Raw genomic sequence first — 144,179 nt, forward strand, 5'->3', positions numbered from 1 at the left:
AGCTGTCATTTGTCTGCAATGGGCGCTGTTCGGAATTTTGATTATTGGCAACCCCACCCCCCGAGGTCGCTGCGTCTAGTTTCCTCGTCGCGGGCTAGGGACCTGCCCCTGGCGACGTCGGAAAAACTGCGACGGCTAGGTGAACTGGCCCGCGCAAGAGATGGAGAACGTGATCTGGGCATTACTGGATTCTGCGGCGGTGTGTTCACAGGAGCGTTGTTGTACATGCGTCAATCGTCGTACACAGCATAATGAGGATAGCGAGGAAAATTCGAGTACTGAGCGTCGCGATAGCGGCAAACTCTGTAGACGTGCCCAGCTTCGCCACAATGAAAGCATACCTGTCGACGGTCAGCGGTACGCCACAAATCGGTTTTTCGACGCTGGTAGGTAAGCGGAGACTCACTACAGGGCCGCGTTGTGGGGCATGTTGGCTATACGGCATTCTTCTTGTCGGAGGAATCGGTGAGGTTGGAAAAGTGGTCGACGCTGAGAGTGGCTGTGTTTGCAGGGTTGGTGGTGGTCCAGTCATTGGAGTTCGCTGTGCCGAAGGCACAAAGACGGGGTGTCGGACTGCATCAGCATAAGTAAGATGCCGTCGCACATCACCATAGCCAGATGAAGAGAGAGCCTGACGGACCTCATCCCGGACAACATCGGCGACAAAAAACAGTGCCGGCGTCGGTTCGGTTGCTGGAATTAAACTGAGCTGCCGAAGCTCCTCCACCAAAATCTCCCAAATGACTTCCCGCAGAGGCCTGTCGTTGTCTAAGAGGCTCGCCGCAGCCGTAACAGGACTACTCGCTCTAAAGTTGACCGGGTTCTGCTGGCGGTACCGTTGCTGTAGGGCCCGTTCAATAGCTGTAGCTTCTTTCGTGAACTGAGCTACTGTGGTTGGTGGATTTCTCACAAGCCCAGCAAACAGGTGCCCTTCACGCCTCGCATTAAATATCCCAGCTTCCTGTCTTTTGGCATCTTGGGATCTGCCCTGCCGAAAAGACGGGTCATGTCGTAGGCGAACATAGCAACGCTCTTATTTGGTTTTTGAAATCGAACTTCCAAAAGGCGTTGCGCATTTTCCTTTCTGTCGAGACTGGTAAAGGTGTCAACCAGCTGGTTACAGAAGTCGTCCCACGTAGCCAGCTTCTTTCCCTGTTGATGTACCTCGTCTGGGCGTTGTCTCTCAGATAGAATTACATATTCGTGAGCTTGCAATCTGGGGTGGCTCACTGGTTGTACTTCCCACAGAGTTCGAACTGGTCCAGCCAGTCTTGGGCGCTTTTAACTGACGTGTTGCTACTAGAGCACCTGAAAATCAATATGTGCGTTGTTTGCTTTAGGGGGTCGTCGTATTGTCAAGGACTGTGCATAGGGCAGACTGCCGCCAGCGCCCGGATCCCACAGAACAGGTGATGAAGTACTTCAGAGAAAAAGGCCTTAGCCTTCTTCAAGCAGATAGAGAGCAGTTTTCTTGTTTTAGGTGCGGGGTCGTATGCTGAGAAGGCTAAGAAGGCTAAGAATGCTGCTAAGAATTTCGTTTCTGTTAATAGCAGTGCTGTTCGTGTTAAAACTAAACCAGGGAACATATGCAAAGACATTGAATTTGTTCTGTTGGCTAGAGATATTAGTACATGCAAAGGTAATGCACTCAAACTTTTTTCAACGACACACAAGCCTGAAGTTCCTTTGAGAACAGTAGTTGATGAGAAGGGTTCATGGCTGAATTTTGTTAGCCAGTTCTTGCTCAAAGAACTGAATAAACTGTCTGTGTTGAATCCCTTCGCTACAGAGAGTTTGGAGGATGTTGTGCGGTTTTTGCAGGCGGAAGATTCTACAGTGTTTATGTTTATCAGTGGATGTAAAGGATCTATTTTATTCTGTACCTCACGCACAGTTGTTTGCTTCTGTTCGCGACTGTTTTGAAACTAATGGAGTCATAGCTTTTTGGAATGCTGCCGGCTTATGGGTCGATAATTTCATGTCTTTAGGAATTTTACTTTCCCTCTACTTTTGTTTTGTTTGAGCATGGTTTTTATCTGCAGCGACAAGAAATTTGTATTGGATCGAGTGTGATGCCTGTTTTATGCAATATTTTTTGGAGGGATGTTGATTGGTGTTTAGATAACACTCTTGACGAAAGATGTGCTGTTAAAGTTTTTAGGTAAGTGACAATTTTTTAATTCTTTTAAAGAGGCCCCATTTTTCATCCTTAGACAGCTCTGTTGATGCTGTTTTTGACATTTTTGAACAGTGTGACAAGGGCTTCACCTTTACCTATGAATTTCCCACAGCTAACTCGCTGCAGCTGTTAGTACTACGTCTCGTTTTAGCTGATCACCTATGTTGGCGTTATAGTCCCTGGGCGCAGAAGGCCCTTCTGCCCTATGATTTGCCCTATAACATTGTCATACAGGCCTACGGAGAATCTAGAGCGCATAAAGCTGCTGTTTTTTCTTACTGTTATTGAGTGCATGCTAGGGATATATAGATAACGAATGGTTTATGCCAGCAGATAAAAAGAATAACTTCTTATCTGCTGGCGTAAACCATTTGTTATCGATCGACTCACTAACAGGCCATCAATTTTCTTGAGTGAGAGAACATGTGCACCTCTCAAACGCCTAAGACCTATTGTATGTCACGCGGTCGTGACTATCAAGAAAGCAGCAGTCACTCTGGCAGAAATTATTCTCAATATTACAACATACACTACATTGGGTCATTTTACCAAGCAACAAGCAAAATGTTTGGTGCTGTATACTCAACGCACAACCACATAAAGACATATGTTTACCAAATCACCTTGGCACTGAAGTAAACTCAAGGGAATATAACTGCATAAGTAGAAGCAAAAATAAAGCAGAGAAGTAATGACAAGGATAAAACAGAGCTTATTTTGAATTTGGCTGCCCTTTAAAAAAGCACTCTGCATTCACGAGACCAAAAAAAAAAAGAAGTTAAGAGCAGTAGGTGATGCATGGGAAGAGGAGGACAACTGGGAAAGCACTTGTGCTAGCAATCATATTACAATTTCTAGAGCTCTTTGAATAGAAACAGCAGGAAGAAAGCCGCATAGTACGCCAAGATATACAATGATATACATGAGTGCTTGTTCTATAAGATACAGAATCAGTTCCGGTGTTATAGGTCCACACTGGAAAAGTGACATAAGAAATTGTTTGGTCACAGCGACACCCAGTGGGGTGCGCGACACTAACAAGGGGATAAGGGTAAGAGTCATCTCTCTGACACAACTAAAAAAGGAAAAAAAAAAAACGAAAAAAAGAGACACGTGGGCAAGTATGCGAACGTAGTTTCTGTTGAGACTGCGCAAGCTCTCTCATGTTGCTCTGCTCTACCAAAAGGGAAGTGGACACTTCGTCTGAGCTCACTGGTGGAGCCTGGTGCAAAGATGAAATTATGTCAATGTCCTTCGTTTTATTTCGGTGGTTTACTAGCACTAGTACCAGTCTGAGAAGCGGAGTTCGGTCAGTGGTTAACGCTTTGCACGCGACCTAAATATCTTGTATCTTAAAATACATGATACATTATTGAATGTAACAGAAATACAGATACTCATTTTGCGAGACATATCCCGGTACAAGGTACTCAAAGAGTACCTAAGATAGTATCTCAGATACATGTATGTTCGATACTGCCAATTCCTGATACGGGTCCACCTCCCTTGCTGTCACCGCGCTTCTTTATTCTGCGGTCACTGCAGCCCTTGCCAAGTCTGTACGCGTTAACGCAATCGTTGTTGGATTCCCCACCAACATCATTGGAGTTCTTCAACGTAGCAGAGTTGTTTTGGGCGAGCAGCTTTATCCGAACGATCGGTGGTGGTTCCCACAGAGGCAGGAATGGCTCCGTGGTTGTCCGCGTGGTGTCAATCCGCCGTAAGTCAGAATTGCATCCTCATCGCCGTCGCGAAGATCGCACACCATGTAGTCGGAATCACCGATGCTGCCTCTTTCTGCCTGGGCTTCATCGGCGGAGCTCGCACACGCAGCCAATGACTGACGTAGAGTCGACTGATTTTTGCATCGGCTGATGTGGGAAGGTCTCCATGCTGCACCTGGGCTGCTCTCACTGTGGTGGTGGATGGTCCAGTATGATAAGGGCCGGTGCCTTCAAGTCTACCGGACGGCATGCGTTGAGGCCTGTCGTGGGGCGTTCCGCAAAGCTTGCCACGAGATACCTGCAGGACACAGCTGCACTTTCAGGTCGGTGCTCCTCAGGAGCATGAAATAAGACAGTGGAAACGCGTCTGCACAAGGCACAGTCATGCTGGTACCCTTGATCTTGATAACCAAGGGATGGTAGGAGATGGCGTTGCATCCTCCAGGTCGGGCTTCCCCAGAGCTGCGTCCTCAGGGGTGCTCGAGTTGGACTGGCAGGTAGCACAGGGAATGCGACCTAAAGCAGCTATGAGCTTGGAGCTCCATTTTGCCCAAGACTGTTGCTTTACACCATCATCCTGATGCTTCACCCCTTCCGCATCGTTCCGAGACCCGTCGAATTCCGGTACTTCACAGACGGATGGCAATGATGGGCCAGCATGTGAGAATGCCTAGATCGCCGACACCAAGCAGCTCAGCCGGTGTAGGAGTTCCGTGAGGGTGCACCGCAGCTGTGAGAAATGAAGGACACCCTGACCCGATCGTCTGGCTGCATCGAAGGTGAACAGAACAACTAAACGAGCTACTGCCTGCAATTCATGCTCGTGCTCGCCGCCTCTTCTTCCTTCTTTATTTGGGCCACACTCCCGCGGCCGGCAAACTCGCGGCAATGTTAGGGTGCACAGTGGGGGAAGTCGAGGCGCACATTGGCGAGCAAGACGCGAACGATAGAAGGGGTGGGATTGTTAGACGGCGACGATGAAGGGCTTCGGGGAGGCGGTGACTCTTATGAAGGCGGTGGCTTGTCTTGTGGGGGATGTCATCCAATCTCGCTATGATGTCCAGTCCAAATACTTCGTGATTAGGTTGTGTGCTACCTTGAGCTGTTCGTTCTGTGACACAATGGGTTCACATCCTTCCTTTGCCTTGACAGACTGCAAAAAGTTCTGCTGGTGGCTTTTGCACTTCTTAAGTTGCTTCTTGTAGTTGCCGGTGTCTGACCTTGGCCTGCCGTGGTAGACTTGCAAGATTTCCCTATAATTACATACTTCTTAGCATTCATGCTTGTCAGCCGTTGACTGTAGTGTTTGTGAAGCCTCTGTAGTTGCTGCGCGATCATTCTGTGCTTGACCGCTTCGGGAGTCAGGTAGTCCTTAGCGTGAGCTTGGTCTGCTGGTGAATCTGAGCTTGATAAATACTCTGAGATTGAAGATTCTTTTACCTTGCTTGACGAGGACAATGATGATGCCGAATCATCCCGATTCTGTCGGGCAGTGACGTCGCCAAGGACGGTAATCTCGGCTACGTTCGAAGGCAGCAGAGATTCGTTTACGTACTATGTGGCCGCTAGCAGATTGTCGGTGTCCAACCAGACGTCACGAACGATGACCTGCATCGCGCTGTGGTTTTCGGGTGCATGATTCTGAGCCATGTGGAAGTTTCTGGAGACATTACTGCAAGAGCTTCTTAATAACTTGTGAATCACTGTGTCTCCCGCTTTGCGACACTCTTCATTTGCGCCAGATTTCTGCATAATACGCATGGCGTAGCGCTGGAGCTGTGTGATGTGGCACTTGCACATCTAGCGCAGGCGACATCTCATGATGCGCGGTGGCGTCGTAGACTGCTATAAAGTGCATGTACTCGGTGAACGCGGCTCATAGAAGCACTGCTGCTCGCACTTCCGATTGTCGACTTGCTTGGACTTGAGAGAAGACGAACTGGAGACCCTACCGCCAGGATCGGGCTTGAGGAACATGTAGGGAGAGTAGTAGGACTCTACATACTGTTGCTTCTGGGGCAAGTCCTGAAGGCACATGATGCCACGTGACGAATAGTACAAGAGTTCGTCATGTGGGTCACGAAAGTAAGATTGACTTGCCAAGCAGCGGCTCAGGTTGTGGAAAACCGGATCTTTGGAGTTGATGCTCATGGTGCCCCTGGGGTTTTCCTTGGTCATCGAACTCTCCATGGCGCACTTTTTGAACGAGTTCTTGCACCCAAGCACCGTGAGTTGCTTGGACAGCAACAGTTTTTTCAGCTTGTACCCGAAAGTCTTCAGCTGGTAGGGATAGATTCGAGGTAAGTTGTCCATAAGATTGTGCGCGACGAACTGCATAGCCTGGGCTAGTCCGATGCGAGATACTGGCATTGCAGTAGGGAAGCCTTGAGAAGGTAATGTCGCGGCTCGCTGGAACGATTAGACGAGAGGAGTCGTGAGGCTGGTTGACGGTGGTCGCGGCCTGCTGCGACGTCGAAGTGAGAGGAGTCGCCAGACTGGACGAAGATGAAGTTGCAGTCTGTTGCGATGTCGAGACGAGAGGGGTCATGAGGGCGGTTTACTGTGGAGTCTCAGCTTACTGCGACGTTGAAGCGATCGGAGTCGAGAAAGCGGTGGAAGGCGAAATTGTGGTCTGCTCCGACATCGAAGTGAGAGAAATTGAGAGGCCGGTCCAAGGCGAAGTGGCGGCCTGCTGCGACGTTGAAGCGAGAGAAGTCGAGAGGTTGGTCGAAGACAAGGTTTCGACCTGCTCCAACGTCGAAGTGAGAGGAGTCGACCGACCGGATGAAGACGAAGTAGCTGCCTGCTTTGATGTCGAGGTGAGAGGGGTCGAAAGGCAGATCAAATATGAATTAGCTGCCTGCTTTGATGTCGAGGCGAGAGGGGTTGAAAGGCTGATCAAAAACGACGTCACGATGGGCTGCGATGTGAATAAGAGAGGCTTACAAACTCGGTTGCGCTGCGAGCTCTTTTTCGAGTGCAAACGCCTCTGTCCTCAAAGTTGCTGGCTGTGATCTGGTACGCTTTCAAGTCCTCGTAGTAAAGGTAACTTGGATCTTTCTGTTGAGGTTCATTAGGTGGGCGTGTTTTGTGACGATGATTACGAGAAGCTCCTGAAGCCTGAAAGCGGAGGTCGTTGAGTCGGCCAGAAGGGTGTTGAGCATCGAAATGTCCTTTGTGGCTGTCCGGTGGAAGCTGCACTGTACTCGGAGTTGGTCCATTGTCAAAGTCGAGAGCCAGACGACCAGGTGGGTTTCGACACCAGAACGAAGTGTGAGAAACAAAGAAGCACACTCGGACCTGATCGTCTGGCTGCATTGAAGGTGAACGGAACAACTGAGCGAGCTAGTGCTTGCGGCTCGTGCTCGTTGTCTCTTCTTCCTTCTTTATTTGCAACAAGAGCTCTCTGCATTGCTCGAATGTGATGGCCTCAATGTCTTGTGAGGCTACTGCGTCCAACATGGATTTCTGGCACGATCCTAGGAAGCAGTGTAGAGCTCGACTCTGTTAGGGCATTGATCGTGGTGTGGAGGCGTGCGATGGTATGCTGCAGCTCCACGGCGCTGTCGGACGAGGCACCAGAACAGCGCTGGGTCACGTCCCTGGAGTATACGGTGCTAGCAAAACTCACGGTGGTGACACGCACGTCCAAGAAAGCCTGAATAACGTCCCTTGGATGTTTACCTGTTGTGAGGGTCTTAGGCTTGATTTCTGTGTCACAGGAAGCGTATGTGACGTCTCCAAACGTAGGACCTTGCAGGCTTTATAACACAAATGTAGAAGGAAGGTTTCTGTCAGGTCATACCCTGGAACCACCGAAGAGGCCTTGACGCCATTTCCAGATAATTCGGTGAATAGCTGCAGCAGCAGACGGGTCGTGAAGTCCATGATCGAAGAAGCATGGACAGTGTTTTTGATGGAGAGACCCGTGCTGCCGATGACCTACGAGGACAGGTACATGTGTAGTCCTCCCGCAGAGGTTCGAATCCTGTCGACTGCACCATTGTAGTGAGCGAGACACGCACAACACCCGTTCGTAAAGCAAGCTGTTCTTTTGTTCTTCCTCTGCCTTTCTCAAACTATTCGCGTGCCCAAACCCCAGTGTCGCTCTTTGTCATCACTGTCTATTCTCACAGTAGTGTGCCAAAACCACATTGGTGGTAGCGATATCATGCCCCTAGTGCATACTTCAACCACTTAGTGCATACTTTTAATGTATCATCTTACTCGTGAAGATTAAATGTGCATTACTACAATGTAGTCGATAAAGTTGAAAGCGGCTTGTGTCATTAAAACTTTCACATATGACTGCTAAATTGGCAAAGTAACATGTATGTCTTTTGTAGTGGGTGGTGGACTTCGAACCGTGAAGTCACTATAATAATCATATTGCCACGCACTAGTCGCAGTTAAGGCTGAGAAGGAAGAAGTTGTTGGCTGATGAGATTGAAAGTAAAAAACCATTCGCTATATCTCGACCCTTTTTGTCGTTTCCTCTCGCAACAACCTGGTGGAAGTGCTGGGTACACCGACGTCCTATGCCTGCTGGTCCTGGATCAGAAACAACCGACGCCACTACACCAGGATCTGCTGAAGTCCATCAAAGCAGCCGTCGGCTCCAAGGTCTACCACCCCAATACGGTCCCGTGACAAGTTCTGTGAGAAAAATGTTTTCCACGACTGCAACCCAGACTGAGCATGTTGATGACTCATCTGCTGCCGTACCGTGCGCCGTCAACATGCCTCGCACGCCTAACCTTTTTCCACGGCGATCCCGGTGCGGATGTGCAAGACTGGTTGGACCACTTCGAACGGGTGGCTGCCATTGATGACTGGGACAATCGACGTAAGCTGAAAAACGTCTACACCTCCATTCTTGATGCGGCAAGAGTGTAGTACGAGAACTACGAGGCTTTTTTCACAAGTTGGCCGGAGTTCCATCGGCTACTTCGTGAGGCCTTCAGCAACCCCGAGCGAAAAAAAAAAGCTGAGCAGGCACTGTCTAAATGATTTCAGATGCCGAACGAGAGTGTCGCCATGTTTGTGGAAGTGATGTCACGACTGTTTTGACGAACCGACCCGCAAATGCCAAAGACTAAGAAAGTATGGCTGTTAATGCGCGGCGTAAAGGAACAGCTTTTCCTGGGCCTCGTGTGCAATCCGTCAACAACCGTGTCTGAGTTCGTCCGTGAGGCGACAATTATGGAGCACATGCTTCGGCAGGGGTTATCCAGTACAAGCGACAGACTGTCCTCTCCGCTGCGCGCTCGCTTGTGCCTGAGCGTTGTGACAGGGAAATGTTTACAGAACTTGTACGGCAGGTTCTCCGAGAGGAACTTTAGAAGTGTCATACAGCTGCACCTTCAAGCGTCACAGCTGTCATCGACCTTATTTGGGAAGAAATCAGGCAAATCATTCCTCCATCACCACAATTCCGAGCCAAAACTCCCACGCTATCCTACGCGGATGTCCTGTGAGTCTCACCGTTGACGGCACGACGCTTCCCAATAAGCCCAGTCCACCACCCAGCTTTTCAGACCGAATATCACCCTGGCCCGTGAAAGTCCACCGCATGGCATGCACCTGACAATCGACCTTTGTGCTACCACTGTGGTGAAGGCGGACACATGTACTGCGACTGCTACTGCAGAAGAACAGGCCTGTGCGGATTCCACCCGGATGCCCGTTATCCACCCTATGACGAGCGGCCGTATGAAATGTAACTCTACTTAGGAGGCAGTCATTTTCCTCCTGGCTCTCAGCGACGGTGGTCGCGGCCACCATCACCCCATCGGCCCGCATCGCCAAACCAATTCGAGCAGCCTTGGGCCTACTGGTGCCAGTGGCTCAAGTCCACGCCGGGGAAACTGAGAATGGCGACCTCTGGGGTGAGGCCGCTGTCACGCAAACTGACAAATATCCTCCGACGCCACTCCCCAACGACATACTGCTGACTCCTTCATCCATAACCTCTAAATGAACGTCTGCTGCTATAATCGTTTCCGTTGACCGTCATCCAGTAACCGCACTCATTGATACAGGAGCTGATTACTCGGTAAATAGTGCTGCATTAGCCACCGAGCTACGCAAGGTGCTGACAACGTGGGATGGCCCACAACTGATTACCGCTGGAGGACACCTCATGTCACCAATCTGCCGGTGTACCACAAGACTTGAAATCTGTGCGTCGGCCTTCGTAGAATCTTTCCTTCTGCTGCTTGTTTGTTCTCAACCAATTTTGTTGTGTATGGATTTTCTTCAGGAGTATGGAACGGTAATCAATCTGTGAGATTTGTTTGTAACCTTTGCTAACTGCGTTCGTACAGATTTGGATGATGTGGATGAACATTGGTCTGTGGCGTTACGCGTTGTCGACAACTGCACAACGCTGCGGCCTCATAGCAGCATCTTGGTCGTTGATGAGTGCCCACAGGAGAAAGCGGGCACAGGCATCGCCGAAGGTAATGCGCCTTACTACTGGGTCGAGTGGTCGCCGTAGCTCATGGTATCGTAGAGCTTCGAAATAGGCGGACTGCGATCTTAGTGACCAACTTCAGTGGTGAATACAAGCATATAGCAAAGCCATAGCATATAGCGTACCGCCATAGCCCACTGGGAAACCATCGACGATTTGAACACCTGCACTTCGATTATGATGCGCGCTACAGATTAAAGCTGTGATGTAGCATTTACGAACCACATCAACGTTAGTCAACAGTTGGAGCAACACAAGCGGCAAGAACTACTCAGCTTGCTGCCATCTTTTAGCGACTGTTTTGCCACTACATCGAAGGTTCAACAGACTCCGCTAACTAAACACAGAATCATCATTGAGCCAACGGTCCAATCGGTGCATCAACACACTTACCGCATATCGCAGAAAGAACAGGATGCTATTTGTCATTGAGTCAAACAAATGCTCGATGACGTCGTCATTCAACCTTCAAACAGTTCGTGGGCGTCACCTGTCGTACTGGTTAAGAAAGATGGTTCGCTCCAATTCTGTGTGGATTACCGCAAGCTGAACTCCATCACTAAGACAGATGTTTATCTGCTTCCCCATATCGACGACTCTTTAGATCGCCTTATACATGCCTGCTACTTTTCATCGATGGATCTTCGTAGCAGGTTCTGGAAGATTGAAGTTGATGAATGAGACCGGGAAAAAACGGCATTTATAAGCCCTGACGGCCTTTACGAATTTAAGGTCCTCCCTTTTGGGTTATGTTCCACTCCAGCTACGTTCCAACGAATGATGGACACAGTGTTAGTGAATCTGAAGTGGCATTGGTGTTTAGTGTACTTAGACGACGTAGTTGTTTTTCCCACGACAATCGAAGAGCACATCAAGAGGCTTCAGGATGCACTTCAGGCCATTCATACTGCCACTCTATCCCGGAAGCCGGAAAAGTGCCACTTTGCATACGGAGAGCTAAAATTCTTGGGCCATATTGTGAGCAGTAGAGGTGCGCCTCGCACCCCGATAAAGCTACCGCAGTTGCTCTGTTCCTGATGCCGAATACGAAGCAAGATGTGCGCCGATTCCTAGGTTTTTGTGTGTATTGCTGTCGTTTTGTGCCAAGTTTTTCTAAAATCGCAGAACCTTTGCAACAACTGATCAAGGACGACGTCCCCTTTACCTGGGACTCGGCACATTCTGACGCTCTCCGGGAGCTTCAGCAACGTCTTCAAAACCCACCGATCCTTGGTCACTTTGACACAGAAGCAGATACAGAAGTGCACACTGATGCTAGCAACCTTGGTCTCGGAGCAATTTTTGTGCAGTTTTAAGATGGCGTCTTACGCGTCATTGCCTATGCTAGCCGCGCGTTGTCTTCTGCTGAGAAGAACTATTCAACAACTGAAAAGGAATGGCTGGCCGTTGTTTGGGCTATTACAAAGCTCCGGCCATATTTGTTCGGACGACCCTTCCGAATCGTCAGTGATCACCACTCTCTCTGCTGGTTGGCAAATCTCTAGGATCCTTGGAGTCGCCTCGCAAGATGGAGCCTTCGGCAGCAGAAATTTGACTTGACAATCGTGTACTTGTCCTGTCTGGCCAGAAACACGCCGACGCCGACTGCCTTTCCTGTGCCCCCATCGAGACCGCTCCAAAGGATTCTGATGAAGATTGCTGTTTCCTTTCCACTCTATCATCTTCCAATGTGGCCCAACAGCAACGCCAAGACCCAGAACTGCAACCACTAGTCGAATACCTCGAAGGACGTCACCCACAACCTCCCTATCAGTTTGCTCGTGCCTTGTCATTTTTCTGTCTACGCGACGACGTCCTCTACAAGCACAACTTTCATTCCACTCAAAGCGTTTACCTGCTAGTAGTTCCTGTTCTTCTTCGCAACGATGTTTTACGTGCACGCCACGACGAGCCATCGTCAAGGCATCTTGGCTTCACATGCATCTTGGGCGGAAACTCGCAAATATTGTGAAGCAGTACGTAAAAACTTGTACTGCTTGCCAATGCTGCAATGCTCCCATAATAAAACCAGCCAGTCTCCTCCAGCCTGTCAGACCTCTGCACGCATCTTTAAAACAGGTCAGCATGGATTTGCTCGGGCCATTTCCCAAGTCTACAGCTGACAATCGCTGGATTGTTGTCACTACCGACTATTTGACTATATTCTGCGAAACCCAAGCCATTCAGCGAGCTACTGCTTTCGATGTGACCAACTTCTTCGTCAAAAACATTGTTCTCCGCCATGGTGCCCAAGCTATTGTCATCAAAGATCGCGGTACAGCCTTCACGGCAGTTTCTCCGTGATACCTTACAGCTGAGTGATACCACAAACAGAACAGCAACAGCATACTACCCGCAGAACAATGGGTAAACCGAGCGCCTCAACAAAACAATCACAAATAAGCTTTCGATGTATGTAGCCTCGGATCACAAGAATTGGGACGAAGTCCTCCTATACGTAACATTTTCCTACAACACGGCTCTCCATGAAACCACCGGATTCGCACCTTTCACACTCATTTACGGCCGCTTGACGATGCTTGAAGTAATGCTCCTGCCGACTCCGTCTGCCGCCACCTCTCCGGATAAAAACGTCTTCGTTCAGCGCGCTGATGCCGAACGAAATCTTGCGCGGCAACGTATTTCATCTTGTCAAGACCAAGATGCTCGCCAATACAACAGTGACCACAGAGTTGTGGCCTACAAAACAGATAACCTAGTCTGAATTTGGATGCGTATACGACGACGCGGCCGCTCAGAAAAATTGTTGTGCCAGTATTTTGGACCCTATCGCGTTCTGCATCGCATAGGCGAAGTGAACTACGAAGTTGTGCCAGCGAACATATCTCGCCATTCCCGTCCACCACGTTCTTCTGATGTGGTTCCCGTCACTGGAATGAAACCATGCTATTCGCGCTGACTGCAAGCTACAAACTTTGCTGTACCCCGCCGGCGGTCAAGCCCATTGTGTCTCTTTTTGTTTTTTCTTTAATTTTGTCCTTTACTATTCAAGTGGACACTAACTTTCTCGTCTCAGCTTTCATGTTTGTTTCAAACTATAGTATGAAGCTGAAGCCTTTTTTTTTTAGTGGGGAGGAAAGGGTAATGCTACGCACTAGTGCCAGTGGAGGATAAGAAAGAAGAAATTGTTGGCTGCTGAGACTAAAAGTAAACAACCGTTCGCGACGTCTCGACCCCTTTTGTCGTTTCCTCTCGCGACAATATGTTCTAATGCCCGATGACAATGTTCTGACGCTCGATGACACGAATTACTGCTATGTTACATGTTGTATTGTGAAGCACGTAAAAAGGACACGTGTGTTTGTCAAGCATGAAAGTCACTTTCACTGCATTTCTAAGCTAAGAAAGTTTTTTTAACTGTATCTACAGGCAGACAGGTGGCTCTGTGATAGAACACTTGCATGCTATGCAATCCAACTAGGTTCGATCCTCACACATACCTAAATTTTTTGTTATTTATTTTATTCGCACCACTCTAGATTTTCTTTTAGCACACACACAAGTTTCAACTTACAACCAACAACACCGACGTCGGAATTTCAGCGAAATGAGCTCTATAAAGTTCTCGCGTTAATACTCTAAAAAAGTCATAGTTTCGCCGCAAGGACGAAGCAATGAATGCGATAGCAACAACTTGGAATGTACAACTGGGACTGGCAAGCAGATCGAAATCGAAATGTGTAGCGCATGGTTACACGCACAAATGATGCACGAAAACAACATACACAGGACGAGAGCAAACTAACATTTACCGCTCGACACTTAACGCGCTGTTTAAACAAAAACAACGCACAAAACCTAATCACAAGCACAGATGAGTGCAAACCTACAAGTGTCTCCTAGTTGTTATACGTCGTTGCATGTGAAAAGTGCACTCTTTTCGCAAACGGGACTGTGAAGCGGATGGAGGTGACCTTGTTGGCCTGGCAACTAACACAATCATACCGGTGAAAGCTAAAGGCACATGATTCTTCGCCCCAAGGGATAAGCGTGCATGCACAAGCATGCGCGCTTATCCCCCCTCCCCATATGCGGAGCAAACCAACCGAGACTGTCCATCTGATTGCTATCGCAATAAAAGAAAATGCAGTAGCCAGTGCCACCATCACTTTCCTGAACCAGTCGCTGCCACGTACATTATAATGGCGTCTAGTACTGCATAGTTACTACTACATGATTAGTAAAGATGAAGTACTCTGAGGAAGCCAGAGACTACATGCCAAGTTTCAGGAAATTTTGGGTCAAGGTGGCCAAAATAAAAAAAAGATACTTTGAAATCAGAAGTCACCATTGGAGATGTTTCTGGGAAATAAAAAAATAAAACTTCCGACATTGAATCATTTATTTTTCTAATAATCAGCCTATAATGATGAACATATTCACACTACTAAGCTAATTTACTGTTTCACTTGACTGTATATTTTAAGAGCCCTCATCGTAGAAATTCCAGTGTCAAAATGAGTGAAAAATGAGACAGATGTGAATAAAAAAAAAATAAATATTTTGGATTCAGGTGGAATTGAAATCGAGGCCTTGTGCATGGCGGTCAGGTGTTCTACCACAGAGCCACTTCACTGCTTGAAAGTTCTGCAGAAAAAAAATCGCAACCAGTTTGAGGACTCCTGTTAGCACATGCATGCATATGCAAGGTAGATTGGCATCACACCGTCCGAGCTGATCAATGAATGGATGACAGAATGCAAAGTGCTCAGGCATAATTAACCATCAGCAGAGGGTTCAACTGCATGGATTGTCTCGCAGGCACGTAGTGGGTACTTTGCTCATTTGCAGTATGATACTGCATATTATAATGCCAATACGACGAATGCAACGAGTGCAATGCCCATGAGGAAGAACGTTGCAAGTGCATATAGGAGAGTTTCAAGAGGCCAAAGTTAAAGCCAGTTGACCTTGCTGAGGTGCCCACCACTGAGAAATGAAGCCTTGCAGGTGACTGAGAATCATGCTAAAGTGAACATGAAGCTTAAGTATCAAGTGTTTGTGGTTACTATGTGTACCATTAGTCTATTCATTCACACATAGCTGGCTAAGCAATTAAAAATATTATAGTATACAAAATTAGTTACACTTTTCAACTATCCTCAAAGTGCTACAGCACTACCTTAATAGGTACCTTAGCTGAAGAGGACAGCTGTGAAGTTTACTAGGCATGAAGCGTAAGAATTTTCCACAAATGTTTTTTGTAATGTCCGAGTTTAAATAGATTCCAGTTGGGAGTGAGATTTCAATGCTGTAGTTGTAGTCCTGATAGCATACTAGTTAACAGTCAACTATGCCAAAGAAGAAGCTGCCAAAAATGCATGGCGTCAAGATGTTGGAAGTAAGGCTTTTATTTCGCACCTTCTCGTATTATATTCGAGGTACTGCGCTCTAAGGAAAGACAGTCAGGACAGGCATTGCTCCCACGTGTCTCACAGCTCGATTTGTTCCAGGGAGCCGATACAGCTAAAGGATGCTTTCTCATCTTCACTCAGGGGCTTGTTGCCTGGACGCACCACCAGCCGCACTTGAAAGCCAGCTCTGCGTGCAGCTTGAGCCTCTGCAAAAGGGAACCAAAGCACTTTCACTACAAGGCTATTACTAGCAGATGAATGGCCTTACTCTTTCTTACAAGCCCTTGTTGACATGCTCGCAATATATGCCAACACTTAACACAATGTAAAATGCCATCCTTCTATACGTATCTATCCTGCAGAACAAGAAAAAATGCAGAAAACACCATTGAACATGCTTTATAAAAGAGACCTGGCAGCCACACCATACTTCCGATCCCGAGTGATGAAAACAAGATCGATGTCACCTCACTTCAGAAAAACTGTTTCAATGACATTCACAGGCGTTTAGCTCTATCAGTTTTCACATACACTTTCAATAATTCCTCTTTACTCAAAGTACCCAAGTACAAGTATCTAGGGCTTTTATTTACTGACAATCTATCCTGGAGCAAACATATTCAAACAATAAGTAATAAATCATTAAAAAAACTGGGCTACCTTCAGCACACCCTTTGAGTAGCTCCTCGAGAAACCAAACTGCTCACGTACAAAACACTAATCTATCCAGTCCTAGAATATGCATCTATTGTTTGCAATCTATTTCATAACAACAATATTAACAGGATTGAGTCCATTCAATAAAAAGCTATTAGTTTTATCAACATTCGCTACCATAGGCACTTTTCATCCTCTTCTGAACTTTCTAATCTAAGTCTGACTACTCTGGGAACACGTCCCCACAAGGAAAGTTTAATGTTCATGCATGCGTCTATTAAGTGCCCCCGTTCTGCCCACTTAAACCAGTACTTTCAGTTTCCTCAATCTTCCTACACTCGCAGCTCGCATATTCTTAATCTTTTGTCATTTATATAGAACTGATTTGTTCCAACATAGCTACTTTCCTGCAACAATTGAGCATTGAAATGCTCTGCCTGGGTTTGTTCATGCATTGCCAATGACCAATTTTTGTCTGAACTTAACATGTGATGTTATCACCACTCCTGCCATAGCCCATGATGGACTGCAGTATGCACACATAAATAAAATAAATAAATATCTATAGCATACTAAATAAGCTCAACAGCTCACTGGCCTGCATGGTTAAATAGCAGATGATCAACAGACACCACCACAATCTTTGATGACAACATAGTATTGTCACGGAGGTGAGAGTTACACGACAGGAATGCATTTAATAGCCGATGAATACGTCGACAGCACTCGAATTGTTGCTGCTGTGTTGGGAAGTTGAGCGAAATTATGGGCCATATGTTGAACGCTGGCACTCCTTTTTGATGGCATCCACAGCGTCACAGTTCTTGCACATGAGGACATTCAAGGTATCGTCTGCTATGGTGACAGGAAATTTACAATGAAAAAAAAAAAAAAACACACATTTGCGCAAACGAGAGGATAGCACAGGCACAGCTTTCATCTAACTTAATTTGAGACTTTGCTCGCAACTATAACCAGAAAGAACACACATGCGCACACAGCCAAATGCACTGTGAAACACATTTTCACAACACAAAAAATTATTGAGATATTCAGCTTCTGCCTTCGAAAGCTTCACCAACAAGTAGCTGATGCACATGGCCCCTCACTTACTGATATCATACACTTCTAGCAACTCCCTTGCCACCTTATCCCTACCTCTATCCAGAATGTTTATTTCATTCAGCTTTGCCTCAAAACTTGTGCAATGCTCTGCTGAGTTAGTACCCCAACTTTAGACAGCTCAGGAATGCTCCACCATCCAGTCAATAATGCAAAGACCCATCTGGCCTATTTGCCTTGCTGCATAGACAACCCCTGTGCAACAGTTGACAAACTGTATACCATATTTTTTGAGGGAACCTTATTTTTCCCCACCATGTGCAAGCACAACTGGGCAAGCTTTTTTTGGAGTGGAGAACACCACGAGCACTTCATGAGAAATCGCCACTTTTTTTCACGTGGTGCGCAACTTTATGAATGACACACGTTGAACGAGTTCTCTTTTGGGGGATTTACATTTCCGGTCATGTCTGCTTAGTTTTTTGCAACAAGGCCTCTGCTACTGCCCTTTACTGTACATAAATAACCAGCCGACAAGAACCAGCGCACTTGCTTGTCAAATTTCGACAGCATTGAGTGTGGGCATGACTTCGCTAATGCGAACCCTAAACAAAGCTTAGCTGCTGCCCTCTTGACCGTTTTTGAATGGGCCGAATGATCGAGTAATGACTCTTTCTGGTCCTGCAGAGCTTGCTCAAACATAATTACGCTCTAACGTAAGGTTAATGTTTACAAACCATAATGAACTCCATGACGGCAGTTCACGTGTGACAACTAAACCCTTCCTATTCTGATGAAAGACGTCCAAAATTCAACCAACACATTCAGCGTACGTCAAATCTGTTAAGTAACCAACACAAATGAAGTAACCATTCATGCACTATAAAATATTTTGCACAGCTCCCATTAAAGCATCATTGAAGCAGTGATGTGACAGCTAAGCCAATTGGGCCAAACTGCGCCAAGAGGGAAGCCTGATACATCCTGCTACATTGCTGCTTTTCTGTGCCAAAACTACGCTAAATTACAAAGTACTATTGCAAAAACAGGCGCAGCGCACCACCGGCAACAAGGTGCGCCCAAGGGTGGCTTGTGACCTTCCAATGTTGCCACGAGGGAGGAAAATCAGAGTGTTTGGCTGTGGAGAGGGAAGATACAGCTGGACGCTGATTGATGGAGAGGCACACATAACTGTCCCCAGACTGGTGTAAATTAGCGTGACTCTTCGAAAATGCACCTTGGACGGAACGGCTAGCCGCGAGCCGGTGTCCGAGGCTTCGAGCTATTCGTGTTTGGCAGGTAGATAGAAGACAGCAGCGTAAAACATCTGAAAACCAGAAGGACAGTGAACTAGCGAACCAGTTTAAAACTTTTTTGTAACTCATTGTCAAAGGTCAATCCAGACTTAGGACAACATTGAACAAAATGAGAGACTTCTAGGTAATCATATTCGACAGTGACCCGTCTAACTTGGTGAAAATTTATACGAATAAAATAGACTCTCCGGCCAACTTAGTCCAAAGTTTCTAAAGTTAAAATAAATAAAACTATAAAATGACCCGATGTTCTGGGACTAATTCGATCCCTTCTTCAGGGGTGAAAAGTGACTGTGCGGAGGCTCCGAAGTTAGCGACTTTTTTTAGATGCGGAAGCATCTTATACTCGCGCCTTGTAGTGCGCCGTCCGCGCCGTCCGCACCGCTTCTCAAACATTCGACAGCTGACGCGCGCGCATGCGCCGCCGCGCCGTCTCCTCCTTCTTCCACCATCTGTGCATCCCTTCCTCCTCTACACACCGCGCGCGCTTCACTCCTCCACCATCTGTGCACCCTCCCTCCTCTACACACCGCGTTCGACATCTACAATTCTCCTGATTCTCCAGTGGACGCGCATGCACCGTCGCGCTTCGAGAACATTCAACAGCTGACAGTGCATGCGCCGTCGCATTGTATATATATATACTCAAGGTCGGCGCTCGCTCGCTCAGTTGCCGCTCGTCGGTTGGTTTGTACGGTTCGTCGACGTCCAAGGTCGCGGTGAAATGAATTCCAACGAATCCACAAACACAATGATCGACGTCCCTTCGACCAGCGCCGCCCTTTCGCATACGTGTGTACGTGTTCACTCATTTAACACCCCCTCCTACAACTACGTTAACCAATTTAGCCATCGACCCAAGTAAGTCGCAATTTAACACCCCATTTCACAACCACGTTAACCAATTTAGCCATCGACCCAAGTAAGTCGCACTTTAACACCCCGTTAACCAATTATATGCTCCGCATCCTCCTCAGTGTTCCCCCGAGGGAAGCTGCGGGCAATTTTTTTTCTTTTGTGTTCATTCTCTACTTCTTTCCACTGTTCTTCTTTCCACTGCCAGAAGAAATATTCCCTGGGATAGTCTACGAGGTTCCATGCATGGACTGTCTTGCCACTTACTTTGGTGAGACAAAAACTACCCCGAAAGAATACGACAAGATCGAAACAACATGCGTAGCTTCAACGCTGCACGAAATGCACAGCACAGTGAAAATATAAACCACCACATCGATTTCGCCGACGCCCAGGTCGTCGACACGAAAAGTGGCTACACAAAAAAAAAACAATTCTTAGAGTCCTGGCATATCTAAACAACACCAGGAAAAATATTAACCACTCAACTGAAACCTTACCGAGTGTATATGTGCACGGTCTGCATAACCAGTGGAAAAAACTGCAGCAACAAGAATGGCGGCAAGGAGTCTGGAGAGAAGAACAAAAAATCACTAGCTTTGAAGCCGGCCGAACAGTCACCTCTGAAGAAGGTACCGAATCGATATTTTAACTTTTTAAGTGGATGGAGAGTTTATTTGTATGAAAAATGACAGACATTTTGCATCATATGCAGGTGGCATCTTCAGTCTACCCTGAAAAAAAAAAAAAAAAAGGAGCAGAAATAACTGAATGTCCATCCGTCACACAGGTTTACAAGCATTGTTCAGTAGGAGACCACAGTTGCTGTTGAAAGCGGATGCGTCGTGGTGTATGAACCATGTTTCCAAAGGTTCCCCCTCCCCCTTTCGCTTTCTTGATTATGAACCAGAATTGTCACATTTCAAAGCTATGCCCTCTTCAGCAGTGTTCAATGGGCTACGTCGAATAATGTGTTGCATGTTTGCTTTTAGGAACCTTTCTTTTCCTGGCCCTTTTCACTGTCGTCCCCCCCCCCCCCCCCAAGAGAATATCCTGGCTACGACCACGAAAAAGAGTATCGCTACACATACATTTCTTTAGGGGAGTTACGTTTTACATTGTTCACGTCCCACGTTTCATAGCACTGCAAACATTGAATTCGTAGTTGATGGTGGAATGAATCAGTACTGTGTCGCAGAGGCTCATGATTAGGGCTACTATCTCGTACTACGAAACTTGTCGACAATGTGCCAAAACTTGTTGCTGACCATACGATCAGCAGCTGCTTTCATCGGGTGCACGTGTAGCATGGCAAGAGGCTGCTTCAATTGTGGCTGATATTGTTCACCACGGATAAGCAAAAACTGTCCGTGAACGAACCAGTTGATGCGGGTATCGTCTGGGTGCATCTTTTCCTGCATAGCTTTCAATGCACTCACTGGTACGAATTGCGAGAGATATCATGTGCTGAAAATGCCTGTCTCTTCACTCATATTTCACTGCTTCTGAAACTTTTTGCGGCAGTTCGCTGATAGTCGTTAGACAGGTCCTTGGAGAAGTGTTGCAGAAACAAAATCACAGCATATCCACGGAGTGAATGATGATTAATGGGTGGAAGCGTCCATCCATTCCTCCATGTGTTCATCCGTCTGCACATCCGGACAAACAGAGGCACGGACAGACAGACAGAGGCATGAACGGACGAACAGAAACACAGATGGACTCACGGAAGCATGGAAGCGAGGACAGACGGAAGCATGAACAGACGGAAGCACGGACAGACAGACGAATAAATGGATTCATGGACAGACGGACAGAAGCACAGATTCGCGGAAGCACAGACAGGTGAACGAACAGATGCACACTTCGCCCCACTCGTCATCATTCACTTCATGTATATGCTGTGAAAACCACTAACGCCATCTAGTTATATTATTCCCATGGACGCATTGCCATCTATTAAGTAACGCATAAACTAAAGGCAGCTACATTCTACTACTACTAGTACTACTACTACTACTACTACTACTACTACAACTACTACTACTACTACTACAGAGGAAGGCATGATCCACGGCGTAAGAAACTTGAACACTAAAAAAAAAAAAAAAAAAGCCAGGCCTGCGTGGAAAGTGCAGCACAGTCACAACGAAAGCTAGAAGAGCGGCCTTTCAGAGCCTTTTCAGAACACTCATTGGGTAAATACTGCAAGCAGCCTTGCTTGATACCCACTAGGGCATTAATAATAAATTTTTTTGGGGAGTAGGCCAGCATTCGCTATGCTATTTTTCGTCATTCTTCTGAGAAATGTCGTATCTGCTTAACACTTGCAGAGAATTTCGTGCCAATTGTTCATGCAGTGACTGACGAGGATGATGAATCATGGCTGTAGGGGGTATGCACCTCAGTTAATAGGTGCACAAGAACAAGCTTTTGTAATTGGTTGGAGCATCGGACAACCCACTAATTACACTATTTGCATTGTACGACGACTCGTTGTTATCTCGCTGTTTTAAAACGCTTTATAAGTCGTATTAACGTGATTGCTTTCCCGACATCCAGCCTGCCTAAAGCAAGTTTGCCAACAGGTCATAAGCACTGGCGTAGCTCAGTGGTATAATACTGGGCTGGCACCCAGCGGACCCGGGTTCGGGCCCCACTGTGTCATCGAATTTCGTGCAATGTTCTTACGGACACCCGCGGCAGCAGCGGACAAGTGCGTGTGACCCGAGTTGTGATCTCATAACAGCTTTTGCTGTAAAACGGAAACTCTTTGGGCACCGGCTGTGCTCACACCACATACTGCATCGAGACTCGAGAGCATCTGTAGTGCCAGTCCTTGCTTGGTGAAGGAGAAGCACAATTCTCTGCAGCCCTTGAGAAAATGTCAGGCAAGAAGACAACTAACTATACAACAACTGTTCTGCAATTAAAAAAATTAAATGCTGTCGCTATTTATTTTATTTATACATGTACCTACATCGCCCTTACGGGCATTATTGTAGGGGGGAGAACAAGCAAAAGAATACAGTACAGTCGATATACCGAAAAAGATGGTTGCGGATAAAAGGCTGTATCGTTTGAAAGAACATAGTCATAACAAAGTGAAACAACAAAGTGAAACAACACTGTCATAAATAAGGCATCAAATTGCAAATACAAAGCAAATGTTGAAAGAGAAGAGTGCTATTGGTAACACAGGGCAATAAAAACAAAAGAAAATAATTAGTACGGAACGCATCAGAAATGTACAGTAATGATTAGTTCAACAAAAAATTGTGCAAATTTTTAACAAAAGATAAGGGAGGCGCAGAGACAATTTCCTCTGGCAAGCCGTTCCACTCATGCGTGGTTCTTGGAAAAAAGGCGTATTTGAATGCGTTGATCCTGGAAGTGTATTCACGCAGTTTTAAAGAATGGTCAGTACGGGGTGACACATAGGTAGGTGGCCTTATATACTGATCCTTGTCGATGCCTGTTTTGTTCATGAATATGCTGTAAAATAGGGACAGTCGTAGGTATTTTCGCCGGTCAGCTAACAGAGGCCATTGCAATCCTGAACGAATGTCAGCTGATCTTATGGTAAAGTTATAATTGCTTGCCACAAAGCGTGCTGCGCGTGCCTGTACACGCTCCAGGGCTTCTATATTTGATTTTGTTGAGGGGTCCCAGGCACTGCAGGCATATTCTAATATGGAACGCACATTAGATATGTATAGTGTTTCTTTCAACTTAGTTGGTACCTGTCTGAAATTGCACCTCAAAAAATTTAGCACTCGACTAGCCTTTAATGTTAAGTAATTAATATGAGCGTTCCAAGATAGGTTGGCAGAAAAATTACTCCTAGGTATTTATATTCTGTTTCAACCGGCAAGGTAGCCCCGGCCATTTTAAATAAAACATTCCAGAGTGACTTATGTGCTCTTCAATAATAACTACTCTCCTACATTATTTTGGCAGCCAGAATGCAGCACCAATTCGTAGTCGGTTGCATCCCATATTAAAAATGCACTGGAAGGTTTAAAAATAGTTTGTATAACATCACAGATTATTATTCCAAACATCCATTATTGCACAAAAGCTTTTATTTGAAAAGCGTTCCTTTTTATTTCACTGCTTTGCTTCACACAGTCAGTTTTTCTACTTGGCAGTCAGCCTTAAGCTGCTCCAAAATGCATTTTTGGTTGCTCTAAAGGTAATTTTTTCCACTTCAAAATCACATTTTCCTGCTCCAAAATGCACTTTTTGCTGCTACAAAAATGTACCCCGAACAGATGAAGCCAATAACATCACCGTTGAAGAACACCGTCTACAAAAGTCAAGAATTGATTAAAAGGACCGGAGCTGCGCAGAATTGATGGCAGGCCCCTTTCTTCTGATAGTAAATCTGCCTTCAAATGAAATGAATGTCGACGCAAGATAAAATTCAAGAACACGCAGGAAGCTAGCACCAGATACACGACAAGAAGTTAGAAAGCGCACCACATTTCCTTATGGCATTCCCTAACAGCAATAAAATATTCTTCATGAGAAAAATGAAATCCTGGCGACATTTTCGTTTTAAGAAACATCCTGACATCAAGAGACCTTTTAGTTGCGAAAGTAACACTTAAGTGTTCCAGTAAGTACTTGCTTAGAACATGTTGCCAACTACTGCTCTCACTAACAACAGAACTGAAGGGCACATTCAACAATTGTATTTTTGCCATAAAAAACACCTTTAGGGCGTTACACTTAGCATCAACAATAGCACTTGCTAACCTGTTCCGTTTTAGTTCCTTACACATTGCTGCTGCTTTGCCCTACACTCGGGCCTCACTGGAACACATTGGCATGAAGTGCGTCACTCCTGCCATTCCTGGGCAATCGCCACAAATCCAACAGGAAGAGATGCAGCTAACGCTGTTGAAGGACCCCAGCTTAAGGAGGTAACCCTCATTAGCGCAACCACACAATCTCTTGGCTGTCTTCCCTGCAATCTGCCAGTTGAAAGCAAGCAACTCATGTCCTTGGCTCATCGGACCATTGTTGAAAGTTTCACCAATCGTGGCAAAGCCCATCTTTGGAGAACTAGTGTTGCACTAATCTGTAAGACTTCATGCATGGTTTGTTCTGTCAAGTCAGCCATAAATCGATTAATGGCACAAAACTTGAACTCAGCCAACCAACCAGGTTCCAGTGTATTACACAAGGCGCACAGCAAGCGTATTATATCAAGGAGCGAGGGGGCATATGCGTCAGCAGCACATCAAGGAAGCTTTGGAAGCCAGAAGCTGAATATGTCAATAATTATTTTTGTGTTGTGAAAACCTGTTTCACTGTATGCACATGTGCATTTCTTCTGGTTATATTTGCACCCGAAGCCTCAAATAAAGTCAGTTGAAAGTAGTGCCCGTGCTGCCCGCTTACCTTTGTGAATGTGTGCTTTTGCAATCAATTTTTCCCCTCAGCTATGCACCATCTGTCCGAATTTCAAGTTTTGTTAAACCATCTGCTATGCCCTTCAATATGTGCGTCACTTTTTCGGTTTCATGCATGCCTGCTTTTTGGCAAACGGCAAGCATGTTGAGATCAGGTATGATTCTGTTTGTGCACAACATCCTTGGCCCTTCTATTGACAGGCTTGCCAAAAAGGGGGTGCACATCTTTTTCTTGAAAGCACTCCAGCTTACATTTTCTTCTACAGGGTTCTCGAACCAGACTTTCACGGTTCCTTCAAGGTAGAACAGGATGTTTGCCAACATATACGTGTCATTCATAGAGCTTCATACAATAATACCTAGAAAGAAATCTGGCGCTGTGATAATGTACCTCCATGGGAATTATAGGAAGTACAAGCGTCGTATCGGATAGCGAAATGTTTACAGACATCTTTCTACAGCTTCAGTTTCGTTGTTCTAAAGCACGAGTGAGTAGTAGGGTGCAGTGAGAAGGGTTGAAACAGAGCCTTTGCTGTTCGAAGAGGCTGAAGACTACTAAATTTCCTAATTTGCTGTGACGTTGGAGCTTTACGAGTGGTATTTGACAGTTCAAACGAAGCGTCATCCACTCACCGCTGCACATAGATGTAGCGTCTCATGCCAGTGCAGGGTCTTGCATCAAGTTCATGTTTTTTACACGAGTGTGTCTGACCTTAATTCATTTTAAATTGACTGCAAAACGATGACGAAGCTAAGTAGAGGCACCGTCACGCTTCGCTGACTCAGCTTCGCAACAAAATCAGAGGTGCGTTTGGGGCAGACCACTTGGACAGAGGTAGCTAGCATTGCAGAAGACTAAAAAATAAGTGTTTCTCACTTAATACTGTACTGTTATTTCTATAAATAGATAAAGCATACATTCGAGAGAAAAACAAGCATGTTTGTGTTTAAGTGTTGTAAAAAATAATTCATTAAATCTTGATGCCAAATCTGGAACGCGATGGCAGAACAATGCATACCCTGATGGTTGAATATGCCCAGGTCTCACTTTTGCTGCCTGATCACGAAAACTTTTCGCAATAAAGTATGTGTAGAAATAAATGAAGCAAGTTTCAATTAAATATAGGTTCATATCACTTTGTTTTGCACTCGCAAAAGAAGCATTGCAAATTTCAAGAACGCATTGAAGGAGTCCGTGTAGACACTAGGGCCAGATTCCCCTCTACGTATTAGTGTATGAAACTCCATGGTGTCATCCCAGCGATAGTGCTTATTTGCACACCCGTTCAACGGCAACAGTCTCCAGTGTTGTCATTGTTCAAGTGTCGACAAAACATGCCAGGATCTGTTATCTGAGGAAGGACAACCGTTGTTGCGGTCGCCTCAGCGGAAGCAGACCTCTAGTGTATGCCAGCCACTGTGGAGCTGCGTTATGTTGTGTTACCCCGCACTTTCATGAAATATCATGGGCGTGTGAAAAGAAAGAAAGAAATTTGCAAAGAGGGAAGCAGCTACAGCTAAGATGGCAGAACAGCAACAGCTACTGAATTTGTTTTCTCCGCCTGTCTGGTGCATTCCTGCCGTGTAACAGTATCAACCAAGTGACTGAGTTTCAGTCTGGCTGCTAATGCAGTGACTGGGTCTTAATGAAACTTCGCCAAAAATACCAAAGGTCTTAACACATTCTCCAATGTTACAGCGCACCCGACCACAAGGTTGTGCCCTAGCAGGGCTGTGCGTGGCAGGACATCATCTATGGGGGGTGTCATAAGCCATTTTAAGTGTGCTAGCAAACTGTTTTTTTCACCTATTCCTTGCATTTAATACACTTTTTCTTTATAGCTTTCAAGTTCTCCTCACAGCATAAAGTGCTGACATGTGCACCTGTTTCCCTTTACGATTTCATTGTGACCGCGTAATGTTATAACATGTACATGAGTTTTAGACTGTGAGATCTAAAAGTTGTCTACGTGCTATCACTTGTTGCAACTGACTGTCTAGAATCATATTTGGATGTTTCTGAATCATTTACTCAGAATGCTTGCACAACACATATATATAGTAGAGCATATTCTGGAACTTGAACGAAGACTAGCAAAATGCTGGGATGTACCAATGTATAAAACTGATGCATTTCACTTGAGATCACATTACTGACAACATACTACTGCATTTGCTGGTAATACTGTGGTGACACACTCTGTGCATAAATTGGCACAGCCTCCACCTCTTCATTATCAAGCCTGACTTGACACACCTGCACGCTACACTATGCCTCCGATAAGCGACAGCACCACAGCAGCGTCAATGAAAAACTACGTCACCAGCGGTGGCTACAAAACCCAGCTGCCGAGCAATAATTGCTTTACTACCCAGATGAGCACATCGGCATGCTCACCCACTGCTGCTGTTAATGGAATAAACGGTGTGACGTTTTATGCTGGCATTCCTCCTTGCATCAACATGAAATATTACAATATCATTATACTATGAATGTTAGCAGGTTTAAGTTAACACTTCGAAATTTCATTCATTCTAACGATTCACTCAATAAGGCTGGTAATCTTTACCAGTTTGACTGCTACATTTTGTTGTCACAAGCACATCTCAACCACAAGGTGAGAAAACAGCAGCATCACTGATCAAGCTGATATTTTGATAAAAGTGAAAGAAGTGTGGACTGAACCAATAATGATTACATAATGAGCAGATAAGCAGTGGCCCATAAGCGCAGGATAAGCAAAATACGATCAAGGGTGGCAGTTGGCTCAGGATGAAGCCAGTTCATATGCTGCAAGCCGATAGGGTGGTTGCAGTTTCTGGGGAGTGACCCCCGATTTCCAGGGCTGAGGTATGAACTTCACCTGCGACTATGTCTGTGAGGAAGAGGATTTTGCTGGGAATGGTATTGATCGCCTGGCTGATGACCTCGTAGCTCCTGGCATCGGTTTTCACTCCGGCTGTGTTAATGTCAAAGTAGCCATCTAGGAGCTGCATAATATTTGAAAAAATTCAAGGTTTTCAATTATGACCATGTTCTTACGTAGACTGCAATGATTAACAGCAAATTCAGTTTACAGCACCTTGCCAACTTTTAGTCACAGTGCCAGTGGTCCACACAATGCAAAAGACACGTTGGTTCAAACACTGATACATCCTTACCTCATCCAGAAAACAACTGGGCCTAAAAAAAAATAATGAAAAACGCTGTAGTTACACTGCAACAAAAGTTGAAGTTATGTTATTGCACATCATTTAGAAGATGAAAAACCACAATCACAATAATGTAACAATGGATAACCCCACTGGCCCAAGAAAGCATCTTTGTAACAGGCAAGCCGCATTCCGAAGCCTCCTCTCAAGCATGGTCAGCTTTGTTTGGCTGTGCTAGCCTCAGTGTTAAGCAAGAAAGGAGCACCATCACTTTGCCTATTTTCCTCATCAGTGAACAATCCCGACCCTCCGTGACACAATCAACCTGATTCATTCTTGATACACGCAACGTTTTCTTGAAAATGCATGGCAACTCACGCTTTCGATGATAGCCCTCAGAGTATACACATCAGCTACATGGCTACCTACATGGCTTTCTGTAGCCATGTAGGTTAGTTAAATGCTATCATCTCACCTATTCAGTCACAACTTATCTTTTTTTACATGCCAAATGAATTCTTCAGCGCTTTTGTAGTGCCTGAATACCATAACTTTGTGCGCAGAAAATCGTGCAGGCTCGCAATTCGCTCAAATTGGCCAGCCCTGCACCCCTTGTTTTTGTCGTTTGTTGATAGATGGCAGCACACTGCAAACGATTTGCTTGTTGACGGGAAACCAGACTCTGACGAAACTTTCTCCAGGCCCGCTGTTGTTGGTGTCAAGTCATTCACTGCAGGGAATCCCTCGGATTGCTTTCAGCAGTGATAATGAAGCAAACCATCTTGACGACGAGGATTTTTCGCTGGATGCAGAAGGCTGTGAATGCATCGGTAGTGACAGTGACGGTGAACGATCAGCTGCTAACTCACAAGGAGCGAGCTGCACTTGACGTCCACTCGTGCGGTAATGATTTTTCATGGTCACTTTGATTGCATTTAATGTATCATATTCTTTCAAGATGTGAAAATAAAAGCATAGTTTTTCTTGTGCATTGCATGTGTGGATATTATGGAACGCCACATACCACCAACACGCTCGACAAGCAAAGCGAAGCGGTTAGAGCGATGAAACGTACACAGTTATGGCTTCAATCCACACAGCTTTTCCTGTATTACCCGTAACTTTTAAAAGGTGTTGTTCAACTAACAAAAACTTGTTGCGATAGCTGATTAACCTAAGGGCTGATGAGAATTAGCTTGGATGAGGGTAATCGAACTTGCAATGGAGTCAACAAAATTCTTTGGCTGAAGTTGTTGGAGAGGGTGCTACATTCGATGAAACTGACATCTCCACTGGTGTGCATACTTGCTGACTCGAAGGTCATGGAAGAGAAGCCCGGTCATAGCAGGGAGGCTTTAGGCTCATGTGCGTTAACTTAGCTTCAAATGAAAGAATCCCAAACAATAAAAATTGTCAGAGCACTTCACAATGATGTCTCTTATAATCATATCGTGGTTGTGGGAGAAAAAAAAATTTGCACATTATATATATGACGTCTCTTCCCTTTATGTGGCAGTGTAGTCCGTATGCCTGGCAAGCCCTGCACGCAACTATACTTAGTTTACAAAAAGACATGAATGCACCTCGTAATGCTTGGCTCCGACCAACAATATGTATATGCCATTAGATGCTGCTAGTTGAATGCTTGTCTCACAATGTGTGATATCAGCCAAAATTTTCTTTGAAGCCTGCAACTAGGGTGGTGCATCTTATAAGAAGGTGGAAGTTATACACTACAACATGGTTATCTAATTATAAAACTAACTGAAAATCAAATCAGGAGCACAGTGCTTCAAAATAAGATTATGTCTGACTCCAATTGAATGGTATTTCTTGAGCATATGCCACCACCAGCATTGCTGGAACAAGTTGTCCCTTCATTTACATGCATGGCAGCAACTGACTCTGGTGACGTCGCCTTCAGTGGTGTGGCTGAACAGCAGTTGCTGAGCCTGCACGCTGCCCGACGAGTAGATGAGGAGTTTCAGGTGGCGTGACTTCCAGGTAGCCAGCATCGGTACCACATCTAGATAGAGCCTGCAATGACAAAAATAACTTGAAAGCTCCTGGGACTTAAAGCAATACACCAAAGGTGGACACAGAAGCTATGACATGCAGCTGTGGAAAACTGTCTTTGGTGTTATACCACACCCTATTCAGAGCTGCAGTTGCAGGGTTTATCTCGCAACTGCATTCCTTGACCAATGAGTGCATCTCATTTGCAGCCACACGCAGCATGTGCTAAGTTCTGCATTTTTCTACCACAGGTTCAGTCGTGCCATGCACTGCCTGTCACGAACTACTGCATATCTGCATGACCTGACACTTGCTGCAATGCTCATCTCATGAAGCTTGCACGGCTGGTATTAGCAACAGAGCCACCTACTCCATCGCCCCTGCATCAAATTATCGTGATGGATGGAAAGAAAAGGCACCAGTCTAGAACAACCAGCATAGGTCACTCAGTCAGATAAAGCTGTGAGTCTGAGTGAGTCCAAACCGTAAAACTCTTGAGTGAGTTTCACTCATGTTTGCCGACCTACAGTCCACATCTTCAGCGTTACTATAGGCTCTACCTGGATTCATGTTCATACTCGTGTATACTGACAAGTATTCCAGAACAGTATCATTCATACACCATTTCAATATTTATTAGTAATAGGGGTTGATAATGCTGCTTTGCCAACTCTTCCAGGAGCTTCTTGATAAATATATCTTACTTTGCCATCTCTCTCAATAAAAATGTCCTTGCTGGTTCGCAACCATTCATAACTCGTATTCGTGGGTACCATATCAAAGGCACCAAGAAGAGCATCAATTACCTGAGATATTGGTGTTAAACAGCACTGACGCCATGAGCTGAAAAAGTAATTCTTGACTTGCGGACTCATGAGTCGACTCACTAAGACTCAATTTGAGGCTGAGCCTGAGTGATTCCGGGTGAATAAATGTTTGGGGATTGAGCCTGAGTGAGTCCCGTTGAAGAGAATTTTCATGAGTGTGAGTCCAGCTCAAGCAAATTTCAGCGAGTCCTGGTGAGTCCTAAGCACAAAATATATTTCATGAGCGAGTCTGAGTGAGCTCCACAATTTTTGCCAACCCATGATGACCGGTATGCTACACTACACTGGGGACAGGAATGAGGGAGTTTGAGAGAGGGATAGAGAGGATAGCATGCACACCCAAAGTCGCACATCACTGTCATCATAAGACAACAAGTCTATAACCAGCGGTCCGAATTCGTTGCCTTCAAGAAACTGAGGACTGCACGTGCCAAGTTGCACAATCTAGGCAGGCATTCAGTGCTTCTTGTTGTGAGATAGCTGGCTAATCTTCACTTCATCTTCGAATGGGTGTTGATTTTTGCACTCACTGAGAGCGCACTGGCCTGCACGCCATAAGCCCCGATACAGTACTGTTGTTCCCTTTAGTGACAGCACGCGCTCCACAAAGATTGCTATCTGTATGCTTTGTTTTGATACTGCTCCAAGCAGGAGACGTTGAAATCAGTTCAAATCCCAGGAATGACGTCCTAGTCTTTCTTATAGAGTTTCGTGAGGAAATCGCGTCCGACATTAAATAAGATAAAGAACACGTTGCTAGTCCGAGCACCTAGATCACTTCGATTGGAAGCAAAATTAGTAGTGTATCGAAGACTTTGGCACAGGACCTCTGTTCATGAGGTCAAGGCCAACATAACGAAAACTAATTATGAGCTCGTGGAAGTTGTAGATGATATTCGTAACAGAATGAGGTGTAACATGATTAAAGTCATACTTGAAAATAGTCAGAAAGGATGCGTCCAATCTGAGGCCATCGTGAAAATATTCTGTTTTAGATGAACGTTGGCGAAATGGAACACGCTCATCGTGTGGGTACGCACCGTTCTGGCTCTTATTATCCTATTATCATCAAGTTTCTCAATTAAAAATTCAAAGCGAAAATGTTACAGAACACCCCCAAACTGAAAAGCCTCAACTTCCTTGAAGTGTCGAGAGACGAAAATGTTTCATTTATACCCTGCGACAACTTTCTGTGGCAGCACAGCCAAGGCTACGGAGCCGAAGCACGCTTGTCTTACTGCGCCACAGCATGTAGTCCCTCAACGAAAACGTTTGTATACTGTTCTGGGTAACTAAGATTTTACCATTCGTCACTTACATTTTTCGCGGATTTATTTTTTAATTAGTGAATAAAAACGTTGCGCAGTAGAAAAAATTTCGTTTCACGCTCTCTCAGGTTTTTTTGGGGTTTTTTGGCTTCCGTCGCCTTTTTACCTCACCGCATTCCTCACTGTCAAAGATGGCGTCCGCCGGTTACAGCTCGTCAACGTCGCTTACGGAGGAAACACCGCCGCGTGCCGCGAGTCCACCAGCTGCGCAGCCGTACCAGGCGTTGTCAAATCAAAAGCTGTCCGTACAGGCCAAGAAGGTGGCGTACAACGTTTACGCGCAAGTAAGGAAAAGCGACCCGCAGCTGTCTGTGAGAGCCGCATGTCGGAAAGTCAGCGAGCTCACTGGTGTTAGCGAGCGCAGTGTCTTCCGGATTAAGCTCGACGTTAACAGTGGAACCCTGAAGTCACCGAAGCGCAAGCGCCTGCGCCTCCCCGCCATGGATGACCGTGCGAAAACCGGGAAGACAAGACTGGAGCTTCACGACAGCTTCTCTCTCACAGCTCTACGAAGAAAAGTGCATCAATACTTTCTGAGGAATGAACTCCCAACAGCTGCAAAACTGGCTCAAGATGTAACCAGTGACAGTGACATGAACATGCCTAAAATGAGCGTGCGAACGATGCAAAGGCTGCTTAACGATATCGGCTTTTCCTTTCGCAAACGGAAGAGAAACTGTGAGCTTTTGGAAAGAGACGACATCATCACGTGGCGACGGCGGTACCTGCGTACCATCCGACAACTTCGCGCTCAAAAACGGTACGTGCATGATGAGTTGTGTAACCATTACATGAATAATTGAATGTATCATTCACCCAGCAACCTGGGTCCACCCGTCAGTAAATCACGTCACAATATTATTAAAAATTGCTCTCGAGTTCCCAAAGATGCGACTCGCGTTTCCTGCAGCGAAACGCGAGCAAACGCGAGCCGAAACGCGAGCAAACGCGAGAATTCGAAACCAAAACACCCGTCGAAGTGGTCGGACTACTTGGCGCAGTAGCACATGTGCATAGGCTCCGCCCAAGTAGCCTTGGCCGTGCTGCCACAGAAAGTTGTCGCCGGGTATAAGGTACAGTTTGCTCGCAGCAGAAATTGCATGAGTATGCCAAAAAACACACCATTTGCTATACATTACCACTCTATGCACTTCAAAGGCTCCATTTACCGATATGACCCAGTCACTAATGAAGTCGTAGAACTTTCTACACAGAAGCAGACATCTTGTACTTCACTTAAACTGGCAGCAAAATGCATCATTTTATATATGAATGCAGTGTCATTGCTCTTGGCCAATTACCATAGCCTGTATCACAAACTAGAGAGCTTAAAGGCACTCATGCATACTTGGACTGCTAATGTATTAATCGGCACTGACACTTGGCTTTCCAAGGACCTCACGAACCGTGAACTTGATCTGCAACCATCTTTTATAATCTCTTGCGAAGACAAAAAAAATTCTTGAGGAGGCCGAGTTATCATAGACTATAAAATGTTCCTTCTGTGTTGATACTCCCCTTGTACTGATGGCGATTACTGCATGCATTAGCCATGCGCACTGTGTCATATTTGAAGGGTGCAACAGTCGAAATACAATTGGGAGCAATTTTTAGAGCAGCAAAATGTCACTTTTAAAGCACTAAAATACAAATTTGGAGCAGGCTAGGGGTAAGAATCGTACATTTTTCATCATGAAATACCACATTTGGAGCAGTGTAAAAAAGAAGCGTTAAATTTAAACAAATGTATAAACCATTCAACATCACCTAAATCGTGCAGTATTAACACGAGCACTGGTATTCTAATGAAAGTAGTATTTTGAACCACCCCACTGAGCAAACAGTGATGAAGTCCATATGAGCATTTGCTGCGCCTGCCAAATCATTTGATAGACTCTGCGAATATAAATATGGATCTGCTAAGCTCACGACCTTGAAATTTGGGGGATTCGTAAAACCGAAGAGTAAGAGTGGCAAAAAAAAAACTGGCCCACAATTTAGTTGTTTTCTTTATGGAAGCAGAATTGCCACATTACCAGTACCTTATTTAGACGTCAGTTATTATACTGGTACTCAGAGCTATGCGGCGTACAAATGCATGAGTAACTGCATGAGAACTATGCACGAGAACTATGAGAATGCATGAGAATGCATGAGAACTATGCGGCGTACAAATGCATGAGTATTGTGCAGTATCGAGCGCTAACATCCCCTTCCAAATCTCAATATGCTTTTCCGCAGGGCACCGTTGCACAGCGGCAAAAGTGGCCTAAGCGGCATTCTCTGCATGCGTTAGAACCAAAGCCAAAAAAATTTCTAATTGCTAGGCTTCCCCCCCCTTCCTCCACTTTCCCATCTTATTCCTCTTTAACCAGAGGGTCAGGTGCCGCTGTGGCTCTCTTGCAAAGTGCGTTCGACTAAGTAAAGTAGCAACAGTGCGCACCCGTTGGCCTGGCGACGATATCGGATATCTATCGCCAGAACCTTGGCTGAGACGACGCAACTTCAAAAAAAAAAAAAAAAGTTTTATGTGCCACTGCTAAGGCAATGAATGTGCTAGCTGGCAATGCCAGCATTTGGGGCATACGCCATAGCCGCGTTTTCAGGTTAGGAAATTCACATTTCCCGCGAGGTGCAGTGGGCTTTTTCAGGGTAGGTAGTCTACACATGTGCACCAGCCTCAAGAAAGCACATGCCATAATTTTTGGTGGCCAAAACCCGACTACACGTGCGGACCAAGTGATATCTGGTGCCACAAACATGCAAATGCTTGCCCCTAAGAGGGACGCGAACGCAGGCCTCTGAAGTTACCTACCGGCATGCGGCAGGCAATTTCGGAGTCCAAGGGCTACCAGTTATGATTACGACGACCTCCACTTGAGGTGCTGCTCAGACTAGGAAAAGGTCCATTTCAGCAAATTTCATGGTTTTGGTGCACCTTGGCACAACAATCAAGAATTGTATCAAAGTGATGCAGCTGCTGCACCCCTGATTGTTGCATTTATCGCCCACCTGAATCGATTAGAATGCATATTTATTTAATGCTGCCATTTAACAGATTTTTTTGCAGTATACAAAATGCATCTTGAATGTAAAGGGAAACTTGAACTACTCATATACTGACTGGTGAAACTCTTCTACGAAAAAAAACCAAGAAACAAAAAACAGGAATAGATCCAAATGCGCAAACTTCTTTCAAACTGAATTTTCACCATTTATCACAAGTAGTACAAAAACCAACATGAAGCAATCATGACAAGTCATCCAGACTGAAACAAGAGTACTTGATTAAATAAGCCGGGGTGGAAGTGTACTTCAGATTTTTGGAGCAGCTGAGGGATGCGGAATAATGCAGTTTCGGAGCAGCTTTGGGGCAGTAAAAGGGGAGTTGTGGAGCAGGTTCGGAGCCCCAAAAGGTGCATTTTGGAGCTACAAATAGTATTTTGGAGCAGCTTTCTAGGGTCAAACATATCATCGTCAAACAAAATTGCTTTAGTAGAAGAATTCCAATGGTTTTCACTAAACATTCAGAATTAATGAGCTTTGCATACAACCTACAAACATGTGTGTGTGTAAAAACAGAGAGAGAGAGAGAGACAAAACATACTCATTTATTGCCCAGCCTGAAACAAAATGAAATATATGTTCTGGGTGGCAAAAACTTCGAGCTATTTCTTTACGCGAACGCATCTACTGCAAGGAGTCTCGCTAGCTTCCGCAGCGTTGCACCCAATGAGTGAAACAGAGTAGAAATAATCACGGCCCAGTTTGCTTGGCAGAAAATTGTTATCTCCATGCTAAATAAACACACTACTTTGCTCATCTGTGCTCGGTCTGGAGCGAGATGGGGACGAGCAATTCACAGAGTAAATTCGCGCACGGTACAGTGAGCCGCTCGGCAGTGATGACGTGGGCAGCATAGGCGCAGCACTGCAGTGGTCAGTTGTTGCTTAGTATCAGATTGCGGTAGAGAACTGCACATATGTACGTATCACGGAAAACCGGGAATGCCTGGTCTGTCATTTTTCAATAGCTGCGTATCTCAGACTGTGTCATAAATTTGAAATACTCCTTGGCATTGCCACTGCATGCTATAAGATGATCGTGCGAGCGTTCTAGCCCAGTAACTTTTCCGCACTCTGGAAAAAAGGAAGAAAAGACTTACTGGTGGGTACTTTGGGCGACATCTGTACTATATATTTGTTTATGGGTGGCCACGGGGCATGTCAGAAGATGCACATTAGTACTTGTAAACGCACACTCAAAAAGGCTCATGGGATACAAGCAGTTCGCACTGGCTTCCGGTTCAACAGCTTTTCCGTCTGCTGCGCCACTCCTTTGATATCGGTGTCTCTTGCTTTTTTTCATGGCAACCACGGAGAAAGAAATGTTGAAGCGACCCACATGAGCACCGACTATCAAATGCTTTATTTCTCCATTTGTCAATACATAGTTATGCCAAAGTCAGCCTTACCGTACATGCGTACACAAAAAAGTTTTAGACAAGTGAAACAGTGATAAAATTGGTGAAACAGATATGCACAGACAAGAAAGGGTATTCAGATGAATGCAGCGACAAGCAACTATTGCTGATACATAGACGATCTCTTTGATAATGTAAAAAGTGTCCAAGGCCAGCCGCGCATGCTCCTTCTGCTATCATTGACGTCTGTTGAAATCACGCTTCAAAACTGCTGCAAGGGTTATTATGGGCCACAAAATTGCGCATATGATTCACCCTTTTCATTGCTATTTCACTTGTCTAGAACTTTTTTGTGTATGCGTGCATGGTAAGGCTGACTTTAACATAAATATGCCCTGACAAATGGACAAATAAAGCAGTTGATAGTCAGCTCTCATGCATATCATTTATTTTCTCTGCTGGGTGTGTTCTGCATTTAGGAAGAGGAAATATAGACAACCACTCATTTGTAGCACGAAGCCACAAGTAAATCCGTACGGATTTCTCAGAAAGAAACGCTTCTTAGTTGCTGAAAAATTTGTCCTCGTCCAGGGATCAAACCCGGGACTATTGCTTTTTTGGGGCGGTCGCTCTACCAATAGAGCTAGCGAGGAAGCTAGCAACTAACAGCCCATGGGAGAGTTTGTTGACAACTCGAAGCACATGAACACAAGTAATGTAAATGAGTTCTGTGGAATCCCACAAGATGACGGAATGCAACTAAGAAGCTTTTCTTTCTGAGAAATCTACAGATTTTCTCGTGGCTTTGTGCTACAAATGGGTTGTTGTCTATATTTCCTATTTGTAACCTTTCTGTCACCTTCTGCAGAATCCAATCGCATTACACATCCTGTGCTTGTGCTGTTCATATTAATTCAAAGGGATACGGGATGCAGCAGTCAAGTGGCATGCGGATTATCATGCACCGGTATATGCACGTCAAAAAGTGCTATCGTGAACAATATGCGAGCTGGAAAACCAAATTCATAACTATTCAACAATTACTCATTCACAAGCCAAACAAGTGTTCATGATCTAGCATAATCAAACTGCAGAGAGGTATTACAGTGTTCAGGTATAGAAATTACTATTTAATTTTAATTAAAAAGTCATACATTGTACAATCAAGTGAGCACATCTTAAACGTGTTTAAACAAAAAGAGAGAGGAGCTATAATTCATTAGTCAGGTTTCTTGCTCCGATAATTCGCTGTTTCTTCATACTTGTTACGGCCAATAATTTTCCTTGCAGGTTCAGCGAAATCGAGGTTTACTTCCTCATCACTGCATTTAAATACAGTCAAGACCATTTATAAACCTGAGACACGAGATTGACGAGCACACAAAGCGCCTCAAACAAATGCGATTTGATGATGATGATGACCTCTTATGAATGGCGCTCACCCACAGAGGGGGATGGGCCAAGAACTGGGCGGCAGGATACTTAAATGAAACTAAAATGAAAATGAAGCCAATCTGAAAAAGTAGTTCAAAACGAATACTACCAAAAAAAAAAAAATGTTTGCTGAGCAAGCGGTCAAACCATCTCTTGTTTTTGATAGACATAACTACGAATTATAAACTAAAGATCTAAAAAGGTTGGGGTTCACTAGCACGGTAATCTTTTAGTTGCGATGATGTAATCAAACACAGTGGAGCATACATCCCTGTGGCAGTAACCAAATGAAGTTCCAACAAGTAATAAAATTACTGGTAGATTTACTTGTATTCCTAGCTTTTGTAATGGGGCCACTAAAAATCTTTTTCTCTGATAAGAATAACGATGGCAGAATAAAAAGAAATGTTCAATTGTTTCAATTTCGTTGCACCAAATGCATAGCGATGACGCCTTGAGTCGAGCTTTGAGTTAAGGTAATAATTTAGTTGTGGAACTGCACAGCGCAATCTGGTATAAGTGACCTCTAACTGGCAAGATACACACCACTGTTTATTCCAGCAATAGCACAAATGCTCGAAATCTTTGAATTTATCCAAATTACCTTTTCCCCATTGCAGGCAAGCATTTCAGAACCTTAGCGCTGTAACGTAAGTCGTATCTGGCAAAACTGGGATGGTGGGCCCACCCAGGGATACTGCTGCTAAAGAGTCCGCCATTTCATTCAAATATAATCCGCGGTGTCCCCGTACCCATATCAAATGCAGTTTTTTTACGTTTTTCGGTACTGAATGCCGAAACGTATTCATCAGCTCTGCATTTACTGCCGCAGAAAGTGCATTACAAACTGATAATGAATCTGTAATGATAACTGCTAATGATTCGCTTGAGGGCAATTTGCGTAGGGCAAGAACAATGGCCAATAATTCTGCAATGAATACAGGGGTATAATCTGGGAGTCGAATCGAAAAGCACCAGTCCAAAGAAGGAGAGAAGATGCCAACCCCAGCCTTTTCTTTTGACACAGATGCATCAGTCGCAATGATATTGCTTATCTCTAGGTGAGCTAGATAATCTGCTAACTGGTCATTTAAATACCTATATGCCAATTGTTTCGCGTTATGAGGAAATATATCATTGAATTGTATGCTAAGCATTGACTTTAGGTTGTGTATTGGATCATACGACATGTTTTTTCCATTCTGACTTCTTCCTTCTCAGCTTCTACCAACCATCGCTTCATATGTCACATATACATATTCTTGTACACACTCCAATGTATGGTTTTGGACCTTAAGTTCTTTCTTTTTCACCAGGCCAATTGGCATTATCTTTGTTTTTGCCGTATTCATTAATTTCATACTTTCTCAGTTTCATTCCTCAATAATCTTTTGCAATTCGAAAAGCCTGGTGTCATCTGCAAATCGTAGGTTGTTAAGCCATTCTCCATCAACCTTGATTTATGTTTCCTCCGAGTCCAGCTGTTTAAACACTTCCTCCAAGCAAGCAGTGAACTATAATAGAGATTTAGTGCCTCCTCGTGAATAACTGAAGTAGCAATTGAGTTTGTAGATGTCGGCTAAAGCATTGACTCAGAATTTAGATACTCCTTCTCAATTTAAAGCTTTTAAAACTGCAGATATCTCTACTGAGTCGAATGCCTTTTTGTAGTCTATCAAGGGTATGTAAAGGTGTTTGTTGTATTCAGCAGCCTGATTTATCACATCAACATGACCCATTGAGGAGTAACCTTTTCATGAACCCAGTTGTCTTTTGGGTTAGTTGAAATCAAGTGTTTCTTTTAGCCTGTTTTAGATTTCTCAAGTAAATATTTTCTATATTGACAAAAGTAAGCCGATGGGCCTATAGTTATTCAACTCTTTGATGTCCCCTTTCTTATGCATAGTATAATGTGAAAATTTTTCTAGCTTGCTGAAACCGTTGCCGTCTTGAGGCACTAAATATATAGTGTACCTAGCTTTTTCCAAGTAAATTCTCTTCTGTCCTTAATTAAATCAACTGTTATCCGTCATCGACAGCTACCTTCCCGCATAGCATATCCCGTATGGCCTTTCTAATCTCGTCGGTAGTTACATATGCCTCTCGCGTATCTTTCTTGTCGCTACTTTCCCCCAAAGTTGGATAGACTATTTTCAGACTGCTCATTTAGTTCAGGGTAGAACCCTTCTGCCTCCAAACTATGTCATTGAACTTGCCGATAATATGTCCTTGAGGGAGTGCATTTTGTTTCTTCATATACAAAGTATACTTTTTGTGGGTTTGATGCTGGTGCTTTTCTTTTACTGCTCCTTCTATTGCTCTGACGTTGTTATGTCAGACTTTTCTCTTGTTGATAAGCATTGTTAGCTTGAGAACTCTATTTTAAATACTCTTGGAGTTAGTCTTCTTCATGTGTTGCCATTTCGTTAATATTGTGATAGCAATTATATACACACTCTTGGCTAGATTTTGCTGCCGGCGGCATCGTCATTCACTGTACCAGTATACGCATCTATATACAGTCGAGCCCGCTTATAACGAACCTAAGCGTGACGCGGCATCCGTTCCCTGTATCCCGAAGTTCGTAGTAAATGAAACAGTTTAAAAAAAAAAGTAGCGAGTGAAAACACAAACCTTTATGCCCCGAAAAATCCGTGATGCATGTGTTTCGAATAGCAGAAGCGATAAGGGCGGTCTCAAGTTCATTTAAAACGGCAGGGTGCTTATTTACCGAGGCCCGTGGTATAAGCTGCTTGAGGCAATGACTCCAAAATTTTGTCGTTCTCGCAATCCGATTCCTCCAAATCGCTCTCGCCACGTACTTCATTCACAATGCCCCAATCTGTGCACGGTTCCGCAGTGTCGGCATCATCATCGGCCGTAATTAAATTATCGCAACAGATGTCCTACCCGCTCTCCCAGGTCGGAGTCGACGACGCGCTGCCACAAATCGCCGCCGCAGAGGTCCTGTTCGGAAGCTTCAGGCTCGGCATTGGACCCGACGTCAACGAAGTCGGCCTCGCGAAAACAGTTTCGCGCGCATGTAGCTGTCACCGCCACCCACGAAATATTCACCATCTCCACAGCTGAATACCGGGACACCTGAAGCGGCAAGTTCGTTGCCAGGTGGTCAACAGCTATGAGCAAGCACTTCACAACGCGGCACCTAACACGCGGATTACTCTCAAGCCAAGCAGTCACACTATTGACGTTTTGTTGAGCGGCAGGAAAAAGCATGTTAGTCCTCCCATCGGCCATAATGACCACGCAGGCACACCAAGAGCGAGCAAACACGCGACACACATACCAGAACGCGTGGAACAGCTCTAAGCCCGTTTCCAGTGAGAAAACGAAACTAATTCGAGCCAACTTGGCGGGCGTCGTGGAGCGGTGGAGACGGGCGAAGGGGTTGTGATCAAAAGAGGAGAGCAGACTTGCGAGAGGTGGTGGTAGTGGTTCGGTGAAGAAAGGAAAAGGGCACTTATTTCTGCAGCCCCTAAAGGAGCACGGCTCAGTGTCTTGTAGGAGTGGGGGGTAGGAGGGATAAATAGAATAGAAGGGAACTAGATGAAGAAATAGAGAAGGCAAGCGATGGAAAATATAAGGAGATAGAAAAGTTGGGATCCGGTCAAAGCAGTCCAAGGACGGGGCACCACAATGCGAAAGCTTCACGGCGTCAGAAGACCGCAGAGAGCGAACCAGCCGGCGGGAGCTACGCTGTCGTCGAAAATCGCGAAGCACAATCGTCCAGCTTGAAATCCTCCGAGCGAATCAGACTTGCGAGAGAAGGGCAAGAAATTGTGATAAAAAGAGGTGAGGATGAGATGGGAGGGCGACCTTGAAAACCAAAACACACGGGAACGAGGCAGGTTGGGTAGCTTGCTTGAAAGGTCCGCGAAACTCGCACGTAGAAAAAAAAAAAACTTGTAAAGAGTGCATGGCCGCCTGAATCCGTGCGCGCGGCGGTGTTCGAAGAATTGGCGACCGTGGTCAAAAAATCACTTTGTTGCACCGGCGGGTTTGCATGCCTCACGAACTTCGATATTTCGTGATTCGTTCTGCGCAAATCAACAGCCGTTTTCGCTCTTCCGCAGGTGCGCGTAATGCATGCTAAGCCGAGTGCGAAGTGAGCGAGAACAAGTCCTTAACACAAAACGAATCACAAAATATCAAAGTCGGTGGGCTAGCATACGCGCGTGCACTACACGCACACTATTGGATACATTCGGTGGCCGACGATGTTGGCAAATGGTCTGGTCACTCACTCTAGGCCAGCGACGTCAACAACAGTACCAGCGATCAAAAACGGGGTAGATGGTTAACCTGTCTTCGAGAGATCGGTCGCAGTGTGAAAACACGGGCCTCGTCTGGCGATGCGGAATGCTCAGAGTAGCAGGGGGACAAAGGACAGAGGGGCGCGGTGGCAGGGTCAGCGTTTAACAATAAGAATGTATGGGCACCTTGCCGATGCCTGAGCGGTGGTCGAAATTGGTTTCCCGGGAAGTCGGCAGACCACTGACTCTGTTCGCTGTAACCGGTCAGCGGCGCTCAGAGACGTTCGTTGTAAGTGCGATTTTGTGCCATTGACCCAATGTATATTTTCACGGTCACGCGGATATTGTTCGTTTTAAGCGAAAGTTCGTTTTAAGTGGGGCCATTATATGTTGGCTCGACTGTATATGAAAACAAAGGAAAGAAAAATAATCAAGAAAAAGACTCCGGCACGTGGAATCGAATGTCGGACCTCTGAATTGTGAATGCGAGGCATGCATCAGTCACTGAGCCACTAAAAAGGACCTCTTTCAGCGTTTGAACGGCAAGCTATTTATATCTATATACACTTACTGCTGGTGATGGGCATCTTGAGGAGAACTATCGTGTTTTCAGCATTACCAGCAAGATGGCTCAATGAGTGCGCATTGTCACATCGTCACGACACGGCAACGCTTGCTCTCATCTTGCACGCGTACTTTGCCCCGCAGAGAGGGGGAGGGTGGAAGCTCACGCATGTGCTTGCTTATGTCGCGATGGGGACAATCGTACGCCTTAGATGGCCTTGGGCTTTCAGCGGAACGATTCTGTTGTAGTTACTGGGCACACAATCATCACTGAAATCGTTGCACTGTCTTCGTTTGCAAAAAAGGCGCGCTTTTCAAACACAGCGACGGAACAACTGAAACACTTATTCGTGTTCATCTGAACCTGTGAGTATATTTCATGCATCGTTTGTGCATGAAAAACGCAGGGCGTGTTTCAATCTGCTTGCCATTCTGCGCATGACCGTCCAATTTGTTGCTATTGCGTTCACTGATTCGCCTTCGCAGTAAAGCTGTGACTTTTTGAGTCCTTAGTAGATGGAAAAAGCTCGCCTAGTTCTTGTCTCGCTGCTTCACCTCTGACTTCGATAGCTGCTTCAGAAGTCTGTCTAGTAACTGTTTTGTTCATCTCTTCAATTATTCTGTTCTCTTAAAAGGGCCCTGCAACACTTTTTAAGCATGGTCAGAAACCGCTGCCGATCGGTAGTAGAGGCTCCTAATAACATGCCAGCCAAATATTAAAGCGTAGTACACGGCCTGGAATTCACAACAAATGATCAAAGCAAGCTTTTCCTTCTCTCGACAAATCAAGAAATAAGCCAGAAAATCACTTGAAGTAAGCCCATCTATCAGCCATTGGCTGGTTCAAACATGGAGTGCTCGGTCGTTACAGAGATCGCCGCGGGAGGCCATCACTTGTCCACGCAAACACGGGCAATCGCACTGAAAAAGCCACGTATTCAAAGAAAAAAAAAAAAAAAACAAAGCTCAACGTCACGAGGCGGGCATAAAGTTTTTATTTTTTTGCCCTCCCATCCCTTCCTGCTTAGCTTCCAGCACTTCCGTTGGGACGAGAAAAGAGAGAATGCGATTGCAGCGTGTGACAAATCTTTGTAACTCCACTCGTACTGGACGGATTCCTAAAATTTCTGCGGCGTTGAACTTGTGAGGCAATATGCCTTTCCAGTAAATTAATTGCATAGTTACTCAAAAAAGTGTTTCAGGGCCCCTTTAAAATTATGTTCAAATTTTCGATTGTAATTCTAAAATATTCTGATTTTATTCTTACTACATCTAGGTTGGGGTCATCTTTTCATGGGTAGTCGAGATCTTCTCAAATTAAATGCTATTTTCGCTTTTACTAACCTGTGGTCACAGTACACTTTACCTGATTCATGACATTATTGTCATTTTATGCCTGAGTTTCTGCACAAAAAATAAAATATTGTTCATTTTTGTTTTTCTTCCCATTTTTACCTTTTAGGAAAAAGGTGCTCGTTATGTGGAGCTTAATCCGCTCTGCAAATTCCACCAATACCTCTCCTCTGCCACGCCTAGAATCAATCCCATAATTATGTCTTTCTCCTTTTGTTTTGTTGTGACTTATGCATTCAGGTCTTGTTAGAACTTGTTAAGCTAGTTGGTAACTTGCCACACTGTCAGAGATCAGAAATTTTCATTATTTTCAGAAAATCTGGTTATTGCAATTGAGTATACAGGAGGAAGTCACGTAGTCAGGGACTGAATTGGGACCCCCTATGCAAGCTAAGCATGGGAAAAAATGTAACATTTGCATCAACAGGAAAGAGGAAAAATTTAAATGTGCATATTGAGCACAGTGGGTAAAAAGAATTGTAATATTTATTATACCAAGAAGAAAGCATGTGATACACCTGAAAGAGAGAAAAAAAAAGGTTTGCTGGGGTATATACAAGAATAAAAAAAATGACACCAAATTATTTTTAAGGGCTGTGTAAATGAAAAGTTATTTAGTGTTGTACTGACTGAGAAGAAACTTTTTGATTATTTAACGAATGAGCTTAGAGTCATTGATTTTAAGACAGATGGCAATGAGTTCTATAGGAAAAATGCACTGAAGTGAGCGGTTTGTTTAAAGTAGTTAGTTCGGATTCTGAATTTTTTGTGTGAAGCAAATCTTGTGTTGTTAGGGTTAAAAAATGAAGAAGAAGGGATGATGGAGATGGGACATCTATTATTAATGTGGTTGAATAACCAGATGGCTAGATTCTATTTTGCAGTGTCCTGTACTGTAAGAAAACAACTGTTTGGAACCGCTCTTAGATGAGAACAGATGAGAACAGAAGTTACTGTCGTGATTGCTTTGTTGTGAATTGTCTGTATCGATGCAAGGCGAGTATTGTAACTATTACCCCATGATGTGATGCAATAGTTGATATGTGAGTCAATAAATGCGTAATATAATAAAAGCAGACTGGAGTGTAAGTATGTTTAGTGCAACTTGGGAATTTGTGAACCACTCACACACGCTTCCACTCAAAAAACACGCACCCACGCTCTGTGTGTTTCTTGAAAGAAAGTGTGTGTGAATGTGCGAGTGCTTCGAGGGTTTTGCAAGTAGCACCAAATTACTTACAATATGGCATAGAAGTATCCCATGATTACGATTTGTCGTGGTCACAATGCTAGTTCGATATTCGCGTATAGTTGTTTCTCTCATACATCATCAAAACTACAGACCTGAACTAATTTGAGTTTATATAATTTGTGTATAATGATAATGAGGTTCGCTACCCTTTCATTCGTGCTAGAAAGCTCTTCAATGTTGCCTGCAAAGTCTTCGGGAATTAAAAATCTAACACCACATTCTTTCCTGCCAGGAAATCCTCCATAGCACATGGCTTCTCCGCTATATACAGTGTCAGTCTGCCTTGTTATTCCAACTTCCCTATGGCCAAGAATATCCCAGTTCATCCTTTCTAGCTTCTGAATTAACTCTTTTAGCCTAGCTTCACCTGATAAGGTCCTGGTGTTAAATCTGCCAAGGTTCATTGCATGCAAGCACATAAAGTGATTGCGGTAAGAAAAATATGTTGCAAGACCTTTTTCCTGTCTTCGTGTCCTTAAGCTGGAACACTATTGTGCATCCTTGTAGTCTGCGCTTATGTGTCGTTGCTAGTCAGTGGTCAAAATTACGCAGTAAAACAATTCCTGGTGGTGCATAGAATGGAACGTCGTAGGCATGACATCGCCTCAGAACTTTTTGCCAGCTCTTAGTTCACTCTGAACTTAGTAAATTACAACAGTATTCTAGAAGATCCCTGGTGCTAGTGCACTTTCCTGTGGAAGAGCGAACCCAGTGGGGTAGTTAAAAGCAGTGTGGGCTGTGGTGGGAAACAAGCCTTGCCGAAAGACTGTTCACAGAATTGTGCTACCGGTGGTAAGGCTATCCAAAAAACGCTACGAAGGGGAAGATGGAAGCTTGCAATGAAAAATCCACAAACACGGCTTGTTTTGAGCTGACGTTTCGACAAGCAGACTTGTCTTCCTCAAGGTCAGAACAGAACCGAGTTATTTAGCGCTAGTGTGTCTAAGCTTTGTACCCTCTTCTTTTTCCTGACAAAAGAGGGGGAGGGGTAATATTGAATGTGGCAGTGTGAGAGAGCAGTGTGAATATGGCAGTGTGAGAGGGCAGTGTGCGGTGTGAAGGGAACCAGTGTTAAGAGAGAAAAGAAAGCGGTGGGGAAGTAAGGATGTACACTTGTCGCTGAGTCCCGGTTGTCGAATCGGTTGACAAAATCAACAATGGCAGGTTTGAAATTCTTAGATGGCCAGGCCGTGGTTCAAAAGAGTGAAACAGAAGCCACCTACGATGCACACAGCTGACCACTGGCGTAGCCTTCCTTCCAGATGAGACCCTGCAATGCCTTAAGCGGTGGCGCCTTGCGGTCAGCATCCATCTGCCACAGCAAGTTGGCCTCCAGCTGAGCAATGAGTGCCTCCCTGGGTGCTTTGACTGGATTGTCCACGGGGGGCACCGAGCCATCATCCTTCGCATCCTGAATCGCCTGCATAGTATTTGCATTAACTACCACTGGAACTCGACAACCCAAAATGACTGTGCATTCTCCATGTTTCTCTGAAGATCTTGGGCTGGAGTCACGAAAAATCGCAAAGTATTAGAAGCATCAAAGTAGTGACTGTGTAGGTCTGTTGCTTTACCTGCCAGTGACATGCCTTTTCAGGATCATTTATTTTACTCTGTGATTTTCAACTGGTGAACCTGTAACCTGCTGGATGTGACCTGTGCACCTGCAAAATGCGTGTGCAAAATTTCATTTTTTTAGTTGACTTCCCATTAAAAGTTGTTAGAAACACCCATGTTGTACTACTTTGCTGACTGTTGCAGTGCAGTACAAAAACATAAATGCAAACACCAATCAGCCCCAACAACCAATTCTCCTTCAGAATATTACAAGAAAAATATTCAGTCCAGTTGTGTGTTTGGCAACAGTTATCGGAGTCAACCACTCTGATGAAACTAGGTTTGCAATAAGAAAAATGTGTTGTCTGAAGTCTTATAGATATATTTTGATTTCTTTATACATGAAAATTGCCACTAACTTACAAAAATAGAAGCTCGGGCTAGTTTGTATGTAGTCATAATGGCAAGTTTTTCAGTGCACAAACATTGGAAAAGGATAGAAAAGACAGAAAGAGCGCTGACTGCCAACTAACTTAATTTCGCAGAGTGGGATGATAAAAATGGGAGGATGAAAGGCAAGCCCAATCAATGTATCTGTAGTCAAAGCTCGAGTGACGGGTCCTAGATTGCCCTAAAGCATGCCAGGTAATCACATTCTAAATGTGGTAACCTAACTGATGGGGAGCTTATGCAGTTTTCACTTGGTTATTATTTGAATCTTTTCTGCTTCAATAATCTTGCAGGTAAGTTGAGTCCTATGCCTTGCCATTATCGCACATTGATTGAAGAGGGCAGTAGAAACCACAGTCTCGGCAATGGATGCCAAGCTGCCCTTGTACCACATTGTGCACATTATTTCAATGCTCATGGAACCAGTCGGTTTGGCCGGCATAAGCCTTCCCACATGTCAGTGGGAAGGCCAATGTCGGTTATACCAGAAGGCTTGTTAACGGCTGCTTCTGAGAGACTTGGTATCTTTAAAGTTTATGAGATTCTCAGCTGTAAATGAGTCTCGAAGCAACTTCCATGCCTCAATTTGTTTTTTGCATGCATTACAGCAGCCATTATTTCAGTATAGGGCTCATCGTTTTCCTGACGATCCACATGTTTGTGGAATACAATTTGTTGCAGCATTAATCAAGGATGCTGTAAAGTAGTTCACAGCATCCCCTATGCTTAACGCCCCAATGTCAGTCGAAGCTAACAGTCATTTTTTGAAACTGTTCCTAATCGGCTATGCAATGAGCCACTTGGGAACCTGTGGAGGGCATACATTTGTTATTGATGTGTTGACAACAAGTCATTTTTTGAAGCTGTTCCTAATCGGCTATGCAATGAGCCACTTGGGAACCTGTGGAGGGCATACATTTGTTATTGATGTGTTGACAACTATAAGAAGACGGTCACTACCATATCCATTAATAATGACTACCCATTAAAACAGAGGCAGGAGTGATGGAGATGTTATGCCGAGGTCTATTGACGAGTCGGTATTGGTAACGATGTTGTAATATGTTGGCTCTTTTCGATTCAGGAGGCATGCGCCAGAAGAAAAAAGGAACTGTTCAATCAGGTGACCTCGTGCATCGCAGTGAGAGTCTTCCCATAGGCTATTACTATGTGTAATAATGTCCCCGAGGACAAGATAGAGTTCTCGAAGTTCATCCATTGATGACAAGTTAATGTTTATTGAGTTAGCGATTGAGTTAGGTATGTAAATAGAGCAACTTGTGACCAGTTTGTTGAAGAGTACAGCTCATACGGCTACTGCTTCAAAGCGCGACTGAAGCGATAAATGTGCACAGGCTGTTCCTTGATCAACTACAATGGCAACAGCGCCGGATGACACGACAGCATCATCGCATAATCCCGATCCTTTCGAAAAATAGTATAACTGCATAGAAAGTTGGTGTGCTTGGATTTTAAGTGTGTTTCTTGTACACATAGTACTTTTGGAGTATGTTTGTATAGAATTTCTTGGATATCGTCGAGGTTTCTCAGAAGTCCTCTGATATACCACTGTAGTATACGTGTAATTTTAATGTTGTGTGTTGCTGTGTGTACAAAAAGTGTTGTCTTAGGTTACTGGGCCTTTTGGGGGCACTGTAATTTGGTTTTTTTTTGCGCTCCGAAGAGTTGCGCCTCTCCTTCGGCGTCTGAGGCGCCAGAAGAGTGGGGCTTGTTTCTTGAGGTGGGGGATGGTGCCTGCCCAGCAGGCACATTTGCAGTGGTTTTGGACCTGACTGTGCTTTCAGTGGCCCAGAGTCCAGCAGACACGAGAGTCTGCCGGCCCTGTTTGTGTTTGTCGAGTGGCGGAGCAGTGCAGGCTGCTCCAGCCGGAGGTGCTGATGGCGCGACCACGGTCACACTCTGTGTAACACTTGAGGGCGTGGAAAGATGTGGCACGGGGCATCGGCAAAGGAGAAAATGGACTAATAGAGTGTGAACCGTTTGCGTGCCTTTTGAAAGGATAGATTGAATTTCACTTTAAGCTCGAGGATTTGTTTTTCTTTTTTCTAGGATGGGCACCATAGAGAATAGGCGGGATGGTCTCCTTCGCAGTTGGCACAGCGGGCTGCTGCAGTACAAGAGTCTAATGAGTGTTCATTGGAGCTACATTTCGCACAAGTAGCACACCCTCTGCTGTTTTGCCATCCATATCCAAAGCGCTGGCATTTAAAAAATTGACGGGGATATTCTACGTAGGGCCTGACAAGGAGCTTACAGTAGCCGGTTTCAATCGAATCGGGTAAGTCACTAATACCAAAGGTAATAATTATATGTTTCGTTGCTGTTTCTTTGTTGTCTCGTTGTATCACTATTCTCTGGACCTTGACTACGTTCTGGTCTTGCCAGCCTTCTAATAATTCGCTTTCAGACAGTTGAAGGAGGTTACCATCAGAGACCACATCGCGCACTGTACTCATTAACCTGTGTGCGCTTACTGAAACTGGGGATGTCCCGAAATGCTACAAGTTTAGATAGATTATTATATTGGAGCTTGTCACGCACCTCCAGAAGGAGGTCCCCGCTTCTCAACTTCGTTACAATGTAGCCTGGGCCAATAACTTCTATGAGCGTTTTTGAGACGAAAAAAGGCGAAATTGATTGCACTGTTTTGTTTTCGTTTTGACTGTGCGCGACATGGTAGTTCGGGAAGAACTGCTTTGGTTTCTGGAGTGTGAAGTTTTCTTTGGTGAGGCATTGTTTCGGGTGTTAATCAGGGAGTGCGTCGAAAAAGTGCCATATGGAATATCTAATATTCGGCGGTGATTGTGGCCACCCACCACCGAGCTCGACAAGGAAATGCTGCAAGGTAGAACACTTAAAGCCGCCAGCCATGCATCGCCGCTATAACCACACATAACTACCCAAAATCGAACGACTACACAAGGTTAATCCTCGCCAACAAAAAAAATTGGAAGTAAACGGAAGATAGAAGATGACAGGACAGACAAAAAGTGAAAGGTGAAGATGAAGATGAGAGGAGAGAGAGATAAGAAAAGGTGACTGCCGATTTACCCTGAGTGGGTCAGCCCAGAGCAGTCTACGTGAAGCTGGGGCAAAACGGGTGTGTTGCCTCAGTCAGGGGGCCTTAAAGGCCCAAACACCCAGCATTGGCTCAACCCCCAGGATCCCCTTTTCCCCGGATACGGCAAAGCCACGCACGGCTAGGCGTGGGAGGGAGCCGAAACTCCCCCGTTAGCTCGGATCCGTGGTGTCGCTACACACCAAACGCCTACTTGCGCACGCAGGCGCCCCTGCGGTGACTTCTCCAACTCTTCAAGTCGTACGAAGGTCTACCCGACTACTAAGACCCATGCAAAGACTCAATCTCCAGGATCCCCTTTTCCCCGAACATGGCAGAGTCATGCACAGCTAAGCTTGGCAGGGGGTCTAAACCCCCCAGTTAGCTTGGGTCCGTAGTGTCGCCAAACACCAAATACCCGCTTGTGCAGACGCCGCTGCGGGGCAACGAAAAGTGAGGGAACACTGAAACTCGTACAGTGAAGAAAATAGTTTCTGAGAAATGCCTAAATATGGCTGATATTAATATACTTTTGCTACAAAGTTTAAAAGACTTATTAACCTTGTTTTTGAACCAAGTTTCACTCCTTTCTCTCTGCAACAACAGCTACATTTCTCGTTATTGAACTGCTGAGTCGGTGAGGCTGTTCTTGAACATGCTCACATTAACGCTCGCAATGCTAGGATCCGGTATGCTATCTAGTACCGGGGTTGTGGAAAAGGAAAGAAAAAACATTTTTGCGGTAATTATACAGGCCAAAGTGAACAAGAACTGTCTACTAGAAATATTTTTTCCCTGACTAAGCCATAAAGCCTTTCTTCTGTACATAGTGAGAATAGCCCCTTTCTGAGTAGGTCGTCCGTCCGTGCATGCGAACCAGTGTCGATGAGGCACGCGCCATAAGTTTTGGTGGCCTAAACGAGACGACAGGTGTAGTGTTGCTGTATATAAAGATAGCATATACAGAAACTCTAGAAAAGAGTAGACGGGTGTAGACCAAGGGCGTCACTGATTCCTCTAATTTGGAAGGCAATCGGCGGGCTCATTCTAAGGGCAGATGTATCCGCCCCCGAAACGCGTCACGAAAACATGGACAAATTAGAATTGGTTCTTTTGGTGCACCAGCGAACGCCAGCTGTGGTCCAAAGAATGAGCCAGAGCCGAGAGTTAATAACACAACAAAAATATATTCTCAGGTATCGCAGAACAAACAACAAACAAACATGCACAATTGGCAATAATCTAATACAACAAATCATCAATCACAAGATACTCAAAACAACAAGCTACACAACACAACAAGATACACTCAAAACAATGGGCACAAGCAACAACACGCGTTACAATGCAATCTCATGAATTAACTAGCCAAGACACTTATAGACTAAAATGTTCGTCAAATATATTTGTTCCGAAGTTCATGGAACAAAGCTTGAATGCTTCTCTTGAAGAAAACACTCACTCAAAGTCCTGCGACAGTTGTCGTCCCGCTGCGTTCGAGATTTCTTCTCCATGATGATGATGATGTGTGGTTATGAGTATAGAGTGATGTGGAATTAGTATAGAGATGCGGACAATGTTATGTTGCGTGGCTGTATAGGGGCGTTAAAATTCCTCGCGATAATGCGGGTAAAAACATAAGTATTAAAGACATGACAGTGGCGTGATATGCATATTAAGAAGGGTGACAAAGGTTTTGATAATAAAAACATGTAAAAATATTTGGCACTAGCACACTTGCCTCATCAGTGCCCTTGTGTCCAAGGGCTGCGAGGCAAGTGCTTTTAAATGTAATCACAGCAGCAGCGACCTCTCTTGAGAGGTCACGCTACGCAATGCCTGGGTATAATACATGGTAAAAATTAACATCTCTTAAAAAAGCTAACAATGATTTATGGGTGAAAAGTGGTTCCCTACCGACAAACATTGCAGGGTGTAAAGGTATATGTTGTCGGTAGGGTAATGGGAAGTGTTGTCTTCTTAGAGTGTCTAACTGTTTACATTGGATTAAAACGTGAAGAACTGTTAAAGCCTCATCACATTTATCACACAATGGTGGATCACCACCGGATAAAAGATGTGTGTGTGTCGTGTATGTGTGCCCTATCCTGAGTCTTGTTAGTGTTACCTCTGTTAGACATGATTTTGATACTGGTGGCCAATGGCCAAGGTGTGGCTTGATAACGTGTAGTTTGTTTTGTGTGTGTGTATCCCACTTGCTCTGCCAGTAGTCCCTGAGGTTTAGTTTGAGAGACGGCTTAAGATCAAGGGCCGGGATCGATATGGATGTAATGGCGGTGCTCTCATGGACAGATGCAGCGAGCTGATCTGCCCTCACGTTGCCTTGGATCTCACGGTGCCCTGGCACCCAGCACACTACAACATGTTGTTTGTGCGTGTAGAGTGTGCACAAAATGGAGTAAAGTGAGACAAGGACTGGGTTTTTTTGTTTTTTAAGACTGTGCAGAGCCGTTACCACACTGAGGGAGTCTGTATAAATTACTGCTTTTTGTATTTGTAATTGTTTGATGTGTTTAGCTGCCACCAGTATCGCGTAAGCTTCCGCTGTGAAGATACTTGTGCGTGGATGTAGAGGGCCAGCATCCGAAAAGGATGGGCCGACAGCAGCGTAGGACACAGAGGAGTTGGTCTTGGAGGCATCTGTGAAGAACTCAGGACATGTGTATTTGTGTTGAAGTTCCAGAAAGTATGTTCGGATATGGGCAATAGGTGTATGTTTTGTAACCTCTAGGAAAGACACATCGCAGTCTATAGTCTGCCATTGCCACGGTGGCGGGTATGCTACAGGAGCCATTAAACTGTGTTCAAGTGACACTTCAGTTTCTTCAGCTAGACACTTCAGGCGAATTGAGAAGGGCTGCCTCATCGAAGGCCTGTTTTGAAACAGAGTTGAGCTCGACAAATCATTAATTGTAGAGTATGAGGGGTGCTTCTTGTCTGCTTTCACCTTAAGGAAATAAACAAAGGACATGTAAGTTCTCTGCAGATGAAGCGACCACTCATTTGACTGAACATGAAGGCTTTCTACGGGGCTGGTGCGAAAAGCACCCGTAGAAAGGCAGATGCCCAAATGGTGCACGGGGTCAAGCATCTTCAAGGCACTTTGAGTGGCAGATTGATAGACAACGGCCCCATAATCTAAGCGGGTACGAGTAAGGCTTCTATAGAGGTTCATGAGGCATTGCCTATCACTACCCCACGTAGTACGTGACAACACTTTTATAACTAACGTGGTTGCTTGGGCGAGTTGGTACGACATGATTCACATAAAATTCACTTTTATAACATTCATGGCTTTTAAACATTTTTTTTTTTAAATACTTGATGTGCGGTACGAAGGTCAACTTGTTGTCCAAGGTTAAGCCTAATAATTTATGCTCGGCTTTGACGGACAGACGTTGCCCGTTCAGGCGAATGTCAGGTTCCGAGTGCATGCCTCTCTTTCGAGAGAACAAGACACACGTGCTTTTTTGTGGGTTAAGTCGAAATCCGTTTTTGTCTGCCCATTTGGAGACCTTATTTAAACCCATCTGAACCTGCCGCTCACACATGGCTAAGTTGCATGACTTGAAGCCAAGCTGAACGTCGTCGACATATGTACAATAGAACATCATGCGGGGAATGGACAAGTGCAAAGAATTCATTTTGATGATAAAAAGTGTGCAACTAAGCACACCACCTTGTGCCACGCCTGTTTCCTGGACAAATGTTTGGGAGAGCACACTGCCTAGACGGACACGGAATGTCCGGTTTGACAGGTAACTTTCGATTATATGAAACATTCTTCCGCGCACACCAAGGTGGGACAGGTCTCTTAGAATTCCGAAACGCCATGTTGTATCATACGCCTTTTCGATATCGAGGAACACAGAGAGAAAATATTGTTTATGGACGAAGGCGTCTCTTATCTGTGCCTCGATACGAACGAGCTGGTCTGTGGTGGATCTACTTTCTCGAAACCCGCACTGAAATGGGTCGAGCAAATTGTTTGTTTCAAGAATATGTAGAAGTCGGCAGTTTATCATTTTTTCGAATACTTTGCAGAAGCAGCTTGTAAGTGCAATAGGCCTATAACTTGAAGCTAAAGAAGGGTCCTTGCCCTCTTTCAAAATGGGAATAATAATAGCCTCTTTCCAGGAGGTAGGGATAGTGCCAGAAAACCAGATAGCATTGTATAAACAAAGTAAGGTTTTTCGTGTTTCGGCTGGTAGGTTTTTTAACATTTCATACACCACACGGTGAGAACCTGGGGCAGAAGTACTGCAGGAGTTTAGAGATGTTCGGAGCTCAGCTAGACTGAAAGCTTGGTTATATGCCTCGTATCTAGTGGATTTATGTTCTAGTTTCTGCTTTTCTATTCTTGTTCTGTATTTTTGGAAAGTGTCAGTATAGTGGGACGAGCTGGATACCCGTTCAAAGTGTGCACCGAGGAAGTTTGCCTGATCTTCCAAGGTATCACCCTGAGTGTTTACGAGTGAAAGTGTGTGTACTTGTTTTCCTGCTATCCTACCGACCATGTTCCAGACTTTAGCCTCCTGTGTGTATGAAGTGATCCCTGACAAAAACTTCTGCCAGCTTTCTCTTCTGGCCTGCCGACGCGTTCTCCTGCCTTGAGACCTTATTTTCTTAAAGCTCTCAAGGTTTTCCGCTGTCGGCGAGTTGCGCAGCAACCTCCATGCCCTGTTCTGTTCCTTTCGCGCATTACGACACTCTGTGTTCCACCATGGGACGTGTCGCTTGCCGGGCTGTCCAGATGTTTGTGGGATGCATTTGGCTGCTGTGTTAATAAGGAGAGCTGTGAAGTACTGCACAGCTTCATCTATGCTTAGCGTACATATGTCAGTCCAAGATAAGTGAGCTTTGTTATGAAACTGTTCCCAGTCGGCTTTGTGTATAAGCCATTTGGGAACTCGTGGAGGATATTCGTATGATGTTTGTGTACTCAAAACGACAGGAAAATGGTCGCTTCCGTAGGGATTATTTAGAACTTTCCATTGGAATAATGGTACAAGTGATGGAGATGCGATTCTGAGATCTATGGAAGAGTAGGTTTTGTTGGCAAGGTTATAATATGTTGCCTCTTTCCTATTCAACAGACAGGCACCGGAGGAAAAAAGGAACTGTTCAATGAGACGACCTCGTGCGTCGCAGCGAGAATCACCCCATAGACTGCTATGAGCATTCAGGTCACCAAGGACCAGATAAGGTTCGGGTAGTTGGTCTATTAAGGACTCGAATTCTCGTTTTCCAAGACGGTGGTGTGGGGGTATGTACAGAGAGCAGATGGTGACGAGCTTGTTGAAAAGAACTGCTCGAACAGCCACTGCCTCTAGTGTTGTTTGCAGTGGTAAATGTGTGCATGCTACTTTTTGATTAACAATAATGGCTACACCGCCGAATGATGCCGCAGCATCATCTCTGTCCTTTCGGAAGAGAACATACCGACGCAAAAAATTCGTGTTTTTAGATTTTAAATGAGTTTCCTGTACACACAGCACTTTCGGCGAATGTTTGCAAAAGAGCTCTTGAACATCATCGAGGTTTCTGAGGAGTCCTCTGACGTTCCAATGTATTATTTGTGTTGCCATATTGGAGGTAACGTAGTGCTGTGTGTAAGGAACAATGGGTGTGTCTGCTTCTTAAGCTAAGCGTTAAGACTCAAAGAACAGGGCCGTCGCCGGGCCCCGTTATTGGCTTTTTATTTCGTTTGGCGCGCTCCAGGGAGCTACGCCGATCTTTCTGCACCAGGGGTGCCGTGGTGTCCATTGCCTCCTCAGAGGCACTGCATGCCCGCATTTGCGAGCTGATGTTTTGGGCTTGGGACCTCGCCTGGTGAGACGAGGCCTTCATATCGGCCGACCCTGGGGTCTCCTTCACCTCGGGGGGCGAAACCTTCGGTACTCTTGGGCTAGAGGTCGAAGGAACCTCCTTTGGTGCTGGGATACCCTGGCCGCTGCAAGAGCTTGCAGCGGCCTTGGTTGTCGCCGTGAGGACGAGTGGCAGGGCAGCCTTGGCTGTTCCCGCCGTGGGTGGGGGCATTGGCGACCGCCTGGGCACACTGTGCCTGGCACGGGCAGTTGCCGCAGGCCGTTGTAGTGCTGCCTCCTGTTGCACTACATCGGAAAACGATGGTTTGTTTGTGAAAAGCCCAGATACTTGTTGACGGGCTTCTCGGAAAGTAATGTTTTGTGTGATTTTGATTGTAACAATTTCTTTTTCCTTTTTCCATGTTGGACAGGTTCGGGAGTATGCGGGATGGGCACCATCGCAGTTTGCGCAGTGGGCCCCATCCTCCACCTTACACTCGTCTGTAGCGTGTCCTGTGGTGGCACACTTTCCGCAGGTGAGTTGGCCGCGGCAACTCTGAGAGCCGGGACCAAAACGCTGGCATTTGAAGCAACGTCGTGGGTTGGGAATGTAAGGTCTCACATTCAACTTCAAGTATCCTGTTTCTAGATGTTCAGGCAGGGTGCTGGTGCAAAATGTCACAATTATGTGTTTTGTTGGGATTTCCTTCTTATCACGCCTAATTTTGATTCTTTGTACTTGTGTCACCTGCTGGTCCTTCCAGCCCTCGAGGAGCTCACCTTCAGTCAGGTCAAGCAAGTCTTGATCAGATACAACGCCTCCGGAAGTGTTGAGTGAGCGGTGTGGTGTAATTGAGATAGGTATGTTTCCAAACGATTCTAGTTTTGAGAGGTTTTCGTACTGGCTCTGACTTTTTACCTCGAGGAGGAGATCCCCACTGGCCATTCTTGTAGCCTGATAACCTGGTCCAAGTGTAGTGGTGAGGCATTTGGAAACAACGAAAGGCGAAATAGTTCTGGCGTTCTTTTCAGCGGTTTCACAATAGATTACATGGTAGCGGGGAAAGGTTTTTTTCGGTTTGCTGAAATACTTGCAAAAGTCTTCGGTGAGCCCTCTCTTCGGGAGAGGACGATCATGCAATGGAGGGAGAGAAGAAAAAGCCATAAACTAAATGTGAGTTTGGCAGCCATGCCAGCCGCCCACCATGGAGCCCAACACGGGGACGTGACAAGTCCTAAATATATATGAGGCATGTCAACGTCAGCTGTACACAGCCGCTATAACCAAATGTATTGTGCCCAAGACAGAGCACATACACAAGGTTAACCCTTGCCGCCAGGAAAAATCGGAAGTAAATGGAAGAGAGAAGAAGACAGGATAGATTTAAAGACGAGAAAAGACTAAGATGTAGAGAGAGAGAGAAATAGGAAAAGGCGACTACCGATTTCCCCTGGGTGGGTCAGCCCAGGGGTGCCGTCTACGTGAAGCCGGGGCCAAAGGGGTGTGTTGCCTCTGCCGGGGGGCCTTAAAGGTCCAATCACCCAGCGTCAGCTCAACCCCCAGGATCCCCTTTTCCCCGGACACGGCAAAGCCACGCACGGCTAGGCGTGGGAGGGAGTAGAAACTCCCCCGTTAGCTCGGGTCCGTGGTGTCGCTACACACCAAACGCCTGCTTTAACAGGCGCCCCTGCGGGGGAGATTTCTTCTCCAAGAAACTCTCACGTAGTCAAATGGCTGCACTTCAATAACAAAACTTCTGTGTTGGTAACACATCAGCCACTCACACGCTGATACTGCAGAACACGTCTTCACCTACAAGCGGCAGACACACACCCTTCTCGTGCTTGTAAGACAAGCCTTCACCTGCAGGTGGGAAAACACCCTTTTTCGTCTTTGCTGCTTGTAAGACACTTCGCCTGATGGCAGAAAACTCTCTTCATATTTTTCTGCAACTCCTTCTGCTTCTGCCTTATAGGTGTTAGCCGCTGGGTCCACGAAGTTTCTGGGTGTTTCGTCGGCACGCCACACAGCCAAGGCTGTGGAAAGGGCGGGCCCTTCCTCATAACGAGGCGCAAATGTGCAGCACCACGCACGCCTCTTTTCTTCGAGATGTTTCCAGAGATCGGTCGGCGGTAAATGCGAGGAGATTAGACGTGGCGGTGGTGTTTTGGAGGAGGAGAGAAGGCGCGCGTGTGGTGTCTTTCGATGCTTATTTCTTCTTGTGTACTTCTTATTTCTTCCTGTGTAGAAAAGCAGCTCTACCATGTGCCATGGAGCCACAAGGCATCGTATATATCAAGCAGTTTTAAGCCACTGTAACATTGGTAAGGTCTGGTAAATTTGTACGAATAATACTCGTTGAATGAGCATATTGAGTATAATCCTTTTTTTGGTTAGAGGTTTCACGTGAAACATAAATTTGAGGTATAAAAAACTTTGAGCTTCTGTAACAAAGACACATTAATTAACATTTACGATTGGGTAGTAATGGCGGAAGTAACGTCCGTTACTTTTTCCGATAACAGTAACGCGCTACCTTTTTTGTAGGTAATGTAGGGCAGTAAAGCGTTCCTTTTTTGTTGGAGTAACAAGTAACGTACTTAGTTACTCTTTTTCAGGTAACGGATAGAAAACAAGTTACATCCAATAATTTGTTATATCACGGTTTATTATACAGTAGACTCTCAGTAAATGGAAATCGGTTAAACGGAATTGCTACTTAAATGAAACAACTTTCTCTGACATGATTGGTTTGGTACTTTAATGCTGCAACCCATTTCACCTCTCAGTAAACGGAACTCCTGTTAAATTGAACACATTTTTCTGGTTCCTGCAGGTTCTGTTTAATGGTAGTCTGCTGCAACTAGGTTTGAGTGTACTTAAATCTTGAAAGACATGGCGCAAACTTAAAAACGAGAATGAAGACGAGACAGAAAGAGCGCCAACTTGAAACTACGTTTACATTCGTGAAACACTCGCCCACACTGTTTCATTAGCCCACACCTACTCTGTTTCACGAGTTCCTTGAAACAGAGCCAAGGCTACGCGATCTTTGAGCGCAGATTCTTGTGAAGCGAGATGCAGTTCCCATGTTCAAAACTCATTGCATGTCCTATTGACATTTACAAGCAAATTCTTTAGAAAATTTTTACTTGAAGGCTTCTCTGCATTTCTGAGCTGCGGACTGCCTAGCGATATTGCCCCCTTTTTCATATAGAACAGTTTTTGGGGCTCTAAACAACTGAAGAAATAGTTCTTGCTTGTTTGCATTATAACATGCAAATGATGGAAGAAATAACTTTTATGTGCCTCGTATTCATTAGGTTTTCATTTCTGAAATAGAAACTATTTGTATGACATTGCCTAAAATTTCACGTGTAGTCACTACAGCCACAGTCTCCGCAGGGTCGCAAAAGAGCCAGCATTGGGTTTGAAAAACATGGCTGCACTGCCGGAAGCAGCTGTCACTCGCCTCAAATACATGAAGTTGCCGCCATGTGCTATGTAGCTTGTAAGCGCCAAACTGATGCTTCCATTTGCTTCCTTGAGCTTCGACAACAGAGTATTTGTGCCAATAAAACAGTTTTTGAGAGTCACACTCAAATAACTAATTTTGTAAGCTTAGAGTGCGGTGATGGGCACTTGCCAAAGCTCGAAAGGCATACATTACATGTTTGCTAGTTTTGCCTATTCCTCGATAGCCAGCACCATTTGTCCAAGGACCAGCGTGAGGACGCGTCAATTCATTGACACCAGGCGGACTGAGGCGCTCTATTGACTGCTGGAACTATGCCTGGCAACGAAGCGAAGGACATCCGCACTTACAGCGTAAAAAACATGAAGCAAGAAGCTAGCCACAAACATTGCTCACCACCTGCAGACGACAGGATGCGGAAGGATATTTTTTGATATCCATGCATCTTTGGTCGCGATTGACTGCCCCTACCACAGTGCTGCACAGAGCTATTGAAACAGAGTATAGCTATCCTGTTATAGAATGTCGATGGTATCCAAAAAAAGCTGAAAAAAAGAAAGCCAGGTCTGCACGGTGCACGCATCCCAGGCAAAGTGAAAGCAGCAAGAGCAACCTTTCAGAGCTTTTTTCAAGCACTCTTTGGGTAACTGCTACAAGCAGGGTACCCACTACAATATTAATCACATCTTTTGGGTAGTCAACAGGCATTCACTATGCCTGCCATCCTTTGTCATTCTTTGAAGAACTGTGGTACCTGCTATACATTTGGTATTAAATTTTGTGCAATTCTCCGATGCTGTAGCTGACAAAGATGTATGAAGCTTTTGTAATGGGTTGGAGCATTCGATGACACACTCATTATGCAATTAGCATTGTGCGACGCCTGGTTGTTCCTTTGCTGTTCTAAAATGCTTTATCACTCACATCAATAAAATTTCTTTCCCTACATCAAGCCTCACTGAGGCCAGTTTGCGAAGAAGTTTCAAGAAATGGCGTGGCTCTGTAGTAGAATACCGTGCTGGCATGCAGGAGACCCGTGTTTGAAGCCACTGTGTACTTGGCGATTTTCATTTACTTGGTTTTTTTCTTATTTTGCGTGATAGTGGTTATGGACGCAGGTGGCCGCAGCGGCAGCTATGGTGGCGGATAATTACAGCACATGCGAACTTTGTTGTGATCTCATAACAACTTTCACTGTAAAAGAACAAGAGGATGACCTTACATTTAGGTCTGGTGATCCAATGCCGATACGATTGCACGAGCAGCATGCTAGTACCGGGCACGGCTGCGGACTTCTCCTCGCTGTCCTCGAGGTTTCCTCCAGCGGTTTCTGAGGCCCGAGCGTCCCGATCCAATTCGGGCTCAACCTCCACTGCTTCTTCAAGGGTGCCTTGGTGCTTCCTGCTGTGGGTGTGCGGCTGGATCGGGCGGTGCTCTTAAGCATATTAATTTGATGTCTCTTTCCTCTCCCGGCCAGGCATATTCTGCCTGGTCGGCTTCCCTTCCTAACAGTGATTTGCCAATCAATCTATTTTTGTGCAGTGGTCTGAAGAGCCTTCCTGTGGCTCTAATTCCAACCAATGGCGAATCCATTCACATGAAAAATCCAAGACTAATTCAGGAAGACCTTCGAAAGATTTCCAATCATTTTGAAATGATTACCGAGGTGCGTCAATTCGGCCGTGGAGGCATCCTGTGCTGCTCACTGGACCAGGCCTGCATCACAGATCTCCTAAAATGGAAAACGTTCGCCCCGAATCCGGTGAGCTGTTTCGTGCCTGCCTATTTGGCTTGCGTGAAAGGACTAGTTCGTGGGGTGGACTCGAGCCTTACACCACCTGAAATACTAGAAATGTTTGCAGCTGCAGGAGCAGGCTCTGTATCTCGATGCTCGCGTAAGGTTCAGAACAAGAAGGTCCCCACAGAATCAGTGATCGTGACCTTTGCTAGCACGACTCAACCAAACGAAGTTAATGCGTGGCCACTAATTTATGGTATTGAAGCGCTATCCCCTCGCCCATGGCAGTGCAACAAATGCTGAAGGTATGAGCATACCCTCAAGGGATATAGATCGGATGTGAGGTGCCGCTCAAACGTGCTGACCAACATAATCCCGATGAATGTTCAACCCAAGAGATGAGATGTTATTTATATAGAGGAGCTCACGCAGATGATGATGAAAGTTGCCCCATGAGAACACATGAGTTGCAACTGTTAGAGATCATCGAACAACACCGATGCTTTGGCGTGAGGCCCAACCTATTTTTGAGCGCTCACGTGGCTATGCCACCGCTGCCCACCGGGCAAATCAGATGCTTAAGTCGTCCTTGCCTGATCTGATACCATCAAGGATGGAAAGGGCGATAACAAAGTTGATGGATTCTCTATTTGAGAGCCTAACGGAGTCATTGGCACAAATAGTGAGTACTCAGTTGACTCAATTCTTACATGACAGTAACCAATCCACTGTGCCCCCTTCTCTACCTTCGCCAGTTGACGTTACTGAGATTCCATCGGAACCAGGCCCTTTGAAGCTAAAGCCAGGCCATAAAATTATTGTACCTCTTGTGCAGGACTTAGATTGGAGCTCGGACTCTGATTCCCATGTCTCACAACCAGTACAAATGAACTCTTGACTCAAGAAATATGAAAAGACGTGCTTCTCCAGAAGCACAATGCTCCTCAGCGAGTCTCAAATCAAGGAATAAGAAATACTAGAAGAAAAACCCATCAAAAAAGGATTTTTTAATGGATAGCATCTTGGAGAAAGCAGTGAGTGCTCCTGGTATCACATCAAAATAAAGAATTTAAAAGTACTACAGTGGAATTGCCACTCCATTTTTCAGCAGCTAGTACTTACTTACTTTATCTTTGCGATCATTATTCCTCTGATGTTGTTGCTTCATAAAAAACTTGGCTTGCAGAGAATAAGTGCTTTAGTATTAAAAATTACCGCACATTTCAGTTAAACCACCCAACTTGGGGTGGTGGTTTGGCAATACTTATTTCATCTAAAATCCCCCATAGAGCTAAAATTATGCATCAGTCAATGACTTCAGAAAGTGAGATTTTAGCATTAGGCTATTACTATTCCTGGGTTCCTTCCAATCTCGTTTATTAATGCATATTTTTCCTGCAGGTGTTCTAAATTCTTCTGTTCTAGATACTGCAGTATCCTATTGCCAAAAAAATATTATATTAGTGGGTGACTTCAATTCTCATCATATTTCGTGGGGCTTTAGAACTGATTTGAATGGCAAACGTTTGTGAGATTGGGTGAATGGGAATAACTTTATGTGCACAAACACAAGAGCTCCCACTTTTATGTGTAATCAGTCCTATTCGGTGCTTTACCTAACTTTTTCCAACGCTAAGCTGTTCATCTCATCATGGTCTGCGATTAACTCGGGAACAAGTAGCGACCATATGTCTATATTATCGAGGTGGTATGTCCAGTAACCTCCAGGAATAGATTATCGGTTACGCATGTAAACTTCAGTACATTTGAGAAATTGTTAAGAGGTGCTTTATCTAACCGAACAGATGTCACAGATCCAGATGCCATCAGAATAAGCGACATTTTAAAAGACTCGTTAAATAATTCTAAAGTCACCATTGAGAACTCTAAACCTTTTACCAACCCTTGGTGGTATGCGGGCTGTTGGCGGGCTCATAGAATAAGAAAAGCTTCGTGGAAAAAAATTAATTTTTAACCAGTGTCCCAGGAACTGGAGTGATTATAAGTATGCGGCCACTCTCTTTAAGAGAACCATTGCTAATGCGAAGTACAAATTCGGCAAGGAACAATCTGAGTTCCTTTCAAAGCTGGTCAATAGAAAAGCACTATTTTGCTTTCAGAGAAATAAGAAAGTTCTGGTACTGAAAAACGTAGAATCTGTAGTATAATCACCAGATGAACTGAAGGCCTTTGTTGAAGATATAGCTCAGGGCTTAAAAGTCGCTTTGGGACAATTCTCTCATACCAAGCCCAGTCCCCCCATAGGGGTGAGGATATTGAAGGGGTCACAGCTGCAGAACTAGCAAACGTATGCAGAACACTACCCTATTCTGCTCCTCATCCTGATGGCATGACGATGTTGATGATAAAATCAGTACATAAAACATACCCACTTGGCCTGCTTGAAATTGTTATTCACTCACTTAGAAGCTCTTCGATTCCAACCGATTGGAGAATGGCAAAAGTGATTCTATTACTAAAAAAGCAAGGTGCTGGGTTTACCTTAGATAATATCAGGCCCACTGCACTTACAGCAAATCTAATAAAACTCGTCGAAAGAATTTCATATCGACATGTATATCACTGGATGTAGAAAAAAATGACACTGAGATCACGTCAAATTAGATTCAGACGTGGTTGCTCTAATTGTTGTGTGTACATTAATCTCGAAAGTAGAATTCAGCTTGCTCGATATCAGAAACAATATTCACAAGAACTTATGATAGCGTAGAGCATGTGAAACTGCTAGATTTGCTTCGGAACTTAGGACTGCCTAAATACTTTGTGACCTGGATCCATGCTTTCTTAAGTGATAGAAAATTTTACTGCTCGCAGTCTGGTGTCAATTTTTCAAAATATAGGTAAACGAGGAGTCTACTGCAAGGGTTGGCACTATCACCCTTATTATTCAATGTAATACTATGTACCATTCCCATACAGCAAGATGTACGGGTCTATGTGTATGCCGATAATATTTTATTTTTTGCTGCGTAGGCGGACATTCACACACTTTACCTGATTCTGCAGACATACATGAATAGTCTGGAAGCGTGACTAGAGGATATTAACTTATCACTCAATATTAACAAAAGTGCAATCATAGCTTCTGCCCAAAATGCCCCAGTGCAAATTTTACTAATGTACCGACAAGATGTCATACTTCAGGTCTAGTCAGTTAGGTATTTAGGGGTAACCTACACTGAAACACTTATCTGAAGCCCCCACATAGAAAACATGGCTGCTAAAGAAGCACGTGCCATAGGGATGCTGCGTAGGCTCACTAATCATCGTGCCCATTTGCATAGAGACGTGCTCGTAATGATATATTGCATGTACATTCGACCAATATTAGAATTAGGCTGAGGTTTTTTTTTTGGTGCTACGGGTTATGACGTTCGGCCATTGATTCTGTTAGAACATGAATCGTTATGCTTATGCCTGGGGTTACCTGAATAGGTTGCAAACGATATCCAATATGAAGAATCCTGCCTGCCTTCTCTTATCAAGAGATTTCATGTTCTAACAGTACGAACATTCCTAAAAATCTATGCATCACCTCAGAGGAGGTCACAGTACATGTTAATTAACCAGAAGGCCTCATTGTTCAGCCACCAATGGTCAAGTTGCATTGCCCCCAAGTTATTTTTACACAAACTTTTGGACCCCTTAAGAGTTAATCTTTGGGAAGTACTTATACTCAACACTGTAAATGCAATTAGGATTGAATTTGATGATCTATATCACAAGAATGTTAAAAATTTACCACCACCACCATCATCATCTGCCTGATTACGTCCACTGCAGGACAAAGGCCTCTCTCATGTTCCACCAGTCAACTAGGTCCTGTGCTTGCTGTTGCCAATTTATACCCGCAAACTTCTTAATCTCATCTGCCCATCTAACCTTCTGTCTCCTGCTAACCCACTTGCCTTTTCTAAGAATCCAGTAAGTTACCCAACAATTTACCATATCAATTTCTAAATGGCATTTTTTAAGATTGTTTGGCCAATCTAGGAACATCCATAGTGATAGCGACTGAAGCTTTTTTTTTTTTGTGTAGGAATCTTATCACCCTCTCTAGATTGGGCTTTCTCAATTGGATTACATGACTTTATCTATATTTACCAAGCTGAGTTACTGGCAATAGTCTTAGCATTGCGTAAATTGCCCCAAGGTCTATCAGCAGTGGTTGTTCTCACAGACTGTTTCTCTTTCTGTGCTGCCTTCAGCGCACCAACTTTTTCGCATACCTTATATACATTCTACTCGCTCATCCCTAAGCATGTGCACCCGTTCGACTAGTTTGGGTATCAGGTTTAGCCCTCAATGAGAGGTTTAGCCCTCAATGAGCATACAGATGCACTAGCTATATCTTCCCTTGATGGTCCTGTTCTGCATATTTTGCCTACATCTGAATATATCACAACAGCATGTTTTGAAAAACGTACAACAGCCAATAACTTCGAAAAATATTCTTTGTTTTCATCAGACTATCCACAGCTAAAATTTCCTTGGCAGGATAGGTGGTGTACATCAAGAAAGGAGGAAATAGTGATTACAAAGCTGTGTTGTAAACTCCCTTCATTGAACTTTTACTTTCACAGGTCGGGTCTGGCACAGTCGCCTTTACACCTTCACTGTATTGAGAGTGAATCTCTGGAGCACTTTTTTTTGACATGCTGAAGACTTAAAAGTCACAGGAAAAGACTACTAGAAGAACCCCTACGAAAGTTGGACTTCAACTTGTCACTTCCAGTGATTCTTTCATTTGGAGCAATCACATTTAGTTTTAGCCACAGGAGCATTTTTACCGCTGTTAAAATTTTTTTACAAGAGTCTAAAAGAATAGAATGCCAAGCATGGCTAAAGTTAATTTTTTTAGACAGAGACTTTTTTTTTTCGTCTGTGTGTTTATTATGTCACTCTTTTCAAAGCTTTTGTTTTGTTTTGAAATCCTACAACCTTAAATTATTACCTGTAGTACCTAATGAATTCAGCACTTTCATTCAAGAAGTGAATTAGCTTAAAAAGCAAGACGCCGTCTGATTCATGGCCAGTTCTCCCTGTGTGGGTTGTGCCAAGTTGTTGACGAACCAACCTATCAATGCTGCCGACTTCTCACAGGGCCGGTGCCCTCCCGAGTGACCACACTTTGTTCTGCTGAGCCTCAGGCCAGAAGTGCGCTTGAATCCATTTCACCGGTAGGTTCTCGACAGCAGCGATTCTGTGCCTACGGCCAGATGTTAAACTATTTCACCAAAGTTGTGGTGGATTAAGGTGCACCCAGCGGCCTTATGGTGTTGCCTTTCAATATGAGTACACGTGAACAACCATGCGCCCGGCTGGTGTACTTCTCTTCCCATTAGAAAAAATGGTGGGTTTCCAGTTGGCCCTGGGAATCGAACCTCGTACTATAGTGAACTAGATAAGGGTAGAGGGACAAGGGGGTATCTCCAGGTGAGGCCATTTGCACGGAAACCTTTAGGCAGCGCTGCGGCGCCTCCTTAAGCGCGCCACGGTGTGCACTTGTTTGGCGCACTTTCAAATGATGAGTGCGATATGTTTAACATTGATGCTAGACCCCTGGTTGCGTAAATTGTACACTGAGTTAACAAAAAAAGAATTGTTTTTTCTTGAAAGCTACAAGACGTGAGATTTTAGGAACAAGCCTGACAGTGAGAAAGTTTTTAGAACTGCGTGTGGATACTCGGAACGTATGAGCGGCTCTGCACAGCCGATGCCGTGCGCACACACACACAAAAAAGAATGAGACAGTGAGAGACAAACAACTGAAAGAATGGATCAAATCATTTTAATTAATACACAGACGCTTTTCAAAAACTATATGTGCAAACACAAACTCAGGTTCGTTCGGCTGGGCTTGTTTTTTGCTCCCTGTTCAAGCGCAGACACATGAAGAGACAGACGAAATAATTCTCATGTTTGTTTCTTCCTTGTGAGTGTCGCATAGAATACCATTCAAGCAGAGCAAATTGTTCTTCACAAGAACCACGATCACGAATGCTGTTCCTGTGTAACTCCGAGACAATAGAGTGTCTCTATGAATGCGCATAAATAAGAGCTGGGCAGAGACATTCATACAAGTATTCCGAAAGTAGAAATATCAAAAAATACATGCTGGAAGCCTAAAAATACAAATACTGAGAAATCGTTGTAGAAGACAAATTGTGATGTTACGAAGATAATTTTGCAAAAAGATGACAAAAGTATATATCCCGAAATACATTTACAGGAACACATGTATGCAAAAATAGAGACACTAAAATATTCTTAAGTTACATGAGTGTTAATGTTTCACATGCACATTAAGTGTATCGTAACATTGTCGATAACGCTGCAGATAATTAAAATGCAAGTCAGCCATATGTTATATGTAAAAAATGTGAAACATGCTGCATATTGCAACTTTTTTCCAAGGCAAAAAATAAAGGAAATTGAGACACAAATTAGCTTATAGTCATGAAAAAGCAGGGTGTCTACCATTTTGACGTTTTTCCAATTCCCCTTACTTTTTCAGGTTTTCGATGACGATTAAAGGCACCAGGCCTTCGCGTAAGGCATAGCACAGTCACAGCGAGAGCTAGAAGAGTGGCCTTTTAGAGCCTTTTCTAAACACTCAATGGGTAACTACTGCAAGCACACTTGCTTGATACCCACTATGGCATTATTAATAAAGTTCTTGGTAGAAGGCCGGCATTCACTGTGCTATTTTTCGTCATTCTTCTCAGAAACATCAGATCTGCTAAACACTTGCAAGAAATTTTGTGCTAATTGTTCATTCAGTCGCTGACGACGATAAAGAATTATGGCTGAAGTGGTTATGTGCCATTGCTTTTCCTACATCAACCCTGCCAAAGGCAAGTTTGCCAATAGTCACAAGCAGTGGCGTGGCTCAGTGGTAGAATACTGGGCTGGCACGCAGTGGACCCAGTTTCAAGTTCTACTGTGTGATTGGCGGTAGGCTTCTTTTTTCTAATTTCGTGCAATATGGTTACAGACACCGGTGGTGGCAGAGGCGGCGACGGACAACTACGGTGGCGCGTGACCCGAGTTGTGATCTCATTACAGCTTTCGCTGCAAAAGCGAATTCCATGACTGTGACGTCTGCTTGGAAAAACTGTACATAAAAAAGAAACCCTTGAGCGAAAAAAAAAAAATTAAAGTCAGGCACTAATACAAAATGAGTAAGCATATTGACCACATGCGCTCAGAATGTTTTGAGCATGTGCGGTAAATATATAAAAGTATATCCGGCCAAAATAAAATATATGAGCCCGGCAGTGAGCAAGTTGGCTGTTTGATGTTTGGAAGAACCAGGAAGCAAACTCAGGAGTTAAAATTAACTACAGCTGCAAGTTTAAAGGAGCCCAGGGTGGTCCGGCGACACTGCCGAAAGTACTACGAAACTCAGAAGTGGCGCCTTGTCGCGGCATCAAGGTAAAATGAGAACAGGGGAGCCTGGTCGGTTCGACTACTGGAGTATATTGTAGTTCACAATAATGGCTACGACCCAGGCTGCTCAGAATGTGGATTGGATTTAATTAGATTGACATGGACTACTGTATTCACTACAACTTGCGTATTTCATGCCCTTTGCCATGACAACGACTAACGACAATGTCGCAGTAATGGAGCCGTGCTGCAAAATGCTCTTTTTTTTTTTTTTCATGACAAGCAGATGTGTGTTGGTGTTTTATTTCTATGGACTTTGATGCTTAGAGCATGATAGATGTTCTCAGATGCCTGCAATGAAAACTGGAGGTATCGCTTAAAGAGGTGACATTTCAAAAATATGATGGCAAGACGGGATGTGTCATGTCGAAACAGCTAGCTCAATTTCATAGCTGAATCACAAATGGAAATGTGTGACCTTTGTTTATGTACTCTTATGTGGGTGTGATACTGAAAATTAATCAAAGATTCAAGAACACCGTCTCAAGAAACTCAAATAAAAAATTTAGCTGAAATTATCCAATGCTACCCTTGAAATTGCTACTCTTGTAGCTGGGGACGTTTGTCATTGCATCATCAATAATAAAACTAGTAATAATAATAATAACAATGATAAGCGAGCCTCTGGCAAGCCTCTGCTGATGGCAGTTCTAGCAAAACCAGGCCTTCAAGTCAAGCCAAAATCGTGGCCAAGACAGCAAATTTACCTACATGAGTAATGCTGTGGTTCAAAAGTCAGATATGCTGCGTGGTAGGTAGAAACAACAGACATCCAAATAGTTCATGTACCAATATGGGAGCTAAGATAGTGAACATGAAGGATAAGTAGCTAAGCAGAAATTTCCCCAGTCTTGTCTACTCCACAGGCTCCCAGGATTGTGACAACCAGTATGACCGATGATTTCAAGAAGAGATCGTTGAGCATGCGACGAAACGACGCATGACCTTGAATGCCCTTGCTGAACATGTGGAACCTACAAGCCATCAAATTGACTCGCCAAGCGCACATGTTCTGGCAAGAAAAAAAAAAAATGAGAAGCTAGCACCATGCCTGCACGTGGAATCCCTGCACATAGGCTGAATAGGAGCTTCCGACAATGTTCTCTCGGGACTTATGTTAGAAACTTGGGCTTACTTAAAGGACACTAAAGAAAAACAGTAACTTGATTTAGATCGACAAAATGCACTCTGAGAACTTGAATGCCTTACGTTTCAATATCATAAAGAGAATATAAAGGTTGAAGTTTTATTTTTCAATTTTGGGCTAAAATCTGCACTTTAATTTTGGGCTGAAGAGTGCACTTTTTGTATTTAGCTTGAGAAAAATTTCTGGAACTTTGTATGTTACATCTATGGCACCTACAGATGACAATGTACTTTATTTTTATTAAGTGCAAGTTGTGTAGGATCCAGTAGATGCCTAAAAATATATATCTTCACAATGTTTGGTACAGGAATCTGAAGTTGGCACGTACGCCCGCATTTTTTTTGTGCGCTTTCTTGCTTACCAAAGGTCCTGTCGCGATAAGAATGGTGAAGGACAATTTCACAATCTCTAAAAGATTGTAAAATTGTGCTTCACCAATACACCAAAAATAGCTTTGCTTTTTAGTGTCCCTTTAAATACGCTGTGCCTTTATTATGGCTTTTGTTGCAAACAAGGCTCCCACACGAGATGCTGAAATGTCAGTAAACTTTGTGTTCTTTTGGTTGGTGTATCCTTTCGGGTTTGCACTAAGAAGCGACAGTTATGTACAACCTTTTTTTCCCATCTCTCCTAGCCGTTTACCGTAGTCAGCTGAAGGAGCGACTTTTGAAAGCTTTGATCAATGGTAATGCTTATTTTTGTGATGGACACACAGACTACGATCAGTTTGCAGGACCTGGCTAGGTTTTTTATAAATTCCCCGACTTTTCCCAAAGGGTCTGAATTCCCTGACTTTTTCAGGTTTTCCAGACTGAGAAACATCCTGGTAAGTAATGCCTTAAGATTAAAGAAAAAATTGTTTTGTAGTAACTGCTGGAACCAGTAATATTACCAAAATTATAAAGCACTTCACAGTTTCACATGGGATGCTACGAGCTTCCCCTTCATAATGAAGTGGTGACATGTGTGCCACCAGGCTCGAAAAAAAAAAGAAAAGTTTCTTTTATTAACCTAATGCTCTATTTACTTCAATTAAAGCGATCTTATTATAATAAAAAAGCTATAAATTCCCGTCCATCTCCCTGCCTTTTAAAGCAGGGAGATGGACGGGGAACTTATTTCTGTCCTTTACCTCTACTTTTCTGCCACCAATACTCTAATCGCCTCTTGCTTCCATCGCAGCAAATGTGTTCAGCTTTTTATGTTTGTCCCTAAAACCCAAGGCCTCACGTAGGCTTGTAACCCCACATGTGTACACTGTCACATTCAATCAGCACATGTTCCATAATTTTGTTGACTCCTCCACAACATGTACATTGTTTTTCCTCTTTATTGAATCTCGCATTCTGACTATGCATTCTAAGCCAACCCGACCTCACTTCAATGAGTACAGCGTTTCCCCTTAAGTTATCATAAAAACAGTCTCTCATTTCAATTTTGCCCTTTCGGTAGTTACTGAGAGCCGGCTTCATTTGCATCGCTGTCATTGAATAGATCCTCTCCGACTTTTTGCTTCATGTTCTTTGTTTCCATATCACCCACACTGCCAGCCGTACATTTACTGTTAAGCCTCCAAGTTCTTTTTCTCCCCTTTGTGTCCACATTTCTTCTATACAACTACCTGAACGCCTTCTCTACCCATCTACTCTTCTTCATTTTCCTGAGCCTCTCTTCAAATCTCATTTTGCTCTGAGCTTCTCTTAGTTCAAAGCCTGTCCGTCCCATATCAGCCTTTACCACCTCATTTGATGTCTTCCCGTGAGCACCCAACGCGAGGCGTCCCACAGTCCTTCAATTTACGTCCATTCCCGATGGCACCTCCGACTTCATGCACACCACTTAGTTCCGAAATGTAAGCCCTAGAACCATTACTCTTTTGCACTGACTGTGAAGCACTTCGTGCCTATTGTATCCCCATAACACTCTGTGCTTCATTATTGTAGTATTCTGTTTTCCCTTTGCTGCCAGTGTTTCTTCCTGTACCTCCATATATATATATATCTCCCTCATTTACTCATACTTTGAGGTACTTGCACTCGCTTACAATTGGTATTTGTTGGCTCTACATTGAAACCACCTGGTCTTCGTGACCATTGAATACCATCAATCCACATTTTTATGCACTAAATCCTAGTCGTAGTATCTTGCCTTTCCTTCCACATACCAAATTTTCCGGTGTTTAAGACGCGTTTTTTTCCCAAAATTCTCGGAGGTGCATCTTATACAACGGTGCATTTTATACATACTTCTTTTTGTAATTCGTTTGGGAGAAACTCGCATTGATACTGATTAGCCTTTTTCATAAACGACTAGAGCAACACTATGCGAATGCATCATAAATATAAGAACGAAGACTCCACGCGCCGATATTACAATTCCCCAACAAAAACAAAAATACATATAGTCACCATGCGAGTTTTCAGCTCACGGAAACTGCACGAGTTTCGGAGGCTGTGAAATCAGTGTAAGATAGCAATAGGTGCGCCAATCCAACCCAATCGAAGTTCGGCTCGGCTTCGGCCACTGTTGCATGCTGTTGTTCAGCCAGTGGGCCAGTTGCCATTTGCAATTTCATTCGTTCGGTTGGTCTGTGCCTTTCTTATTTTCACCTGCAGTATGCCGGCTATGCAGAAAAGTTACACGGCAAAGTTTAAGCTTATCGCTGGGAAGTATGCTGAAGAGTATGGGAACCGGGCGTCATTTCGACGTAATTGAAAACATGATCCGTGACGGCAACAGACTACTGGCAAGCTTAAGGCCATGAAGAGCGACAAGAAAGCTGACCGTGGTAAGAAGGCACGATGGCCAGTTCTTGATGGACGTCTGCACACATGGATACTGGATACTGAAGCAGCGCGCTCAAGGTATGGCGAAGTCGACAGTGCAGCTGCGTCTAAAAGTGCAGGCGCTAGCGAAGGAGATGGGCGCCGTTGACTTCGTTGGCACGTCATCCTGGTGCTCAAGATTTATGCGCCACAATGAGCTGGCGATAAGGACCCGCACAAGCAAGTGCCAAAATCTGCCAGCTGACTTCAAGCACAAGCTTGAGAGGTTCCAGACTTTCATAAAGAACGCCATGAAGACGATGGCATAAACGGCAGCCATATAATAAATATGGACGAGGTGCCACTAACGTTTGACATCCCAATGAAGAGGAGTGTGGCACCGAAAGGTGACAAGGTCGCCACCATCAAGACTGCCGGCAATGAAAAAGGACACTTCACGGTTGCGCTGGCGTGTTGCGCTGACAGGCAAGAACTTCCGCCAATGCTAATATTTAAGCGGAAGACAATGCCGAAAGAGGCCTTCCCGTCTGGCGTCGCCATAGAAACGAACGTGAAAGGCTGGATGAACGAAGAAATAATGAGAAAGTGGCTCAAGAAATGCTTTACTAATTGCTTTACTAAATTAGAAATGCTTTACTAAATTGAAGAAATAATGAGAAAGTGGCTCAAGAAATGCTTTACTAAGTGACTAAATGGTTTCTTGACTGCAAATAAAGGGCTCCTGGCCTTGGATAGTAGGTGGGCGCATGTAACGGAGCTGACGTTGAAACGCATCAATGCGAAGAACTGCACGGCTTCCGTTACCCCAGGCGGGATGATGGAAATGCTTCAGCCGCTGGACATTTCAGTGAACCGCAGTTTTAAGGCTAATCTGCAGCACCTGTGAGAGTCGTGGATGTCCGACGACGAGCACGGCTACACTGCGACTAGACGCACGAGGCTTGCTTTGTTTTGTGAAGTCGCAAAGTGGGTGCGCGAAGCGTGGTGGGCAGTGTCACAGGCCACTGTAAATGCAGGGTTCTGAAAGGCAGGCCTGCTAGCATCCTGGGCCCCTCACCTCAATGATGGCAGCAGCAGCAGCAATTCCGAAGACGCAGAGTAGATCCCAGTGTCGCTCCCGTGAGAGCTCGCTGAGCTTTTCCAAAGCGCGTAGGAAGAGGAGGACTTTGAGGGCTTCAAAGAATAAAGTGTTTTTCCTGCAATCATACAGGATGCTTCAGTGAGTGTGCATTACTTTTTTCTCTTAAGTTTGGTGTCGTATAAGTTTTCTTAAGGACCAGCGCTCAGAAATGTAAGTATGGCATTTTACAATGCTCGCTCGACCGCACGTTTTGAAGTTTCTTTGCCGAAAGCAAGTAATTGCAGGTGTGTCTTATACACCAGTGCGTCTTATATATCAATTTTTGCATGGAAACTTGCGAAAAGAGGGGGTTGCATCTTATACAAAGGTGCGTCTTATACACTGGAAAATACGGGCATGGTATATAAAGCTATGACTGTACAGTAGTTTGTACACACTGAAAAACAAAACACAACAATCTACTAGCCGCTGTATATCGTCTTGACTGTCCACAAATAGGACAATATCATCTGCATAATATAGATCTGGAAGCTTCTGCTCAACTATCGCACCGGCCTATTTGGTGACAGATTAAACACAATGTTTCTACCTTCTAACACCTTCTAGTGCCCAAAATTTGAAGTGCCCTCTAGGCAACACAAAATATTTTTAGGAAAATATAATGCCTCATAAGTAGTTCTCACATTCACATATACCTGCATGATTTTTTTTTTTGAGCACGATAAAATTTCTGCGTTCCATGCTGCAACAGCGGGGTCTCCCACCTCCTACATCGCAGTGATGCATGTACAATTCCCAGAGATCCCACCCGGTACCGGTTCATCTATGGGCATTGCTTCAAGAAAGCGTGGTAATGCAGCCAGTGAAAGCGAGGACACCAAGCTGTACTCCACATCAGGGGATGAGTCTTGGGAAGACGGCTTTGAACCTGTGCTCTACCGCAAGGAAACATGCTTACTCTCTAAAAGCCTCCATACCCAGCCACTTGGCGAACCATCGTAAAAAATGTGCTTGTCGGCCAATTCTTGATAAGTGTGTGGTCATGGGGCGGTAGAAAAATCTGTGAGAGTGGGTGATTAGCGTAGCCTTCCACATTCGACAACTTGGTGCTTCCTGTGTACCCTCAATTTTTCTTCATAGCTGTGAAATTAGGTATCTGGGGTCCACTGATGTGACTGGTTCTTAATAATGTTCGCTGTATAGCACATGTATATGCAATTCTGCTTATGTTGCGTAGTTATGTGCAGATTCTGTTTCCTATATGTATATTGCAGTTGGTTTGTAATAAACATTGATAGTTAGTTTAGCACCATGTTTGTGTCCTCTTCTCATCCAGTCTTCAGTGCTGTTTCATTCTTCGTCTACCATGCAGCACCAACCAGCCCAATCAAGCACTTTGTTGAAGAATCATCAACGCATCATCGGCATAAAGTAAAGCCACTGTGTCTCAGGGATGGCCTCACTCCTTTTTGTTTGTGCCACAGATGGCTACTGACAATCAACGTGTCCTCAACAGGCAAGCACTGTCCTTGTCCTTGTATCTTGAAAACACTGTGCCTAATGAGATTAAGGACATATGAATAAACAAGAGAAAAAATATTTAGGCAATTGACATGATGAATCCGAGTGCCCTGAACACGCTACAGCGTGTGTTGAAGCTGGAAAACATCAAAGTTCGGTCCATCATACCAGCAAATGGTGACACAATAACAGGAGTTATTTATGATATAGACACTGAAATTGCCAATGAAGATTTTCCTGTACTGATAAAACCAGTGAGTGAAAACAACATCATTGTACGTGCAGGTCGCTTAGGCAACTCGCGTTGTGTGCGAATAACATTCAAGGATGACTGCCTTCCCTCTTACGTGAAGGTTGGCCATTTTCGTCACCAGGTTCGCCCATTTATTCCGAGGCCTATGTAGTGTTTCAACTGCCAGAAGATCGGCCACGTGAAGGGCGTTTGCAGAAGTTTCGCAGGGTGCTCCGATGCGCTGGACACCACTCAGAAGACAACTTTAATGCAACTATGTTGAAGTGCCTCACCTACCACGGTGCTCACAGTGCTTCCTCCAAGGACTGTTCTCAGATTAAGAAGGAGATTTATATTCTAAGACAAATAGTGTGAGACAACTCGATTCACACAGAAGCCGTGTAAAAAGTAAGGCGAAGACGCCATCATCGTTAAAGGTCCTTATGAAGGACAGCGCCAAGTCTAACGAGAAAGTCAGAATCTCAAGTAAAATCGACAGGCGCGGCTCCTAGCATGCCAAACATTTGCACTGGAAAAAAGAAACGGGAGATCTTTCTCACCAAAGCAATGACCACCCCTTCAGCCTACACAATCTGTTGAGCCTAAACAGAAGTCACCTCAAGAACAAGCACAAAATGCTGCAACGAGCAGGAAGACAGATCATCACGTGATGGTGATGCTGCGATCATTAGTGAACGCCATTCGCGTGTCGGTAAGTAACATGAATACACCATCAGCCAAAAGTGCATTTCAAGTACTGGACGTGCTGAGTCCAAAGCTAGCAGCCCTAAAGTAGACCATGGCTAACCCACCACTGTCTTTCAGAGATGAGGTTCGTAAAGTAGCAATACTCCAGTGGAATGCCAAGGAACTTAGACCGTGCATAGCTGATTTTCATCGATTTGTGTACGTCAATATGTTTCCTGTAATCGTCATTTGTGATCTGAACTTATTGAGTGCAATAAAACTCTCGGAATATGAACCTTTTATGTCATCTACTGTTACTAAAAGCAGCAAAGTTCTGGTGTTCATTCACCGAGACTTCACTTACATCCTTCAACCTGTACCACCTCATGACAGAAGTCAATACATAGGCTTAAGAGTGAAAAACAAGAGGCTTATCATCACTGTGGTTGGCGCATATCTATCACCATCAATTCGGTTCAATCACGAAAGACTACGAGACATTATAGCATCAACTCTTGACCCGTGTGTTATCATCAGGAATTTTAACGCTCACACATTATGGGGAAGTCAGAAGACCAACAAGAAGGGCAGAAACTCGGTGTCTTTTGCCTCCGACAATGAATTTTGGTCACTGAACGATGGCAGTCCTACATTTTTACGTGGCTCTACATACAGCACCTGTCTCAACTTGGCTTATCTTTCGCGAAGTCTAGTGAATCATGCTGAATGGTTCACAAATATAGCATCGCATGAGAGTGGTCATAATTTAACATACGACAAGATCAGAAGATTTTCCCCTCTTCAAGTTAGTGACATGGTTAGAAAAGTCGACTGGAAGAAATTTAAATCTTCTATGGAAGACCAATGCCAAGAACACATATCAATGCCAAGAACACATATCAATGCCAAGAACACATATCAATGCCAAGAACACATATCAGACTTACAAGAGACTATCAAGAGCACTGTACAAGAGACTGTGTGTACGATCCCATGCTCTGTATAAATCACGAACATCGACATAGAGCTGGAGAGGCTTAGAGCCTTACGATGACAAGCTGAAAGCAGATACCGGTGCACGAAGGACATAGAAGATGTGGGGACTGCTACACGTATGTACAAGACCCAACGTCGGTTGTCCAAGCTAGAATCCCAACGCTGGATTACTTTTTGCAAGCCGCTCGACCCTCGTAAGCATTTATTGATTGATTTGTGGGGTTTAACGTCCCAAAACCACCATATGATTATGAGAGACGCCGTAGTGGAGGGCTCCGGAAATTTCGACCACCTGGGGTTCTTTAACGTGCACCCAAATCTGAGCACACGGGCCTACAACATTTCCGCCTCCATCGGAAATGCAGCCGCCGCAGCCGGGATTTGAACCCGCGACCTGCGGGTCAGCAGCCGAGCACCTTAGCCACTAGACCACCGCGGCGGGGCCGTAAGCATTTATCACAGTTAAGGAGGGCGGTATGAGGTTTGCGGTCATACCCCATTGAGAGCTCACCAATCAAAGCCTTAGCCAAATAGAGTTTCATTTAGTAATACCTAGAGAGGAATCTGGTGCTAGTGTCTACGCAGGCTACTTCAGCGAGGCTTGTACCCCCATGAGCATTATGGGAAGCACAGGCTTCGGATCTGCTTCGGATGGAATACGTTCTTGAGATTTGTAACGCTTCTTTTGCGAGTGTAAAACAAAGTAATATGCACTAATATTGAATTTAAACTCGCTTAATTTCCTTGTACACAAACTTTATTGCAAAAAGTTTTGTGACGAGGCAGCAAAAGTGAAACATGGGCAAACTTAACCACAGGTGCTCTGCCATTGCATGCCAGATTTGGCATCAAGATTTAATGAATTATTTTTCACAACACTTGAAAACAAGTATGCTTGTTTTTCTCTGGAAAGCATGCATGATCCATTTATAGAAATAACAAGTGCACTTGCAGCAGTTAACCAATCAGGGTTCAGAGAAAGCTCTGAAAGGCTGCTCTTCTAGCTTTCACTGTGACTGTGCTGTGCCTTTCATGCAGCCCTGGTGTTTTTACGGCGAAAGCTGTTATGACATCCCAACTCAGGTCTCGTGCAGTGCCTTAGTTGTCTGCTTCCGCCGGTGTCTGTAACTATATTGTGCAAAATTATAAAGAAAAACCTAGTGCCAATGACACAGTGAGGCTCGAACCCGGGTCCACTGGGTGCCAGCCCAGTATTCGACCACTGAGCTATGTCAGTGCTTGAGACTTGTTCGCAAACTTGCCTTAGGCAGGCTTGTTGTTGGGAAAGCAATCACGTTAATACGACTTATAAAGCTTTTTGAAACAGCGAAAGAATAAGCAGTCGTCGCACAATGCAAATAGCATAACAAGTGGGTCATCCAATGCTCTAACTCATTACAATAGCTTGTTTTTGTTCAGCTATTAACTGTGGCACCTACCCACTTCAGGCACAAGTCCTTATCGCTGTCAGCCACTGTATGAACAATTGGCATGAAATTCTTCACAAAGGCTTGTTTTTTTTTGTTTTTTTTTCAGCTGTTAACTGTGGTGCATATCCACTTCTAGCGTAATTCCTCATAGTCCTCAGCCACTACATGAACAATTGGCAACAAATTCTTTGCAATAGTTTAGCAGAAATCACGCTTCTCAGAAGAATGATGAAAAATAGCATAGCAAATGCCGGCCTACTACACAAAAATTTTTATTATTAATGTTGTAGTGGGCATCAAGCAAGTGTGCTAGCAGCAGTTACCCAATGGGTGTTTAGAAAAGGTTCTGAAAGGCCGCTATTCTAGCTTTCGATGTGGCTGTACTGCGCCTTCCGTGCAGGCCTGGCGTTTTTTGATCACCTATTAACTGTCGTGCATACTAACTTCTGGCATAATTCCTCACTGTCGTCAGCCACTGCATGAACAAGTGACACAAAATTCCTTGCAAGTGTTTAAGGGATACGTTTGTCAAAAGAATGATGAAAAAAAAGCATAGCGATTGCTGGTCTACTACCCAGCACTTATTATTAATAATGCTGCAGTGGGTGCCCAGCAAGTGTGCTTGCAGCAGTTACCCAATGAGTGCTTAGAAAAGGCTCTGAAAGGCTACTCTTCTAACTTTCGCTGTGACTGTGCTGCGCCTTCCGTGCAAGCCCGTCATTTTCTTATTTTGGTGAGTACGGAGGCTGGGAACACCTCTGCACATTTCAGTTGTCCTCGAGGCGTCCCTCAGGATGGTGTTGTGTTATGCTGTTTCGATCAGTTTCGGTTTTTGTTTCAAATGTTATGCGACGCCTCGTGCGGTAGTGTTATGTACTATATGTACATATGTGGAAACAAAACAGTTGGTGACGAATTTTCGTTCTCAGCGGACGTGCTTCTTCAACTTCGCGCCGAAGTTAAGGGTGGCTGCCGCAGTCAGTGGCGACGTGCTGGAGCTTTTCGTTCCTTGAGGTGAAGTACGGACAGCTTCTTTCATAGTCTCTTTTCTTCCATTCTTCTGTCCGCCTCGCTTTCCTGGTTCTGCTGCAACGCTACTTCGGCGCTTTCCCGCCATCACTTTTTTGTTCTGCTGGGCGGCCGCATTACATCGTTCGTTCTTGCCCTCGACAATGCGGACCTTCCTCTTTCTCTTTTTCACGCTGGCATTTCTCCTTTTGTGTTCGGTTTCTTTTTTTTTATTGGTCTAGAGTTTTCTGGTTGCGATGGCATCTTCGATACTTCCACCACTTTTTCTTTCTACACGTGGGATTCGACGATCTTTTGGGCTGATTGGAAGCTAATTTTCGAAGCGTACGTGGATGCGGTCGGGGATGACGCCCACAAGTCAGAGCGGCAGAAGGCCCTGCTGCTTAATGCATTGGACTATGCCGGCCTGAAACTCTATAAGACATTGAGTTCCGCCAATGTGTCAGAGATGCCTGCGTCGTCTGATGTATTCCAAGCCGCAGTCGCTTTGTTCAACGACGATTTCAAAGATGTGTCCTGCAATTATGTCCCTGCACCCGATTTTCAGCCCGAAAAAAAAAAAAAAAGTAAGACATCGATTGCAACGCGCACCCATTTTTCTCGCTGGCCCGCACGATCACACCACTCGAAAAAACGACTCCTTTCGGGAGCGTCTTCCATTTAAATATGAGGTACGGGCGAAGCTCGTGCCCATATGACGTGTAACAGAGCATTGCCGTCACTGTAGTTTTACCGTGGACCAATGTCAGCACGCGAACTTGCTTCGCCCCCTTCTTCTCGACGGTTGTGGTGCCAGGCATGTCGAAGTAAAGAGGCGCCTGATCGGCATTCCCGATTTGCCCAAGCAGGTAGCCGTTGTTGTGCCGCAAGTTTAGGATGAACCTCTGAAAACTGTGAAGCTTTTCATCGTACTCCTCCACAAAACTTTTCGCATATGCATGTTCCCCTCCAGAGGGAAAAGCCTTTCCTCTTCATAAAGTTAGTTAGCCAGCACCTGCTCGCTTTAAACTGGCTCCGCATTAGACCTTTTCCTAAGACTAATTGCATAGCCCGCACTTGGAGCAGTTCTGTGGTTACGGGCCGCTGTGCTGCTCGCTGCTCAAGCACATACTCGCCGAGCAGCTCTTTAATTTGGGGAAACCGACCCTGCTGTGGTCCACTGAAGCCTTTGCGTGAAGCTTTGCTGTCGACAATCTTCTGCTTTTGTTTCCGCCGGTACCGCACGCACGTTTCGGGAACTCCGAACGACCGCGATGCGGCCCGATTTCCGTCCGTTTCTGCACACGCGATGACTTTTCTTTTAAAAGCGGCATCGTGGTGCACTCGAGTTTTTGGAGTCGGCCCTTCCACGCCGTTGATGCTAATGCACTACTAGATGACGAACTCCTCAGCACACGTACGAAGTGCTGCACATGGGAAACACATAGGCAGAAATGGCCGACGCGCCAGCCGACGCACGTAGGGGGCGGCCATTTTGGATTTGCCGATGGCAATAGATTGACCGTAATTTTTTTTGTTCGTACTCGATTCTAACGAGCATGCGATTTATGAACTCGCTTAACCGAAAAAAGGGTGCGCGTTAGATTCGAGTAATTACGGTATGTGAACAATGGTATGATGCGTGGCTGTAAAGGGGCCGTAATGTCCTCGCGCTAACGCGGGTAAAAACATGGAAGTAATAAAATCATGACAGTGGCGTGAGATATGTGCACTGAAAGTGGATGGCAGAATGACATGATAATAAAACCACGATAGAGATGTAGTCACTGCAGCCATGACCACGGTACAGAGGTCGTGCTACGGAGAACCTCGAAATATCGGGTGAAAGCTATGAACATCTTTTAAAGACGTGAAAAGTGATTGCAGTTTAAAAAGCGGATCCCTACCGATAAGCATCCCAGGGTGTAGTGGGAGCTGCTGCCGGTATGGCAGTAAAAAGTGCTTTTTTCTTTGAGCATCTAGCTCATTGCACTCAACGAGGATGTGGAGAACCGTAAGTGGTTCGCCACATCTGTCACAATATGGTGGATTGCCGGTAGATAGGAGATATGAGTGTGTGGAGTGTGTATATCATGGTGCCCTGGAACCCAGCAGACAACGACATGCTGTTTTGATGTGTACAGTGTGCACAGAAGTGAGTAAAGTGACAGCAGCACGGGGTTCTTGTGTTTCTTAGAAGTTTTCAGGGCTTTGACCACGCTTAGGGAATCTGTGTATATTACTGCCTTTTGTAATTTTATCGTTTCGATGTGTTTTACGACCGCCAGTATTGCGTAAGCTTCTTTTGTGAAAATGCTTGCATCAGGATGAAGAACGCCGGCCTCGGAAAAGGATTGGCCTACCGCTGCATATGACACAGAAGTGTTGGACTTTGACACATCGGTAAAGAACTCAGGGCACGTGTATTTATGTTGCAGTTCTAGGAAGTATGTATGTATGTGTGCAAGGGGTGCGTGCTTTGTGACTTCAACAAAAGAGACATCACAGTCTATAAGCTGCCACTGCCACGGTGGCAGATATGTTGCAGGAGTAGATTAAACTGTGTTAAAGAAGAGGCACGCCTGTTTCTTCGGCCAGGCCCCTTACACGGAGCGCGTAGTGCTGCCTAAACGAAGGACAGTTGTAGGACAAGCTAGAACAAGACAAATTATTAATTGTGAAATGGGAAGGGTGTTTCTTGTTTGCCTTCACCTTCAAAAAGTACAAAAAGGACAGGAAACATCTTTGTAGGTGGAGCGACCATTCATTCGAATGCATGTACAGGCTCTCCACAGGGCTAGTTCGGAAAGCACCCGTAGAAAGGCGAATGTGTAGATGGCGGACAGGGTCGAGAATTTTCAAGACTGATGGTGTTGCCGACTGATAGATTATAGCATCGTAATCTAGGCGTGTGCGTATGAGGCTCTTATGTAAATTCATTAGACATTTCGTGTCACTACTCCATGTAGTGCGTGACAACACTTTCAAAATCTTCATTGCTTTAAGCACCTGTCCCTTAAATACTTGATGTGTGGGATGAAGGTTAGTTTAGTGTCTAATATGAGACCAAGAAACTTGTGCTCGGTCCTCACTGACAGAGGTTGACCATGCAGGTCAATGTCGGGGTCAAGATGGAGGCGTCTCTTTCGGCTGAACAAGACACAAGTGCTCTTTTGCGCATTGAGTATAAAACCATTCTCATCTGCCCATTGAGATACCTTGCTCAACCCGAGTTGAACGTGACGTTGGTACACTGAGATATTGCACGATTTGAAACCAATCTGTACATTATCGACATATATGCAATAAAAAATATTACGTGGGAGAGACAGGCACAGAGAATTCATTTTAACTATGAAAAGTGTGCAGATCAATACACCTTCTTGTGGCACTCCTGTTTCTTGAACAAATATTTGAGATAAGACAGTGCCAACTCGAACAGGGAATGTTCGGTTGGACAAGTAGCTTTCGATGATTGACAGCATTCTACCCCGCACACCTAAACGCGACAGGTCTCGCAATATGGCAAAGTGCCATGTAGTGTCATACACCTTTTCCATATCGAGAAACACAGAAAGAAAAAATTGCTTATGAACAAAAGCGTCGCGAATTTTCGCCTTGATACGGACAAGGTGGTCAGTGGCGGACCGAGGCTCTCGAAACCCGAATTGGTATGGGTCAAGTACGCCATTAATTTCAAGGAAGTGCATCAGGCGCCTGTTAATCATTTTTTCAAAGACAGCTGGTTAATGCTATTGGCCTGTAGCTGAAAACCGAGGCCGGCTCCTTGCCTTATTTCAAAATTGGGATAACGATAGCTTCCTTTCAGGCTGAGAGTAGCTCGCCGGAAGACAATATTGTATTACACCGGGAGAGGAGAGCTTTCTGGGTTTCAGTGAGCAGGTGTTTTAACATTTGATATGCAACACGGTCCGGGCTTGGGGTAGATTTATTGCAGCAGGTAAGTGAGCCTTGTAGTTCAGTCAAACAGAAAGATTCACTGTATGCCTCATGTGTTGTGGGTTTGCGCTCTAATCTCTGTTTTTCTATTCTGGTTTTGTATCGTCGGAACGCTTCACTATAGTATGATGAGCGGGAGACCTGTTCCAAGAGCACCCAAAAAGTGTTCGCCTGGTCTTCCAAACTTTCCCCTTGTGTGTTCACTAGAGGAAGTGAATGTGCTCTTCGTCCTGCCACCTTACCAACCACGTTCCAGACTCTCGCCTTATCTGTGTATGAATTAATGCCTGATAAAAATTTGTGCCGACTTTCCTTTCTTGCCTGTCGGCGCGTCCTCCTTGCTTGCGACTTAACATTCTTAAAGTTTACAAGATTCTCGGCTGTGGGTGAGTCTTTAAGCGACTTCCATGCCTTATTTTGTTTTGTTTTTTTCACACATCATGGCACTCGTTATTCTACCATGGGACTCGTCGTTTGTCTGACGGCCCACATGCTTGCGGAATACATTTCGTTGCTTTATCAACCAAGAAAGCTATAAAGTAGCACACAGCATCCTCTATGTTTAACGCCGCCATATCAGTCCAAATTATTAGTCACTTTTTGAAACTTTTCTGTGTCGCCTTTGTCGGTGAGCGCTCTGGGATCCTGTGCAGGGCCTGTCTTTGTTATTGATATGCTGATAACGATAGAAAAATGGTCACTACCATATTGATTAATAATGACTTACCATTCAAGTAGAGGCAGGAGAGATGGGGATGTTATGCTAAGGTCTGTTATTGAGTATTTATTGTTAGCAATGTTGTACTATGTTGGCTCTTTTCGATTCAGGAGGCACACACCGGAAGAAAAAAGGAACTGTTTGAACAAGCGACCTCGCGCACCACAGCGAGAGCCACTCCAGAGGCTACCATGTGCATTAAAGTCCCCTAGGACAAGGTAGAGTTCTGGAAGTTCGTCTATGAGGGACTGGAATTCATGCTTTTGTTGTAGAAATATGTGGAGAGAGCAGATGGTGACGAGCTTATTCAAAAGTACTGCTCGATTAGCCACCGCTTCAAGAGATGTCTGCAGTGATAGGTGTGTGCATGCAATCCCTTGATTGACTATAATGTCAACACCACCGGATAGCACAACGGCATCATTCTGGTCCTTCCGAAAAATAACGTAATGACGTAAAAAGTTGGTGTGTTTAGGTTTCAGATGTGTCTCTTGTACACACAGCACCTTAGGTGTATGTTTGTGTAAAAGTTCCTGCAATTTCTCAGCAATGCTTGTAACTATACGCAGTTTTCATTATCTATCTTTGTCTTGTATGTGCTTGAATTCTTATACATTTTTAGTTGACTTATGTTGCCTTCCTGATTTGCGCATCTGATACTTGTTTCTTTATTTTGTTTTTTTTTTCTTGTGTGTTATATATGTTGTACCCACCCCCTCTGTAATGCCCTACGGGCCCTGAGGGTATTCTAATAAATAAATAAATAAATATCGTGGAGGTCGTCGAGGTTTCTCAGCAGTCCTGTGATGTTCCACTGTAGTATTTCTGCCATTTTAATGTTGTGTGGTTAAAGGGCCTTTCGGGGTCCTGTAACCATGTTTGGGGGCCCTGTAAGTGTTGCGTTAGGTTATAGGGCCTTTTGGGGGCCTGTGATTCGAGGTTTCTCTTTCTTGGGCGCGCTCCGAGGAGTTGCACCTATCCTTCGGCGTCTGAGGCGCCGGAGGAGTGGGAGTTGTATCCATCACCTCTAGTGAGGTGGTGGATGGTGCCTGTTCAGCAGGCACACTCACAGAACTTTCGGACCTAACTGTGCTTGCAGTGGTCCGTGTTCCAGCAAACATGGGGGTCTGCCAACCCTGTTTGTCAGATGGCAGAGCAGTACAGGCTGTTCCAGCAGGGGGTGCTGGTGGCACTGCCGCTACCACACTCTGTGTGACATTTGCGGGTGCACAAACGTGTGGTGCGGCACCCCGGCATGTCACATTGGCGAAGGAAGGATAAGACTGCCTGTGTAGTGCGAACCGTTGACGTGCTTCTTGGAATAACAGATTAAATTTGACCTCAAGTTCTACTATTTCTTTCTTTTTTTTTCCATGTGGGGTATGATCGTGAATAGGCAGCGTGATCTTCTTCACAGTTCGAACAATGAGTTGTTTCTGAGGTGAAGTTGTTCGATATGTGTTGCATGGATGCACACTTTGTGCAATTGGCGCGTCTTCTGGAACTGTGCGATCCATGCCCGAAACCGTTGACACTCGACGAGGATAGGGAATGTATGGTCTTACATTAAGCTTACAATAGCTGGTTTAAATTGATGCTGGTAGGTCACTGCTTCCGAAGATAACTGTTACGTGTTTTGTGGGGGTCTGTTTGTTGTCACGCTTGATTATTCTTCTCTGTACCTTCACAACGTTTTGGTCTTGCCATCTTTCTGATAGTTCGCTTTCTCTCAGATAGATAACATCATCATCAGAAATTACCCCACAGACTGTGTTCATGGACCTGTGTGTGGGCCCACTGAAACAGGAATGTCCCCAAATGTTACAAATCTGGATGGTTTGTCATATTGAGTTTCGTCATGAACCTCCAGAAGGAGATCGCCACTTTTCATCTTTGTCATATTATAACCTGGACCTATTGCTACGGCGAGAGTTTTCGACACGAGAAAATGTGAAATTGCACGTACTGTCTTCTTTTCGTTCCGGCTGTGAATAACATGGTACTGTAGAAAGGTTGGTTTTGGTGTATTGGGCATGAAGGTGTTTTCGGTGCACCACCTTTTCAGGGAGCGATCAGGAAGGGGGGGGGGGCAGTAAGCATTTGCCATAAATAGACTATAAAGTTCGGCAGCGGTGCCAGCTGCCCACCACCGAGCCCAACCAGGGGACGTGGCAGGAGATGCTGGACAACTTCTGTCGACGCAATGTACAGCGCTGCTATAACCTAATATGGAACAGCCAAGACTGGGCAGCCACACAAGGTTAACCCTTGCCGCCAAAAAATTTGGAAGTAAACGAAAAAGAGAAGGTGACAGGAGAGATAAAAAGTGTGAGAGAAAGACGAAGACAAGGAGGAAGAGACAGGAAAAGGTGACTGCCGATTTCCGCTCGGTGGGTCAGGCCAGAGGTGCCGTCTACGTGAAGCCAGGGCCAAAGGGGTGTGTTGCCTCTGCCAGGGGTCCTAAAGGTCCAATCACCCGGCATCGGCTCAGCCCCCAGGATCCCCTTTTCCCCAGACACTGCTCAGCCACGCATGGCTAGGCGTAAGAGGAGGTCGAACCCCCCCCCCGTTAGATCGGGTCCATAGTGTCACTACACACCAAACGCCTGCGTAAGCAGACGCCCCTGCGGGGGCCGACCTGACGCTGAAACCCGAGAAATGTCATTTCAGTTTCAAGGAACTGCAGTTCTTAGTACATGTTGTGAGCTATAAAGGTGTTCGCCCGGGTCCCGATAAGATCGATGCCATCAGAAAATTTCCGGCGTCAACGAATAAGAAGGTGGCAAGACTTTTTCTTTGCCTTTGCACTTACTACATCAGATTTATCGCCAATTTCTCGCACATAGCGTCGCTTTTATACGTATAGCAAGAGAAGATGTTCCCTTTGTATGGGGCAAAGAGGAACAAGGAGCATTTTACGATCTACGACAGCGCGTGCAGACACCACCTGTGCTTGCTCACTTTGACGAGCATGTTCCTTCCATGATCCACATCGATGCCAGTAATGTAGGTTTAGGCGCTGTACTCGTCTAGAGGCAAGACTCAGCCAAGCGAGTGATCGCATATGCAAGTAGAATGCTTTTCCGTGCCAAATCCAATTATTCCATAATGGAAAAGAAAGGTCTTGCTGGGGTACGGGCAGTTATGAAGTTTCGCCCGCACCTTTACAGCCGTTCCTTTCACGTAGTCAGCGACCACTACTCCCTTTGCTGGCTGACCAACTTGAAGGACTCACCTGGTGGGCTAGCGTGCTGGAGCTTACACTTTCAAGAATTCGATATGACGGACAATATAAGTTGGGACAGCAGCACTCCTATGCTGATTGCTTATCCAGGTCACCTATAAAGCGAGAAAATGGCCCAGAAGAGGATGACATAGCGTTTTCAGGAGTAGTCGACACGGTCACCATTTTGTCTAAGGAGAAAGAAGACAGCGAGTTGCTCCCCTTGAATATTTTCTTAATGGCCAGTCTACAAACGTCCCTAAAAAATTTGTGAGGAGCCCACTGTCATTTTGCTTGCACAGTGGCCTCCTATATCAAAAGAAGGCTGCGGCAGCTGCATTTCCGATGGAGGCTGAAATGCTGTAGGTCCGTGTGCTCAGATTTGGGTGCACGTTAAAGAACCCCAGGTGGTCAAAATTTCCGGAGCCCTCCACTACGGTGTCTCTCATAATCATATGGCGGTTTTAGATTATATGAGAACTTTTTCTCCAGCAGAGGTACCCACTTATTTGTCATCCTGACATCCATTCGCGAGGAGATCCTGAGAGCTTGCCACAATAAGCCATCCTCCGGCAATCTCGGATACATGCCCACATTGGCCAGAATCCAACAAAAGTACTACTGACTGAAGCTTCCAGGCACTGTAAAACATTACGTCTGCATGTGCCTCGATTGTCCCCAACGACAAAAATCGTCGCCTTGAAAACCAGCATGATTGTTGCAACAAGTTCAAGTGCTCACCGTGCCTTTTGCTCAAAGTGGAATGCACCTCCTTGGACCATTTACAACTTCGCATGCTGGAAACAAGTGTGTAATTGTCGCCACCGATTATCTTACTCGCTATGCAGAAACAAAGGCTTTATCAAGCAGCACGATTCTTCTTTGAAGATATCGTTCTGAGGCATGGTTCTCCTAGGATCATAATAACAGACAGAGGTGCCGCTTTAACGGCCGTGCTCATAAAGTCAGTGGAACAGCTCAATGGAACAGCTGATCGAAAAACTACCTCCTACCACCCACAAACCAATGGCTTAACAGAACGCCTCAACAAGATAATCGCCGATATGCTGAGTATGTGCAATACCATCCACTGTTAAAGGGAACATTCTAATGAGCACCTGTCACATTGCAGGCCCCATAACTGCAGGTACGACGCAAAAAAAAAAGCAGTTCGTACATGACACTAGGATATCAAAAGGAGTCAGGACAGTCAACTAGCAGCAGTCTTCTGGAAATCTATGTCACTATGCTTTTGTCAGAGAGTGAAATCCGGACATGGCGCAGTCGGAAGCCTTCCCTTTAGCAGTGGACCTATCTGTACATCAATATGGATCATAAAATTGGGACAACGTTCTATCATACGTGACGTTTGCCTATAATATGGTGCAGCAGGGAACTACTTGAAGCATGCCATTCAGTCTTCTTCATGGCCGTTAAGTGATGACAATGCTTGATGACATGTTGCTGTATGACTGTCACAATACAGACATGGATGCTCAAGGTTTTACCCAACGAGCTGAAGAGGTGAGGCAGCTTGCACACGTGGGAATCGCCCCGCAGCAGAGTTAATTACCCGCACAACGATATAGCCTGCGACACCGATACGTCACTTATCAACCAGGCGAAAGAGTGTGCGTCTGGAGCCCTATTTGCCAAGGCGGTCTTTCTAAAAAGTTGCTGAAGAAGTACTTTGGTCCCTACAATGTTGTACGACACCTAAGTGATGTGAACTATGAGGTCATCCCTGACAGTCCTTCGTGAACTCTCCAACAGAAATCAGAAATCGTACATGTTGTGCAGATGAAGCCATATTGCATAAGGTATACTATAGTATACGTCTACTATATACACCTTGTATTTTGTAGCAGAGCATCGGGACAATGCTCTTCCTGGAGGGAGGCAAATGCCACATTCAACCTGCAGAGAAGAGCTCGCGCAGCAATAAAGAAAGACAAAGTTCTTACCCGGTTCTCCTTGCGAGTGCCTAGCATATTATTTTAAAGTGAACTCTCCTATAACCGACTTCTGCTGTTTCTGCGACGTGACAATGTATAGGATAGATGCTTTCATGGTTTAGTACCTCGCCACTTCCATGAACTACTTTTACAGGGAGTTATAGACAGACTAATATACACTTATTTGTTCCACCCGAATTGCAGCGAATTCGAGTACTGTAATATTCGTTCGAATAATTAAAGCATTCGAACGAAGCAGTGTGATGAGGTTCTTAGGATATTTAGATCAGACAGACTTCGTCACGGCAGCAATGAAAGCGTTCGCAAGAAAATGGTTAGGCTGTTTGTCAGTTCGAACAACAATTTATAAAAACAGGAAAATAAACTAGCAAACACAACCAAAGGAGCTAACATGAGTCTCTGATAAGCGTGACGTCTGAACAGAAGGCTGATGCCAGCTCATCTGTTGAGAAGTCAAACGTGCAGAGTGCAGCGAGGAGACATGGCGCCGGTACGAGAGACGCATGCTGGCTTTTAGGGGCCCCTGATGGCTTGACCTTGGTGAAAGGAAGAGTTGCAGACAGGCGACATCAGCGGCCACGTTGAGTTCGTCGCAATAACGCGTGAGCCTCGTCCCAGATATTGACACTCAGGTCCAACAACCCGACTATCGAACGCCAAGCATCGTTTGTCCCTTTTCTCTCTTCTCTGCATGCGGTTTTTTTTTATTCTCTTCCTCTCCACCGCTCGCAAGGTTTATGCCATTTCGCACGAGCACAACGGACATTGTCATCTTCTGTCCCACACCGCACCGGAGCACTGCCGATCTTTCGCCAGCACGTCACATTACAATCAGTCTGACAGCCTTAAGAAATTATAGCAGTGCTCTCATTGCTCTTCAAAGCCGTTCCATGGTTCCAAAATGTTTAATTTTTCCTTCTTTTCCTCAGTGATGAGTAGTGAACTGGGCTCAGGACCGGTAAACGTCCTGGCCTTTTAACACGAAAGTGTTCTGTTTTGAGGTCCACCACGGCTCTGCTGACATATTTTCGTCCCAGACATGACCGTGATGCAGGTTCTCTTTATGTTGATATGAGCTCTCAAGGTCCGAGTCTCAGAGAGCCTTCATGAAGTACAAAGACACTTAGTTTTTAACAAAACTCCAACAAAGGGTTTCATTAAAAAGTAAACACGATAATCTCCACACAACGAAACACTTAATAAAAGTGTCTTACACGCCCTTAAACACTCATAGCGACAACTAAATCACAAGTCGATTAACTAAACCAAGCTATCCAGTTCGAACAGGGGTGAAAGGCAGAGTAGGGCAAGATTCAAGGCAGTCTCACCAACATGTTAACATGTTAAGGAACGGCGACGATGAATGAACCGGAATGTGGTGGCTCCGGCTTTAGGACGTGGGCTGGCTGGTGATCATAAAACACTGGCTGCTGGTGATGTGTCGAGAAACCAGGGGCAACCTGGCCAGGCTGCTAGATGCCAAGCTTGGGCCCGTAGCTCGACAACTGTTGCTCGCCTGTCAGCACTCAAGTCCGCAGGCCCTGTGCTGGAGTTCAGGATAGGATGGCCACGATCCTCTCAAGCAGTAATGCGATGGCAGGAAGCCCTGGCCTGTTGAAGTCTTCGAGGCTCGGCTCGAACACCCGACAGCCCGTCTTCAATACCCGGTCCGGTGACGACCTTCCTCTTGCCACATCATCTTCAAACTCTCCTTGCTGTTTTCTGCCTCTGATTTTCCTTGAATTCTAGGCCACTTGTCCGGTTCTGATTGGCTGTGCTGATGTTTCGTGGTGTCCAGCCATTGGCTCCTGAAATCTCCGTGATCATTGCCCATTGGTTCTCTTTTCCTTTCTTTCACTTTGTTCCCATCGGGCTGTGCGTCCTCATGCCCAACGCTCTTCGACATGGTCGTTGTTTGAGCGGCTCCGCGCAAGCACTTTACTGTTTCTTTGTTTTTGCTCCGTGCACTTTTTGAAGATGCACTTGAAAACACCCACCAGTCATCACAATGAGGTAAAATATTCGCAACTTACACAGATGATAGCGTCGCCATGCGGCATCCGTCGTAACTCTCGTTTGGGGGATGTCCACGCAGTCAGCCCATGCCATCGTTCAGTCTGCCCCACTTTGGCCGCTCGCTGGTGTTTTATATTTTGTTGCTGGTAATTTCTACAACGGTTATTGTGAAGTCGGACAGTTACTGCGAGTTGTAGTAGCAATGATTTAATCTTTGTTGTTTGCTTGCTGAGCTAGAAGAATCACAAAATATGTTGGATGCTGCTGTGCAGTCACCATGCAGCCAAAGGCAAGGTTTCCTGCTTTGCACGAGCATTGCCGCTCGGTCTTTTGCAGCTGTAGCACAAGCAGCATTCACAAAGCTGTACACTGCAGCAGACGATGTGCCCGGCGTTCGAAACTTCTTTTCGTTCAATATACGCCGCACACGCATTTCTATACAAGCAGTGTGGGGTGTATTACATGCTAGAGTCAATGACCTTCTCAGCAAAGCCTTGAAAACATGGTGGCTGCAGCCGAAAATACTACACAGGTCGAAGTGACGGGCACACCGGTGGCGGCTGCCGGTCCGCCAGCTGCACAATCCCCCAAACGACAGCCATATTGGGTTTGCACCAGCGCCCTCTCTAGATGGTGAAAGTTGCGAATATATACCAACAAAATGCAAAGAAACAAAAAGAGAAGAAACATTTATATAGCCAGGCCACAATCCTATGATCTATCGCTCTGCAGCATGTGGTGCGAAACCAACAGGCCCACAGGATGTATGCTGTCTTACTTCATAGCAGCGAGCCATTTGCATACACCATATACCGTTGGTGGTCCTCAGAGCTCAGCAACTTTAGTGCGTTTTTGTGATCAGTAGCAAGATATCACGAAGGGTGCACATTAGGCGTGCTCGAAAGGTCATAGCTTCATGCATTGCGATGTGCACGCATCCACAGGGGGTCGCCAGTGGGCGTGCGCTTATCTTGTGGTTCGGCCATTTTGTACTGCCTGTGCTTCCACTGCAAGTTCGCTTTGAAGTTACAATGATTAAAGAGAGCACAAACGTCACTTCACTCACTGACGTGGCCACGGTTACAAAATGAGAGCGCTGCTCACACAAAGTAAGAATTGTGACAGTTCGCGCTCATCCTGTGTATACCTAAGCGTTAGTTTCATGCATCTTTCTGTTTGAGCAGCAGCACACTTTGGGTTTCGAGCTGTGACAGTTGTAAGTACGCGCTCGTCCTTTGTGTGCTCATCTCGTGCATACTTTCTGTTTGAGGTGGGCGAAACAAGTTTTGAGCTGTTTGCCGTTCTTCACATCACATCACAATTCGTTGTAGCATTCATTCCTTCATTCTTGTGGCGAAACTATGCACAATAAATGCTCGACTTCCTCTGTGAAGAACGTTTCACTTTCTAGTAATACCGATGTCTAGACAGAGGGATCAGCCACGCTTCGTGTTGTCCTTTTCGAGGAACCGTCACATGTGCTTTGACTACCGACACATTGATTAGGCTTGTCTTTTATCTTCCTGCTTTTATCCTCCTTTTTGACATATATATTTTGCTACTTCATGAAATAAAGCTAGTTGGAAGGCAGCGCTCTTTCCGTCTACTCTGTCCTTTTTTTCCGAAGTTCGCTCACTGAAAAAACTTCCCAGTATGTCATTCTGAAATCGGTCTTACCTGCACTACTGGGCTAAAGGCTGCAAGCTGACTGATCTGTGGCCACGTGTAAACTTGTGAGATAAAGCACATTGTTGGGCTTGGATTCACTAAACATCTTGACAGGGACAGAAAAGAAGCGCAGTGAGTGTGTCTTCCTTCTTGTTTGTCCCAGTCGCGATGCCACCGCATGAACTATGAACCTGGTGAGAAAAAGTCCGTGGACAAACCTGTGTGTGGAGTTGTGCGACAATCGCCTTTAGCTCGGGGTCTTCCCAGCGGGACTCCAGGTAGGTTCGCATGTTCTTCCGTGCAAATGGGAACAGCACATCCTGTTGCCAAACAACCCAGGGAAAGGGTTCATAAAGTTTAAGCTGGGTCACTTTATTACTGGAAAAGTAGTCATAATTATCATGCTCAGTGTATGCTTTAAAACGAATATCTTTCCAAATTCTCTCAGATTTTCACTGTTTTGCATGACAGCATTAAATTAGCACCGCAATCCTCAAAATTTTATCAATCGCTGCCACTATTGGCTTCTAGTCTACTCCCTTAATATTCACTCTACTGACCATTGTGGGTCTACCCTAAATATAACACGGAAGATCCAGATGCACCTCTTGCGCTCATTAAATGAAAAGCATTTCTTAGCAAACCAAAAGCACTTTCATCACTTCCCTCAATATAAATCTAGCTGCTTATGTCTGGATGCTCTCGTGGTCCCCTCCTTAAAGGGACACTAAAGAGCAAAATGTTTTTTTGCGAATCAGTAAAGTACGATTTCACAATCCGAAAAACACCACTTTTAGCGCGACAAGACACTAGGTAAGTAAGAAAAAACATGAAAAGAAACTACGGGTGGAGACTCCACCTTGAAATTTCCGCACCAAACACTGTGACGTCGTCAATTCTTGAAGGCGTCATGGTGTCCTAAGTAGCTTCTCATTGCTAAAAGTGAAATGCATTGTAATATTGTGGGTACCTAAGGCTAAGACTTAGCATACGAAATCTCAGAAAATTTCATCGAGCCAATGTCGCAGAAATACCAAAAATACATCGTGGAATTTCTCATGTCCAACACAGAAATTACGGTGGGAAATTTGAAAATAAAACTTGAACCTTCATTTTCTCCATTGATAATGAACTTATGACAGTGTGACTTGTGACATTAGAGTTCTCAGAGTGCAGTTGATCAACTTAAAACAACTCATTGTTTCTCTTCAGTGTCCTTTTGTGCATACTAGGATTGGCATAGGGGGGTACGAATGCATAAAAAACATGAAGCTGGGACATGGACTATCTATCATTCATACAACAAAACCATTTCCTATAGTCAACTGACATGCATATGCAGGTATGCATCGGAGGTCTATACTGACCCAGGACAGCAACATTAGAGAGTGAAAGCTTAACATAAGTTGGGTGGATTAAACGAAAGAAAGACATACTGCTTGTAAGCAATTTTGAAGCAGCCTGCAAACTCTTACTTGAGCTTGTAGTACGAGTTCGTAGTTACACGAGCAACAAGCTAATATTTAGCTTTGTCCACTTCCATAGAAATATGCCAAGCTTGTTTACACTTCAGTTTCAATAAATTTAGCAACGCAGGTGTCGGAATTCAGACAGACAATAAGCTACCTTTTAGATGCCGATGTGGTCAATGTGCCACATAAGCCCACAATATGAACACTACTCAAGTTACACAAATATATTGATCCAGCTCGTAAGACTTGAATCACCAAGTACTCATTGCCTGCTTTGCGTTAAGACTATTCCCACAATGCATGGGATCTGCCGATATGTTTTATCCACTCAGGTATCCACTACACCTATTTGTTCTTTGAGCCGTTCTACTGTCTCTTCCCATCTTTTAACGTCATGCCAATGCCCCGCCGCGGTGGTCTAGTGGCTAAAGTACTTGGCTGCTGACCCGCAGGTCATGATATAATTGATATGTGGTGTTTAACGTCCCAAAACCACCATATGATTGTGAGAGACGCTGTAGTGGCTGATCCACAGGTCGCGGGATCAAATCCCAGCTACGGCGGCTGCATTGCCGATAGAGGCGGAAATGTTGTAGACCCGTCTGCTCAGATTTGGGTGCACGCTAAAGAACCCCAGGTGGTCGAAATTTCCGGGGCCCTCCACTACGGCGCCTCTCATAATCACATGGTGGTTTTGAGACGTTAAACCCCACATATAAATCATTAAATCAACGTCATGCCAACCATTTTATTTTGCACTGTGTTGTAGCCATGTTTGTATCGTGACCTCACTTGACGTGGTTATCCCTTCCCCGAGTCAGTGCTATCAAAAGGCCAGGCTAACACTACGCGTCCATTATCTCTGCGATCTACGTACTGTCGTTATCGTCCAGCCAACCATGGCCACTGCCTGTAGTGTAGACAAGACCGCACAGTGCATGCTGTACAGCCCCTAGCCTTCTCTCGACTTATTTTGCTGCTCTCCAGGTTTCAGTACCAGATATAACGGCACAGACTTCCTTGCCATCCTTTCTACTCTGAGAGAATCAGTTCTGATCTCATAAAAGTACATGAGCAATCATTCATTCCTAGGCAATAGCAACCTCTTCAAAATTGATGCGCTGAAGAAAGCCTTCAGATTATTATACCATAGATGCTGGCATTAATTCGACTTAGAAGTCTTTGAAAAATTTACTTCCACTGTATTTATTGTGCAGTTGGCCTAAGAACCACTTCAGCTCCAGCGTCACAATGAAGTCGATGGTTAGCACACAACATTCGACTGAAAATTCCAGGACAAATCAGGAATCTTGGTTGATGGGCAGCACACACAAAACAATAATGTTTTGGTTAATGGGCAGCACACACAAAACAACTTACCAGAACATAGAAAAAAAACAAAACAGCAAGACATGCAAACATGGTGCAAGCAAGGAAAAAACCGATAAAGACATACATTGGCATCATCTTTTGCAGGTGCTGCAAAGATACGACTCTGTGCCACTCGGCGAAATTGACGCCACGCTGACACACTTATCGTAGTTCCTTTGAATGTGGAAGGCTTCAAACACTGGTTTTACTTTGTGTGTGTCACTGAAGAAGGATGCGCAGCCACATTCGTGACAATGAGTGATGAGAGAGTATGGTTTTGTCTTTGATAATGAGCGTTTGTGGTCACAAAGACGAACCTTGGTGAATCTACAACTTTGGCCCATGTAAGTTTTACTGCATGATAACAGGACTTGATATACAAATCCTATTCATAAACAATGAATAAGAATTGTATATTGGAAACGATGTCATACAAACTCGCTCAAGCTTCCATATTTATGTGACTCAAATATTTAAAGAAGGATGAAACAAATTTTGTTAGTAAATTTTATAACTGTTCTAAAAATTTTAGTATCTCCTCTTTCTTAGCTGCGATTTCTCTCTCTACATCCTAAGTATGCTTTTCTTGGGCTGTCCTTTCCATGCTGCTTGCCATGGCTAATATATAATATTGTCACGGTACAACACGCACAAAAGGCAGATAGACGTTGACACAGTGATTCTCAGCAGCCGAACAGCAAGATCACCTTCTTTGTCTTTGATCAGCCAGAGCTCCACTACCTGGTGTCCGTCAAATCCCCTTATCGTTGTTTTTGTCCACCAGTACACACGCGTCATTTGCCTCCCTCTTAATGAGCATCGCCCCGATGCTAGATCGGTACTGCATTTTTTTTCTTTAAGAAATGTTTTGCGCAGTCACTACCTGGCATAAGGCTTCAAGTGTACAACGTGAACTAGTTCAGGACGGTGCTGGCGAAGCCTCGTACTACCCGAACTGTCGGAAACCACCTAGTACCATCACTCATTCATTGCAGTACTAGTTATGGCCCAAAGAATCTCCTTTTCGGAGAGTCCTCGTTTCCGTATGTGTGTCCAAACCCACACTCCGTCGACGGTCTGGTAAACGACTGTTCTGTGGCGAAAATTGTAGCGGCTTGCATTGTACTCTTGGTGCTACTGGATTCGCAAGCGTGCTAGTTGCCTTGCTTCTTCCGCTCGTTCTGTAAACATCTCTGCGTCCGGGTCGATGTCGTCACATTCATGCGCTAGCATTGCATCTAACATAGTTCGTACTTCCCTTACGCAAATTAGGCTGAACGGGGTCATCCGGATTGTTTCTCGCTTGGCCGTGTTGTATGCAAACGTGATATATGGCAAGATTTCGTCCCAATTTTCGGGTTCGGCGTCTACGTACATTGAAGCATGTCTTCAATTGTTTTGTTCAGAAGCTCTGTAAGCGTGTTCGTTTGCGGGTGGTAGGAACATGCTAAGTGAAGCAACCCATCTTACGATGGGTTGTTCCACTCAGCATGAGGACTTGATCCAAAAGAGCTGCCGTAAATGTGGTTCCTCTGTCTGTGATTACGACGCTTGGTGCACCATGTCGCAGGACAACATTCTCGATAAAAAATTGTGCAACCTCCGCTGCTATACCTCTCTGGATAGCCACTGTTTCAGCATAACGGGTAAGGTAATCAGTCGCGACAATAACCCAGCGGTTCCCGGCAGTAGAAGTAGGAAGTGGGCCCAAAATATCCATGCCAATCTGGTCGAATGGTGTTCTTGGGACCTGCACGGGCTGCAGGAGGCCAGCTGGTTTAGTCGGCGGTGACTTCCGTCGCTGGCAGTCGAGGCAAGTACAAACATGGTGCTTTACGGCTATAGTCAGTCTTGGCCAGTAGTAGCATTGCGGTACTCTGGCCAACGTTCTCGTGTAACCTAAGTGGCCTGAACTCACGTCGTTGTGGCATGCTTCGAGTACTTAGGAGCGAAGGCCTGCTGGGATGACGAGCGAATAGGCAGATCCTGTCAAAGAGAAGTTTCTTTTGTATATTACTCCGCCCTGTAAGCAAAATGATGACAGTGCTCTAACGAAAACAGTTGGTGCCTTCTGAGATCTTCCGTCTAGGTAATTAATTAGGGCAAGTAACTCAAGGTTGCCACGTTGTTGCTGCACAATGGTGGTCGTGTCGAGCACACCGAGGAATGCCGTTTCCTCCTCATCGGATAGAGTTACAGATTGAATGGGTGAGCGGGATAAACAGTCAGCGTTCATGTGGCGGTTCCCTGACTTGTGTACGACCGTCATGTTGTACTCCTGTAGCCTGAGACTCCAAGCGCTAATCACCCGGTAGGATCTTTAAGATTCGTCAACCAAAACAGTGAATGGTGGTCGCTGATGACCTTGAAAGGGCGGCCATCTGAATACGGCAAAATTTTGTGACCGCCCATACCACGGCGAGGCATTATTTCTCAGTCGTGGAGTAATTAGTCTCAGCGCGCGTTAGTGTTCGGCTTGCATAGGTGATTACTCTTTCTGTGCCTTTTTGCAGCTGAACAAGCACAGCTCCCAGACCAACATCAGTGTGCAGCATCGTTGGGGCTTTCTCATCAAAATGGGCAAGCACTGGAGGCGTCTGTAGTCGCTGGCGCAGGTTCTTAAAACAGCTTCTTCAATGCTCCATTGGAAGGCAACGTCTTCTCTCGTGAGGCGGGTTAATAGTGATGCGATGCGTGCGAAGTCCGCGATGAATTGCCTATATTATGCACGTAGGCCGAGGAATCGCCGGACAGTTTTCTTATCAGTCGGCACCGGGAACTGTGTAACAGCTGCAATTTTTTCAGGATCAGGACGAACGCCTGCGTGACTGACAATGTGGACAAGAAATCGCAGTTCTTCATAGCAAAAGTGGCAATTTTCAGGCTTCAACGTCAAGCACGTAGATCGTATGGCTTGTAAAACTACCTCAAGTCTTTTAAGGTGCTGGTGATAGAAACTATGACATCATCAAGGTAGACCAAGCAGGTTTTCCACTTCAACCCAAAAAGTACGGTATCCATGGGTCTTTGAAAGGTAGCAGGCACTGAGCATTAACCAAAGGGGAAGACTTTAAACTCATATAAGCCATCTGGTGTCACAAAAGCAGTCTTCTCGCGGTCTCTCGGGTCTACCTCAATTTGCCAATATCCACTCCTTAAGTCCATCGATGAAAAGTAACGAGCATGTCGAAGTCTGTCGAGAGAGTCATATATACGAGGAAGTGTATACACATATCTCTTTGTCACCTGATTGAGTTTTCTGTAACTTACACAGAAGCGCAGGCTGCCGTCTTTTTTTTTAACAAGGACTATAGGTGGCGCCCAGGGGCTTTTTGAGGGCCGAATGACGTCATCTTCTAGCATTTTGTCGACTTGCTTTAGTATCACTTCGCAATCTTTTGGAACCACGCGATAGGGATTCTGGTGAATTGGTCTTGCCATGTCATCGGTAATTATCCGATGCTTGGTTAGAGACGTGCGGCCAACTCTTGGTGTTGTCGAAAAGCAGTCTTTGAATTCGGCCAGTAGCTCAAGAAGCCTCTTTCGTTCATTCTTAGGCAAAGTAGTGCTAACGTCGAGAACTGGTGTTGAATCAAGTTTTAGCGCCTCGTCAACTACTGCCAAGCCGCCTTCTGTGTCTGTGATATCGTCGAAGTAAATGACGGCCATGCCTTTTGGAAGGTGCCGGCGCTCACCACTAAAATTTGTCAGAAGCAAGTCCGTGCGTCCAGCTGTGACACTGACGATACCTCTTGCGACAGAAATGCTGTTTGTGAGAAGAGCGAGCTAATTCGGTCTGCAACTCCTTCACCGTCAAACTGGACAGCGGCTGCCACAGAAACAAGCGTGCATGACCGAGGAGGGAGAACCACATCGTCATCAGTTAGACGCCGTTGGTTTGGGTATGCCTGTGGACAATCAGGTGCGCCCGAACTGTCGCAGAACGTAATCAAACTGTCTGATATATTGATGATGGCGCCGCACTCTCGTAAGATGTCTATACCAATAATTGGATCCTTGCAGCATGTGGCGAGAACAACTAACTTTTATACTAACTGCAACTAGAATCATTATGCGCACTGGCGTGCAAGTGGGCTTGTCAGGTGGTATTTTTTTGCATTTTGTAGGCATTTCCAGTTAGTATAGAACCACTAAAAAATTAACAGATATAAAGCTCGAAGCTGTCTATTTGGACGCTATCCAAACCGATGAACAACTTTCTCATTGAAATGCCCGCCTCATTTTCGTTACTTAAAAAGTTGGTTTATAAATGTGACGTATTTTGGCAATTAATCAAAACACAAAAATTATTCTCACTCACTCCAGGCAACAGTCAGCAACATGCATTTGATCACATCATCGTTGTGTGTGTCGGCATATTTTTGAACTTTGGCTAGAGATAGCTAGGATACCTTGTATATTTATGCAAAGAAACATGGCCAGAAAACCTATTAGTGGTTAGTGTTAAAGAATTCTAAATGTTAAAGAATGCAATGCGATAGATGGTCTTGTGATGCCATCTCTCACCAAATTTATTAATAAAAAGTGCTACTTGAAGTTCCCGTACAACATTTTTTTTTCTTTAAAGGACCTTAGCTTCTGACAGCAAATGCATGCAGCTACACTCCCTATAATGCAATGAAAGGTTTCAACAAGGTGGTGATCCCCACAATGAAGCCTTACGGTCCTTTGTTTGAACAGTGCCCTGTCTGCTTAACGTATCATTTTCCACAGCATAACATTATACTAAGTAACACCACTATCCTGCTGCATTCAACCAATTTTTTGTGGCATTTATTAGCATGCTTAAGATTTATTTTGCTTTGCCCCATTAACTTCTTTTCCACTGCAGAGAGATCTGACCATAAGGAAAACCTTATGAAAATATGCAATGCTTACAAAAGGTGCCAAGTGATCACTCTTAAGTTGATTTCAACACCTCACTTTAACCATTACACTTTACACCATCCTTTCAGCCAGGATGGGCAAATTATGCTTGTGGTCCAGAGATTCAAGCAGACATTGTTCAATGGCATTATTTTGCACTTCTTTAGTGCTACATTAAATCTGTTAGAGTGACTCCTTGCCCTACATGAAGCCTGTATGGAGTGCTCTTGCAAAGGAGGTGAAAGCAACAGCGTGGCTCTAGGGTACACTACTCAACCACCATGCAGAGCGCCTGTGTCCCACTCAACTTTTTTTATTTTCTTGGAGACAATAGTGACAGCTGTGGTGGCAATTGACAGCTATGCCAGCAGAATAGACTGTTGTGATCTCATAACAGCGTTTGCTGTAAAATGAAAATGAAGTACAGTCAAGTCCATTATAACGATGCCATTTCATAGAATATATCGAATATAATGATGAAAAACGATGGCCCCAGGCACTTTGGTGTGCTTTCTATGGTAAAATGAATCGCTCATTACGATGTTCCAGTGCCGCAATGTCGCATATAGTGATTGAATTTGGCTACAGTGCACGCTGCCAAATGGGTCTCCGCTCCAACCCGGCTGTGCAGTCAATAGTGGTGAGAGCAACGACTCCAACGACACAGTTGAGCAGCCTACCCAGGCACTGTCATCGCAGGAGGCCACTCCGGGACCTTGTTTTTACGGGGGAGGTCCTGCTCCCCTATGTAGAGCCCCCAGATGTGCTCGAGAAAGATCCGTGGTTGCATCGTGTAAAGGAATCAAAGGACCATGCCTCTTTCTGTACACAAGTAGTATGTGGTTGCATACCTTACTTGCATGCAAATAAGATGTTTTCATAACTCTTTTTTGATGTCAGCACATTTATAACAATAATCGGTTATAATGATAACACTTCCTTGGCTCTTGGACATTTTTATAAATGAACTGCACAGCTGCTCATAGAGGCCTACGAGGTAAAAGTAGGAAGTAGACAGCTCTTGAAACGCAGCGTCTGGCGTTATTGCCAAAACAAACTTGAGCCAATGACAGGGCAAGTCCACTGAGTAAAGGCTTACTTGCCCCCCCCCCCCCCCCCTAGATAATCAAGAACCAATAAGCAGCAGAAGGTATTTGAAAAATGTATGAAGATACAAGCTTATTATTGATTGCAGGAAGGCCATGCCGGTCATTGCAAGAATGTGCACCTTCAAGAACAAGAGTAACCTCACAGTTCTTCAATCATACCAGTGCGTTCCGAAACCGGGGCAAGCCCATGGCCAATTCTGAGGCGTTCTGAAGACTGCCGCACCATCTGGGAGCAACAATACAAAACCCTAGAGCACCTGCATGAGCTTTTGGCAAGCTGCTCGATGCCACACACAGCGCTGGTGTTGTCGCGAGCTTTTACTATGTCATTTTTTCTCAATAGATAATGCAGAAATCAGCAGATGACCATGGTGTCGATGACCTGCGTGTCTGGCCTATGATGAGATTCACAACTCATATTGATTGAAGTACTATGGAATAACCTTAGAGCTTATCATGGTTTACATTGCAACACATGCACATTTATTGTGTAACACCTCGGTCTTGCGCCCCGCCGCGGTGGTCTAGTGGCTAAGGTACTCGGCTACTGACCCGCAGGGCGCGGGTTCGAATCCCGGCTGCGGCGGCTGCATTTCCGATGGAGGCGGAAATGTTGTAGGCCCGTGTGCTCAGATTTGGGTGCACGTTAAAGAACCCCAGGTGGTCTAAATTTCCGGAGCCCTCCACTACGGCGTCTCTCATAATCATATAGTGGTTTTGGGACGTTAAACCCCACATATCAATCAACCTCGGTCTTGCACCTGAATAAGCAGGCACACACAATCATGGAAGTGATCCATATTGACCAAGCTGGTGAAGTATCTATAATTTTAAGAGATAGCTTTTTAAGTAGCAAGAGTTATTTATCAGTCCCAAGTATTTTTCTGTATTGTGAATTCCAGTTTTGTTGTAGTCGGCGTTCGATCTTGCCAATTCACATACATAATGTGCACCTTGCACTGCACCTTTTCTGTTGTGTACATTTCGTGTCAGTATGCATTTATCCTCTCTCTGTGCACTATGAAATGATTAAAATGGAGCCATACCCACTCACCAAAATGTCTTCTGCTAAATATCCCTCCCATTGCATCCTTCTCACTGTTTTCTTTCTCTCTACTGTGAAGCTAGCTTCTGCCCCCCTTTGCCCCTCCCACGGCTCTTCTCTGCACTTTTTGCCAGCCCCAGCGTGTTCTCGTGTGCTTGTATGCCACGCACATCCTCTAAGCCCCTTGTGTAAACACAGTCCTAAAAGCTTGGAACTATGCCTACCATAAAGGACTTGCTGCGCTAATAGCAATCCAGGGGGTTTCTAGGTCCCAAAACCATTATATTTCATCATTCTTCAGAAATTTGGAATATTTGGTGCTCTTCCTCACTGCCATCGCACCATATAAATGGGCCTTTGTGCCCCCATGAGAACGTGGCTGCCGGAATTCTGGTCAGCAGCCAAGCCTCATGAACCACCACAGTGGCTGCTAGTGTCCAGATGCCTGATCGTCGTGCCCACAATCATTGCAATGTGGCTGCCATGTTGTGGCAGATCACACTTCGCATCACCTTAAACACGAAAAGTATCAAATACCGCACAAATGCATTATTTTGTGATATTGCAATACCACAACACATGAACCAGTATCTGCAAAGGTGACACAGCGGTAAACAAAAACAAGACTTTAAGCCAGGCAGTTATATAGAGGCACACCCGTTTAGTGTAAACTTGCATGACTGTTGTTCAGTCATTATGCAATGAGCTTCAGCAGTGCTTAAGATGTGCTATTATTGCACGCTCCTGGTCCCAACACAGAGAAATATTTCATCCCATCAACAAAGTTTTACTGCCTGCCAAAAAACAACAGAAAATGAAGTACGGTCCTACATGAGTATCATACACAACATGGATGCCAAAAAGCTTTCCTAGTTGCCCACAGTTATTAACTTGGGGCAAAACTGATGCACCACCGCATCTGTAGTTTCACCCTACGCCAGCGGGCACAGACTTAGCCTGCTGGCATAACGTGTTTGCTTGATAGCTATCAACCAAATAGGAGCTCAACTATCTTGCATCTTCTAATAGAACTTCAACTGCACGTTTCTTAAGCTCCTCTACCGCACGGTAAAGGGCACCGCTGCGGTGGACGACCGGTTACAGCGCTCAGCTACAATGAAGCATGGTAAAGGGCATAGGCACCAGAAAAAAAAACATACAACAACAAACAGTTCTAACTTAAAACAAAGGTCTGTTTCCACTTTCCACTTGTACAAGAGCATTTCATTGAAGCCAAGCAGAAACCCGCAAAACAATGACGCACTTTTCGGAGCGATTTCATCCCTTCAGGGGAGCCGTTCCGTTTTGAGCCATCCCAGGAACGGATCCACATTTTATTTTGAAGTTAAGGCTGTTCAATAAAAAACAGCTTCTGGCCTACCTTTTGTGTAAACCACATAGCTTTTCTTGCTTTTTGTATTTGCGTATTAAATTTTACACTGAGGTATAAAATGAAGTATAGCTTCTCTCAGAAAACAAAAACTGCATGACCATCATATTTCACATCATACCAACTGCACGTAGCAGTGGCAGCCATCCCTAATTCAGAGAATGACATTTATGCCACAAGACATTTTGTCCTCACTTGTCATGCACCATAGACAACCAATTTTCAATTGTTGTTTATTTTTTTTAATTCAAATGTTACACTATTACACAAAATTTAGGTTGAAACTATTTGGAAGCGATTTAACTATACCTGAGAAAATGTAAGTGCCATTGATCAGATAGCTTTGCAGAAAACACATATCAAGTTTGGATAATTTTAAAAAAGAACTGATCTTGAGAAAAATGTATTTCTAAATTGCAAAGTAAAGAGATGACTGCGCTACAAAAGCATTCTTAGTAGGACTATTTGCAATCAATGATGATTAAAACGGCAGCAAAAGAGTATATTTCGATAATCTAGCCATAGATGTTACATAAGCAATAAAGAAAAACAAGATATGTAAACAAGCGCTTGTCAGGAGGCTGGTTGCTTTGTCGGCAACTTGGTTCATTTCAAAACATGTAACAATGCGTGTGTGTATATATATATATATATATATTAGGAAAGAGAACTTTGACGCCCTCGCACTTCGATATGAATTAGCATACACAGAGGATACACGATGCGCATTTTTAGATACCACGAAGTCCAATCACACTTTAACAGGCCGAGATATGGCACTCTTAGCCCTCTTTCCTCACCCGATAAGCGACGCTCATCTTGCTGATTATGCTTTGACGGTTAACATCTTCAGATAACCACAATGATTCAATAAATTTATTATGGATGTTAGTCGTCAAGATGGAGATGTACCAAGCGCCAACGAGAATACATCCACATTGAACAGGACTATAGTTGCCAAACACCAACACATACATTCGGCAAGCCCTTCCTTATCAATGTACAATAAACATTTAATTACCTCTGTAAAGGCGCATTTTACTTTCATGTTGTATGCCGATCCCTCTGACAGAGGGATCAAGCATGTTTTTCAAGGAATGATTGCTTTTATATTTTTTTTCATAAATATTACATCTTGTATATATTCAGACATGCGTGTATTATATTTTTCCTTATTTACTAATAGTCTGAATATTGTATCTGGTGCATGCAAACAATGATATTGCTATCGTTATATTACTATGATTAACTTATTGTCAACTTCTCGAGCTTTGGCTTTGAAATTGTATAATATTTGGCTTTAGGGTTGTAGTACATTGTTTACATTCATCGTATTTGTATCAAAATTTTTCAACAGGTCCCCAAGCGCCCGCATAAATACACCAATACAATAGGTGTAAGCAAAATTTTCCTCTGAAAGAACAAGATAAGAACGATGATAATGGCAAACTATCCCTCGTTGCTTTTTTTAGAAATGGTCGTTAGCTATGTGTTGAATCGAATTGAGTTTATTGCATAACAAGGCTGCGAGGAGACCAGGCGAAAAAAGCTGCACAGAGCAGCTTGAGGGGAACCTTGAGTGAATATTGGTATGAACAGTCTTTGTCATGCACACAGGACCAGCTTGTTACGCGAGGCAACAAATGATGCGAAAATGACCCATCGCATAATGACCACTGATGCCGGACCACGTAAACAATAAGAGAATAAACTATTTTTTATATGGCATACTGTTTGGCATTGGTTCTTCCGCATTACGCTCCTCTAAAGATCGCTACTTTATGACACTGCTGCCCAATTTCATAAAAAATGACCCAAGTAAATTCTGGAATTATATTGCCGACAAAAAGAAACCCGTGGCAGAAATAGCAATTGAGGGCGTGATTGTTACTGACCAGAAAGTGGTGGCTGCGCATTTTAATACGTATTTTCAGTGTGTTTTTTGGTTCTAGTACATACGTACCAAGCGGTAAAGTTTTCGATCCATCTGAAGCATCTTTTGAGTCTTACTCTGGCGTATTCGCGATGCTTTTAAACCTTAAGTCCAAAACATCGTGTGGACCGGATGATCTGTCAAATATTTTTCTAAAAAGGTATGCTAAACATGTCGTAAAATTCCTGTATAAAATTTTTTGTGTTTCATTGTCATCAAAGCTACCAGGTGACTGAAAGGCCGCTCGCATTAGTCCCGTATTTAAAAAAGGGAACCGTCTTTCATCTCAAAATTATCGTCCTATATCTGCAACGTCATCCTGCTGTAAATCAATTGAACACATTATTGCCACCCAAATAGTAAATTTTTTGGACCAACATTCTATTTTGACACAATTTCAACACGGGTTTAGAAAGGCATATTCAACAGTAACGCAATCGGTTACAGTAATCCACTCATTTGCACCAAATCTTGATAACAGTAGGCAAACTGACATAATTTTCTTGGATTTCAGTAAAGCGTTTGACAGAGAACCTCACGATAAACTGATTCAAAAACTTAAGCTGATTGGTCTTCCAGACATTCTCGTAAACTGGATTGCCGAATATCTTACTAACCGGTCACAGTTTGTTGCCATTAATGACCACTGTTCACCATCTCTTCATGTCTCATCAGGTGTGCCCCAGGGAAGTGTACTGGGGCCATTGCTTTTTCTCATTTTTATTAACAATATTGTCAATGTCATAACACCTACAGTACAAATTAGATTATTTGCCGATGATTCTGTTTTGTTTCGTGATATTTACTCTGTTCATGATCAAAACGAACTTAACACAAATCTTTCTAATATAGATCAGTGGTGTAATGAATGGGAATGACCCTCAACATAGACAAAAGTGTCTGTATGCATCTGACACCTCAAAAAAATCCGCTAGACTATATCTACAAACTAGGGCTGTCATCCCTGAGAGAGGTCACTAGCTATAAATATTTGGGCTTGACCATAACTAACAATTTATCTTGGAACGTCCACATAGAAAACATATGTTCAGCTGCCCTCCGAAAACTCGGGCTTTTTAAGACATAAACTGCGTAACTGCCCTCCAAATGTAAAGCTTCTTAGTTATTTTTATTTTGTAAGACCAAAATTAGAACACGCCAGCACAGTATGGGATCCTTACACTAAGTTTAATATTGATAAAATTGAGCGGGATCAAAGGAAAGCAGTTCGTTTTATATACAACAAATACTTACCATCTGATTCACCCTCTGCACTAATGACTGCAAATGACATTCAGCCACCTGCTTCGCGCAGACTTAAACAACAGCTTGATTTCCTTTTCTTGTTACTTAACGATAAACTCGCTGTTGATCCATGACCGTATCTATCTTTCCTATCAACTAGGCAGACCCGACATCACCATCCCAATTTGCTTACCCCATATTTCGCGAGAACTGATGTCTTTATGTATTCTTTCTTTCCACGGACAGTGTCTTATTGGAACAAACTATGTGATCCCCATTCATTGTGAATTAAGCAGAGTGAATTGCATTATTTATGGTGCATGTTATTCTTGTTTTTTTGTATGTTATGTGCCCTTCCTGCTTGCACCATTTATGGTTCGCAGTATGTACTAAATAAAATAAAATAGAAAATTTTGTGTGTGGCACAAAATCGCCTGCTTGTTATATGACGTCATGAAGCGGGATAGCATTTTCTTCTAAATGTGATTCAAGAAGGCTAGCTGCCTATCACGTAAGCAGCGGCTACATATAGAAGCTGGGGAGATGGATTATGAGTTTAATAAAATATTTCTACTTGCAGCATAACGTTGCTTAGTAGTTTGTGCGCATATACATCTCTGTGAGCTCATGCTTTCTGAGAGAAAGAGAAATAGAGAAATAAGCAGCGCTGCGCCTGTGTGTGCTTCTTTGATGTCCGAGATGTATTTTGAGCTGTAAAGGGCAATTCAAGTTGAGTGAAAACCAACTAGCCCGATTCCTAAGTAGGCCTTCATAGTGCTAAAACCACGGTATTTAACCTCCTCCCTGGTCCGGTGGGTGAAGTTGTGGCACAAGCTTAAAAGCTGAGTTTCCTACAGAGCTCAAGTTCAGTGCTTTATTCGTGGCCACTTTGCAAGCTGCCACTATGCCTCCAAGTTACCATAACCAAGGCTGATCAGGTTTATCATAGACTAAAGTGGAAATTTTTTTTGGCCTTTCAGTGTGAAAAAACTTGAACATCAAAAACGATCAGTCACACACATCGGCTCGCAACAGCTTGGACAGAGCAGTGGTGATGATATACCCTTTTTGAAGAAAATTATTCTCCGGAAGCAGGAAATGCTTTCACCGGTCCATAAACAGTTTGCTCGTTCCCATCCCTAACTGCAACAACAAGTCACAGCAAAATAAAAGCATGCACAAGTGATGTAATATTATAGGGCCCCTGTTCAGCGCTTGTCTTCTCTACAATACTACAGCACAAGACGCGAAAGCGTCGCACAGGTGACCCGCCCCACAAAGAGCCCACAAGGAAAATTATCACAGCGGAAATGTCGGCAAAATTTCGCTCTGTTGTAACATTGCCTCATGACATTTTCATTCTCCTGTGAAGACAAAATTGAGTGATTACTGTTGTGACGGAAAACTTTCCCTTACTTGTTGCTTTTTCTAACTTGCAGTCAAGAGTGACCATGGTGCACTGTGGAAAGTGGGGGGGGAGGGGCTCCAGCTCTTCCAACTATTCTCAATAAGGAAGCTTGTGCCCCCTTGCCCCCCCCCCCTCCTCGGCTGACACGCCTATGCCACCTCAGCTGAGCACGCACTTCTACAATCAGCTTCATCATCTTGCACAGATTTTTCAACAGTAACTTTATGTTCTTCGATAAGGGAAGTGGCTGATCATATGAACATGAAGCAATTATGCTGCTTTTGTCATTTCATCTGTGCATTGCAAAAATGTGCATTAGCAGTGCACTGAGAAAATCGTTGGATCACATTAGGCGTGATACCTTCGGACAAGTTTCATGCCTCCGCTGTGCTGCATTCCCAAGCTATCTTCTTGTGGCAGATGTGCAAGGGCTCCCCAAGAAAGCACAGAAAGGATGCAAACCCTGTGGAAGGAGCTGGGAGGGCAAGGGCCCCTTTCGTGCCCCGGCCCGTGCCCATGTCTTCCATAGAACAAACAAGAGTGCTCAAAGTGGCAACATGTTTTTTCTGCACCTAACTTGTGAAGCTCTGCAGGAAGACATGACCAGGAGGAATCAGCTTCACCAGATGTGGGAAAAAAAAAAGCACATGAATGAGTTGTTCAAAATGCGTGGCATTCCCCTCACATGCGGAAAAAGCTACATTATTGAAATGGGCCGAGGTGTCAATGACACCCTGCAAGACAACCGATACAGTTAGAAATGTGGTAGCCGATGAATTTTCGGTCCTACATTGTTTGAAATGTAGGTACAAGACAGAATTCTAGGACAGAGTTATCTTGAATAGGAACTAGTGGAAGATGATGCAGCTGATAATACGTAACATATGGCCGTACTTGGTGGTGCACATGCGAGCAGCCCATCAATTTCATTATCTTAAAAAAGTTGCAATATCTGTGTACAATGCAAACTTTTCTGTGATTCGGTCAAATCGCAGAGTGCCTCCTGGTTGGCAGGTTTTCGTCTGAAAGTGGTTCTGAAATCTGGCATAGCTCTGTAATAGAACACTCAATTGCAATGCAGAATGCTGGGCTTTGATTTCTCCTGGGACCCAGACATTTATTTTTTGCATTCGTTAGGTCAACACTGCCAATATAGGGTTTTTCTTAATGCACACGCATTCAAATTACCATCGTGGATGGCTACCTTTTACACAATGATTTATGGCATAGAGGGTACCCATCACGTGTGCTTGCAGCTGCTACACAAAGAGTGTCAAAAAAAAGGCTCTGAAAGGCCGCTCTTCTAGCTTTCGCTGAGATAGTGCTGCACGTTGCGTGCGGGCCTGGCGATTTTTTTTTTTTTTTTGAGCGATCAAACTACACATGTCCACAGTTCTCTCTGTGCCTGGGTAGATATAAACTGTCAATTACCTGTGGCACATACCCGCCTGCGAGTATGTGCCACACTTCTGGTGGAAAGTGCTGACGACGTATGCGACAGGATTGTTAAATTATTTATGTCACGAACAGCGATTCACACCCATCAAACCATCTATCCTCCCGTACTAATTTCGGTTACCCCCAAGCTAGGCAGATGATCACGAGAATACGCAGACATAGGCGGCTGATAGATAGATCCATAAATATTTATAGACGGTCAAGTGCCTGAAGCGAGCAAGAAGAAATGCTTCGCATTTATTAAACGTGAGTAGTAAGTTAGCGCTGTGTGTCTTCGTGCTCTTCTTGCTGCTTTCATGTGCTCTGCCGCGCCCCTTATTTAAGAAACGGCCCACTACCAACAAACCACGTCTCTTGAAAATCTCTGCGAATTGTATTTCGTGCGCCGCTATTCGGGTGATATAATTCGTGTCTCAGTTACTGTAGCCACGAACTTTTCTTTTATGTATGGTCGCGAAGCAATGAAGTCTTCGTTATTCAGCGTTCATCTGCCTTCGCTTTTAAACCGTCTCTTTTGGCGCCATGGAACTAGTTTCTCGCAACAGTTCTACTTACAGCAGCGTCAAAACTGAACGTGCCACGTAAAGCGCGAGCGCAACTGACACTCACCTTGACGAAGTTCACGGATATAACAGTACCCTCAATATCGAGCACAACCGCTTGTATTTCATCGCGCATATTTCAGATACCGTTCCCTTCCACAAACACTAGGTAGTATACGGTAAGACAACCCAACACCTCCTCTAAACAATGCCTGGGGAATGGCTCGCACTCCCAGCATAGTTGGCCTGCCTTCAGTTTTGAGCAAGCACCGCGCGGTGGCGCTCGCGACCCAAGATGAGTTTTTCTTTTGCCACCCCGTGGGGGAGGTGCGCGTACATTGAACACGCAAATTTTTGTAGTAGAGCTTGGACTTTATTTTTTTTTTCGTAGTGAAGGGCTCGAGTTTAGTAATTATTGAGTATAGGGACAATTGGTGTCAGAAAGGCATGGTTAAAAAGACTGTGAAGTGTTCAGGATGTGGAGTGGGTTTGAAAGTGGACCCAAGCGTAGAAGCGGATAAAGAAGAGGCTGACGCGAAGTGTAGGCAATGTGAGGTCGAGGAAAAAATGGAGAAAATGATGGTTGCCCAGAGTGAACTGCTGATGAGAATCGCCGAGCTCGAGACTGCGTTGGCGACAGAGCAAGAGAAAACGAGGGCAATGGGAGAAAGACTGAAGTCCGCCGAGGAAGTGCTAGCGAAGCTGAACAAAGAAGCGACCTACCGAGAGAACAGTAGGGAACAGGCAACCAGAACGGTGGAGAAGGAAAAGCAAGCAAGTTTTGAAAAAACAGGTTTAGCCGGTTCAACTGTCGCAAGGCCCAGCTTCAGCGAGGTAGTGGTGGGGCAGGGAGGGAACAAAGCAGCCGGCGTCACAGGTGCAAGTAGCCCCCAGGTGCAGAACGCTCCAGCTGAAAAGTCACAGCATGTGATAATCGCCGGGGACTCGAATTTAAATCGATGCACAGAAGCCATCAAAGAGAGGGTAAGAGGTGACAAGAGGGTTGCAGTAGGGGCGTTCCCAGGACGCAAGCTGGAAGCAGTCATGAGGCAAGCGAGCGCAAAGCTCAAAACGACAGCTGATAGACGAAACCTCGTGATAATTTCAGGCGGTTTAAACGATGTCCTAAATGAAGATGCAGCAGGACTAGCAGCCACACTGGCGAAAGGCATCGATGACATGCGCGCCACTTCTCCTAGGGTACAGGTAGTGATATGCACGATACCGGAGGTACCGGTGCGTGATAGCAACCTGCAAAGAGTGGTGGTCAACGCAAACCAAGAGATATGGCGGATGAGTCGAGAGAAAGGCTTTGAGGTGGTGGAAATAAACAGAGAGGTGCATAGGTGGAGGGGTTTTCAACGAGACAGAATTCACTTCGATGGGCGGCTAGGTCATGAGGTGGGTTGGCGACTTGCAGGACGCGCAGTACCTTTTTTGGGGGGCAAGCGAGCCCTTCAGGGTGCAGGATAGCTAGTAACGAGGAAAACAACATGGGAGACTCTTCGACAGGTGGTATGGACAGATAAGATTCCAAAGTGGCACCAATATCTAAGATAGGTAGAGTCCGGGGCATAAATAGACGTAGCCATGAGCGCCGAGCCAATTCAGACATAGGGTATATTAACATGCAGGGTGGTAGGAACAGGCTGAAGTGGGAAGAGATAGAAGGACAGCTAAGGGAAGAGAGGCCGATGGTATACGGTTTTGTAGAAACACATCTCAGGGACATGGAACAACCTCCGAACAATCCGGACTACGCGTGGGAATATTGTAATAGAACAGAAGGCAGCAGAAAGGGGGGTGGTATTGGGGCATTCATTCATAAAAGTACAGACTGGAAAAGGGTCAAGCAGGAGTGCAAGGAACATTTATGGCTAAAAGGGAAAGTGGCAGGTCAAATGGCACTCCTTGGTTTCGTGTACTTGTGGACGGGAGCAAAGGCCAGAGAGGAAAACCAGGCAATGGTAGAGTGTATATCAAAGGACATTGAGGAGTTAGGAAGAGAGTGCGAGATAATTATACTAGGAGACATGAATGCGCACATAGAAGATATAGAAGGGTATACCGACCCGACAGGCAAAATGATCATGGATATGTGTGAAAGGCTTGATTTGATCATTTGCAACAGAACCGAGAAGTGTGAAGGGCAAATAATATGGGAGGTAGGAAGGCTGCAGTCGACGATACATTATGCACTGATGTCACATAGGATATATGATAAGCTGAGGGGAATGCACATAGATGAAGGTGGCTCCAGGAGTCTGGGTAGTGATCACAAACGTATTAAGCTAAGTTTTGGAAGAGCAGTGAAAATGGGAAGGAGACAAGATGAGCAACTACAGGAATTTTTTTATCCTAAAAGGCAAATCGAAATAGCCACTAAACAAATTGAGAAAGTAATCACGGAGGATATTAAGACAGTGTGGACATACACGAATCTAATTACACTCTTTGAGCTAGAGCTTGCTAAGTCGCGTATCAAGTCACCCCGGAAAAGAAGACACAAACCCAAAAGTTGGTGGGATGAGGAAGTTAAGAGAGCCTTAGCAAAACGTAAGAAAGCCTCTAGGGAACACAGACATGCTAAGCAGCGGGGTGAACCGACAGACGATGTTGAAAGAAAATGGGCAACGTTTCTAAGCAGTAGAAGGGATGCATCCCTTCTGATCAATGAAAAGATTAGAAGGAAGGGAGCTCAGTGGCTGGTAGAAGTACATAAAAAAGATAGAAAGGCAGCTGCGAAATTTTGGAACCATCTAAACTCCCTAAGAAATGAGACGAGCCTAGAGCAGAGCTTTATAACTACAGCCCAAGGTGCTAGGCTAGAAGGGGACGAAGCTATTGAATGTATAAGAACAAGGGTGACAGAAAGATTTCAACAAAGAAGTACTTTATGCACCACAATAGACAAGGACGAATCAAGTGGTGCAATGGCTCCATTTTCACAACAAGAGTGGGAAAAGGCTGAGAAAAGGGTTCCTAGTAGTACATCAACAGGCCCAGATGGCATTCCAATTAGGCTGATAAAGACATTAGGTCTGAAGTCTAAGCAGGCTTGGAGAGAGGCAGTGAGTACAATAATAATTGATGGTGAAGTTCCCGATGTATGGAAACTTAGCAGGATGAGCATGATCTATAAAGGAAAGGGGGACAAAGCTGACGTAAACAACTACCGTCCTATAACAGTGACATCAGTGTTCTACAGGCTGGCGATGCAGATTATAAAGGAAAGACTGCAGGCGTGGATAGAGGATGAGGGGGTGCTGGGGGAACTGCAGAATGGGTTTCGAAAACACAGGAGGTTGGAAGACAATCTGTTCTCACTGACGCAGTGCATCGAAATAGCAGAAAAAGAACACAGGCCCCTGTGGCTAGCATTTTTGGATATCAAGGGAGCGTACGATAGCGTGGTTCAAGAGGAATTGTGGGGAATACTGGACACACTAGGCGTGGAACATGTAGTCACTAATCTTTTAAAGGGTGTCTATAAAGGTAACGAGGTAGTTATAAAGTGGGAAAAAGGGGTATCCAAGCCTGCAGAGGTAAAACGGGGGCTCAGGCAGGGGTGCCCCCTGTCACCCTTATTATTCATGATGTAACTACAAGGATTAGAGGCAAAATTAGAGGGAAGTGGACTGGGCTTCAACCTCTCTTTAGTTAAACAAGGAAAACTTATTGATCAGGCACTACCAGCATTAATGTACGCAGATGATATAGTGCTAATGGCCAACAACAAGGAAGATTTGCAGAGATTGATGGACATCTGCGGTAATGAGGGAGATAGGTTAGATTTTAGATTCAGTAGGGAAAAATCAGCAGTCATGATTTTCAATGACAACGAAGGTAGTGAGCTTAGAATACAGGAGGTCACGCTAGAGATAACAGGTAAATACAAATATCTGGGCGTATGGATAAGCAATGGGACCGAGTATCTGAGGGTACACGAAATATACGTGACGACTAAAGGTAACAGGAATGCAGCAGTCATGAAAAATAGGGCACTGTGGAATTACAATAGGTATGATGTTGTGAGAGGAATATGGAAAGGGGTCATGGTTCCTGGGCTGACGTTCGGCAATGCGGTCTTGTGCATGAGATCAGAAGTTCAAGCAAGATTAGAAATTAAGCAACGTGGAATAGGTGGCTTGCTTTAGGAGCTCACGGGAATACACCAAACCAGGGAGTACAAGGTGATATGGGATGGACATCATTTGAGGGCAGGGAAGCTAGCAGCAAGATAAAATTTCAGAGGTGATTGAGAGAAATGGGGGAAGAGCGTTGGGCTAGGAAGGTTTTCAGCTACTTGTACATGAAGAATGTCGATACAAAATGGAGGAAGCGAACAAGGAAGTTGACTGGTAAATACTTAGAAAACAGCAGGTGGCCAAACCAAAAAGAACTATCGGTTAAGAAGAAAGTGAAGGAAACGGAGACTGACATGTGGAGAATGGGCATGATTAAGAAGTCCGCACTAGAGATCTATCAAACTTTTAAGCAGGAAATTGCCAAGGAAAGGATCTATGATAATACTCGGGGTAGTTCTCTACTGTTTGAGGCCAGGACGGGAGTACTACGAACCAAGACATATCGGGCCAAATACGAAGGGGTAGACACAGTATGCAGTGCGTGTGGAGAGGAAGAAGAAACTGCCGAACACTTGATAATGTTCTGTAAAGGGCTTCACCCTATAGATCAGGATGATGGCGCAGAGTTTTTCAAAGCACTGGGGTTTAGGGACCGGGAGGGCAAAATAAACTTTAAGCGGGTAGACTTAACTAGAAGGAGGTTATCTGATTGGTGGCTAAAGTCAAGGCACGAGCGAAAATTAAACTCTTCACTGCAAAGTACAAATCTTCAAACTCACTTTTTAAGAAAAAAAATAAATATAGTTTTTGGTTCATTAGGTATTACGGCTTGGTGGCGCTAGCCACCGCCCGATCTAAAGGATTCAGCCATATCCATCCATCCATCCATCTTTCTGGAACCATTTAAAAGCATTGGGAACGACGACTAAAGAGATGCAGACTCAGATACAGGACGGGGACGGTAACGTTCTCCTGGGGGACAGAGCATTAGAATACCTACATGGAGTCATAGGAAATACTTTCAGCCAAGCACGCGAGAGGTCGGCTAAGTGGACACAGGTGGCAAACAAAAGAGTGGCAGATGAAAAAATTTAGTATCAAATTTTTGGACTGGAAAAAGGCAGAACACAGTGTTCCCAAAAGTACGGCAACAGGACCGGATGGAATCCCGATAGAGATTATCAACCATTTGGGACCAGCGGGACAGGCGCACTTGTATGGAGCCATCGAGCGCGCTATAAAATCCAAGAGGATTCCTTCGCACTGGCGCGAAAGTAGAATGAGTTTGATCTACAAAGGCAAGGGAGAAAGGGACAAGGCGAGCTCTTACAGGCCGATTACAGTCACATCAGTGCTCTATAGAGTAGCTATACAAGCCATCAAGGCCGAGTTGTTGAAGTGGGTTGAAAGTAACGGTATTTTAGGGGAACTGCAAAATGGATTTAGGCCGGGTCGACGCTTGGAAGACAATCTTTTCGTCATATCCCAGACCATCGAAATTTCGGCAGCACAGGGCAGACCAACATGGCTACTGTTTCTGGACATAAAGGGTGCCTATGACAACGTGGACAGGGGATTGCTGTGGCATATACTGGAAGAGGAGGGGATTGGGTCGGAATTTGTAGGGCTGCTAAGGGCAATATATGAGGATAACAGGGCACACATTACATGGGAAGGGCGTACATACACATAGCCCGTGTTCATTCGAAGAGGTTTAAAACAGGGGTGCCCTCTTTCGCCATTGCTGTTCACACTGTACATTAGAGGAATGGAAAGACGACTAGAGGAGAGTGGATTGGGCTTTGATTTGTCACACCGAAGCAATAGAGTGTTAGTGGAGCAACGGATTCCGGGATTGATGTACGCAGACGATATAGTGCTGCTGGCGGATAATGCGGAAGAACTTCAAAAACTGGCTGACATTTGTGGTGATGAGGCAACGTACCTAGGCCTACATTTTAACCCACAGAAATCTGGAGTCATGGTGTTCAACGAGGAAGCTCATGTAGCACCAATAAGGATACAACAGGAAGCCATACCATTAATAAATAAGTACAAATACTTGGGGATCTGGCTTAATGAAGGAAAAGGCTACCTGAATGCTCATGAAGAACACCTCAAACTGAAAGGGAGACGAAATGCAGCAGTAATGAAACACAGAGCACTTTGGGGATACAATAAGTACGAGGTAGTACGAGGCATCTGGAAAGGGGTAATGGTGCCGGCGCTCACGTTCGCTAATGCCGTATTAAGCTTAAAGTCTTGTCGGGGCTGGAGGTTAACCAAAAGGCAGTCGGCAGGCTAGCTCTGGGAGCTCACAGTAAGACTACAAACGAGGCTGTACAAGGCGATATGGGTTGGGCTTCATTTGAGGCGAGGGAAGCACAAAGTAAAATACGGTTTGAGGAGCGACGTAGACATTTAGATGAGAAGAACTGGGCAGCCAGAGTGCACACGTACCTGTACCTGAACAGTGTGGACACCCAATGGCGGAAGAGGACGCGAAAGCTGGCGACTAAATGTAACTTGACCGCGGCAAATAAACAAAGGGGGCCAGTTAAAAAGCAAGTGAGGGAAACAGAGACGCTAATGTGGAAAGAGAGGATGGAAAAGAAGGGATCGCTGGGAATCTACAAGGGAAGCAAACAAGAGATACGGAAAGAGAACTTTTATGACAACAATAGAGGTAGTGCGTTGCTCTTTGAGGCGCGGGCTGGCTGCTTGAGAACTCTAACTAACAGGAGCAAATATTCGTCACAGGATGAGACATGTGTTGTATGTGGCATAAATATAGAAACAATCGACGACATAGTCATGGAATGCCAAAAGATTCAGCCGGATAGAAATGGGGGGAAAGTGACACTCCCTGAGGCGCTGGGCTTCGCGGTGGACGGAAGCATTAACTGGTCAGCAGTGGGTATTACTAAGCAGCGGCTGGAGTATTGGTGGAGGAAAAGCAGAGAAGTCGATAAAATAACATCCCAGCCAAGAGTAGCGGCTGGGCAAAATTAAAAAAAAAACATCCGAGTTGAGGGACAAAATATAAACTCGAACTATTAAGGTAGGCTAGATGGCGCATGCTGTCACCCCGATTCAAAGGGGAGGCCTTTAATTATCATCATCATCATCATCATCATCATCATTCAGTTCGGGCTGTCAACGTGGATGGACGTGTTTTTTGAGCGCTCCGGGTCGACTGCGCAGATAAGTGTTTTTGCATGTTTTGAGCTTGTCTTTTTAATTATAAGGCAGCGGTTGAAATCTTCGTAGCACTTATTTTATGATACTGCTTTTTCGGGGGCCAGTCACCAGGTATTTATTAGTTAGTGCGGGTGTGTGTGTGTGTTTGAATTTTTTTTTGTTTTTTTTGCCACTCCGTGGGGGAGGTCCGCGTACATTGAACACACAAATTTTGTAGTAGAGCTTAGACTTTCTTTTTTTTTCGTAGTGCACGGCTCGAGTTTAGTAATTATCGAGTATAGGGACAATTGGTGTCAGAAAGACATGGTTAAAAAGACTGTAAAGTGTTCGGGATGTGGAGTGGGTTTTAAAGTAGACCTAAGCGTAGAAGCAGAAGGAGAAGAGGCTGACGCGAAGTGTAGGCAATGTGAAGTCGAGGAAAAAATTGAGAAAATGATGGTTGCCAACTGCTGGAGAGAATCGATGAGCTCGAGACTGCGTTGGCGACAGAGCAAGAGAAAACGAGGGCAATGGGAGAAAGACTGAAGTCCGCCGAGGAAGTGCTAGCGAAGCTGAACAAAGAAGCGACCTACCGAGAGAACAGTAGGGAACAGGCAACCAGAACGGTGGAGAAGGAAAAGCAAGCAAGTTTGGAAAAAACAGGTTTTGCCGGTTCAACTGTCGCAAGGCCCAGCTTCAGCGAGGTAGTGGTGGGGCAGGGAGGGAACAAAAGGCTCGTTTACATTGACCCGAGGAAGACGCGTTGAGTCGAAATAAACAGGTTTTCCGGACTCGCCCTCCCCATGTATAAGCGGACGCGTCGGGGCGGAGAGTCGTCGCGGCGAGTCCCGTCGACCCGGAGACAGGGGGTAGGTTCACCGAACTCGCCACGCTCAGAAAGGGCATGTATAACCGGTCGCGCTGAGTTGACGGCTCGTGACCTCTCCCGCCCGTCGCGGTCTCCGCTTCCCCTGTCCCCATCACTCCGACGTTGCTTTTTCTCTGTCGGCCGGTACGCGCGCGCTAGGCACGATGACATCCACGCGGGCTTCACGCACCATGTGGACAGATGATGAAATAACGACGTTGCTAGCTTTAGTCAACGAGAAAAAAATGAGTGATTTGCTTGATAGCAAGCATAAAAGAACCAGGACATCGTTCTGTTATGCAGTAAATGCAGATCACTTTTACGTTTAAATCTTGCTTGGCACGTCCTACGAGAGCTTGTTGGTTGTCGTTCTCACGGCCGGCTATTTTGCTCTGCCCGTAGCAGGAAATCGGCTTGTGCGCCAGAAATCTCAAATACGTGCACATGAACGCTCTAATAAAGTTTCTGGTCACCTTGCCATCAGAATACATTTGCGTAAATTCACAGAATTGTCTACTAATGCGCAGCATTCCAACTCCGCTTGCATTTATTTTGCGTTCTTCACAGCCAGGTTCGACTATTAAAAAGCAAATACTTTCGGGTATTTTATTCTTTGTAAGTTTTGTTTTGGTTTTTTTTGCAAGTGGTGTAAATTGACTTTATCACAAAAATTAAGTGCCTTTACCAATACATGAAATTTCCCCCAGAGGAGAAGCGTAGTCCAGGGTTGGTTTCGCTCTTTTTAATTCGTGTTTCATGAATCCCTGAATGGACTAAGGCATTTCCAACGTTTTTTCGGGTTTAGTCTTCGGGTTTTGAAGGAGATGAGGGTCGTTCCACGCCAAATATCCCAGACAGTACGCTAGACCATCTACGATTACACTATAAAAAGTAATGGTTGGTCACTTTACTACACTAATAATTTTTGGAACCAATTTTCTAAAGAAAATTTTAATTTCTTAAATATGGTGGCAGTTAGGTTGCGACGAAACTTCGAAAAAGTGAAATATTATACGCAGCACGGTAAAACGATTCCAGCCGGTAGGAAAAGAACCGCATTTCCTTGTTAAAACGCATTCACCACTAGTGTATGTTAATGTGCTTTGCGGGGAAGCAATGCAGTGTTCTTGACCAAAGTCAGAAATATGTACAGATTTCAACTTTTCCAGAGAAGTTTAATACGAATCTTTGTTTTACGCGAGAAAATATTATGTATATTGAGCTGCCCCCAAGGCTGTCAACAGCGGACCGTAAGCGCAGTTCACTGCACCGAGGGTTCCTCGGCAGCCTCCTAAATGCACCAAAGCCGGCTTGTTGATTCATGCTCCATTTTCCTGCGCTTACCGCCAGTAGTTTTCCTGCGCTTACAGAACCACTGCTGCCATCGCGTTGTGCAGTGTTAGCCAAGACACCAACACAACCATAAAGTACAGCTGGTGCAAACTGAGAAAAAATATCAAGACAGCCATCGCGGTGGCGGAGCGACAACTGCGTAAACAACCGCAGCCCACAGCGGCGGGAGCGCAGGCTTGGAGGAGCGGAAACCGGTACCGGAAGACGGGCTTTCGGCTCGCCTCGACGCAAAGCGTCGCTGCGATCACCGCTCACCTCAAGTCGTCCGTGCGAGTTCATATAAACTTGGGCGCGTCGAGGTAAGTTGAACCCGCCACTCAACTCAGCCCGCCCCCGTCGCGTCCATGTACACGGGGCTAAAGCAGCCGGTGTCACAGGTGCAAGTAGCCCCCAGGTGCAGAACGCTCCAGCTGAAAAGTCACAGCATGTGATAATCGCTGGGGACTCAAATTTAAATCGATGCACAGCAGCCATCAAAGAGAGGGTAAGAGGTGACAAGAGGGTTGCAGTAGGGGCGTTCCCAGGACGCAAGCTTGAAGCAGTCATGAGGCAAGCGAGCGCAAAACTGTAAACTACAGATGATAGACGAAACCTCGTGATAATTTCAGGCGGTTTAAACGATGTCTTAAATGAAGATACAGCAGGACTAGCAGCCACACTGGCGAAAGGCGTCGATGATATGCGCGCCACTTTTTCTAAGGTACAGGTAGTGATATGCACGATACCGGAGGTACTGGTGCGTGATAGAAACCTGCAAAGAGCGGTGGTCAACGCAAACCAAGAGATATGGCGGATGAGTCGAGAGAAAGGCTTTGAGGTGGTGGAAATAAACAGAGAGGTGCATAGGTGGGGGGGTTTTCAACGAGACAGAATTCACTTCGATGGGCGGCTAGGTCATGAGGTGGGTTGGCGACTTGCAGGACGCGCAGTAGCTTTTTTGGGGGGAAGCGAGCCCTTCGAGGTGTAGGATAGCTAGTAACCAGGAAAACAACCAGGGAGACTCTTCGACAGGTGTTATGGACAGATACGATTCCAAAGTGGCACCAATGTCTAAGATAGGTAGAGTCCGGGGCATAAATAGACGTAGCCACGAGCGTCGAGCCCATTCAGACATAGGGTATATCAACATGGAGGGTGGTAGGAACAGGCTGAAGTGGGAAGAGATAGAACAGCTAAGGAAAGAGAGGCCGATGGTATACGGTTTTGTAGAAACACATCTCAGGGACATGGAACAACCTCCGAACAATCCGGACTACGCGTTGGAATATTGTAATAGAACAGTAGGCAGCAGAAAGGGGGGTGGTATTGGGGCATTCATTCATAAAAGTACAGACTGAAAAAGGGTCAAGCAGGAGTGCGAGGAACATTTATGGCTAAAAGGGAAAGTGGCAGGTCAAATGACACTCTTTGGTTTCGTGTACTTGTGGACGGGAGCAAAGGCCAGAGAGGAAAACCAGGCAAAGGTAGAGTGTATATCAAAGGACATTCAGGAGTTAGGAAGAGAGTGCGAGATAATTATACTAGGAGACATGAATGCGCACATAGAAGATATAGAAGGGTATACCGACCCGACAGGCAAAATGATCATGGATATGTGTGAAAGGCTTGATTTGATCATTTGCAACAGAACCGAGAAGTGTGAAGGGCAAATAATATGGGAGGTAGGAAGGCTGCAGTCGACGATACATTATGCACTGATGTCACATAGGATATATGATAAGCTGAGGGGAATGCACATAGATGAAGGTGGCTCCAGGAGTCTGGGTAGTGATCACAAACGTATTAAGCTAAGTTTTGGAAGAGCAGTGAAAATGGGAAGGAGACAAGATGAGCAACTACAGGAATTTTTTTATCCTAAAAGGCAAATCGAAATAGCCACTAAACAAATTGAGAAAGTAATCACGGAGGATATTAAGACAGTGTGGACATACACGAATCTAATTACACTCTTTGAGCTAGAGCTTGCTAAGTCGCGTATCAAGTCACCCCGGAAAAGAAGACACAAACCCAAAAGTTGGTGGGATGAGGAAGTTAAGAGAGCCTTAGCAAAACGTAAGAAAGCCTCTAGGGAACACAGACATGCTAAGCAGCGGGGTGAACCGACAGATGATGTTGAAAGAAAATGGGAAACCTTTCTAAGCTGTAGAAGGACTGCATCCCTTCTGATCATTGAAAAGATTAGAAGAAAGGGAGCTCAGTGGCTGGCAGAAGTACATAAAAAGATAGAAAGGCAGCTGCGAAATTTTGGAACCATCTAAACTCCCTAAGAAAAAAGACGAGCCTAGAGCAGAGTTTTATAACTACAGCCCAAGGTGCCAGGCTAGAAGGGGACGAAGATATTGAATATATAAGAACAAGCGTGACAGAAAAATTTCAACAAAGAAGTACTTTATGCACCACAATAGACAAGGACGAGTCAAGTGATGCAATGGCTCCATTTTCCCAACGAGAGTGGGAAAGTGCTGAGAAAAGGGTTTCTAGTAGTACATCAACAGGCCCAGATGGCATTCCAATTATGCTGATAAAGACATTAGGTCCGAAGTCTAAGCAGGCGTTGAGAGAGGCAGTGAGCAAAATTATAATCGATGGTGAAGTTCCCGATGGATGGAAACTTAGCAGGATGAGCATGATCTATAAAGGAAAGGGGGACAAAGCTGACATAAAACACTACCGTCCTATAACAGTGACATCCGTGGTCTACAGGCTGGCGATGCAGATTATAAATAAAAGACTGCAGGCATGAATGGAAGGTGAGGGGGTGCTGGGGGAACTGCAGAATGGGTTTCGGAAACTCAGGAGGTTGGAAGACAATCTGTTCTCACTGACGCAGTGCATCGAAATAGCAGAAAAGGAACACAGGCCCCTGTGGCTAGCATTCTTGGATATCAAGGGAGCGTACGATAGCGTGGTTCAAGAGGAATTGTGGGGAATAGTGGACACACTAGGCGTGGAACATGTAGTCACTAATCTTTTAAAGGGTATCTATAAAGGTAACAAGGTAGTTATAAAGTGGGAAAAACAGGTATTCAAGCCTGCAGAGGTAAAACGGGGGCTTAGGCAGGGGTGCTTACTGTCACCCTTAATATTCATGATGCACCTACAAGGATTGGAGGCAAAATTAGAGGGAAGTGGGCTGGGCTTCAACCTCTCTTTAGTCAAACAAGGAAAACTTATTGATCAGGCACTACCAGCATTAATGTACGCAGATGATATAGTGCTAATGGCCAACAACAAGGAAGATTTGCAGGGATTGATGGACATCTGCGGTAATGATGAAATAGGTTAGAATATAGATTCAGTAAGGAAAAATCAGCAGTCATGATTTTCAATGACAACGAAGGTAGTGAGCTTAGGATACAGGAGGTCACGCTAGAGATAACAGATAAATAAAAATATCTGGGCGTATGGATAAGCAATGGGACCGAGTACCTGAGGGAACACGAAATATACGTGACGACTAAAAGTAACAGGAATGCAGCAGTGATGAAAAATAGGGCACTGGGGAATTATAATATGTAGGATGTTGTGAGAGGGATATGGAAAGGGGTCATGGTTCCTGGGCTGACGTTCGGCAATGCGGTCTTGTGCATGAGATCAGAAGTTCAAGCAAGATTAGAAATTAAGCAACGTGGAATAGGTAGGCATATTTAGGAGTTCACGGGAATACACCAAATCAGGGAGTACAAGGTGATATGGGATGGACAACATTTGAGGGCAGGGAAGCTAGCAGCAAGATAAAATTTGAGAAGCGATTGAGAGAAATGAAGGAGGAGCGTTGGGCTAGGAAGGTTTTCACCTACTTGTACATGAAGAATGTCGATACAAAATGGAGGAAGTGAACCAGGAAGTTGACTGGTAAATACTTAGAAAACAGCAGGTGGCCAAACCAAAAAGAACTATCGGTTATGAAGAAAGTGAAGGAAACGGAGACTGACATGTGCAAAATGGGCATGATTAAGAAGTCCGCACTAGAGATGTATCAAACTTTTAAGCAGGAAATTGCCAAGGAAAGGTTCTATGATAATACTCGGGGTAGCTCTCTACTGTTTGAGGCAAGGACGGGAGTACTGCGAACCAAGACATATCGGGCCAAATACGAAGGGGTAGACACAGTATGCAGTGCGTGTTGAGAGGAAGAAGAAACTGCCGAACACTTGATAACGTTCTGTAAAGGGCTTCACCCTATAGTTCAGGATGATGGCGCAGAGTTTTTCAAAGCACTGGGGTTTAGGGATCGGGAGGGCAAAATAGACTTCAAGACGGTAGACTTAACTAGAAGGAGGTTATCTGATTGGTGGCTAAAGTCAAGGCACGATGAAATATTAAACTCTTCACTGCAAAGTACGAATCCCCAAACTCACTTCTTAAGGGAAAAAATAAATTTAATTTTTCGTTCATTAGGTATTACGGCTTGGTGGCGCTAGCACTGCCCAATATCCATCCATCCGTCCATCCGTCCATCTGTCCATCCGTCCATCCGTCCATCCATCCATCCATCCATCCGTCCATCCATCCGTCCATCCATTCGTCCGTCCGTCCGTCCGTCCGTCCGTCCGTCCGTCCGTCCGTCCGTCCGTCCATCCATCCATCCATCCATCCATCCATCCATCCATCCATCCATCCATCCATCCATCCATCCATCTGTAGCGCCTCAATGCGCTGCTCGTCAAGGAAAAAGAAGTTGGCATTTGGGCCGCGCGGCGGGTGCAGCGCGATAACAAAGCGATTGCCATGTTAAGCTGTGTATATATATATTGTCACATTTCTTCAGAATTCCAGCTGAGGTTTATTGGACGTAGGTGTAGAGCAGCAGGACTACAGTGGCTAGCAGGAATATTATATATAGCAGGAATATTATATATATATATATATATATATATATATATATATATATATATATATATATATATATATATATATATATATATATATATATATATATATATATATATATATTGTCACGGGGTCGTGACGTGGCCGAAGACAGGCGACTTCTTGTTGGGATTTAACTGTTTATTTGGGCGAACCTGTGCCCAGTAAACAGAAAGTCCAATTGCAGCAGCAGTCTCGCACAGATAGCAGTCTCAGACTGATAGCGGCGAACGGAGCGTCGGCCTTCGATCAACAACTGACATGCGGCGAAGCGCGTCGGCATTTATACTCCCGCCGTCGAATGTTCTAGCGCTACCGCTGGCGGCGGCGTACGTTCCAGAACAATCTGTACCATTCGCACAGTGGGCGTGATCTTATCGAAATGATCTACTACAGTCCGGAACCCTCTCGAAAACTGCAGGCGTGGTATGCGCTGAGAATCGTGTGGTGTTTTGGGACGATAACAAAAACTTGGGAAATGGAACGTGGCATTGCCCCCCTCTGAGAAAGGCATCGTCTCGATGCTTTAACTAAAGATGAAGGTACAATAATAATGCAAGAAAGTACAATGAATAAATTACGATACAACAATAATACAAAAAATAACACTGTTTCAGTTTGTTAACGCGCATGAAACGGCTTGAGGCGTGCGACATGGACGACTTTAGGTCGCGATCGGCGTCGTTGAGAGTTCGTGATGCCGTCGGGGACAACATCGTAATCAAGTGGGCCGAGACGTCGAACCGCCCTGTACGGTCCGAAGTACCGTCGCAGAAGCTCTTCACTTAGTCCACGTCGGCGTATCGGCGTCCACACCCAAACACGTTCACCGGGCTGGTATTCCACGAAGCGTCGTCGAAGGTTGTAACGGTGGCTGTCGGTCGTCTGTTGATTCTTGATACGGAGCCGCGCAAGTTGTCGGGCTTCTTCGGCGCGATGAAGGTACTCGCTCACATCGAGGTTTTCTTCGTCGGTGACGTTGGGTAACATGGCATCGAGCGTCGTTGCCGGGCTCCTTCCGTAGACCAATTTGTATGGAGATATCTGCGCCGTCTTCTGCACCGCCGTGTTGTATGCGAAGGTCACATACGGAAGAATGGCGTCCCACGTCTTGTGTTCGACATCGACTTACATTGACAGCATGTCGGCGATCGTCTTGATAAGCCGCTCGGTGAGGCCGTTGGTCTGTGGGTGGTACGCTGTCGTCCGGCGGTGGTTTGTTTGGCTGTATGCCAAGATCACTTGAGTTAAGTCGGCAGTGAATGCCGTTCCTTTGTCGGTGATAAGGACCTCCGGGGCGCCGTGACGTAGGACGACATTTTCGACGAAGAACTTAGCTACCTCGGATGCACTGCCTTTTGGCAGGGCTTTTGTCTCGGCGTAGTGGGTGAGGTAGTCGGTAGCTACCACGATCCACTTGTTTCCGAAAGCCGACGTCGGGAACGGCCCCAGTAGGTCCATACCAATCTGCTGGAAAGGTCGGCAAGGTGGATCAATTGGCTGCAGAAGTCCCGCTGGCCTTGTCGGCGGTTTCTTGCGTCGCTGACAGTCCCGGCATGTCCTCACATAACGAGTGACGTCGGTGGTAAGACGCGGCCAGTAGTACCTTTCTTGTATCCTCGCGGGCGTGCGAGAAACACCGAAGTGCCCTGCCGTCGGATCGTCGTGCAGGGCCTGCAGGAGTTCTGGTCGCAGAGCTGAAGGCACCACAAGGAGATACTTAGCCCGAAGCGGTGAAAAGTTTTTCTTTTGTAGAAGACCGTTTCGTAGAAAAAACGACGCAAGTGCGCGCTTGAATACCTTCGGGACTTAAGGTCCTAAGAATACTTAGGTATTCTATTAGGACCTTAAGTTCCGGGTCGGCCCGCTGTCGTTCAGCGAAGTCGTCGGTAGTTATCGTTCCCAAGAAGTAGTCGTCATCCGGGTCGTCGGGTAGCGGTTGGTCGACAGGCGCACGAGAGAGACAGTCGGCGTCGGAGTGTTTTTTGCCGGACTTGTAAATGACAGTAATGTCATATTCTTGAAGTCTCAGGCTCCATCGTGCGAGGCGACCTGAAGGGTCCTTCAAAGTGGCTAGCCAACACAAGGCGTGGTGGTCGCTCACAACTTTGAAGGGCCTGCCGTAGAGGTATGGGCGAAATTTCGACGTAGCCCAGATGATGGCGAGGCACTCCTTTTCTGTTGTGGAATAATTTGCTTCTGCTTTGCATAGCGATCGGCTGGCGTAACTAATAACCCTTTCAAGTCCGTCAGCCCTCTGCACAAGAAAGGCGCCAAGACCTACGCTGCTTGCGTCAGTATGTATTTCTGTCTCGGCGAATTCGTCGAAATGGGCAAGTAACGGAGGCGTCTGGAGGCGATGTTTAAGCTCCTGGAAAGCGTGTTCCTGTGGCGTTTCCCACTTGAACTCCACGCCGGCCTTGGTAAGGTTAGTGAGAGGATCGGCGATGCGGGCGAAGTTTTTCACGAACCGCCTATAATAGGCGCACAGGCCCAGAAATCGGCGCACGGCTTTCTTGTCAGTGGGCGGCGGGAATTAGGCGATGGCGACTGTTTTCCGTGGATCAGAACGAACTCCAGACTTGCTGATAACGTGCCCCAGAAACAAGAGCTCTTCATACGCAAATCTGCACTTTTCTGGCTTCAGTGTGAGTCCGGAAGTCTTGATGGCTTGAAGTACAGCTTCAAGGCGCCGAAGATGCTCGTCGAAACTCGAGGAAAACACGACGACGTCGTCCAAGTACAGAAGGCAAGTCTGCCACTTCAATCCTGCCAGTACTGTATTCAGAACGCGTTGAAAAGTTGCAGGCGCTGAGCAAGGGCATCACCTTAAACTCGAAGAGGCCGTCCGGTGTTATAAACGCCGTCTTCTCTCGGTCTCTTTCGTCGACTTCGATTTGCCAATACCCAGTCTTGAGGTCCATTGACGAAAAGTACTTGGCGTTATGGAGCCGATCAAGTGCGTCGTCTATTCGTGGGAGAGGATACACGTCCTTTCTTGTGATTTTGTTCAGGCGGCGATAATCGACGCAGAAACGTAGGGTCCCATCCTTTTTCTTTACTAACACCACGGGGGTGCCCATGGGCTCTTGGACGGCTGGATAATGTCATCCCGCAGCATTTCATCAACTTGTCTCTTCATGGCCTCACGTTCTCGCATCGAAACCTTGTACGGACTCTGACGGAGTGGTCTGGCATTTTCTTCGGTTATGATGCGATGTTTCGTGATTGGGGTCTGCCGAATTTTCGATGACGACGAAAAGCAATCTTCGTATTGCAGGAGCAGGGCCTTGAGCTGTTCTTGCTTATCGTTCGGAAGTCTGGGATTGACGTCGAAAGCTATGGGAGGGGCTTGGTTTCTCCGAGCAGGTTTTGCAGAATCGGCGAGGGCGAAAGCACTGGTGGCTTCGACAATTTCTTCGATGTATGCGACCGTTGTTCCTTTGTTCACATGTTTGTACTCATTGCTGAAATTTGTGAGCATAACCGTTGCTTTGCCTCCCCGCAACTCTGCAATTCCTCTTGCGACGCAAATATTTCGGGTGACCAACAGATGCTGACTGCCTTCAACGACGCCTTCGAAGTCAGGTGATTCAGGAAGCCGACTGAAATAATGACGCTTGAGCGAGGCGGAATGGTGACTTGTTCTTCCAGCAAATTCAAGGCATGGTGTCCAGACGGCGTGCGCGGCGGTAGTGCTTCTTCTGTGGATAACGTTATCGACTTTGTTTTTAGGTTGATGACAGCACCATGCAGGCATAAGAAGTCCATGCCAAGGATGACATCTCTCGAGCAACGCTGTAGGAGTACGAAGTCTGTAGGATAAATACGGCCGTTAATGGTGACTCTTGCTGTGCAGATTCCTGCAGGCGTTACGAGATGACCTCCGGCTGTGCGGATTTCAGGGCCTTTCCAAGCTGTCCTAACTTTCTCTAACTTCGCGGCGAACGACCCACTGATGACAGAATAGTCGGCTCCAGTATCGACGAGAGCGGTCACACTGTGGCCGTCGATAAGAACGTCGAGGTCGCTAGTTCGCCGTCTCGCATTACAGTTAGGGCGTGGCGTCGGGTCACGGCTGCGTCGGCTTGTTCCACTGCTTCCATGTTGCGTCGTCAGGCCACCTTCGGTAAGTGAGCTTTCGCCACCAGGGCTTTGGTTGGCGTTGTGTTCGGAAAGCTCCATCGCGGCGTCGTCGTCGTCGGAGGATCTTCGGTAGTTCGTCGCACAGCAACCGCACCTCCACCGGTTGCTGCCCTTAGTTTCCCGGATACGGGCTAGGAGACCGGCCCCGCGTTGGGCCAGAGTACTGTCGGTGGTGCGGTGACGTGTGGCGGCTGGGCGACGGCGAACGCGAAAGGCTTCGTGGTGTCCACCGAGTTCCTGTCAGGTAGTCGGCGATGTCACGTGGTCGTTCTCCTGACTGTGGGCGTGGTGCATTGACGGCGAAGCCACGCAATCCCATCTGTCGGTACTGGCAACGGCAGTATGTGTGTCCGGCCTCGCCGCAGTGGTAGCAGAGCGGGTGATGGTCAGGGGTGCGCCAGACGTCAGTCTTCCTCGGTGCACTCCGCTGGGCCGCTGGCGAACGGTATGACGTCAGTGGGGGTGGTGGCGGCGGTGGCGTCTGTCGACGAAAGTGCGATGGGGCGGCGTTTTGGTGTGGACGGGGAGGAGCGTTGTGGCGCAGTGCAGCGGCATAGCTCATAGCTTCCGGCTCGGGCAGCGGTGTGTGGGGAATTTGAAGCGATTGCCGAACTTCTTTTCGCACAATGTCGGCGATTGAATCCACTTGAGGCTGCGCTGAAGGCAACAGCTTGCGCAGCTCTTCCCGCACGATCGCTCGGATCGTTTCACGCAGGTCTCCGGAGTTACTGGCTTGAGCAGCAGCGCAGTCTGCAGTCAGGCGACAATTATACTGTCTGGTGCGCATGTCCAGGGTCTTTTCAATAGTGGTCGCTTCGGCTACAAATTCTTGGACGGTTTTCGGTGGGTTTCTCATCAGCCCCGCGAAGAGCTCCTGTTTGAGCCGTCGCATGAGGGAACGAACTTTTTTCTCCTCAGGCATGTCTGGGTCAGCGTGACGGAATAGTCGGGTCATTTCTTCTGTGAAAATGGCGACATTTTCATTTGGTAGCTGAACCCGGGTCTCTAATAAAGCAGCGGCCCTCTCTTTTCGAGCGACGCTCGCGAACGTTTGCAGGAATGCGCCGCAGAAAACATCCCACGTTCGGAGCGTGGACTCCCGATTTTCGAGCCAGGTCCTTGCGGTGTCTTCTAAATAGAAGAACACACGACGCAGCTTTTCGTCATGGTCCCAGTGGTTGAGGGCGGCCACACGGTCGTATGTTTCTAGCCAGGACTCCGGGTCTTCGAACGATGACCCATAGAAAATTGGTGGTTCCCTGGGTTGATGCATGACCATCGTGGGCTGGGACGCTGCGGTTGTCATTGTCGCTGCAGTCGCGGTCATGGCCTTGGTCTTCCGCGCCTTGTCGTGTAGAAGCCCGTACTGCGGTGGTAGCCCTTGCTGTCGGCGGCTTGTTCGCTGCTCCTGGTTGGCGTCGGTGTCTTCTCCGCGACGTGGGCTGGGTTCACGGCTTGACGGGGGCGTCCGGTACATGAACGAAGCAGCACCTCCACCAAATGTCACGGGGTGGTGACGTGGCCGAAGACAGGAGACTTCTTGTTGGGATTTAACTGTTTATTTGGGCGAACCTGTGCCCGGTAAACAGAAAGTCCAATTACAGCAGCAGTCTCGCACAGATAGCAGTCTGAGACTGATAGCGGCGAACGGAGCGTCGGCCTTCGATCAACAACTGACAAGCGGCGAAGCGCGTCGGCATTTATACTCCCGCCGTCGAATGTTCTAGCGCTACCGCTGGCGGCGGCGTACGTTCCAGAACAATCTGTACCATACGCACAGTGGGCGTGATCTTATCGAAATGATCTGCTACAGTCCGGAACGCTCTCGAAAACTGCAGGCGTGGTTTGCGCTGAGAATCGTGTGGTGTTTTGGGACGATAACAAAAACTTGGGAAATGGAACGTGGCAATATATATATATATATTAATATTCAGCACGTTATTGTATATATACCATTAGCCTTTTAGTTAAGATCCTGCCGCTGGTTCTTGGCCGATCCCCCTTTATGGGTGTGCGCCAGAGTGTCAAGGTTCATCATCATCATCATAAAAAACCAGTTCGAAAACTGAACGCTGTCAGGGCTGGATCTTTCCCGTGTTAGCTCCGACAGTTAATGGTGACCCGATAAAGAACACACAGCCCCGATCATCCCGCATGGATCTCGCCGGCTCTACCACCAATCCTACCGGTCCTGACGCCCAAGAAGACGCCAGACCTAGCGGTGCTGCAGTCGCTGCGATTCAACATGTCAACCTGCCACCATTTTGGCCCAACAGCCCCAGCACATAGTTTCTGCAGGTCGAGGCGCACTTCCGTCTACGGCAAATCACCAGCCAACAGACCAGGTACTGGAATCTGGTGTCCTGCTTACCTCCGGACGTAGCCGACGACTTAGCTGATATTTTAGCGTCGCCGCACCCGAGCCATCCCTACGACACGTTGAAGGCAGCTATCATTTCCCGCAAGTCTGAGTCCGAACACAGCAGACTCCAACAGTTCGGTGACCGTCGCCCATCACAGCTCCTGCGACGCATCCGCTAGCTCCTTGGCGGCCCCTCCGCCCCTCAAGAGGAGAAGCTGTTACGTGAGTTGTTCCTCCAGCGCTTACGACAGAGCATGGTCCCGGTCCTCGCAGCTGCAGGAGATGTCCTGCTAGACACACTCACTGAAATGGCTGACCGAGTGGCCGACTACTCGCGGGCACATAGCCTCAACGCCGTTACCACACCGCCACCGGCCACCGCTGCAGACCCGGCGCTCGCGAGCATCGAGAACCGTTTGGACGCCCTTGTCAGGCGCCTCGATGACTTTGTACCTGCGCATCGTCGACCGTCATCCAGGTTCCAGATACACAGTCGCTAGTCGACGCCCCCACGTTCTCCGGAACTTCGGCCACCCGATGCGCCGTGGGACGTTTCATTCTCAACCGTGTGCTGGTACCACCGCCGATTCGGTGCCTCTGCTCGCAAGTGCACTCGCCCGTGCTCCTGGTCGGGAAATGCGACGACCGGCCACTGACGGCGGCAAGTGGTACTGGTCGAAAGTCATGCCGCCTTTTCTATGTTTCTGATAAGATCACTAGCGCTTGCTTCCTAGTCGACACAGGAGCCCAGGTTAGCGTCATTCCGGCCTCGTGTGCAGATCGCCGTCGCAACGAACAGACCTGCCCACTCCAAGCGATCAACAATTCCGCCATTCGCATATACGGCATGCGCTCTCTTACACTTGATCTTGGACTACGCCGTACGTTCAGCTGGATTTTCATCCTCGCTGACGTCTCGCAAGCTGTTCTTGGAGCTGACTTCCTCAGTTTTTTCAGCCTTGCTGTGGACATGCATGCTCACCGCCTCATTGATCTCAACACCTCCCTCTCCATCAACGGTGTACTCTTTACTTCCTCGCCAACGGGACTGCGAGCGCTCACACCTGCTTCGCCGCATGCAAAAATACTAGACGACTTTCCCAGCATCACGAAGCCACACACCAGAGAGTCACCGGTGAAGCATTTATCACTCACCACATTGTGACCACTGGACTTCCCGTTTTTACACGACCCCGTTGACTATCTGGAGAACGCCTCGCCATCGGCCGCCGTGAGTTTGAGCACATGCTTGAACTCGGCATTGTGCGGCCTTCCTCCAGCAACTGGGCGTCGCCACTGCACATGGTGCCGAGGGAAGATACTGGCGACTGGAGACCATGTGGGGATTACCGCGCTCTCAATGCCCACACCTTACCAGACCGCTATCTACTTCCTCACATAAAGGATTTCCCATCAAATTTGGCTGGGTGCACAATCTTCTCTAAGATTGACTTAATGAAAGCTTACCATCAGATTCCTGTAGAACCCGCCGACATTCCGAAGACGGCCATCACCACCCCATTCGGTCTGTTTGAATATGTGAGTATGCCTTTTGGATTGCGCTACTCTGCACAGACCTTTCAGCGCACTATCAACGAGGTCACGCGAGGTCTCGATTTCGTATTTGCCTACCTTGATGACCTCCTTGTAGCAAGCTCATCCGGCCCTGAACATAAAGCCCACCTACGCACCCTGTTCCACCACCTGGATGATTATGGCTTCGTAGTTAATCCCAATAAGTGCCTCTTCGGCGTCGCTACAATAGAGTTCCTAGGCCACCTTGTCACTCCAAAGGGTATCCAACCACTCGCCAGCAAAGTGTAGGCTATTCAAGACTTTACACCCCCGACTTCACTGAAGAGACTCCGAAAATTTCTGGGCCTACTAAACCTCCATCGCCGCTTTCTTCGAAAGTGCGCTACATTCCTAAAGCCCTTGACCGACCTATTGGCTAAAAAGAAAGACCCGGCTGCGCCACTGGAGTGGCCCAAGGACGCTGCATCTGCCTTCGACACTGCCAAGAAGGCTCTGGCAGACGCTACCATGCTCATACATCCCGTCCCTGATGCCCCAATTCGTCTCTTCACCGATGCATCAAGCGTGGCAGTTGGCGCTGTTCTCGAGCAGCACGTATCCGGTTGGCAGCCCCTTGGGTTTTTCTCGCAAAAACTTAAGCCACCAGAGACAAAATACAGTACATTTGCCCGAGAACTCCTCGCGGTATACCTCGCCATCAAACATTTTCGTCGCTAATTGGAGGGCCGGGACTTTTACGTCGTTACAGACCACAAGCCCCTGACGTTTGCCTTCCATCGCAATCACAGCAATTATACTGCACGAGAGATCCGTCAACTATGCTTTATTTCCGAGTTCACTGTGGATCTCAGACACGTACATGGGCCGGAAAATGCTGCTGCTGATGCACTATCCCGCATCGATGCCTTGTCGACCCAGCCGCCACTAGACATGGAAGAGCTAGCAGCTGCCCAAAGCAACGATCCTGAGCTGCGTCGTCTTCGCTCTTCATCCACGTCTCTATCATTCACGGAGTGCCCGCTTCCATTTTATACCTCATTAATAACGTTCGAAACGTCTACTGGTGTCCCCGGCCCTTCGTGCCTTCAGCTTTTTGTCGTGCAATTTTTGATCAATTGCACAACATGAGCCATCCTGGTATTCCTGCGACCCAGAAGCGAGTCACATCTCGTTTCCTTTGGCCAAGCATCAATGCTGATGTCCGACGCTGGGCGCGAACCTGCCTTGAGTGCCATCCCGTTAAAGTTCACCGTCACACTGTCACGGCAACACCCCCGTTTCGGCCTCCAGACGCAAGGTTTTCCCACGTCCATCTCGACATCGTCGGTCCTCTTCCGTCATCGCAAGGAGCCTGTTACCTGCTGAAATGTGTGGATCGCTTCATCAGATGGCCGGAAGCGTTTCCCATTTCCGACATTACAGCACCAACAGTTGCCAAGGCTTTCACAAACGGCTGGGTGTCGCGCTTTGGATGCCCTTCTGTCGTCACCATTGATCGCGGTCGTCAGTTTCAATCCGCCCTTTTCACCGCACTTGCCAATATACTGGGCATTCGACACATCCACACAACTGCCTACCATCCTTTCGCCAATGGCATGGTCGAACGGCTTCATCGACAACTGAAAGCTGCCCTCACTGCTCACCAGCCAAGGGAACGTTGGCTCGACCACCTCCCCTTCGTACTTCTCGGCATTCGATCAGCATTGAAAGTGGATCTCGGCTGCTCATCAGCCGAACTAGTCTATGGCGTTTCCCTGCGTCTTCCAGGAGAATTCTTCGAGCCATCATCGCCACCTACCACTCACGATGCCTCCACGTACATTCGAGAGCTGCGCACCACGTTTCGGAACCTTGCTCCTGTGATTCCTGCCGACCGACACCCCCAGTCTGTCTTCGTCAGTCAGGATCTGCATGACTGCAGTCACGTCTTCGTTCGGCGTGATCAAATACGGCCACCACTAACGCCAGCCTATGATGGCCCATTCCGCGTACTCCGTCGTACACCTAAGACGTTCACGCTGGACATCAATGGCCGTGAAGACGTCGTGGCTGCTGAGCGACTGAAACCTGCATATATCGCCGCTCTCGCGGCCGCGGGGTTTCAATCTAAAGTCTGGATGCCAACATCCAAGCATGTCCACTGGGCGACTCCTCTGGTGATTCCTACGGCTCTCGCTCTACGGGGTGGGGGGGGGGGGAGCCCTGTAGCGCCTCAATGCGCTGCTCGTCAAGGAAGAAGTTGGCATTTGGGCCGCGCGGCGGGTGCAGCGCGATAATAAAAAAATCAGTTCGAAAACTTAACGCTGTCAGGGCTGAATCTTCCCCTTGTTAGCTCCGACACATCCGTCCGTCCGTCCGTCCGTCCGTCCGTCCGTCCGTCCGTCCGTCCGTCCACCCACCCATCCATCCATCCATCCATTCATCCATCCATCCATCCATCCATCCATCCATCCATCCATCCATCCATCCATCCATCCGTCCGTCCGTCCGTCCGTCCGTCCGTCCGTCCGTCCGTCCATCCATCCATCCATCCATCCATCCATCCATCCATCCATCCATCCATCCATCCATCCATCCATCCATCCATCCATCCTCACGGCAACGGGCGGTACCAGCTGGGCGTTTTTCACCTGTGGCCCATAGGGGCGCGTCATCGAAAATGTCGCGGGCCCCTTTAAAGTAAATGAAAGGAGAGGGAGTATCGACTGTTATGAATATAGAGAGTGGTCTCACAAAGATACGAGACTCAAGCACTGTTCTGCAACCCCCACCCCACCTTCACCTGCTTGCGTCTTTCAAGAATGTAGTCTTTGAAAAAGAAAACGAAGTAAAAAGCGCACGCCTTATATTCATTTCGCTTCTTTTGTATTCGTTGTATCACTTGCATCATAAGTCGCTGAGCAGTGCCCCTCATGGGAGACAAATTAGTGCCTTTCTTGTGTATTTCATAAATCACTATATGCCATTGTGACCTACATCAATTGCCCACCTGTCTGTGATTAAAAAAAAGCAGCACATTACGCACGAAGACTGCAAGCTACACTTGCCCCCTACTTACCCGTTGAAAAGAGGCTCCTCCATTATTAATTCAATAGAAGCCTCAAGACCGGAAGGCATTACAGAGGCAAGTGGTACATTTGATAAAAAATAAAGGATGAACAGTTTCTTGGAAGTAAAAACAACACCAAGCGTAAGTTAAAAAGGAATAATACTTAACAGATATAAAAGCATCGCTGTGAGAGTAAAAAGAAACAATTTTTTTTGTGATACAGTGTTAGATATGTGAAAAAATGGGATGCGCTAAAAAAACGTTTACTCAATATGTATGCTGAAAAATAAAAATTGGCAGATCCCATGTACAGTGGGAATCTTATGCGAATCTCAAAAAGAAAAGAAGAGAAAAGTGAGCCCCGTAACTGTTTGCTTCACACAGTGTGACACCTCAACAGTAGCTCACGAAGGATGGGGGTTAGGAGAGTATAAAGGGATAGGAATAAATGTATAGAGATAGGGGGAAGGAGAGAGCAAGGCGCAGGGACAGTGAACGACAGAAAACGACGGAAGGAGGAGATAGGAAAGATGAACACGGTCACAGGAGTCCGAGGACGAGGCACTACTCGGCGAGAGCTCTTGTCAACGTCAGGAGATGGCGTAGGGCGAGCCAGTTGGCCAGATTTGCGATGATATGCGAAGCACGAATAAGATGTGTTGATATTGTTACGGGGTCGGTGGCTTCTGTAAAAACACAATTACAGAGGAACAACCTCAGGCAAGAATCATAATGGCTGAATGGCACACACACACGCTTGTTAGCTGATTCTGTCCTTCCTCTTCCTTTATTTCATCTCCATACCAGGGCCCCAGGGCGTTGGATCGCCCTCTCGGCGTGAGTCCGGAGAAGTGCGGCAAAAGTAGGGTTTCATGCGCGAAACATGGACAATGTCAACAAGTGACGAACTTGGTGAGGTATTGGAGTGCAATGGCGCTATCTCGTAGTTGACGTCGCTAACTTGACGTAAGACTAGGTAGGGTCCTGCGTATCGGGACAAAAGTTTTTCGGAGAGATCTACATGGCGACAGGGTGACCAGAGGAGCACGTGGTCACCTGGGGCAAACGTTATATTACGATGCCGGTGGTCGTAGCGGGCTTTTTGCATATCCTGTGACCTGGTTAGACGAGACTGGGCAACTTGACGAGCCATGTGAGCCCGATCAATGGCTTCGCAAGCGTAATCGGAAGCAGATGGCTTGAGAGGTAAGATGATTTCAAATGGCAATATGGGGTCGTGACCATACAAAAGATAAAGAGGTGGGAATCCCGTGGTGTCATGTCGAGATGAATTATATGCGAAAGTCACATAGGCCAACGTGGTGTGCCAGTCACGATGATCTTCGGAGACGTAGATCGAAAGCATCTCCGTGAGCGTGTGGTTGAGACGTTCAGTTAGGCCATTGGTTTGTGGGTGGTAGGCGGTAGATAGCTTATGCACTGTAGCACACGATCAAAGGAGGTCGTCGACAACTTTGGATAAAAAAGAGCGGCCGTGGTCTGTAAGCAGCTGTCTGGGTGCGCCGTGGTGTAAGATGACGTCATGAGGAAGAAAATTCGTGACGTCAGGGGCGCAACTGGTTGGCATGGCCTTCGTTATCGCGTAACGGATCGCATAATCTGTGGCGATGGCGATCCACTTATTTCCCAGTGTCGTCGTCAAAAAAGGGCTAACAAGGTCGAGTCCCACGCGATGAAATGGTTCAGAGGGGACTTTGATTGGGTGAAGATGTCCAGCTGGCAGCAAAGAAGGTCTTTTTCAGCGCTGGCATAGGTCGCAAGTGGTGACATATCGACGCACGCTGTGGTACAATCCTGGCCAGAAGAACCTACGTCGCACGCGGTCGTATGTTCGGGAAACACCGCGGTGTCCCGCTGTTGGTGCGTCGTGAAGTTGTTCAAGTATGGCAGGCCGTAGATGACGGAGAATGACAAGCAGAAGCTCGGGGCATTCAGTGTTGACGTTGCGGCGGTAGAGAATGCCGTCATGCAGCATGAACATACCGGATTCAGCGTCATGGCTGTCAGACTGGATGGCGTCGATGATAGTGCGCACTGACTCATTCGTCGTTGTTCAATGCACAAATCGCTGATATCAGTAAACGCCATCACGCTGCTCTCCAGGTCAGTTGAAACGGGATCAGGAGGGTCCACCGGATGACGAAAAAGACAGTCTGTATCCTTGTGCAAACGGCCAGACTTGTAGCTGACGCTAAACGAAAATTCCTGGAGCCTCAGAGCCCAGCGACCCAGACGTAGAGTCGGGTCCTTCAAAGAAGTCAGCCAGCAGAGGGCGTGATGGTCCATAACGACGGAGAACATGCAACCGTATAAATATGGCCGGAACTTGGCGATGGCTAAAACTAAAGCTAAACACTTTCTCTCGGTGATAGAATATTTACTCTCAGGGGGAGAAAGCAGGCGACTGGCGTAAGCTATCACGCACTGTCTGCCATGGGGCCGCTGAGTGAGAACTGCGCCAATACTGTGGCCACTGGCGTCAGTGCGAACTTCTGTGGCAGCAGAAGGATTAAAGTGGGCAAGTATTGGGGGGGGGGGGGTGTAGTTAAGCAGCCGATGCGAGTGGTGAACGCTTGAGCCTGCTCGGGGCCCAATGAGAATGTGGCATCCTTCTTCAGCAAATCTGTGAGTGGCCTGGCAACGTCAGCGAAGTTTTTCACAAAACGGCGAAAGTAGGAACATAAGCCGATGAAGCTGCGGACGTCGGATGTAGAACAGGGCACCGGAAAGCTACGGGCGGCGCGGATCTTTTCGGGATCTGGTTGGACGCCATCGGCGTATACAAGATGTTCCAGAATGGTAATCTGATGGCGGCCAAATTGACATTTCTTGGAGTTTTGTTGTAGCCCAGCTGTTTTGAAGATTGCAAAAATTGCAGCTAGACGGGTCGAGTGGCTATCGAAAGGAGATGAAAAGACTATCACATCGTCTAGGTAACAGAGACAATTAGACCACTTATAACCACGCAAGAGAGAGTCCATCATTTGTTCGAATGTAACAGGGGCGTTACATAGTCCAAAATGCATCACCTTAAACTGGTATAAACCATCCGGTGTAATGAAGGCCGTCTTCTCGCGGTCCATCTCATCAACAGAAATCTGCCAGTAGCTGGACCGAAGATCAATAGACGAGAAGTACGTAGCGCCGTGCAAGCAATCCAACGCGTCATCGATGCGTGGTAGCGGGTGTACGTCTTTTCGCGTGATCTTGTTGAGGTGGCGATAGTCAACGCAGAAGCACCAGGTACCGTCCTTTTTCTTCACAAGGACGACAGGGGAGGCCCAAGGACTACTCGATGGTTCTCCGACACCTTTGTTGAGCATTTTGTCAACTTCCGCTTGGATAACTCTGCGCTCAGTGTGGGATACACGATAGGGGCGTCGGTGAATGGGACTGGCGTCACCAGTGTTTATACGGTGCGGAACGGTGGATGTTTGCCCTAGAGGTCTGTCGTCGAAATAAAAAATGTCGGTATACGACGCGAGAAGGCGATGGGTGTTGTTGGTTTGCGCAGGATTGAGGTCGGGTGCAATCATCTTCGAGAAACGATTTGACAAAGAACAGATGCTGTTAGCTACAGGAGACAGAAGTAAATCAATCTCGGTGGTGAGATCCGCTATTTCGAATTCGTCAGCATTGGATACGCTGGTCAAGAACATGCCACGAGGAAGCACTTGAAGGCACAAGCTAAAATGCAGAAGTGGGAGCGAGGTGCAGTTGTCAGTGACAGTCACAAGCGTATGGGGAATGACGTTGTTGTGGCTCAAAAGGACGTCGGCCAGAGCAAGGACATATTGACCATCGGGAACCTGTGGCTGTGCAGTCAAAATGACGTAGGTGGCTGCCTGAGGCGACAGTCGTACATCCTGAAGAGAGCACAGGGGCGGCGGGGCAGTGTGGGGTTCTGCGACTATCTGAGGCAGCTCTAGCTGAAGAACGCTGGTGGCACAATCGATAAGACCAGAATGATTCGACTAGAAGTCCAGGCCTAGGATAACGTCATATGGGCAGTGGTCAATCACGGCTAATTTGACAGAAGTAGTGTGGTCTTTTATACTTAAGCAGGCAGTGCACGGACCGAGAACCATCGGCGTGCCGCCATCGGCCACACGGATAATTTGTGCAGCCACTGATGTCAGAACTGTTTTCAAACGTGTGCGTAGGTTTGAACTCATGACCGAAATGCTTGGGCCGGCGCCTACAAGTGCTTGCACAAGTACGCCATCTACTTCAACGTTTATTACACTTCGTCTGGTGGGAACGGAGAGAGGATTTGCTGCGGGAGTCGTCAATGCAGCACCACCTCCGCGTGCTGCATTTCTCGGTTTTTCGAGACGATGCGGCCGGAAGCCACGGGGTACGAGAAGCACCGTGGCTGTGGTGAACGGGACAATGGGCGACGTATTTGCGGCGAACGAGACTGGTGCCTACGTGGTGAAGGCGAGCGGCTGTACCAAGTGTTCCGAGAATGGTCAACGGCAAGGGACTCTTCGGCAGGTGAAAATGTGCGGGCGGTACCGCCGAAACGGGTCATATTGGTCGTTGCACGAGGTGCCGAGTAATGAACAATATGTCCAACGCAGTGGCAGTTGAAACATATAGGGTGGTCATCTGCAGTTTGCCACCCAGCCGGGTGGCGGGTACGTGGAGAAAACCGTCGGTCGGAAGAGGCCATCGTGAAAGGGCGTTCGCTGACGCTGGGTGCGGTGACATGGCACGAGGAATACACTCCGTTGTTTTCAAGCTCCTGGCGCACGATGGCTTGAACAAGAGGAAGAGTAACAGGATTGGTATCGGTACTGCGCGAATTGAACGCAGAGGGCGCCATTGCTTCGAGTTCGCGACGAACAATGCGTGTCAGGTTTCTCAGCGATGATGGACGTTGTGGTGGGGACTGGTCCTCGCAAGTTGATGTTGCAGCGGTGTTTGGAAGTCGGGCGAATGTTTCCAGAATGCGGGGACTTTTTATTTGCTGAAACTGACGACACTCTTCGATGATCGCGGCCACGGTGGAACAGCTCTTGCACAGCAGGACATTGAACGCGTCGTCGGCAATACCTTTCAGGACATGCCCTACCTTCTCACCTTCTGTCATGTCACTTTCAGCCTTTCGGCAGAGGGCCAGTACGTGTTGAATGTATGTGAGGTATGATTTTTTTCATTTATTCATTTTTCAGACAGTACAAAAAGCATTGCCCGCGGTCAGGACAAAAGGAGGTGGTTAGCCCCCTGACATGGTCCTTCCTGCTCGCGCTGGGCGTAACAGTAGCAATAGAACAAGTACGCCATCTACTTCAACGTTTATTACACTTCGTCTGGTGGGAACGGAGAGAGGATTTGCTGCGGAAGTCGTCAATGCAGCACCACCTCCGCGTGCTGCATTTCTCAGTTTTTCGAGACGATGCGGCCGGAAGCCACGGGGGACGAGAAGCACCGTGGCTGTGGTGGGGATTCAGTGGGGATTCAGTTGGGGATTGGGCACGGCAGGCCAATGTTTTTTTGGCAGCGATCTTACGTTAGGTGGTTTTGCGAAACACCTCTCGCATCTTTTCCTTGCATTGGTCCCAGCTTGTGAGTTCTTCTTCGTTGTTTTCGTACCACACCTTCGCCATACCTCTCAAGTAAAACAGCACATTAGCCAACTGAAGTGTGGGATCCCATCTGTTCTGCACACTCACTCGTGCGAACATGGCTAACTAATCGTCAACGTCAGCGCCAGCAGCGTCCCCAGGATTCCGGCCCACGCGCAGGAGGCGCGCTTTCCCGCACGGTGGGGACGGGGCCCCGCGTCACTCTATGGGACGGGAGAGAAAAAATATAATAACTCCTCTCCCTTTCTGATTTTCTCATTGCTTTCACGGTTTCAAGTAGCAACTGCATGAACCTTTCTTCTGCCGGAATTACAGTATTGTAGTTGAAATAGTGCGAGTTCCCTAGCTTATTAAAAAATAATGCACAGCGCCTATGGGCGCCCTCAGAAATATCGGCTGTTTTACCGCATTTGAATCGCTACCGTAGAGCCGTGCTTGAAGATATCCAATTGCTTTCTGGGATTTAGGTACTGGAATATGTCTAGTTCATGATGGTGTAGAGCGTGTTTGAATCGCGTGGTAAAAAAAAGTTCCCTGGCCAGTTTCGTTGAGGGTGTGACAGCCGTCAAGCCCTCTTAGCTCCATCTAGCGTTGAGATGGTGTACTCTACGGTGCCACGCAAATATTAAAATAGGGTACGCGTAAAAAGAGAGGATTCTCGTGGAAGGCACATTCATGACCTCGTAAAACAATATTTAGTGTTCGTTGAGGTAAAGATCAATAGTATAGAACATCAATAGGGTACTTAAAAAAAAAAAGACGAAGTGCGCGTTTCCGAACAGTCAGTGTATATACCACATAGACCCCTTATTTACAGCACATTCTCGAGTTTTACAGGTTCCATAGTAGTTTTAGGTATCTACTAATTAGTTAATTAGTGTTAATTAACGAATGCATCTTAGGTTAGGCTTTGAAAGCGCGAGTAATATTCACCGGGCGCGGTGTTACGGATGGTGGTATCAACTCGCCGTCTGCGCCGCTTAAATCTGGCAGACCTCTGGGATCCGTCCTCGGACCTCTTTTCGGTTTATATCAATAATGCCACCCGTGATATTGCAGCAAATCTAAAGGTTTTTGCGAATGCCTGCGCGCTTTAAAGTAGTTAACACATCCAGTGACCAGGTTCTTTTAAATAAGTCTCTTAAGATTCAAGATTTGTGCACAAAATGACAGATGACCTTTAACGCGAGAAAAACTCTGGCGATAACCATAACCTGCAAAAAAGATCTACTAACATTCCAATACAACCTAGGCAATCAATTCTTGTCCTTTGTCTCACAGTATATGCACCTTAGTCTTGTTATCACATCTACATCAAGATGAAACCAACATGTTTGTTAAACTGAGAAAATGGCTTTGAATATACAAGGCTACTTACGGGCACTCGCTATGGCATTCGGCAAACCGAAATGTGAAACGAACGTAATACCAATATTAGAATATTCATCGGCTGTCTGGGACCCGCACACGCAAGCTAACACAGATAAACTTGAATCAATACAGCGAAAAGCTGTAA

The 144,179-nt window shown here is 45.7% G+C and overlaps 1 protein-coding gene across 5 annotated transcripts; it reads right to left on the bottom strand.

Annotated features, from left to right (window-relative positions):
* Positions 1-15,726: 15,726 nt before the first annotated feature.
* On the bottom strand, positions 15,727-111,838 carry Enoph (enolase-phosphatase E1). 5 transcript variants are annotated; one of them, XM_037419241.2, is made up of 7 exons: positions 111,665-111,838; positions 93,956-94,057; positions 46,911-47,107; positions 30,121-30,253; positions 27,928-28,054; positions 18,710-18,799; positions 15,727-15,959 (listed from the first exon to the last, which is right to left on the bottom strand). In XM_037419241.2, exons 1-7 carry the CDS (start codon positions 111,731-111,733, stop codon positions 15,832-15,834), a joined length of 846 nt encoding a protein of 281 aa, XP_037275138.2. In that variant the 5' UTR covers positions 111,734-111,838; the 3' UTR covers positions 15,727-15,831. The 5 variants fall into 5 exon arrangements, with proteins under 5 accessions (XP_037275138.2, XP_037275135.2, XP_037275137.2 ...); XM_037419238.2 differs by lacking the exon at positions 18,710-18,799 and adding an exon at positions 20,144-20,213; XM_037419240.2 differs by lacking the exon at positions 18,710-18,799.
* Positions 111,839-144,179: the final 32,341 nt, after the last annotated feature.

The sequence above is a fragment of the Rhipicephalus microplus genome, chromosome 6 (genome assembly GCF_043290135.1).
Source record: "Rhipicephalus microplus isolate Deutch F79 chromosome 6, USDA_Rmic, whole genome shotgun sequence".
Lineage (NCBI taxonomy): Eukaryota > Metazoa > Arthropoda > Arachnida > Ixodida > Ixodidae > Rhipicephalus > Rhipicephalus microplus.

Excerpts from the sequence above, each read along its gene's own strand:
- Enoph (XM_037419241.2), bottom strand. The coding sequence starts at position 111,733 with ATGCGCGATGAAATACAAGCGGTTGTGCTCGATATTGAGGGTACTGTT. Across the intron at positions 30,254-46,910 it reads AGTGGTCAGCTGTGTGCATC|GCTCTATCTAGATGTGGTAC; the intron begins GTAGGTGGCTTC and ends TTGTCATTGCAG. Across the intron at positions 18,800-27,927 it reads CCTCACAGACATAGTCGCAG|ATGTTTTACGCTGCTGTCTT; the intron begins GTGAAGTTCATA and ends TCTGGTTTTCAG.